Source organism: Trematomus bernacchii, unplaced genomic scaffold, assembly GCF_902827165.1.
Source record: "Trematomus bernacchii unplaced genomic scaffold, fTreBer1.1, whole genome shotgun sequence".
Classification (NCBI taxonomy): domain Eukaryota; kingdom Metazoa; phylum Chordata; class Actinopteri; order Perciformes; family Nototheniidae; genus Trematomus; species Trematomus bernacchii.
The window spans coordinates 3,665,812-3,788,549 of record NW_022987771.1 but is presented as its reverse complement, the minus strand read 5'-3'; the positions used below and the strand labels follow the sequence as shown (position 1 = coordinate 3,788,549).

The following is a 122,738-nucleotide window of genomic DNA, read 5'->3' as shown; positions in this document are numbered from 1 at the left end:
TGAAGAATCTAGAATTAAAATCATATTCTTGATTTTTTTAACACTTTTTTGTTAACTAAATAATTCCATATGTGTTCTTTCATAGTTTTGATGTCTTCAGTATTAATCTACAACGTAGAAACAAATTCAAATCAACAAACCATTGAATGAGAAGATGTGTCCAAACTTTTGACAGGTACTGTATACAAAAAACACACATATTTTAATATTTAGCAGGTTCCCTCATCTATAATCATTTATACAAGCGCTACTTTAAACATGTACAGCAGTAAAATGCAGCATACAAAATAATCAAGAAACATCATAAATGAAACACTGACAGGGAACATTTTACTGCACCATCATTACTTTTACATAAGAAGGTGCCGTACAAAATGTGGATAATACTTGCATACTTTTACTTAAATGAGGTTTGAATGCAGGATTTTAATTTGTAACAGAGTATTTTCATTCTATACTGTAGGCGTAGTGTATCTGTGAACGATCCCAAATACAATTCATTGTTTACATTGCGGCTAGTGCTTAACCAGAAGAAAAAACTCTTTTAAATGTTTAACTGGAAGTGGAAAGGGGCTGGGCTACATGAGGTGAATTGAGCCAACAAAATTAGACATGTTTTGTGTGTTTCCTGTTCCCTGCAGATGTCCAGCAGCTGGTGGTGGTTAAAGAAGAGCCTCTCCATGACCAACAGGCGTGGAGCACCAGTCTGGACCAGGAGGACCCAGAGCCCCCCCCACACATTAAGCAGGAACAGGAGGAACTCAGGATCAGTCAGGAGGGAGAGCAGCTTCAGGAGCTGGAGGAGGCTGATATCACCAAGTCTACGTTCACTCCTGACCCTGTGAAGAGTGAAGATGATAAAGAGAAACCTCAGTCCCCACAGCCTCATCAAAGACGAACTGAACACATGGAAACAGAAGCTGATGGAGATGACTGTCGAGGACCAGAACCAGCCAGGAACTCAGATCCAGAGAGCAGTTTACAACCAAAGACTGAGGGCGACACTGGAGACTCTTCTGAACCTGACACTGAAGACAGTGCTGATTGGAAAGAGACCAGAGAACCTGCGTCAGGCTCAAACTCACTGAAAAATAGACATGAATCTGTCAGTGATCAACGACGTAGTGCTGAAAAGAAACAATTCGGGTGCTCTGTTTGTACGAAATCTTTTACACATAAAGGATATATTAAGAACCATATGAGAATCCACACAGGAGAGAAACCATACAGCTGCTCAGTCTGTAAGAAATCCTTTTCAGAGAATGGAAGTTTAAAGGTACACATGAGAATCCACACAGGAGAAAAACCATACAGCTGCTCAGTCTGTAAGAAAGCTTTTTCACAGAATAGAAATGTAAAGGTACACATGAGAATCCACACAGGAGAAAAACCATACAGCTGCTCAGTCTGTAAGAAATCCTTTTCAGAGAATGGAAGTTTAAAGGCACACATGAGAATCCACACAGGAGAAAAACCATACAGCTGCTCAGTCTGTAAGAAAGCTTTTTCACAGAATAGAAATGTAAAGGTACACATGAGAGTCCACACAGGAGAAAAACCATACAGCTGCAATGTTTGTGACAATAGATTTAAATGGCTTAGTGATTTCAAAAGACACAAGTGTGTAGGTCGTCAGTCCTCACAGCTTAATGAAATTCAAACTGAGGATAACAGAGAGGCAGAGCCTCCAATCAGCAGCTCAGCTGAACACATGGCAACAGAAGCTGATGGAGAGGACAATGAATAAGTCTTGAATATGACAGTTCACACGTGAAAAAAATCTGTCTGACTGGATAAACATTGTTGCACAACATTCATATAAGACTTAAATGAACTCCATCTTTATCAACATGAGTGGACAATATGTTTAATGTTTTTGTCATACTGATTTTCTGATTTATATGTTAAACACTGACTGTTGATGAACCATTTTATTTTTGGATTGAGGGCTCCCAAGTTTCCATGTAGAGATATAGGATGATTTGATGTATTGTTCTTTATTTCTAAATGTTTTGTATCTTTGCTATCCTGTTAATGAGCTCTGTTTTACATAAATGTTCCTGTTATCTGATTGTTTTTGCTTCTGTAACTGTAAGGGAATACATTTGCCTATTTTGTATCCTGATTACCTAATGCCGTTACATGTAATACGTTACTCCCTAAGCCTGATTTCACGTACCTGCAACCGATTCGCTAATAATCACAAATGTTCATTTATTTGACCCCTTGACTCGACTGTTTCTTGTTTAATAATCGTTACATCTCCTCAGGACCAAGTAATGGACCAGCTAGTCTTAGGGTGTTTCTCAATGTCGAGGACGCTTCCTTGGTTGGACATGTCTTCCGAGTCAGGTCCTTCAGAGGCTAGGCAAGAATCCTTCCTTGCATTCAGAGAATGAAGAATGGAACAGGCTAGCAAGTGTGCAGGTGTGCGCCTTAAATTGAGCGGGATTTGTTTGAAGACTCATAATTGATCTGCGAAGATCGAAGATTTACTTGAGTAACTGTATTTTGTAAAATGATCATCTCCAGGACAGAACCACTAAACTAACATAAAACGTTCTCCTTCTGTTTGCAGCCTTAACCTGTTAAGCCCCGGGGGGAAAATCGCAACATCTGCAAGAAACAGTGTCTGAGGGCTTCTTAACATTTAAAGACCTATTAATGTGTCATACCCACTTAACGGGAAGAAACTCAGCTATCAGACAATATTAACAATTTTTAGCAAAACGAAACATAAGGGTAATAACAAAGGCTCTGAATTAGTCCTGAGCGAAAAAATGCTAACACACTTAGCACAGAACTCACGTGAAAATACCCTTATTACTTATCGTATCTGCACAAACAAGATATCGATTAGCAAGCTGAGATTGCACAGATTCGACAGGTATTGGTATCATTACTGACCCATCCGAACTCTCGACATGAGAAGCTAACAAAGACATCACACCACGTAGCATTAGTTAGTCAACACGGCGATATGTCTTACCTTTGTTGTTTTCTGATCAAAAGTTGTCTTCAATGGCATTAAAACGAAAAACAGCTACTGAAGGTTAATCCAATGTGTCTGTGTCACTTTGAAATGATTTCTGATAATCCATCAGCAATAAAACTAGTTTTCAGATTTCAGAGTGTAAGATAGGTTTCGCTTTGGGCAAACAGCGTGCGCATAGCTCTCATTTCTCAATGGTAATGACAATTAAGACTATTAAAAAGTATTAAAAGGCATTTTCAAAGGTGTTACATTTTGTAGCTTGTGTTCAATAAGTATATAAATTGTCCAAAGAGGTTGTATTCTAAAGTTTGCCTGAATGTAATCATTGCGTAGGTGTGTAGTGTGATTCTTTGTAGTTTATTTATGGCATCCCGTTGGATTTGACGTCATCTGAACAGGACATCGCACGCTCACTGACTGACTGCTGCTTGATAGCGCGCGAAGGTCCGTTTACGCCGGTTGTTAAACAACATCGTTATGGGGAAATGCAGATTTTCCCAAATCTGCTCAAAATGCATGCAAACATCTCGCTTTATCCATACTCCTGCAGTTTTATTGTTCTGGATTCATAGTGAAGTGTATTAGATGTTGTGCACTGTTATTGTTATGTATTTAATATAAAGTGAAATACCCATTAAAAAAGTCAGAAAAGAAAAGGGACTCACTTAAGGAAAAAGGTTCTGAACCAGTGAGAATTCTTCATTTGCACATCAACATGATAACATATTTAAAGTTGTGACCAGATGGTATCGCCCGCTGCACATTTAACACTTTCCATTTTCTTTTCTTTTTTCGCCTTTTATACCACACTGAAAGTCTGACATTTTTTAATGAGACGACTGGAAGTTAGACTGCAGTTTTAAACACTTATAAACACAGCTCAAGTCTTTCACAGCCAGAAATATTTCTCTGTGTCACCTTGTCTATTATTTGCCTCTTTCTTTTCACAGCCAGAAATATTCAAGCAGAAAAATCAGTGCCTGTTAAATCAAAGGGAAAGCAATCATCTAAGACAACATTTTTGAAGTGGATAAGATCAACTCAGCGTACAAGACTCATCAATCCTGTGATTTTTGGTCATAATCCAGGCTCTTTGTTCACATATGGCGCATTTCCACTACACGGTCGGCCTCGGCCACACTCGGTACGGCTCGGTACGGCTTGGCCGCGTTGGGCCTTAACAGGGCCGACTCACTTCATGCTGCGCTTCCATTACAGTTTAGGAACTGGGGTAGTTACTATAGTAACGCAGTGTAGGCGGAGCCGTGACGTCATCTTCAATGAGAAATCCAGAAACACAACACAGCCGTTAGCCGTTAGCACTCAGAGCTCACAGCTCCTTATATATGTTCAGAAACTCGACAAAAGTTAAACAAGTACACACCACAGACTGCCTGTGTCATGGTGAATACAGTCGCTGCTTTATTTATGTCTGTATAGGCCGTTGTTGTGAGTGTGGACGGTCGGGGCATATACTGCGTTAGCTTAGCCAATCTCCATCTAGAAAAACACGAATTTTAAAAGGTTTTTCGCCTGCCGTCTGTCTGCAGACTTGACAAAGCATTAATTCATGGTTTTTACTAACCGGTATCAGTATGTTGTTACTTCGGCATCATTTTGAAACGTGTATTACAATTAAATCACGGTCAAATATGTCCATCTTGTTGTAGTTCTAGCCCTCTTGCCAGCGCTCCTCTCTCTAGTTTAGCATACTCAGCCCGACTCAGCCCTGTTTGTTGGCCCCGATAGAACCACAATTTTCTAGGGCCAGAAAAGAGGGGAAAAAGTGGCCCCGCGTCGTGCCGCGCCGGAACGAGGCCTAGTGGAAGCACAACCAAAAAAGGGGACGGCACGACACGGCACGCTTAAAGCGAGCTACGCGCTGCAATGGAAATGCGCCATTAGAGAAGGATAGTACAGTGTTTGAGGGCCTATGTCGGCACGGCCTCGCTCGGCCCCGCTCGGCCTCCTTTGGCCGCGCCCGGCCTCGTTAGGACCAGCTCACTTTGTGGCGCGTTTCCATTACAGTTTAGGAACCGGGTCAGTATCTATAGTAACGCAGTGTAGGCGGAGCGACGCTGCTTAAAACTGCCGTGACGTCATCTTCAATGCGACACAACACACAACAATGGAGGATGTTGAAAAGATCGTTTGCTTGTTGCTTGCTGTGTGGTTCTTTATCACAAGAAATAGGCAAGAGATGATTCGAAAGAGGCGACTTGTAGCAAGACGAGGTATAGAGGCAGCTGACGCGAGAGTTCTGGCAGCCCGCAGAGACTACTGGAGGACTCTAACTACTACTACTACTGCTACTAATACTTCTTCGAGACTACAATGCTACTTGGTAAGCTAACGTTCGCTAACTAGCAATGTGTTTAGGCTCACGCTCCCCATACGACCAAAGAATTTCAAGTATTTAATTAATTGTAGCTACCACTTTTACGTATTAAAATATGTATGCTTTTGTTTGTGTATTTCAGAAGTTACTTCGCCGCCCTAGACCATGTGTTTGGATGCTCGACCGAGCTACCGAGTGGTGGAATGTGATTGTTCCATCTTTCACACACACAGTGGGTGGAGAACTTCAGGATGTCTGAAGAAACCTACGTCTACCTGTGCAACAAACTGCGGCCAGCGATGGAGAAACAGGACACACCATTCCGCGTGTGTATACCTTTTAAGAAGAGAGTGGCCATCGCACTGTGGAAGCTTGCTACCGGCTGTGAGTACAGAAGCATAGGACATCTTTTCGGAGTGAGCAAGACAACTGTGTGCCGGTGTGTGCAAGACTTCTGTGCTGCTGCAGAGACGTTGTTAGTACCGGAACTAATTCGTTCACCAGACCGGGAGAAATTTGCAGAAATGGCTGCCTACACTGATCAGAGGTGGGGGCTCCCTCAGTGTGTAGGTGCTATTGATGGGTCACACATACCCATCTTGGCACCACAGGAATACCACTGTGACTATTTCAACCGTAAAGGCTGGCACTCCATCATCCTTCAAGGAGTTGTTGATGGTAAGGGACATTTCTGGAATGTGTTTGCAGGAATGCCTGGGAGCTTGCATGACGCTCGGGTTTTGAGACTGTCCACATTGTGGGAGTTGGCCAGTCGTGGCAACTACTTTCCAGCTTGCACCAGGAACATTGGTGGGGTGAATGCTGGCTATTACATCCTGGGAGACAATGCCTATCCCTTGCAAAACTGGCTCATAAAACCCTTCGCTGACACTGGACGGCTAACAGAAGAACATGTGACATACAACAAGAAGATTTGCAGAGTACGGGTAGTGGTTGAAAACGCTTTTGGTCGACTGAAGGGAAGGTGGCGTTGCCTCATGAAAAGAAATGACTGTGATGTGAAACTTGTTAAATCAATGGTGCTGACATGCTGTGCTCTGCATAACCTCTGCGAGAGTCATGGAGAGACCTATGATGATGGGTGGGATGCACCAGCAGCAGCAGAGCCAGGGGTAGCAGTGGCACAAGGTGCAGAGGAGGAGGGCAGGGACATACGAGAGGGTCTGATGCGCTACCTGAATCCATAAATAGTCATTGTATGGTATTGAACATAAATAAAAAAAGAATGTTTCACATACATGTGTTTGTCAAATTATTTAAACCCAAGACATTTTATCAGAATTGACTATTTAGTAAATATTTGAATTTCAAGCACCAGTATTTACTGCCCCATAATAATCTAAGCAAATATCAAAGCAAACTATAAACATAAATACAACAGTGTAAAACACAGCAGAACTATATTCAGCTTCAAGGTTTTGTATTTTGTCATACGAACATAGCTACAGTGTAGTTATAGTTTATTTTGGTCTCTTCTCTTTTAAATATATAAGCAATGTGTTTGAGTCTAGCACAACGAGGGTATTACAATTGAGTAATTTTTACTACATGTATTAATCATGTATTCTTAATACCATTACAAAATATGTAATGTTATGTTTTAGAGGACCTCAAGCGAGCAAACTCAATTCCAAACAGTATGCAGAGTTGTCCTGCTAAAGACTTAAAATGTTTTATTTAACCAAGTATTTATTCTCTTATTTGCTTTAATTGCAACAGATGATAAAGGTTTCACTGTGCAGTGCTTTGTGGGCGATGATGGTGTTTATGATATTTCTGACTGAAGAGGGACGCCTAGATGATGCCATCTTTCTGTGTGATCGCTGTTGGGTGCAATTATTTATCAACAAGCAATAAGATAAGTCAAAGAAGTACTTTATTGAACACAAAGTGTTTTCTTGCAGCAGCATAAAAAAGGCATGGCATTATACAATACAAAAAAAAAAACAATGATTGTATTGTATTACAGATAAAAAATATACAAGAAAGTACAGCCAGAGGTTATTGGTTCACAGAGGCGGAGGAGACGGGGCACGTTGGCTGCCCGTTCCCACTAGCATCTGGCAAATAGTGCGCATGAAGGATGCATTTAAGCTCTCTGCGTGAGCCATCTCCTCCCTTCTCAAGGTGGCTTCCAACACCCTCGCCTCCCTCGCCTCCACCATGGTCTGGTTCATGTACTGAGCCTGCAGGGCCCGGTCTTCCCTCTGCTCGGCATGGATCTTCTCCTGCTGGGCATGGCTCTTCTCCTGCTGGGCCAGGTTCTGCTCCTGGTGTTCCTTCTGCTGGGCCAGTTGCAGTTCCAGCAGGGCCAGTTCCTCTCCTCCTCGTCTCCTCTTGCCTGGGTGACAAGATAATAATATAAATAATTAGCAATAACAATGAAAAAACACAGGTACAGGTCACACAAGGATATAAGAATAAAATGTATAAACAGAACAGTAAGGATGAATTAAAGAAAGTTCTGGCCCTATATACTAGCTGCTTACTAGCTAGTTACTTTACTTGTAACAGAGCATTCACACACAGTGGTACAGTTTATTTTACTACTGACGATGGATGGTCTACATTTTTTTTTTAAAGTCACAATTCCAGCCTATTTCTTACCTAGAACCACACGCGGTGTCGAGCTGGCACTCGGCGTTGGTGTCTGTGCTCGAGCTGGAGTTTGTGCTGTAGATATTGATGAACCGGACGGTGTTGGTTCATCCTTGTTATTCAAAACTTAATCATCTAGAACAGAAACATGACTTGTTAATTCCACAAACTACTGCAGCACAATACTATAAATAGCAACAACAACTATAGAAAAGACAAACTGAACGTAAACAATGGCACATGTGGTGTTAGCAAACACTAGCTCTAGCTAATGCTATCTGCCTTAGCTAGCTAGCTAGCCTTCGGGGCTACATAAAAGCATGGGTTGTCGAACATAAATGTAAGGATAAAATAGACTTATTTGTTAGAAGTGAGCTTTAGAACAGATAGGGACACAAAGGTTCCAAGAAAATAACAGAGCGTTAGCAAAAACTTACCATTCATAGACTCCAGTAACGCTGTTGCTGAGTCCAGGCCTCCCTCCCTCCCTCCGCTAGCCGGTCTATGGCCGTAAATGCTGTTCATGAGGTCGAACCACTTCCAGTTTTTCCTACCGGCACCACTGGTGTTGTTATTGTCCTTCACCAAGCGATATTCACCCTTAAGCTTTTTAAGTTTTTCCCTACACTGCACGACAGTCCTGGAGTACCCGCTTGTGGCCATTAGTGTAGACACCTCCTGAAATACTTTAATATTTCGAGTCATCCCGTCGAGCTCCCGCTGGATCTTTTCATCAGAAATGTAATGGAGGAACGTCGTGACTTCCTCGACCGACCATGGTGTGCTTTTCTTTGCCATTGTTAATCCTCTGTTGACAAAAATGCTGCAAGCATCGCTATATATATGCGACGCTAGGGATTATCTCGCGCGCGATTGTGACGATTCTCTCCGACCAATCAGCAACCGAGAGCGTTGACGTCACAAACTCAGCCCGGTTGTCGATGGCCCTGGCCCCACGATTTTATGAGGCCAGAAAAACTGTGAATTAGGACCCGCCGGCCGGTACTAGGCCAAGTGGAAACGCAACCACAAACGGGCCGCTGACGTCACAGCCCTCTTAAACCGGGCTGCGGGCTGTAGTGGAAACGCGCCAATAGAGAAGGATATTACAGTGTTTGAGGGCCTATGTCGGTTAAAAGCCAGCGGAAGGGTGTATTAGTCTGGGAAATAACTCATAATAAAGTTGTAAATAAACAAGAAAGAAACTGTGATACCTTTAAAAAAAGAAGTGTTTGAAGCTTGTTCTCCCCCAGCTCTCCTACGTGATGTCCGGCTGGCGTTACTTCGTCTGCCCGTCGGAGTTCGACTCCAAACGGTTCCAGGTGGACTGCGAGCCGTCGGAGCTTTTCCAGCTGCAGGACTACGCCCTGCCCTCCGTCCTGGAGTCCTTCACCGGATGGGTAAGACTCTCCTGACCTTCATCTGTCCTTCCCGTTTTCTGGCATCACAAGTCACATAAACATTCATGTAACTATGAAACAATAAAATCACTATATTGCAAATCCAGTAAGCCAAAAAACAAGAGGGATCCGTAATATTTGTAGAATAATGTATTTGTGTAGCAACCTTTCAAACACTTTGGAAGTGGACAATGCCAAACCGATATAATACATCATGTCTGTAAAGCTATAGAAAAATATAGACGGTTTATTCTTAACAGGTCAAACATTACATATTTCAAACTCAAAGCTTATGACATTTATGTCAGGACCTAGCCTGTAGTTTCAGCTAGTTTTAATTATGTCAGCTATGTTATTTAGTTTTAATCCTGTTTTACTCATTAAGTAAAGTTAAAATATATCTAAATGTTGTTTCTAGAGTACACATTAACAGAACCGAAGTCCCATTTAATACCAGGTTTTTATCATACGTTTCAACCTCATCATATTTTTCTCAGCCAGGTTTGATTTTGATACTAAAAGCCTGGGGATGCAAGTCCTATTTTAGCCAAAGCACTAGTAACTAGTTTAGTTTGATTGAACTGCTGGTCTCTGTTTCTGGGACTCGGGCGGATGGCCCGGGGGCAAGGCAGAGGCCGAGAAGGGGGACTCGGGCGGATGACCCGGGGGCAAGGCAGAGGCCGAGAAGGGGGACTTGGGAGGCCGGCCCGGGGGAACGACATAGGTCAAGGAGGTGGTCTCGGGCAGGGAATCTCAGGGGGCCAAAGACAGGGGTGAAGGCCTCAACGGGGTAACTTAGGGGGCCGGGCTCGAGGGTGAAGGCCGCGGCTGGGGAACTCAGGGGGCCGGGCTCGAGGGCGAAGGCAGCGGCTAGGAAACTCAGGACGAAGGACGGGCAGGAAGGCGGCGACAGGACAGCTCCGGAGGACGGGCAGGAAGGCGGCGACGGGACAGCTCCGGAGGACGGGCAGGAAAGCGGCAACAGGACAGCTCCGGAGGACGACTTACGCCGCAATGGGACCCCTCCAGTGTCAGCTGGATCGCCAGAGCAGGAGTACTGGGATAGGGAGCAGGAGCTGGAGGGACCCCCGGCGGGACAGGTGTAGACAGGACCCCGGACGGAACATGGGCTGGTGTCAGCGGGACCCCCAACGGAACAGGACACGGAGTTGGCGGGACAGGTGTCGGTGGGACCCCCAACGGAACAGGACAAGGAGTTGGCAGGACCCCCAACGGAACAGGTGTCGGCGGAACCCCCGAACAGGACAGGAAATGGTGTTGGCAAGAACCCCGGCGGAGCAGGTGTCAGCGGGACACCCAACAGGACAGGACATGGTGTTGGCAGGAACCTCGGCGGAACAGGTTTCGACGGGACCTCCAACAGGACAGGACATGATGTCGACAGGACCCCCGGCGGAGAAGGGACTTGAGTCGGCGGGACCACAAACAGGAAACGGGGAGCTGGAGTGTGCCGGAACGCCGACAGGACACGAGGGGCTGGAGTGGGCCGGAATGCTGACAGGACACAAGGGGCTGGAGTAGGCCGGGGAGCCGGAACTGGAGCCGGAACGGGAGTCGGAACCATGGCTGCGTGGGCTGGAACTTGAGTCGGAACGGAAGCCGGAACCAAAATGCTATGTAGTCAAGCACCAGCACTTTTCATAAATGAACTCAAAGCAGATAAAGCACGTGGTTCCAGCTCGAACCCTCAGAAAAGGAGCCATCACATTTAACATGTTTATAATTTTTGTTTCAAATATTTTCATTAGCCGCGTTCACACCAAGTACTTTCCTGTACTTAGTTCCGGCACTAAGAGCCCTGGCGCTTTTAACCCCAGGGCACTTAGTACAGATCGCGTTCACACCGGAGTACTTTTCCCTGAGGGAAGATTACGCAAATGAGCCGCTGACGTCACTTCTTCTTCTTCTGCGTTGGCTTTACTGGCAGGCCACAAACCACTTCACGGCGAGTACAGTAGGTGGCGGTAAGCACCTTAAAGTTGTTTGCAATCCGCTACAAGACAAAACAAGAGAAGAAGAAGAAAAACTTCCCGCGTATACTGTCTGTTGTTTACCTTCCGACCTCAGACATGATGGAGATGGAGTCGACTGAAGTTGTGCTGTTTGTGCTCATGTTATACAGCTTTGTAACTTCGTTAATGCGGCCTGAGCCTATTCGGATCCGGAGCCGCCACACGTCGAATGCTATGGCAAATTTTCTTCAGCAACAAAGGCAGTTTAAAAGCCTTAGGAAAAGGATTGGCCGACGGAAAGCACACATGACTGCCATGTTTCACCGTAGGATGGCTGATGACGATGAGCGTTTTCACGCCCTAAGAACAGCAATGGTAAGTTCAGTAAATTATTAATACTATCTAATGTAGGATTTGTGGAGTTATGTAGAGCTAATTTGCGCCTTTGTATGTGTTCCAGATATGCAAATACTACGGGACGCGTCGTGTCCCGCGCTCTCTCTGGGTGAACAATAAAACCTCAGCCTGGTGGGAGAAGGTGGTGCCGACGTACACCGATGTGCAGTGGATCCAAGATTTCAGAATGTCCAAGCACTCTTTCCAATACCTCTGTAGTCGCCTGGAAGCAACGTTGGGGAGAAGCGACACCAACTTCCGGGAGTGTGTCCCTGTGGCTAAAAAAATCGCCATAGCACTGTGGAAACTTGCGACCAACTCTGAGTACAGGACCATCTCTCATTTGTTTGGAGTCGGCAGATCTACAGTGTGTTACTGTGTGCACGAGTTCTGCTCCTCTGTTGTGAGCATACTCCTTTGTGAGTTCATGCCATGGCCGAACGCTGAGAAGTTAGAGGAGATGGCGTTATTTTTTGAGCGCAGATGGGGTGTGCCACAGTGTGTAGGTGCAGTAGATGGATCACACATCCCCATTCTGAGACCAGAGGAATACCACAACGAGTATTTCAACCGCAAAGGCTGGCACTCGCTCGTCCTGCAGGGTGTTGTGGATGGTAGAGGCCTCTTTTGGAATGTTTTTGTTGGCTTACCAGGTAGCATGCATGATAGCAGAGTGTTTGGCATGTCATCACTGTGTAGTTTTGCGGATAAGGGTGGTCTACTTCCTCATGTAACAAAGAATATTGGTGGACATGATGTGGGTTACTATATCCTTGGTGACTCAGCCTACACCCTGCAAAGATGGCTGATGAAACCTTTCCAAGGAAGGCTCACACCCGAGCAACTTGTGTACAATCACAAAACAAGCCGAGCACGAGTGGTGGTGGAGAACGCTTTTGGCAGATTGAAGGGCAGGTGGCGGTGCTTGATGAAAAGAAACGACTGCAAGATGGACAAGATAAAAATCCAGGTGGCAGCATGTTGCGTGTTACATAACCTTTGTGAAAGTAATGATGATGAGTACAGGGACGAATGGACTGCCTTACCGGCGACCCAGCTTGATGGGCCAGCGCCAGCCATTGCCGAGGCTGGGGGGCAAGACACACGCACAGCCCTTATGAGACATCTGAACAGCGTGTAAATTGTACATTCTAAACAATAAATGTAAACATTATTGACAATAAAGCTGATCATTTCTACGGTGCTTTTGTTTCTCTCTTTCATTTTGCAGTCAAGACAGGCAACATTACAATAGTGTAATAGTAGCCAAAACAAACATACATGTTAGTAACTAAAGTGTCAGTTGTACATGTCACTAAACATTGTCAATATAAAATAAAGTGTCAGTTGTACTATATAATAACAGTAATAACAATATAAAATAAGGATCTGTTTAATCGCCATGTCGGTTTTCTTTATTGCACTCTCAAGACATAACATGAAATAGAACAATTTTGATGTCGTAACTCTTCAATTATACGGCTCTGCTGTCAACAAATCTTGAAAACGGAGACGAGGGGAATGTAGAAATCGGTAAATCACTTCAGAAATGTATTGATAATTGTTCTGCTTTTTAATGTAAACTTGAATTCATAGTAAACTAGCTGCTTTTGAGCACTTTACTTTTTACATGGGCCATTTTGAACGTGACGTGACTGTATTCAAACTAAGTCACCATCTACCCCTAATTTCATTTGGTGCATCAGTCTTTATTTTGCCCTATGATGATACTAACCTAGCATTCACAACCCTAGTTTTTTTATGGTTTCATTTTGGAAATAAAAACATAAAAAATGGAAACTTTCATGTCATTTTTGGCCCATAGTGGACTCCATGTTGTGTTGTGTGAAATGTGGGGGAATTAAAAGTTTTGGTCAAATATTTAAAATGATATAAATTATCATATTTGTGTATGTGCCGCTGCCATTCCTCCACAAGGTTGATGATAAATAAATGACAAATAAAGCTTTGCCAGTTTATAACCGATGAAACATGATGGTATCAGAATACTCACTTACATGTGTTGTATAGCATGCTACACAGGTCACTAAAGATAAAGTGTCAGGAGAAATAAGCAAGATGATTTAATCGCCATGTTGGTTTTCTTTATTGCAGCATATGACATAACATGAAATTAGAACAATTTTTTTATGTAAATAAAGTGACAAAGTGTCAGTTGGACATTATATATAAAATAAAGTGATAACAGCAATAATATAAAACTAAACTATGCCTAAACTAGGCATAGGCTCAGCAGCAGACATTAACAGGGGCCACTATTTGGAGGAAGACCTGTTGGCTTTCACTAGCTGGGAAAGCACTTCCAGAAACCCAGTGTTAAATGCCGCTTGTTGCTCATCCTGCCGCTCCTGGCGCAGCTGCTGGCGCAGCGCCAACACTTCATCCTGGTGCCGCTGGCGCTCCATCTGCTGCAGCGCCAGTTCTGACTGGCGCTCCATCGAGGTGATCATTCTGGCCTCCGCTTCCTGGGTCTGGCTGAACTGCACCATCTGATCTCCGCGCAGCGACTCATTCGCCACGGCACGCTGGTCCTCCAACGCCTGGACGGTCTCGAGGAAAAGTGCATCCTGTGTCCGCTTTCCTAAGAGGGGAAAATAAGCAAGATACAAGATCAACAACCAGAGACATACATCATGTATTTTTTAGCTGCCTGGATTATAACAGACAAAGACTCATTCTGATAACTGCACTGGAACAACTCAACATCAAGGACATGGATTTCAAGTCAATATATGAAAGTAAATCAAGAAATGAAGCAAACAAGCTGATCTTCAAATTCTTCAAAAGCACTGGTCTGAGGACAAGGATTTAATAAATCAACAGTAGGTGGCGATATATGCTCCAAGTGGAAGCGATTTCTTACCGGAAGTCATGTGACCTCTAGCCCGGATGTTTACAATGTTTGTAAGAGAGTAAAAAGGCGCGAAATGTTCTCTTTCACGCTGTTTCATAATTGTACCAAGAAGGAAATAAACATGATTGTGAACATCTGTTCCATGCGTAACGTTCTTTCAAGACAAAGTTACAGTGTGTTTACCTTTGCGTTTGGTTGCCGGTAAGGGGGACGAGCAAGCGAGCAAGCTCGGATCTCCAACGCCAAGAACCTCGCTTGTTTCCAATACCGAGTGTTGTTGCTGATTTTCCTCGCCTGAAACACATGATTAGTTCCATGAGTTAGTGAAGCAAATTACAGAAACACTGCACAGTTATTCACTAGTCAAAACGTTTTAATAGCTAGATGTTATTAGCCAGCTCGGGGCCAGTGTTAGCTAGTTTAGCCTAGCTTGATCTACTGAGCAAATAAAAGTACATCTGAGACCATTATTGTGCAGATTAAAACCCCAGTGCATGTAGTTGCTTTTACCTTCGTCATTGTCAACCTCTAAATTCGCCGTTAGAGCGGCCTCCGATGCCATCGTGCCCGAATCAAGGCTCGATGCTGGACCCTTGAATGATGGTCTGCTCCCAAGCAAAGCATCCAAGCGGTCAAACCTCCTCATCAGTCCATCGCTCGGATTTCTTCATGTTTGTCATTATTTCACTGCGTTAAAAAAACAAACTACTCTTCTTGGTGCGATGAGGTTGTTGTAGCGAGGCAAAACAATGGCGGCTCTACACAACATGTCCACAGTTGTACGGGGCGTGGTTTGCAATTCGCCCAGCCAATCAGCACTGGGGCACTTTTGGAGCACTTTTCACCCACAGAAAAGTACGCTCTCTGAGCTGGCTCTAAAAATGGGGGTAAAAGTACCCGAGATTAAGTACGATTTTTGGTGTGAACGCGACATAAGGGGTACTCACGGAACTAAAACGCGAAAAGTACGGTGAAAGTACTCCGGTGTGAACGCGGCTATTGAGAAGAAGCATACAAGTGTAAGCAATAGTACAGACTTCTTTGGGGTTGAAATCATGCTTCTCATTTTCAACATAGAAGACAAACAGAACAGCCAACAAGAAATAATAAAGAAAAACATAGCATGACAGGAATACCATACTTAAAGGGCCCATGTCATGGCCATTTCCACTGATCATAATTACATTGTTGAGGTATACTAAAATAGATTTATACTGTGCAATTTTCCAAACTCACATTGGTTTCGCATACAGCATCTCTGTCAAGTATGTGTATTCAGCAGTATTCACTCTCTCCACTAAACGACTCGTTGGAGCTCTTGCCCCCCCCCTCCCTGTGAGCCTAGTGTGCTCCGATTGGTCAGCTCGGCCACTCTGTTCTGATTAGTCAACCACCAGAGAGGCTCCGCCCATGTCTAACAGTGCTTTTTTCGGCTCGCTCTCAGCGGAACATCAGTCTTATAATGGCGTCGGTACAGCCGTATATTTTATACGCTAACTAACCGAACTGTACCTACAACTGTTGTTATAGAAGAGTGTGACGGCCCCAGGGCCTTTGTCTTACGATGGGGTGGAGCTGAAGAGGCTAATCAGAGCGATCACGGACACCTGGCCGGAGCCGAGGTGCTATTAAGCCCAGCTGCCCGGAGTCACACGGCGGCCCCTCTCTCTCTCCAAAGCGGCTCGGCGATCCTCTCCCCTCGACCACCTATCTCTGCATTTACCACAATAAATGTGCCGTGGTTTTGTAAACTCGTATATGTCTCCTTGTCTTTCCGTTGTGGCCTACGAGCCGGTCATAACAAATAGTAAGTTATTTTTACCTGTTATAAACTACTACTGTTTGATGAGAAATCAAATCATGGTTTGCTATATATGAATGATATGTTATAGGAGCAAATAATTCAGGGAAGAAAGGATAGGCCTACTAAGTATTTCCATCAAACTTTATTTTTAGAAATGTACAAAATGAACGTAAATATACATATATACACGGTATATCATCAATTACTCCCCGTTGTTGGCATCTTGCCTATAGCAGCCGGGGCTTTTTAGGACGATGCATCAGTGTGGTAGTCCCGTCATGTATTGTCCGGCAGGATCTGGCTGGACGAAATCAAATGCAAATCACAAAATATTAGAGAAACTTAGTTGTTTTAGATTCGTTAGTAGTAGTTGTGGTCGGAGTCTATCTAATGAACACAGTAGCTTGCCAGCTAATATGCTAACCTAGCTTTGTTTACCTTGGTAGCTAACACGATATGAACGCTAGCTCGGAGGAACGGCAACTATAATGTAGAGTAATAAAACTACTATGAACAAAAGCTAGTGGTTCATATTAGGCTAGCAATAACGTGTTTATAATTGCAATCTTATACGGGTAGTCTGCTACGTTCGGTCATTCATTGTAACGGTCATGAATACATTGTTTTTGCGCTAGCATGTATAGCTAGCCTCGTTAGCTATACATGCAGTATGTACATGTACTGTCACAATGTACGGTAAATCACCCGGAGTATACTGTATGACTATTCCGTGTGTGACTGCAGACATTCTCCTGCCATGACAAACATGTAAGGCCATCTGCTGACATTGTAGTTGATATATTTAAACGCTAGCAACGTTGTTAGCCCAGTAAGCTGGGCTTGTTTAGTGTAATAAAACCACTATGAACAAAAGCTAGTGATTCATATTAGGCTAGCAAGAACGTGTTTACAATTGCAATCTTATACGGGTAGTCTGCTACATTCATTGCAGCTGGCATAACAAAAAGAATTCCAGAGCAAACCCCTGTCTAGCTCCGTTGGTTAGCTCGGTAGCATACACGCTACGCCAGCTATAATGTAATTACGTTTCGCGACTGACCGCACAGCAAATCACCCGGAGTATACTGTCTATGAGTATTTTGTGTGTGAATGCAGACATTCTCCTGCTATGAGATACATGTACTGTATGCAAGGCCATCTGCTGATATTAGAGTTGATATATGGAAACGCTACTGTAGCAACTTAGTTAGCACAGTTAGCACTGTGTCAATGGCTTAGCAGTCCGACACAGTTTATACATTTAAACAGTCTTGTTTGATAAATACACAAATAACAATGCAAACTTACAGGTTGTGTACCCGAATCTTCCCCTGCTCCAAACGGTCCAAACAAACTAGGAATAGCATCGTCCTTCAGTTTCAAATGCTGTGCATATCCGGCCTCAAACTGGACAATGTTTTGGAAGCTTTCGTCTGTGAAATGCCGGTTCTTCGAACCTCTGAAGGAACAGTGTTAAAAATAAATGTCAACCACTGACTTCGTCGTGGTTCTTCCGTCGGTAGGACAAACAGCTCAGATTTCTCCTCACATTTCAGGAAACAGGTCCTTGGCAGTGGCATGACTGGATCGATTGTGAACTGAACCAGAGCTTCCAACAGTAAATGTTAGGCTGGCAGAGGGTGCGGCCAGCGCCGCTGGGTGTGGCCATAGCTCTTCGGGATTGGTCCATTTCGTTCCGGGTACCGCATGACATCATGCCGTACCCGGAACTAAATGGAAGACTGAAATGGGCAGTGACGTATCTCCAACGAGGCGTTTTGGGGAGGTATTTTCTGTGTTAGAGTTTTACTCGCTACAGGGTGTACTTTGAGGGTTTTGACTCTGCACATCGTTTACATGCATAAAAACCTTCATAACACACAAGGGGACGGGTAATAACCGGAAAAGCATGACATGGGAGCTTTAATGACATACATAGTCAGAAAAACACATCAGAGAAAAAAGAAAAATGACAAAAAACGTCAGCTTTTTTTCATTCCACGTCATTTGGTCTCGGAGTCCAGTGTTTGTGAGTTACTGTACTGTTACACATTTCCGTTATAGACGACTTGTATTAATACTGTTGGTCAGATAGACATTTCTACCTGGATATCCTCTATATACCTATTAATGTGTGTTTTTCAGTTTTAATGCACTGCTCTCAACACTCACTGTACTGTATTGTTACCCCCCCCCCCCTCCTCCACAGATTTTAAGTTTCTCTGTCGTGATTGTTTATATTTATACATTGATGTTTTTTTTATATTTGTTCTATTATATGTAAATATCGTGTCTGTTTTACCACATGCTTTGTAAGGTGGTGGGATTGTTGCATCTGTTTGTTACATTAGTAGAAACAATAATGGTTTCTAAACTGCCAATATCTGCTTCTTTATGTTGTAATGTTAGCAGCTTCAGGGCAGAACTACAGATTAAATACAGAATATGTTTATCACTGGTGGACTTGTTTGTGTGACAGCAGCTGTGCCAGATGTGACCTGATTGCCAATTCAAGATGTTTTACAGAAAGGACGCTTTGATATCTATACCAGTGGCAAATGTCCGCTTCATTTGGTGGTTCGAATATAAAAGATTCTCTAATGTTGAGTTCATTTTGTTTTGTTTTCTTTAGGGGAAGCACCCCAGGTAAAAAGGGGGAACAAATTGGAATTTCTTGCATCTTTTTATTGTGCTAAATCAATAGCCTCACTGGCATTTAGCCCTTTGAAGTTTAAATTAGGCGTAACTAACTAAAGAGCAACTGATGTACAACATATTTACTTGCATTTTAGAAATGTCCGTATGACTTTATGTTGATATTGTTAAAGAAAGGTAAAGCAGTTTTGGCTTGTGCTTCAAACCTCCAAAAAGGCCAAAAACTGGTACAAAGTAATATTGCTAAGTACATCAACAAATGGTCACATCTTTCTGGGTTATTTTGGGAACAAACATCTGTATTCAGTGTACGTGGGTCCAACTCTGGTTGGATAAAGATAAAGGCTCTTATATGTCACCATAATCATCCAATCACATCAGGTTGTCCATCATGTCTCTTCAGATTCATCCTTTCGTTTCCATCCAATCAGAAAATATATAATTTATCCCCGTCAGTGAAAGCCAATTAAGTACCTTACGTGTAAATTTAACTCTGGCTATAAAAATGCTGTGTTTATTTGTAAAGGACAAAACAGCAATATGAACAATCATACAGCAGTCAGTGTAGCAGAAATGTGAAGTTAAGTATCTAAATGCTATTCTTAAACAAAACAGCTTACGTTTGTGCTATTATCTGTGACTGCTTCACGTAATCATTTTGGAAATAATTTGCCATTTTAAATATCCATTTTATTGGGTTCTGTCCTCAGAAAAAGCTGTATATTTTTAAGCAATTTACTCACTTTTTTGTAACACAACATTTGCTTCATTATGGCAATCAATTTCTAAAAGAAATAATGAATGTATAGACTCTTCCTTTTCCCCCTTTTCGACTGTCACTCCATCATTTCATTAACTTTTCTTAACTTCTTAAAGTATTTATTTATTTACTGTGAGAAAACCTTTTCAAAGTGACTATGTTGTACATTTAAGAAGATGTTTAGAAACGGTGTTCTTCAGTATTTTTGTTTAGAGGAATATTTAAATGATTGCCATATAGGAGAGAGTATGGAGATAGCAGCAAAGTATTTTTCTGTCTTTTTTTCTTGCTGTGACTTCAGTGCAGTTTGGTGTTTTTTAGGCTCTTCCACTGTAACTGTAATTAAAGCATTGTCTCTAGAATTGATGTGTTTAGGACTGGAGTCTCAGCATTTATAGATAAGTACTATTTCTATTTTTAAGGTCATTTCCCTGCAGCTATGTACTGCCATTTCTCTCTCTGGTGTCACAACTGTCCACTAGAGAGCGCTGCAGCTCCTGAGATTTAACACTGATGCTGCAGAAAGCTTTCTTGCTGATGTTGAATACATTCCAGTAAATTCAAAAATATTATTAATGCCACTATTCAAAGAAGATTTGTTTGTTTTATGGCACCCGTTATGCCATTTTAAATCAACACAGTGCCCTCTTCTTAAGGATTGAACGTCCCACATGCTGTTTCCCTTTGTGGACATTTCATGTTGTGCTTATCTTAAGAAGCTGTTTGATTTCAGTATATTATTCTTAAAACAGTGCAATGGTTTTTGTTGACATTTTGTCTAGAGAAAATAACTTGTACTCTTTGATGCTGAAAAGTGCTTTGCCTTAGTTTCAAGAAAAGTAAAGGTATAAAAAAACAAACAAAGTGTATGTGACGGGCTTCTTCCCTCTTAGTCTTCTTCCCCATTTATTAATAGATATCACGTCCACTTCATGACACCTACTGAACAATTTCATAACAGCTGTTTATATCCTAAAGCAGTGGTGGTGGATAGTAACTAAGTACATTTACTCAGTTACTGAACAATCTTTAGGTAATTTACTTGAGTATTTACTTTTCCTGCTACTTTATACTTACGAAATATATTCAAATAATTGTTCATGTATAATTATAGAGCTTTATTGGCCCCTATGAGAAATGTACAAGCTACCCTGCAATATATAAAGGTAAAGTTGTTTCCTATTTATCAGTAGCAACATTTGAGCATTAATGGATTAAGATTTATTATTTTAAAATATAACATACATTTGTCTGAATATTACGTTTTTCAGGTACTTTTACTTTTACAAATATAAGTATAATTTGACGACTTAAGGACAAAGTATTCAGCACTTTAATTTAAATAAAAATAGTAAAACCACAGTGTGTAGAAATGATCAACACAATACAAATAAGTCCAGCATTTAAATGTGATAAACATATTAATGCATCAATGATTATAATCCAAACATATTATTCTGAAATGGGTCGATCTGCATATTGAGTACTTATACTTTTGAAACTTTAATTATATTTTGATGCCAAAAGTTTTATACCTTTACTTCAGTAACATCTTGAATGCAGGACTTTTACTTGTGCAAGTCAACCACGAGGATGCAAACTCCGAACAGCACGAATCCTGTAAGAACATCAGCTTCAGATATGCAAAACATTTGTAATTGCTATACAGATATTTGATTTGTGTACCTGCGACCTGTTTAGCTCAATGATTTTTATTTATTTTCCCTTTTTCCTATATGAGTATTTTCTGTTAGTTATAACAGGGTTGCCAACTTTGGGTACCTGGCTGGAGTGAGATTTTGATATCATGGGTTTAATTCGGTTTAATTACACATATGCGCACGAAATGACTGCTATCGTGTCAGCAGCGGGACCTTAGCATATATATAGGATATATATACAATATATACAAATACACAATAATGGACACAGACTATAATGGGCACACAGTTTCATTCACTAATGAAAGTCAAACATGTTTGTTTCCACTGTTTTATTGTGTGCCTGTCGCGATAAGCAATTAATTGACTTATCGTACGATAAATAAAAATGAACTCGATAACTTTTCTGACCTCGATAAATTGCCATTTACATGAGGATGTGACTAGCAGTTTGAACGGATGTACTTGAATTATTATTATATATTATCATTATGTCAGTGGTCTAAAATGGTCATACAACGGTGCCGACAATATTATCGTTTATCGCAATAATTTCCGGGAAAATGTATCCAACAAAATTAATTACTGTGAGAGGCCTATACATGAAACACACACACAAACAAATCTACAGACTTCCTCCGAAACTGCCAAATATATTAATTAACACACTCTCACTCTCATATACTCTTTGACTCTATTTTGGCCAAGTAGAACAATAAGCAGCAGACTTTTACTTTTTTATCATTTCTACTGGATCTTAGATCTGCGCATGCGCAATACGGGTCGGCAGTTGTGGCTCCAGGGTATTTTTGTTGCGTAATCTACGGTAGGGCTAACCCATACAGTGGTGGGGCTCAAGTCAGTATTTGCAATGTAATTACATACACGCTCCCCCCGACAGTGAAACGCCACGCGTGAGGTTTAGATTATTTCCCTGTCTCAATCCAAATTGAACTGTATGAAATAAAAAGGCACATTTCGTCTTGTAGTAAATAAAAAGGGCGACCTGGAGCCAATCCTGCAATTTCCCCACAAGTGAAAGAGTTGACATGCTGAAAACCCAACCCCTGCAGGGGGGTCTGGGGGATACTCCCCCAGGAGATTTTTTTAAATACTAACATACAATACACATTCTGGTACTCTCTTGAGAAGAAAAATAAATAAATCTATTACTACACGACATAATTAAAAAAATGAATGCCATTTTAGGTTTTTGTTACTTTGTTCTGAAAGCTGAACCTGCTGCTCCTCACAGAGAGAAGAGGGAAGAGGCTGTGTGAATTACTTTACATTGTGGATAAGGGTGGATAGCCCCCATTGTTCTGTGTGTCAAAATGAAAGACAGCCCACACACCTATCAATCATCAAACCGTGGGGTCTTATTTCATTACGTGTTGATTTCTATCAACCCGTAATGTTGTATCGATGTATAGAGATGTACTACCGCAAAAGTATTCTCCGTCGGGACTTCCTGCAACAACACCACGCCGTTATCGTGATTCTGATTGACCAGAAGACATTATCAAAGATGTTCTATTGTGAAGACGATCACTACGTGACAAAAGTTTTCAAAACCGTTTCTAGTCTTCGGTATTCTTGTTTTTGGCGTGAGAATAGTTTGGGCAGCGTGAGAGCGTGAGATTGAGAGTGAAAGCGTGTGTCACACGCCAGATGCGTGAGAGTTGGCAACCCTTGTTATAATAGTTTTTTTGGAAAGGGTGGTTTTTAATATGCATCCAGTAGGTGGTAATGCAACGTCCGGATGTTAAAACCAAAAAGAAGAAATCCTTCCCGCTTTTATTTTGACGTCCTCAAACCGCACCGGAAGTGAAGTTCCCAGCTCTTTCTAACCTGGATCGAGGTGGCGTCTCGTCGCTACGGCTCTCTCTCTCTGTGTTCCTGATAAAGTGTGTGTGAGCTCCAGCACTACTGATCCATCATCTGTGTGTCAGGATAAACCTCCGAATGGACTCTGTGCTCTTTTTTCTGGAGCGTTTACCTCGGACTGTATAGGAGCTAGCTTAGCATGCTAGCTGGAAACACGTTGGCAACACTAGTCAGATCGAGAGTTTGATGAAGAGAGAAACAGTGTGTTTAACGGAGTTTGCAGGAAAAGGTGATCTAGTAAACATGAGTAAAGTCCAAATGCTGCTGTTGTTGAAGAAGCAGCGACTCACTGCTGCTGCTGAAGAGATATTTGCTCTGTATGAAAAAACTATAGCAAAGCTCGAGGAGGAGCTGTCTCTTTCCAAAGAGGAGAACGAGAGACTCCAGAAACTACTGGACGCAGTTTTACAGCCTCAGCTTCGGATACACAGAGCAGGTCTGTTCCCTTTACTTTTTATTAACACTTTAAACTCTTTATTTACACTTTAAACTCTTCAGTCACACTTTATTATCACATTAATAACACATTAATAACACTTTAGACTCTGTGTGGCGGCTCAATCCCCAGTTGCGTTTGAGTCGCCGAGAGGCTAAACTTGGCTATAAACTGTGACGCGTTTTCGAAGAGAAAGTCCATAGTGAAGCAAGATAGTTTTTGGGATATTTAATAAACAAAATCATAACATGGACAAAACGGTCAACAGAAAAAATGACAGCACAAGCTCACCCTCTGTCATCCGCACTCGACATGAAACAGGTGACTTAAATACACAAACCACACCCATGTGACAATTACCGGAAGTGCTCAACAAACAAATAAAAGTGATGTAAACAAATAATAATACAAATAATGAACTTGGGCTAAGTAGCATTATGGCACCTACAATACCGGCCCCTAATTATCATTTCACAAAATTATAATTACACTATAATAAATGACAATACACACAATATACGTCCAGATCTCTTTCTTGAATTCTTTTTGTTCAGAGTTCATAAATTGCAGTCTTTTTGGAAAAGTGATCTTTACTCACTAATCAGTATCAGTAAAAATGCTTGGTGTGGTTTGTGTGTGTGCAGGGGGCAGGGGGCAGGAGACAAAAAATAAAATAAAAGACAAAAAATAGTCCGTTTAGACTTGGAAAAAGTCCTCTGCCTCCTGAAGAAGGCTAACTTCGTTAATTGGTCTGCTCAAGAAACCAGTCTTGGTCTTGATCCGAAGCATACGTACGAGTCTCTTTTCTTCTTGTTTGCCACCATGTTCTCCATCCGAGGGATCTCAATCCTCTTTTCCTCTGTGGCTTTTTAGACTCTTTAATCGTTGGCTTCTATATATTGACACTATTTCCATATTCGCACAAACATTTCATTAAGCTGGAAAAAAGAGAAAAGGAGGAGTTTCAAACGTCTCTCAAATTTGACTTGTTCCAAACTAAGATGGCAGCCGGAAGTGTAAACTTGTCTTATTCTTCTTCCTCGTTGGTTTCGCTTGCAATTTAATATCTTGTAGTTCCTCTTTGATAACATGTTTTTCTGCTTCCATTCCTGGTGCTTTTTGAGTGTTCATCTGGATTTCAAGAGCCTTATACGCTTCTTCTTCTTGTGAAAGTTCACATTTCAGGTTTGACATTTGGCTCATTAATCCGTGTACCTTCAGCTGTTGACTGGCAATCTGTTTTTCAAGCTGCCCTCTCTCTTTAGCTTCCCTCTTCCTTCTCTTCTTATGTTCCTTCATCAAATTAGCTTCCTTCCTCACCTCATTCTTTTGTTCCTCCTCTATTTCTCCACCTTTCTCTTGCTCAGGCTCACTGTCTTCACTGTCAATGGGAGCACGGATAATTCTCTTGCTCTTCTGGGCCCCTTTCTCTTTCCTATCACCCTTCTTTTCTGCCTTTTCAGTGTCCATCTCCTCTCCGCTGAAAGCAGATAAGACCAGCGCTTCGGCCATGTTTACACTTAATGAAGTTTTGTCCCGAGTATCATCAGGACATCCTCCTAATGGTCCACTAACTGTCCATCCGAGCATGGTTTTTACGGCATAAGGTCCATCCCCCACACTCCTGATTACATCAATTGGTTCAAGGGCTTTTGGAACATCTGAACCAATCAGCAACTCAATTTCAGCGTCAATTTCAGGTAGACAAACATCCCTCAAATGCAACCATTGATTGATGTCGGTTTGACGTGGAATGTTTCCTTTGTGCACGGGCATAGTCTTCTGAGTGTATATGCCGGGGAGATCACAAACGTTGCTGTTATGCAGTCCAGCAACCTCTAGGCCTGACACAATGCTGGTTTCAACGACCTTTCTTTGACCCATAGTTCTCAGCAGAATGTTTGACCTTCTTCCTTGGAGGTTAAGTTTGTTCATAAGGCCTAATGTGCAAAACGAAGCAGTGCTGCCTGGGTCAAGAAATGCATAGGTATGCACTGTTGTGTTCCCCTTTTGGGCTTTAACTTGGACTGGTACTATGGAGAGTTTGCAACCATCTTCACCGGCCCCAGTAAGGCCACCTGTCTGAATTGAGGCTTCAGCAGTGTTTGCCGATGCTTCTTCCATTTCCTCCTGCTCGTTTTCCATTTCCTTCCTTTGTTGGTAGATGTGCAACATTCTGGGATGATTTAGATTGCATATGTTGCACCTCATTCGTTTCCTGCAGTCTCTAATTATGTGTCCTTTACACAGGCAGCCAAAACAAAGACCATTTTCTTTAAGAAATGTGATTTTTTTCATGATGTGTCCTCCTTCCTAACTGTGGACACATCTCCAGAGCATGTTCACATCTACAATACAAACAGTTTTCTACAGTGCTTCTGTCATATTTATTTTCTGTAACCTTCACGTTGGTTGCAAAGGGTGCTTCCACTTGGATGAGGCTGTGGCCTTCTCATGTCTTTGCTTATGGGAGGGGGGTCTTTAAAGGGCCCATGTCATGGCCATTTCCACTGATCATAATTACATTGTTGAGGTATACTAAAATAGATTTATACTGTGCAATTTTCCAAACTCACATTGGTTTCGCATACAGCATCTCTGTCAAGCATGTGTATTCAGCAGTATTCACTCTCTCCACTAAACGACTCGTTGGAGCTCTTGCCCCCCCCTCCCTGTGAGCCTAGTGTGCTCCGATTGGTCAGCTCGGCCACTCTGTTCTGATTAGTCAACCACCAGAGAGGCTGCGCCCATGTCTAAACGGCTGCTCTCAGCCGAACATCAGTCTTATCATGGCGTCGGTACAGCCGTATATTTTATATACATATATATATTTTTAACTGTTGTTATAGAAGAGTGTGACGGCCCCAGGGCCTTTGTCTTACGATGGGGTGGAGCTGAAGAGGCTAATCAGCGTGATCACGGACACCTGGCCGGAGCCGAGGTGCTAGCCAGCTGCCGGGAGTCACACGGCAGCCTCTCTCTCCCTCCAAGCAGCACAGCAATCCTCTTCCCTGACCACGTATCTCTGCATTTACCACAATAAATGTGCCGTGGTTTTGTAAACTCGTGTATGTCTCCTTGTCTTTCCGTTGTGGCCTACGAGCCGGTCATAACAAAGAGTAAGTTATTTTTACCCGTTATAAACTACTACTGTTTGATGAGAAATCAAATCATGGTTTGCTATATATATAGTATTTCCATTAAACTTTATTTTTAGAAATGTACAAAATGAACGTAAATATACATATATACACGGTATATCGTCAATTACTCCCTGTTGTCGGCATCTTGCCTATAGCAGCCGGGGCTTTTTAGGACGAGGCCTCAGTGTGGTAGTCCGGTCCCCGTCATGTATTGTCCGGCAGGATCTGGCTGGACGAAATCAAATGCAAATCACAAAATATTAGAGAAACTTAGTTGTTTTAGATTCGTTAGTAGTAGTTGTGGTAGGAGTGTGGATCTATCTAATCAATCTAATGAACAGCTTGCCAGCTAATATGCTAACCTAGCTTTGTTTACCTTGGTAGCTAACGTTAGCTCGGAGGAACGGCAACTATAATGTAGAGTAATAAAACTACTATGAACAAAAGCTAGTGGTTCATATTAGGCTAGCAATAACGTGTTTATAATTGCAATGTTATACGGGTAGTCTGCTACGTTCGGTCATACATTGTAACGGTCATGAATACATTGTTTTTGCGCTAGCATGTATAGCTAGCCTCGTTAGCTATACATGCAGTATGTACATGTACTGTCACAATGCACGGCAAATCACCCGGAGTATACTGTATGAGCTGGGCTTGTTTAGTGTAATAAAACCACTATGAACAAAAGCTAGTGATTCATATTAGGCTAGCAAGAACGTGTTTTCCAGAGCAAACCCATGTAGCTCCGTTGGTTAGCTCGGTAGCATACACCCTACGCCAGCTATAATGTAATTACGTTTCGCGACTGACCGTACGGCAAATCACCCGGAGTATACTGTCTATGAGTATTTCGTGTGTGAATGCAGACATTCTCCTGCTATGAGATACATGTACTGTATGCAAGGCCATCTGCTGATATTAGAGTTGATATATGGAAACGTTAGCACAGTTAGCACTGTGTCAATAGCTTAGCAGTCCGACACAGTTTATACATTTAAACAGTCTTGTTTGATAAATACACAAATAACAATGCAAACTTACAGGTTGTGTACCCGAATCTTCCCCTGCTCCAAACGGTCCAAACAAGCTGTGCATATCCGGCCTCAAACTGGGCAATGTTTTGGAAGCTTTCGTCTGTGAAATGCCGGTTCTTCGAACCTCTGAAGGAACAGTGTTAAAAAGACATTTCAACCACTGACTTCATCGTGGTTCTTCCGTCGGTAGGACAAACAGCTCAGATTTCTCCTCACATTTCAGGAAACAGGTCCTTGGCAGTGGCATGACTGGATCGATTGTGAACTGAACCAGAGCTTCCAACAGTAAATGTTAGGCTGGCAGAGGGTGCGGCCAGTGCCGCTGGGTGTGGCCATAGCTCTTCGGGATTGGTCCAATTCGTTCCGGGTACCGCATGACATCAGGCCGTACCCGGAACTAAATGGAAGACTCAAATGGGCAGTGGCGTATCTCCAACGAGGCGTTTTGGGGAGGTATGTTCTGTGTTAGAGTTTTACTCGTTACAGGGTGTACTTTGAGGGTTTTGACTCTGCACACCGTTTACATGCATAAAAACCTTCATAACACACAAGGCGACGGGTAATAACCGGAAAAGCATGACATGGTCGCTTTAATGTCCCCAAATATGGGATCTGTAGCAATTTTTACTTGCCTTTCAAGGAATTCCACAATATCCTTGAAGGCAGCTCTTTGGTGGTGTTTTTCCTGGATGTCACATGCTACAGTTCTCCATAAATCCCTCAGCCTATATGGAAGTTTCTTTAAAATGGCTAGCATGTTTGCTGGAATGTTGAGCTCAAACATGTAGTTGACATCTTCCATCGCATTGCAACATCCTCTAAGGTAGACCGTGTATGCCTGTAGAGCCCTTAGCCGCGTTCACACCAAGTACTTTCCTGTACTTAGTTCCGGCACTAAGAGCCCCGGCGCTTTTAACCCCAGGGCACTTAGTACAGATCGCGTTCACACCGGAGTACCTTTCCCTGAGGGAAGATTACGCAAATGAGCCGCTGACGTCACTTCTTCTTCTTCTGCTTTGGCTTTACTGGCAGGCCACAAACCACTTCACGGCGAGTACAGTAGGTGGCGGTATGCACCTTAAAGTTGTTTGCAATCCGCTGCAAAACAAGAGAAGAAGAAGAAAAACTTCCCGCGTATACTGCGACGCCCACCCACTCGCTGTACATTAGGCGTCTGTTGTTTACCTTCCGACCTCAGACATGATGGAGATGGAGTCGACTGAAGTTGTGCTGTTTGTGCTCATGTTATACAGCTTTGTAACTGAGTTAATGCAGCCTGAGCAACTTGCGTACAATAACAAAACAAGCCGAGCACGAGTGGTGGTGGAGAACGCTTTTGGCAGACTGAAGGGCAGGTGGCGGTGCTTGATGAAAAGAAACGACTACAAGATCACAATCCAGGTGGCAGCATGTTGCATATTACATAACCTTTGTGAAAGTAATGAGTACAGGGACGAATGGACTGCCTTACCGGCAACCCAGCTTTATGAGGCATCTGAACAGCGTGTAAATTGTAAACATTTTGACAATAAAGCTAATCTTTTGTACAGTGCTTTTGTTTCTCTTTTATTTTCCAGTCAAGACAGGCAACATTACAATAGTGTACAGTGTGGCAATATAATAACAATAAACTGTGCCAGGTGTGTTGTATGCACAGTAAATAGGCTCAGCAGCAAACCCACCGTTATTATTTATCTTCCTGAGACCCACTGCATCCGTCTGCCATAAACATACATGTTAGTTTCGGCCCATAGTGGACTCCATTTTGTGTTGTGTAAAATGGGGGGGGAATTAAAAGTTTGCAAATCCCCATGTCCTCCTCAGAGGACAATCATAAAAACATTTAGTTTTAGGTCAAATAATATTTAAAATGATATAAATTATCATATTTGTGTATGTGCCCCTGCCATTCCTCCACAAGGTTGCAACATTGATGATAAATAAATGACAAATAAAGCTTTGCCAGTTTATAACCGATGAAACATGATGGTATCAGAATAATCACTTACATGTGATGTATAGGATGCTACGGTCACTAAAGATAAAGTGTCAGGAGAAATAAGCAAGCTACAGGATCTGTTTAACAGTAAATAGAAGTTCACATTTTTAATGTAAATAAAATAGAAGTTGTACATGTAAATTAACATTATCAATATAAAATAAAGTGTCAGTTGTATCAAGACTATATAATAACAATAATATAAAATGAACTGGTGAGCATCTTGTCCTCCGTTTCCTGGGCCTTGGTGAACAGCACCATCTGATCCCCGTGCATCGACTCTTTCACCACGGCACGCCGGTCCTCCAACGCCTGGGCGGTGTCAAAGAAATTCGCATCCCGTGTCCGCTTTCCTAAGAGGGGAAAATAAGCAAGATACAAGATCTGTTTAGTCGCCATGTAGTTTTACAACATACTAGGAATGTTTTTTTGGTATTTTCACAAATAGAATTAAGGTTTCACAAATCTGAAACTGTGTTATAAAGAATGTTTAGCCTCTCTGGGATAATCCAGTCCAGATTTGATGAGTCTAGGTATAGTGGTTTTAGATCAGGACCTGGTCTAATGTGGTCTACATGTAAAAAAGCACTGAAATCTCCCTTTTTTGTATTTTCACAAATAGAATTAAGGTTTCACAAATCTGAAACTGTGTTATAAAGAATGTTTAGCCTCTCTGGGATAATCCAGTCCAAATAAATCGGCTATGCAGCGATTTAAGAGGTTCAAACACGGAGGATTGTTCCTTTTTGAAGAGTGCTTCATGTATGCTTGAACTTTGTTTAATGTTGTTGAGGCAAGTTAAACATAAAATATGATGAATATTATGAAATAAACATGATTGTGAACATCAGTTCGATGCGTAACGTTCTTTCAAGACAAAGTTACAGTGTGTGTACCTTTGCGTTTGGTTGCTGGTAAGGAGGACGACAAAGCGATGTGATCTAGAATGCAAAGCTCGCTTGTTTCCAATCCCGAGAGTTGTCCATCCTCGCCTGAAACAGACGATTAGTGCCATGAGTTAGTGAAGCAAATTACAGAAACACTGCACAGTTATTCACAAGTCAAAACGTTTTCATAGCGGCCGAGAATATCTAGCTAGCTAGATGTAGCTAGCTCGGGGCCGGTGTTAGCCTATTCAGCCTAGCATGGCTAGCTTGATCTACTGAGCAAATAAAAGTACATCTGAGACCATTATTGTGCAGATTAAAACCCCAGTGCATGTAGTTGATTTTACCTTCGTCGTGGTAGTCATCGTTGGCCACTGAATCCGCCGTTTGTAGTCCTGAGTTTCTTTATTTTTAGCCGGCTGTGCACGATTCCCAGGTCGAGTGAAAGCTACTGAACTGGCTTCAGTAGCATTCCCTGGGTCGCGTCCTCGGCGTAGATCTCCAGAAGCGCCGACACCTCCTCATCATTTCTTGATGCTTGCCATAACTGCTTTCAAAAACAAACCCAACGCTCCGTTGGTGCGTTGGGTTTGTGTAGCGAGGAAAAACAATGGCGTCTCCACACAACATTTTCACAGTTGTACGGGCGTGGTTTGCAATTCGCCCAGCCAATCAGCACTGGGGCACTTTTGGGGCACTTTTCACCCACAGAAAAGTACGCTCTCCCAGCGGGCTCTAAAAATGGGGGTAAAAGTACCCGAGATTAAGTACGATTTTTGGTGTGAACGCGACATAAGGGGTACTCACGGAACTAAACGCAAAAAGTACTCCGGTGTGAACGCGGCTCTTGTGTCCTCAGCCCTTATTAATGACCATGAAAGAGCTCTTTCCATGTATGCTGTAGCAATTTTATGTTCATTGCCAAAGTTTTGTTGTAGTAACCATTTGGCCTTGCTGAATCCACTGTCTGAGGCCATATGTTGGCAACTCCGTACAAGGTCTCTGGGCAGTCCTGTTGTATATTGCTCCAGGTAGTAGAGGCAGTCTCTGGGGTTATTGTTTTTGCTTTCAATATTGAATTAGAAATATCTCACAAATTTTTGGTACTGAAGTGGGTCACCATTAAACACTGGAATGTCTTTCTTGGGCATGGATGATAGACACTGTTGCTGGATTAATAAAGCGGTTATTTCATTTTGTTTTTCCATGACTGAAAATATATTGCACTTGTCACTGTTGCTTGTGGCAGTTACTGGATCTGGAGATGTTACACGTAGATGTTCATCTAGATTCCTGATGCCTGCATTGGGTGTTAGGGGAGCTGTATCAATGTTAGTGACAGCTCTGTCTGTGGTGGTTATGATTGGTTGTTTTAATGTTACAAACTGTATTTCCCTTTGTCCCGTTTCAAAATATGACTGCATGCCATTGGATGATATAGAACAATTAGCTGATCCCCTGGGGGCTGCTAACACTTTCATTTTTGCAATGGTGGCAGCAATGTTTCCTTCTAATTCCATTTGCTCCTTTTTCCTCCTCAATTCCTGCTTTTTCCTACTCAATTCCTGCTCCTGTGCTTCCAGGACATGTTTGTCCCTTAGGAGTCTTTGGAGTACTTTCATGGCTGCCACTTCGGCCTCAGCTTTTATGTGTGCAGATGCGGTGCTGGAAACTCTTGATCTTGAGCTTTGCCTGCTTTTTGTGCTACCAATGTTTGATATGCTGTCACCAGGTTGTATATCATCTTGTGTGCATGATGTAGCCTTCATGTTTGACGGGGGAAAGAGAACGTCCTGCTGAGCCTCAGTGTGTTCAAATTGCTCCTTTACATTGGCAGTTGCCTCGTCTGGTAGAATGAGAGGAATATCTGTGTTTGCAGCGATTGGTTCATTGGCAGTCACATGACCTGTTTGCAGAAAGGGCCTCCTCCCAGTTTCCAAGAGCCATTGTTGTACATCCTCCATAACATCATTGTTATGTTTTGTTATTTGTTGAAACCAGTTATTTTGTATTTCCAGGTCGTCTTCGGAAAGCAACATAATAACTGATTCATGTGCTGTTTTTGCATTTTCATATTGATGAATTAATTTGTCCAGTTTGAGTTTAACATCCTTTGCATTTTCATCATTTTTCATTAGATGTTTGATTTCCTGTGTGCGTCCTTTAATCTTCTGCACGTTTGACTGACATTCTTTTTGCAGTTGTTCGATTTTGCAAGCCAAGGCTTTACTAGTAAGCTTGACAGTCCTTTTTTCCATTCCATCGTTTGTGTCACTCATATTTGATGCAATATGTGTGGTGCCTTAGCATTTAAAGTAACACGACAGTGTTCACTGGTATGAAACTTAAACCAGCGGGGCCCGCCCGCCACAGCAAAACAAACAATTCGAAAACTTCTGCCGCTCACGGCATAACAAGCACACACAACCGCCGCTAACGGCACAACAAGCGCACAACAAAAGCCAAAGTCCCCAATGGACAAACGGTCACGCTTCCCAAACTGTGTCCAGCAAAAATACACAAGAAAGGATATAATCGTGCCTACAGCTTTCAGCTTGTTGTGCGCTGCAGTCAATGAGTGTCCATCAGTGAGTCCTCGTGGCTACTCCAATCCATATCGATTTGGGAAAAACGGTCCGAAGGTTCCAAAGGTACAGAATGTTAAGTCCGTTATCCGAAGCGTCCAAGCGATCCGTAAGCTTAGGAAGCCGGCCGGTCCGTCCAGTTTAGTCTCTGATGCGAATCACCGTTTTTTCTGTTGACTTAATGTGGCGGCTCAATCCCCAGTTGCGTTTGAGTCGCCGAGAGGCTAAACTTGGCTATAAACTGTGATGCGTTTTCGAAGAGAAAGTCCATAGTGAAGCAAGATAGTTTTTGGGATATTTAATAAACAAAATCATAACATGGACAAAACGGTCAACAGAAAAAATGACAGCACAAGCTCACCCTCTGTCATCCGCACTCGACATGAAACAGGTGACTTAAATACACAAACCACACCCATGTGACACTTACCGGAAGTGCTCAACAAACAAATAAAAGTGATGTAAACAAATAATAATACAAATAATGAACTTGGGCTAAGTAGCATTATGGCACCTACACTCTGTACTATCACTTTATACCCTTTATCAGCACCGTCTACAACGACGCTGATCCTGAAGTAAAAGTACAAACACCACACTGAAAATACTCCATTACAAGTTAAAGTACTGCATTCATATCTTATTTAAAGGTCCCATGTCATGGCCATTTCTACTGATCATAATTCCATTGTTGAGGTATACTAGAATAGATTTATATTGTGCAATTTTCCAAACTCACATTGGTTTCTCATATAGCATCTCTGTATAGTATGTGTATTCACTCTCTGTCCTAAACGGCTTGTTGGAGCTCCTGCCCCCATACAATACATGGAATTTGTGTGTGTGTGTTCCAAGTGAATCTGCGGGCCCCTGGTGGCCAGTACATACATTATGTGGCCCCCACCACCATCCAAGTTGCCCATCCCTTAACTAGTTCAGAGTGTAATAATCAACATTCTTTATCAGCGAGACTAAACAAATATGGACCCTGAATCTAACTAGAGCTGTCGTCCATAGAAAAGAATGTGCAGCAGGGAACCTACGTTCCAAATAAAAGAAGGGCCTCTAGATGTCCCTGAACAATAAACTATCTCATGTCAGCTTGTGCTCGGTAATAAAATGGCAACAACAATGCGCCCAAGCTGCCCCTCCTTAAGAGAGATAGCAGCAATACCCAAGGCCGTAGAACTATGCCATGGGAAAAGAGACAGTGAGAAGAGAAAACGAGGAACTTTGTCGAAGGTTGAATACCTAAGCAAATTATTCCCTAACAAAATATATATATATATATATATATACACAGAATATATATTTTGGGAGAGATATACACTAGTATTAGACGCAGTCAAAAGTTTGGACAAATCTTCTCATTATAAGTTTTTTATTTATTTTAATTGGTTCTACATTGTAGATGTATACTGAAGACATCAAAACTATAAAAGAACACATGGAATTGTCTATAATTTATGTGGGCTCTAATCTGAGGTGCTTTCATTTGCGGTTTCTGAGGCTGGTAACTCTTGTGTATTTATCCTCTGCAGCAGAGGTAACTCTTGCTCTTCCTTTCCCGGGGGGTTCCTCATGAGAGCCAGTTTCATCATAGCGTTCGTTGGTTTTTGCGACTGCACTTGAGGATTCATTCAAAGTTCTTGAAATTTTCCGGATCGACTGGCCTTCATTTCTTAAAGTGATGATGGACGGCCGTTTCTCTTTACTGAGTTGAGTGGTTCTTGCCATAATATGGATTACAACAGCAGTCAAATAGGGATTTCCACTGTGCACTAACTCTACCTCTGCAAAACACAACTGATGGTCTCAAACACATTAACCTGTTAAGCCCTGAGCCTGTTTTTTAGGTCTCAGGCTCGAAAATGACATTCCCAGAACAAATGACCATATCTTCCCTTCTAAAAGGGTTAAATTAATAATGTTTTTTCTCAAAGTTATGATAAAACTGTGAGTTGGATGTAGAAAAGTCAGAATCAATATAGTCCGTCCAAAAATTATTTTTTACTTATAGTGAAAACTACCCTTGGATGATGGTAAGGTAGACTAAAAGCTTTAGGAATCCAAAGTACAACATATAATAAGTACCCTGTATCAAGATCGATGCAAAACAAGTGACATTTGACATTTTTAGAGAGATTTAGCAAAAAGAAACCACTTCTGGGGTCATTTGGGTGGATTTTCCATATCTCTGGCCCCCCTTGGTCGATTTTGATGGTTGACACCTCTTTCTGACCATTAGAGCCAATAGAATCGAAGGGGGATGCCCCCACACACACTCGTTGTGAAACGAAAAGGTGGGGGCTTTGCGCATGTAATTTAGCATCAGAGTGAACCTATCTCTAGCTTTGACATCTGGAAACGGAAAAGCAGTTTTAATGCTTATGGATTATCAGAAATCATTTCAAAGGGACACAGACACATTAGATTAACCTATGGATTAACTTCAGCAGCGTTTTTATCGTTTTAATGCCATTGAAGACCACTTTGGAGAGACTACAGAGCCAAGGTAAAAATGTTAGCATTTTTAGCTACCTAGCGTCACCTGTTTTGATGTCCGTTTTTGCTTATAACGTCGCAAATTCGTATAATTCAGTGATAATGTGGGTGTCCATCGATTCTGTGTCACCTCACGATGTGAAACGATGTCATGGATGTAGAGAAGAGATAAATAATAAGGTTTTGTGAGTGATTTCCGGTGCAGTAAGGTGTTAGCATTTTTCGCTCATTGCTAATTCAGAGGCTCAGTGTTAGCATTGTGGGTTTTCTTTTGAAAAAAAAAAAAAAATGATCAGTTAAATGAGTTTCTTCTCGTTACATGGATATAAAACATTCATAGTTTATTAAATGAACATGCCCTCAGACACTGTTTCCTGCAAGATGTTGCGGCAGTGCCCCGGTGCCGGGGTCTCTCGGGCTTAACAGGTTAAGAAGGCAAGTAATTCCACAAATTGAGTCTTGACAAGGCACACGTGTTAATTGAAAACCATTCCAGGTGACGACCTCATGAAGCAAACTGAGAGAAGCTAAGAGTGTGCAAAGCTGTCATCAAGGCAGAAGGGGGCTACTTTGAAGAATCTAGAATTAAAATCATATTCTTGATTTTTTTTAACACTTTTTTGTTAAAGTGGACCTATCATGCTATATTTAAATGATATATTGTAGGGCCATACCTATATAAGGTATATTTATACGTTTCTGTTTTCAAAATACCAAACAGATCATGCATTTTAGCCATGCCTCATTTCGCTCTATGTGCTGTTTGCTGTCTACGGGTCTGATTCTGCTGACCACGCCCCCCTGCAGGAGAGGGGAGACATGCTCTGATCAGCTGCTGGGCTGTCAGAAGAGGGGGAGAAAAAGAGATCTCCGTCCTCCGTGTTTTATTATATAGAGTCGTTATTCATTTGTTTTAAAGCTCAATAAATAACAAAGAAGACCTTTGACCGGCACTTTTCAAATTTTGTCCGGAAGATTTAAACTTTAACGGACATCTTGACCGGCGAAACAAACTGAAACTGAAACTCTGCCGCACGGTCCCCTCGTTCCTTGGAAGAGGCGGAGAGGTGGGTGTTTGTCATCTGCTGGTGGACTAACCGGAGAGAATTACAGTGCTTGCCTCGATGGGGAGGGATTGCATTGAATTAAAGCAGCGGGAGCAAACGCTTGCCTCGGGGAGGGAGAAAAAAAGCCACAGCGGAGAATAAACAGAAGGCTAACCATGGTAACTATGGGCGGGAAGTCTTCTTCGCTGCTTTTGTGGCAGACTACAGTGTCACTTACAGGCCTGGCATATGTACTACAGCGTCTCCAGCGCTTTCGAACTGCAATGGCCGTGGCTGTCTCCTCCTGATTGGTGGAGTTGGCCCAATAGGCGTAGCGCCACCGTCCTGTCGTCAGGACAGTGTTCAAATCTGGATCAGTTTTTATCAGATCCGTTGCAGCCCCTTTTTTAGAGATTTGTGTATGGAGGAGAATAGAGAGGGTTGTGTTTTCTGACACTTGGTGAGTTCCCTGGAACACCGGGGACACATATTCATGTATAAAAGACGTACAAAAGTGCATTTTGCATGATAGGTCCCCTTTAACTAAATAATTCCATATGTGTTCTTTCATAGTTTTGATGTCTTCAGTATTAATCTACAAAGTAGAAACAAATTAAAATCAACAAACCATTGAATGAGAAGGTGTGTCCAAACTTTTGACTGGTACTGTATATAAAAAACACACATATTTTAATATTTAGCAGGTTCCCTCATCTATAATCATTTATACAAGCGCTACTTTAAACATGTACAGCAGTAAAATGCAGCATACAAAATAATCAAGAAACATCATAAATTAAACACTGACAGAGAACATTTTACTGCACCATCTTTACTTTTACATAAGAAGGTGCCGTAAAATGTTTGCATACTTTTACTTGAATGAGGTTTGATTGCAGGATTTTTATTTGGAACAGAGTATTTTCATTCTATACTGTAGGCGTAGTGTATCTGTGAACGATCCCAAATACAATTCATTGTTTACATTGCGGCTAGTGCTAAACCAGAAGAAAAAAAAACCTTTTAAATGTTTAACTGGAAGTGGAAAGGGGCTGGGCTACATAAGGTGAATTGAGCCAACAAAATTAGACATGTTATGTGTGTTTCCTGTTCCCTGCAGACGTCCAGCAGCTGGTGGTGGTTAAAGAAGAGCTTCTCCATGACCAGCAGGCGTGGAGCACCAGTCTGGACCAGAAGGACCTCAGGATCAGTCAGGAGGGAGAGCAGCTTCAGGAGCTGGAGGAGGCTGATATCACCAAGTCCACGTTCACTCCTGACCCTGTGAAGAGTGAAGATGATAAAGAGAAACCTCAGTCCCCACAGCCTCATCAAAGACGAACTGAACACATGGAAACAGAAGCTGATGGAGATGACTGTCGAGGACCAGAACCAGCCAGGAACTCAGATCCAGAGAGCAGTTTACAACCAAAGACTGAGGGCGACACTGGAGACTCTTCTGAACCTGACACTGGAGACTCTTCTGAACCTGACACTGAAGACAGTGCTGATTGGAAAGAGACCAGAGAACCTGCGTCAGGCTCAAACTCACTGAAAAATAGACATGAATCTGTCAGTGATCAACGACGTAGTGCTGAAAAGAAACAATTCGGGTGCTCTGTTTGTACGAAATCTTTTACACAGAAAGGAGATATTAAGAAACACATGAGAATCCACACAGGAGAGAAACCATATAGCTGCTCAGTCTGTAAGAAATCTTTTTTACATAATATACATTTAAAGACACACATGAGAGTCCACACAGGAGAAAAACCATACAGCTGCTCAGTCTGTAAGAAATCCTTTTCAGAGAGTGGAAGTTTAAAAAAACACATGAGAATCCACACAGGAGAGAAACCACACAGCTGCTCAGTCTGTAAGAAAGCTTTTTCACATAATATAAATTTAAAGGCACACATGAGAATCCACACAGGAGAAAAACCATATAGCTGCTCAGTCTGTAAGAAATCCTGTTCAGAGAGTGGAAGTTTAAAAAAACACATGAGAATCCACACAGGAGAGAAACCACACAGCTGCTCAGTCTGTAAGAAAGCTTTTTCACATAATATAAATTTAAAGGTACACATGAGAATCCACACAGGAGAAAAACCATACAGCTGCTCAGTCTGTAAGAAATCCTTTTCAGAGAGTGGAAGTTTAAAAAAACACATGAAAATCCACACAGGAGAGAAACCACACAGCTGCTCAGTCTGTAAGAAAGCTTTTTCACATAATATAAATTTAAAGGCACACATGAGAATCCACACAGGAGAAAAATCATACAGCTGCTCAGTCTGTAAGAAAGCTTTTTCACATAATATAAATTTAAAGGCACACATGAGAATCCACACAGGAGAGAGACCATACAGCTGCTCAGTCTGTAAGAAATCCTTTTCACAGAGTGGAGGTTTAAAGGTACACATGAGAGTCCACACAGGAGAGGAAATATACAGCTGCAGTGTTTGTGACAAAAGATTTAAATGGTGTACTGTTTTCAAAAGACACAAGTGTGTTGGTCGTCAGTCCTCACAGCTTAATGAAATTCAAACTGAGGATAACAGAGAGGCAGAGCCTCCAATCAGCAGCTCAGCTGAACACATGGCAACAGAAGCTGATGGAGAGGACAATGAATAAGTCTTGAATATGACAGTTCACAAGTGAAAAAATCTGTCTGACTGGATAAACATTGTTGCACAACATTCATATAAGACTTAAATGAACTCCATCTTTATCAACATGAGTGGACAATATGTTTAATGTTTTTGTCATACTGATTTTCTGATTTATATGTTAAACACTGACTGTTGATGAACCATTTTATTTTTGGATTGAGGGCTCCAAGTTTCCATGTAGAGATATAGGATGATTTGATGTATTTTTCTTTATTTCTAAATGTTTTGTATCATTGATCCCTGTTAATGAGCTCTGTTTTACATACATGTACCTGTTATCTGATTGTTTTTGAGAACCAAGTCTCTTAAAATTAGAATCAATTGTTGTCAGAATGAATAAACGAGTGTGCAGTTCCAACATAAAGGCAACAAGCTACAATCATTTGACATTCATTGCAGTTTTGAAAATACATTTTTATTGAGGTAAAAGCAAAATGAGAGTAAAGGCAGAAAACAGAGGCAGAGTGTTAACCTCATAGTAGGTAACAAGTGATGATTAGGAGAGATTATTAGTGTATGAGTCGAAACTTTTTGTTGTTGTTGAAGAAATCTTACTCTTTGTGCCTTTTTCTGGAATAGCTTGTTTTTTCTATTTTGAAAGTTAAGTGTCCTTGCATAGTACAACTGTGCCGGCTAAGCAGAGAGGAAGTGACATGTGGTGTACCACTCACACTTTTATCACTTTGACCAAACTCCAGCCACACACATGATCACTTTCTACTGGATAGTTGCATTAAGGCCTTGTCTAAATATGCCACAGTGCGAAGGTCCTTGGCGTCAGTTTAACATTTTATCAAATGAAATCACTTAACTTAATGTGGGCAGATAAGAAGTGCTTTTTCACATGGTAAAGGATATAGAGTATATATATAATGATCAACCTACTGTTTAAACTGTCATTTGCTAATTAAATTGTCAATATTGTATCCGGACGTCTTAGTTTTGTCAACTCGAAAAACTGAATTAATTCTGTTAATCCAGAGTTGAATACCAACATTTAGAATATCCTTTATGAACATAATAACCCTAAAAGTGGGTTATTTTAGGCTCTGTGCAAACTGAAGAAGTCCCACTTCCTGTCTGCAGGTTGTCAGTTGGTAATTCAGTTCTGCTGCAACTGAACAGGAAGTGAGGAGGAAGGAAGCACCTTGATTGTCGCTGCCTTTTGCCTTCTATGTTCACACTGAATGGGCCGGCTTTGATGATCATTTTGCCACACCTTGAAGTGCCAGAAAATGCATACATCTGCAATCATATGTAGATTATTTTAAAACCTTGAAGCGTCCTTCTTCCTCGGGTGTAAACTGTCTGCTTTAACTTCTTCTTCCCAGTAAAAGCTCTTTTTCGTCTCTTCTATGCAACATCCTCTTCTAAGCTCAGTCTTGTACAAACCTCCTCTGCACATTTACTCAGGGCTTTGTCTGAAATAGGTCAAGCTAAATTTAGATGAGTTGGAACAGAGATGAACATAATTCTGACTTAATTAACCCCCCTCTCTTTCACAGACCAGGTTATATCAACATGTTTAACGCAGCATGTGTTGTTGCAGGTTTCTGCATGTTTGTGCTGAGCTTGGTGAAGAAGCACTACCGCCTGCAGTTCTACATGGTGAGTGGCAACCTGGAGGCTCCTGGGTTATTGATGAGGCGAGATGAAATACAGGCCCTCAAGTGTGTGTAGAAGAGGGCTGGAGATTGCTCTAATAAATTGTCTGGCATACAGTCATTAAATATGTGTCAAGCAGAAAAATCAGTGCCTGTTCAAACAAAGGGAAAGCAATCATCTAAGACAACATCTGTGATATGGATTAGATCAACAAGACACATCAATCCTGTGATCTTTGGTCCTAATCCAGGCTCTATGTTCACAGAGAGAAGGATATTACAGTGTTTGTAAAAAGAAAAATGTAAATTATGCAGCCAGTGGAAGGGTGTCCAACCTTGCAAGTGAAGCAATAACAAAGTAATAAAAAAAACGTAATTCTTTTTTTTCAATGCAGGAATTAATTAATTTTTGTTGTTGTTAATGCCTGATTTTTTTTCTTACAAATCTCAGAGAATACCCACCTTTTTTAAAACAATTTCATCTTGCTTATTTTCCTTACTCTCATTACCCTCCTCCCCTTCAAAAAAAATCAAATCAAATCAAGTTTTATTTATAAAGCACATTTAAAAGCGATTTTTGGTCGAGCCAAAGTGCTGTACATGTAATAAAAACACATTACTACAATCACAATAAAAGACAATAAATTACAACAGATATATTTAAAAAAAATAAAAATAAAAAAACACAAGGAAAAGTCAGGAGTCGTGCTCCGCTCTAACTAGAAGGCCAGAGAGAAGAAGTGTGTTTTTAGTTTAGATTTAAAAACCCCTAGGGTCTGGGCCGACCTCACATGGAGGGGCCTGGGGCCAGCTGCTGCGAAGGCTCGGTGCCCTCGGGTTTTGAGCCTGGTCTTGGGCACTACCAGCAGCAGCTGGTCAGCAGACCTTAAAGCTCTGGCTGGGGTGTTGCGCTGGAGGAGTTCAGCTATATAGGCCGGAGCCAGCCCATTTAGTGCTTTAAAAACAAATAAAAGGATTTTAAAATCAATTCTGAACCGAACTGGAAGCCAGTGTAGTGAGGCCAGAATAGGGGTGATGTGGTCACGCTTTTTGTGGCCAGTCAGCAAACGTGCAGCAGCGTTTTGGACTAGTTGTAGGCGTTTCATTGAGGCCTGGTCCATACCCACATACAGAGCGTTACAATAGTCCAGTCTCGAGGTTACAAAGGCGTTAATAACTCTTTCTAAGTCATTAAAAGATAAATACGACTTGGTTTTGGCCAATAGTCTTATTTAAAAAAAGCAGGATTTGACTACGGTGCTGACCTGCTTGTCGAATTTAAAAGTGCTAGTGAAGGTCACTCCAAGGTTCATTTTGAGAGAGCCCAGAATATCAACCGGAGAGGCTGGAGGTTGGGGTCCAAAAAAGATGACCTCAGTCTTGCTCTCGTTGAGGTTGAGAACGTTTTTGCTCAGGCAGGATTTTATCTCTGTTAAGCAGTCCATCAACTGCTGTAGTGAGTGTTTGACATTTGCTTTGAGAGGCAGATAGATCTGTACATCGTCGGCGTAGCAGTGGAAGGGAATATTATGTTTTGTGAGAATTGAACCTAGGGGCACTATGTACAGTAGAAAAAGGATGGGGCCCAGAATCGAGCCTTGGGGAACCCCACAGGTAAGAGGGGCTTTGGCAGAGGAGAAGGCACCTAGCTGTACCGAGAAGCTACGGTCTGTCAGGTAGGACCTGAACCATGCAAGTGCAGAGCCTGTGATGCCAGCGGACTGTTCAAGCCGTGACAGCAGGATGCTATGGTCCACAGTGTCAAAGGCAGCTGTCAGGTCTAACAGCACCAAGACAGCTGGGCTACCTGAGTCGGCGGCTAGGAGCAGATTATTAAAAACTCTTAAAAGGGCTGTTTCAGTGCTGTGCATGGGTTTGAAGCCAGACTGAAACTTTTCATGGATTCCATGGATGGTTAAAAAAGACTGCAGCTGGGCGTAGACTACTCGCTCCAGGGCTTTTGATAAAAAAGGTAGCTGGGAGATGGGCCTAAAATTTGCGAGAATGGAAGGGTCGAGATTTTTCTTTTTAAGGAGTGGCTTAACCACGGCATGTTTGAAGGCAGCTGGGACACATCCTGAGCTAAGAGAGGTGTTTAAAAGTAATAAAATACTTGCTCCAACTGAATCAAAAACATCTCTGAGAAGGCGAGAGGGAATGCTGTCTGAGGTGCCGTTTGTCGGCCGCAGGTGCTTGACTACATCCGAGAGAGAAGAGAGGGATACAGGCTCAAAGTGGTCGAGGACAGCAGGGCACAGAAAAGGAGCAGGATCTGGGGTAGCACTAGTGTGGGCTAGCCTAAGAGCAGATACTTTTTCAATAAAAAATGTAAGAAACTTATCACAGAGTAGTCGATGGGACAATAGAAGAAACATCACAGGGATTAATGATAGAGTTGAGGACATTAAAAAGAACCTGAGGTTTATGGCTGTTTTTGGAGATGAACAGAGAAATGTGCTCTGTTTTGGCTGCTTTGACTGCCGTCTGGTAGTGAGAAAGGCACTCACGAAGGATTTCTAGGGAGACATGGAGTTTATCCTTTTTCCATTTTCTCTCTGCACGCCTGCAAGCGCGTCTGAGAGCACGAGTACAGTCATTGAGCCACGGCTCAGATAGAACTTTGGTGCGTCTAAGCGTCCCTTCTCTTTAATTTGATTTAATTTGGCCCTAAAACACTGCTGATAATGGAAAAACCGTGTCAGTGGAATGTATGAATTAATATATATTAAATATGGAGCCTGAGGTTTACAAAAACACAGCTCTTAATGTTAAATAGGATACACTGCCTTCAAACACATTTTGAATTTAATCAAGCTAATATCATTTTCAGCTAAATCCCATCTCAGTGTAGTCTCCGCTGACAGTAATCCCTATGGGTGTTGTTCCACCATCAAATCTATCAATACATATTTGGAACAAGGACCCTTAGTCATGAATATAATTGGGTTAATTGTCAGACAAATGATTGTATACATATTTTCCTAATGATGTTTTGTCTCCACAGTTTGGTTGGACTCATGTGACTCTGCTGATCGTGGTGACTCAGTCTCACTTCATCATTCACAACCTGTTTGAGGGGATGATCTGGTAAATAAACAGTCCTTTATCATCTTCACATAGATTAAGCTTCAACTTAATAGTTTCTTAAGTTACTGTCTTTAAAAAGACACTGTGTTTTACCATTTCAATAAACTTGAACATTTTTCACATTTTCATATTATACTCACACTGGGCCTCATTGCATTTCAATAAAAAAAACTGCACCTACTATGTTTACCGTGTTTATGGCTAGAAAGATCCAAATACATGCCGCTTGTTTTACAAAACTTGTTTTCTCTAAGTCTCTTATTTATGAGTCTCATGTTAACTCTTCTCTTCTCAGGTTCATTGTGCCAATTTCCTGTGTGATCTGTAACGACATTATGGCCTACATGTTTGGTTTCTTCTTCGGGCGCACCCCTCTCATCAAGGTTGGTTGCATATTATTGTTTTCCCTATTTTCAGAACTATTAATGCAAGCAACAGATGTCCAGCCTGTGTTTCATCAATAAAACTCACGTGTTTCTAGTAAATGAAAACCCAATTTTGTAAGTATCACTTAGTTTTTGTCTGGAGTCTGGATATTGACTCTTGTTATGTTACTCCACTCCAGAGAATATGAACGTTTTATGACATCATTTTAGGTATTTCTCCATAATATTAGCTCCTTGTTCTTGTTTACTTATCGGCAGTCAGTGTTTTATTGACACATTTCATGGACACTTTAAAAGTGTTGTTTGGTACATGGTGATGTATTAACCTGCTATCTACACATGCACTGTCCTCTGCAGCTTTCCCCTAAGAAGACATGGGAGGGATTCATCGGTGGATTGTTCTCCACCATAGTGTTCGGCATCATGGTAAGAGTTATAGAGAATCCTGAGTTTTGTCGTTTTTGAACGTGTTTTTCTATCTTAGGATAGTTTAGTTAGATAATGCAGCACAAATGCCCAATATCGTTATATAAATGAAAATTACACTTTAATTAGATCCTTGTTGGCACATGGTACAGCTTTTCAACAAGCTTCATTAAAATCGGTAGACAGAAAAAATGAGCCTAAAATCCTAACATCCTGGCTAAATAAAGTTTGTTATGGTAGCTCTGAATTATTAAACACTGTACATGTTGTAGCTTTTCTTCCCGTTATGTCTGTCATCATTTGACAGTGAAACAATATTTATAATAAAAAAATCAGAGGCAGCATGCAGTAACTGAAACTTGCTCTCCTACGTGATGTCCGGCTGGCGTTACTTCGTCTGCCCGGTGGAGTTCAACAACGACTCCAACCGGTTCCAGGTGGACTGCGAGCCGTCGGAGCTTTTCCAGCTGCAGGACTACACCCTGCCCTCCTTCCTGGAGTCCTTCACCGGATGGGTAAGACTCTCCTGACCTTCATCTGTCCTTCCTTTTCTGGCATCACAAGTCATATAAACATTCATGTAACTATGAAACAATAAAATCACTATATTGCAAATCCAGTAAGCCAAAAAACAAGAGGGATCCGTAATATTTGTAGAATAATGTATTTGTGTAGCAGCCTTTCAAACACTTTGGAAGCTATAGAAAAATATAGACGTTTATTCTTAACAGGTCAAACATTACATGTTGCAAACTCAAAGCTTATTACATTTATGTCAGGACCTAGCCTGTAGTTTCAGCTAGTTGTAATTGTGTCAGCTATGTTATTTAGTTTTGATCCTGTGTTACTCATTAAGTAAAGTTCAAATATATCTAAATGTTGTTTCTAGAGTACACATTAACAGAACCGAAGTCCTGTTTAACACCAGGTTTTTATCATACGTTTCAACCTCATTATATTTTTCTCCGCCAGGTTTGATTTTGATACTAAAAGCCTGGGGATGCTATTTTAGCCAAAGCACTAGTAACTAGTTTAGTTTGATTGAACTGCTGGTCTCTGTTTCAGTCTGACACATGTTCCTTGTCTCCGCAGACCACGGTGCGTCTGTATCCGTTCCAGATCCACAGCATCGCTCTCTCCTCCTTCGCCTCCATCATGGGACCCTTCGGAGGATTCTTCGCCAGCGGCTTCAAGAGAGCCTTCAAGATCAAAGTAGGGATTTCTGACACGTTTGTTTACTTCAAAACACTCCAACTATCCCTTTAATGTCTGTTGTCTTTGCTCCATTTATATTATACGCATAGCAGCAGTCTGATCACATGTACTGTTGTGTGTTCTTCCAGGATTTTGCCAACACGATCCCGGGTCACGGTGGCATTATGGACCGGTTCGACTGCCAGTACCTCATGGCAACATTTGTTAACGTCTACATTGCCAGCTTCATCAGGTAAACACACTGCTATGGTTTGTTGATATGTTTTATAACCTAATTAGCAATGTACAGTGATCAGTGGCGTTTTTATATGTACAAAAGTGGTGGGGCACGAACAACTTGGATGTGTATATATAAGCTTCTGGTACTTTTTTAAACACGTAAACAAATAACTTTTCGCGGCACACGTACTTACAGCCAATCAGCTCTCTGAATTATGAGATGACGTTTGGTGGGTATGGCAGCACAGTGCCCCTATGGTGATTATTTTTTTGCCGCACACATTGAATAGAAAAATACTCTGAGCACGCGCAGTGTAGTTTTTACAGTACACGTTCTTACAGTACACGTTCATTTTGACAGCAGAGAGAGGGGCTTGCCCCACATCGCTACCGGGCCTTCTAGAGCAGTGGTTCTCAACTGGTCAGGCCTCGGGACCCACTTTTTCCTTGGTCAATAAATCGCGACCCGACATTTTGAACCACTCATATCTATTCAACAAGAAATCGTGCTGTAATATATACGCCTTTCAGCATACACTATTAATTAAAGTGAAGTACAGTGCATATATCCCTTATATCCCTTCACAGAACTAAATTATGCTTTTAAAAAAGGTTTAATGAGATGATGGAATCAAAGCTGAACTGTATAACATAGAAAGGCCCACATGCTGAAAACCCAACCCCAGCAGGGGGTCTGGGGGGATTCTGCCCCAGGAGATATTTAGAAATACTAACATATAAACTACGCATTCTGGTACACTCTGAGAAGAAAATAAATACATCTATTCCTACCCGACATATTAATAATATGTTATGCCATTGTTTGTTTTTCACTTTGTTCTGACAGCTTGCTGCTCCACACAGAGAGAAGAGCAAAGAGTAGATAGTCTGTGTGAATTACTTAAAATTGTGGGTAAGGGTAGATAGCCCCCATTGTTCTGTGAGCTGTCAATCATCAAACCGGGGGTCATATTTCATTATGTGTTCATTTGTATCTGAAGTTGTACCCATGGATGTATAAAGAATAGTTCTACCACAAAGTTATTCTCCGTGGGGACTTCCGGCAACAATCTTGATTCTGATTGGCCAGAAGACTCGAAAGAACATCAGCAAAGATGTTTTATTGAGAAGATGATCACTACGTGACAGAAGTTTTCAAAACCGTTTATGGTCTCCGGTACTTCCAGCCCAACGCCTACTGCATGCACAGCGTTAGAAAATCGGGCCTTCAAAATAAGTTTTACTTTTTTCCAAAATAAAAAAAAAACACATCTGCGACTCGAAGCAGGTCCGCCCGCCAGTTGAGAACTGAAGTTACCTACTGTAACTCCAGCTTCTATGAGTATTGGCGTAGCCCTCTAAGGCTATCGCTATTGGTTAATCCCCCTGCGCACCCGCGCAGCACTGAAAACATCTGTAGTCCACGCCCGCCCGCAAGGTGGGCCCCACCCTCGGGCTCCCTTCCGGTATAAATAGGAAGGAGACCCGACAATCTGCTCCCACACAAAAACCTTTTCTTCAGCTATTCGTGGAGCCAGTGGGGCCCAGAACTTAGAGGGCTACGCCAATACTCATAGAAGCTGGAGTTACAGTAGGTAACTTCAGTTCTATTTCGTATATGGCTTCGCCCTCTAAGGCTATCGCTATTGGGTTAAGGGCGAAGCAAGATGTAGTCTGCGCCCCACTGGGTCGCCCCGGTACAAGAAGCACAACCACACCTGCTCAGATAATAACCCAAGCCTATTGCGCCATGCGAATGGCGCATCACAGTCCCTGGAATATATCATAACATGAATATTTACCATGAGAGGACGAAGGCTGGGAATAATACATACCCGTCCGCTGTGAGAAAGTAGAGACGAAAGTCACACTTTGCCCAGTGACAGAAGGAGGGGGATTAGCAGCTCTCTGTGTGCAGACAGGCAGAAGAGCGCACAGCTGGGTCCCCAACATCACACACTCTGACAAGACATTCCGTACGAAATGTGTCGGGGGAAAAAAGGGGGATGTCCCTCTCATAAAAGGGAAATACAGGCCACTCTCCGTGTGCCGAGGCAGGAGAGAGGCGCACAGCTGGATCCCTGACGTCACTCACTCTGACAGGACACTCAGCACAGGGTGTGTCAGAGCGGAATGGGACATCCCTCAAATAAAATTGAATAATGAACAGGGAGAAGACCAAGATGCAAATGTCTTCCACTGACATTCCTCCGTGCAAAGCCGTGGAGGAGGAACATTCCTCTGGCTTTGAGGAGGGGGAAAGAAGCCAGCCAGGGTGATTACTCTTGACCTAAAAAAGTTTGTGATGACCTTAGCCTTAGGCATGAAGCCGGTTTAGCATAAACGGCTGTCTTCCCTGGCGATTGAGGTAGGCTGCCGTGGCCTGTTGGCTGGGCGAATCAACACATGTTTGATTGTACAGCAACGGGGCGAAGTGCTGGAATACTTCCCAACCCGGAGAACAGCTCCAGCACATTTACCCCTGACGCACGGGGTCGGTGCGTGGGCGAATGAACCACCTCTGGAGACCCCTCCTGTGGGGGAGACCCCGGGGAATCCCCACGTGATCAGCTGACGTCATGCTGAGCAGCTGTATCACGGAGAGGGCTGTCACCACGCTGTGGGATGTGACACGCTGGATAGGGAGCTGTCAGTTCCTCCACTCGCTGCAGCGAGAGCCGCACTCTGTTGCTGAGTTTTATTCCACTCGCAGATAAATGAATGTCTGGGGGGGAAGAGGACAACTCGAGCGAGCTATGCAGTTTATAAACCAATAGGTTAAAACAGCAGGCTTTCTGCAGCGAATGACCCACCTCTGGAGTCTCCTCCTGTGGGGGAGACCCATGGGGATCTTTGAGCTTTGACAGATGCGATACGAGATGTAACGTCTGTAAAGCGACTTCCTCAAGCTGGATCGAACCTCAAACAGCAGGTCGTCCAGAGAAAAAACCTCATTCTCATCCCTCCTCTCTGTGTAGTGGCTCCAGCCTACTCTACACAAAATGATGCGAGGAGCCAGGGAACATCCAAACAGCAGACGATTGTCTGGTCTGATATTCCCTGAAAGAGAAACGCAGGAATTCCCTGTGTTTCGGGATGGTGGATATGGAAGTATATGCATCATCCTTCAGGTGGAAGTGAACCAGTCGTCCTGGTGAACACATTCCAGCACCTGTTTGATCGTCAGCATGGGAATACTGATAGATCAAGGATGGGTCTCACTCCCCCGTTGGAGAGGCTTCTCTGTGATATGCTGTAATGGTCGTCATGACCGTGCTCTGTAGGAGGCATATCTGAGACAGAGGAATGCCGCGAGCTATGCAGTTTATAACCCAATAGGTTAAAACAGCAGGCTTCTGCAGCGAATGACCCACCTCTGGAGTCTCCTCCTGTGGGGGAGACCCATGGGGATCACCGCGTGACCAGCTGATGCGAATGCCAAGCAGCTGCGTCACGGAGAGGGCTGTGCGGGTTTTAGACACGCCGGAGGAGATCTCGCTGCAGTTCCTCCACTCGCTGCCGCAAGAGCGCGCTCTGGTGGCTGAGTTTAATTCCACACCCAGATAAATGAATGTCTGAGAGGGACGAGGGCAGCTTTTCTCCAAATTAATTATGAAACCCAGGCTTTGACAGATGCGATACGAGATGTAACGTCTGTAAAGCGCCTTCCTCAAGCTGGATCGAACCTAGCAACCAGCAGGTCGTCCAGAGAAAAAACCTCATTCTCATCCCTCCTCTCTGTGTAGTGGCTCCAGCCTTCTCTACACAAAATGCGAGGAGCCAGGGAACATCCAAACAGCAGACGATTGTCTGGTCTGATATTTCCTAAAAAGAGAAACGCAGGAATTTCCTGTGTTTCGGGATGTGGGTATGGAAGTATATGCATCATCCTTCAGGTGGAAGTGAACCAGTCGTCCTGGTGAACACATTCCAGCACCTGTTTGATCGTCAGCATGGGAATACTGACAGATCAAGGATGGATCTCATCCCCCCTGTCTTTTTCGGGACAAGAAAATAGCGGGAGTAATACCCCTGATTTTCTTCCCCTTGAGGAACCCTGGAAATAGCCTCTTTCAACAGGAGTTCCCGCAGCTCTGCTTGGAGCGCAAGACACTGTTCTTGGGATGACAGGAGTGTTTCCTGTATCCCATTGAACTGTGGGGGGGGGGAGGCGAACTGCAGGGTGTACCCTCTGCTGATCAGCCTGCTCATCCATCTGTCCATCAGACACACGCGCTGTCGCTCTGAGAAATTCTCTGAGAGCGGGCGCACATGGTCGAGATGTGTTGTGGTCGTCTTGGCGACGAGCCACGTCAGAGCCCTTGCCGCCGCTGCCTGTGAGGCAACCCAAGGTGGGCCTGAAGCGAAAGGGCTGTGAGGGAGCCTCCACACGCTGCGTTTCACTCTGGCTCTCATCATGAGGCGTGTAGACGCTCAGGGGATGAATGGAGATGTATGCAGTGTTGACCACATGAGGCGTTATAACGGCGCTCATGGGTTTATTATGACCGCGTGTAGGAGACGTATCTCGGACAGAGGAATGCCGCGAGCTCTGCGGTTTATTAACCGATAGGTTAAAACCAGCAGGCTTCTGCAGCGAGCCCTGCTGCCTACTAATCAACAGATTGGTGGCAGCTGGCTTAGTTGGCGAACTCTGCAGTTTATTAACCGATAGATTAAAAAAGTGCAGATTTTCGCAACGAACCCTGCTGGCTACTAACCGATAGGTTATAGACAGCTGGTTTACACAGAGTGGAGGATATGTGAGAAACACTTGATGATACTGATGACTCAGACAAAAAGTTGGAAAATGAACCCATTTTATTTCTCTATCCCCCCCAACACGTCAAAAACGGCTCTGTTTTCTTGGAGGCTCACGTGGAGCGGATACAGAGCGGGAGTGCCTCCCTCCCCGTTGGCTCACCGCCGAGAGACCCTCCGTCTCTGGGGTGGCGGGGGAGCGGAGACGCGGGGCGGAGCCCCTGCCGCCGCCGACGGGCGCTGACGCCGCGGTTGCGGTTGGTACCTCTCCGCCTGCCGCTGTGGCCGGGTTGGACGCTGCGGCTGCTGCGGCTGCTGCGGGTGTTGGTGCCGCCCAGCAGGCTGGAGCCAGCTGACGTGCTGGCGGATGTCGTCCGCCTGTTCCGCAGCCGCCTTCATGGATTCCACCATGGCGTGGAACTGGGGTCCGAACAGCCCGTCCGGGCTGATTGGAGCATCCAGCAGCACTTTTCTGGCCGTTTCTGTAACGGACGCCTGCTGCAGCCAGAGGTGGCGCTGGATTTGCGTCACCCACGCGGCGATTCTAGCCTGGGAGACAGCAACAGACGCACACAGTGTGAGCGCCGTGCTGGCAGCCTTGGCGATCTCCTCCGCTTCGTCAGCGGCCAAGGTGGTGGACCGCTCCACCAGCGTCACCACCGAGTTGGACAGCAGCGCGATGTTGTTTGCCGCCGCCGACGCCTGAAAGGCACACTGGTGCACCCGGTCGGCCTGGCGGGCAACATACTGGTCCCTGGGGGAGGCCAACGTAGGGCGCCGTCCGGCGATCATGTTGGCCTGCCTCACCCCAAAAAACGCCGTCAGGCCCGGCTCCAGCGAAGGGGTGGCTGGGAATCCCACATCCGTAAAACCCTCCACCTTGGTGAGGGGAACAAATGTGGCCACCGGGGCCTTCAGAGTCCTCGGATTTGCCGCCACCCCCTCCTGGTACCTCCTGATGGCGGGGAAGCGTGGCCAGATCGGGTCACTCCTGACCATCTGCACCCGCGAAAAAACTCCGGTCATGTCGTCCGGAGCACTCCTCTCCTGAGCTGGGGGAACGGGGAGACCTCTGCAGGCGGCCGCCTTGCAAATGATCCCCGGCAGTTCCAGCAGGATGCCACCTATCGCCGGCAGCGCCGTGGTGACGGAGAAGGGAACCGCGTGCTCGGCCAAGTCGACACCCTGCTCCGACTCTGTCTCCCCCGTCCGGGGGAGAGGAGGGAGGGGAGAACCATCCGGTGAACCGTGGAGGGAGATGGGGTAGGAGTCGTCCAACTCCTGCCCGGCACTCGGCTCCAGGGGCACGAGTCGGCTCCAGGGGCACGAGTCGGCTCCAGGGGCACGAAACGTCCTCCTCGGTCGCAGCAGCGAGAGCGTCCGCTCTACGCTTCCTGTCGGCCGAGGGGAGACGGGCACAGTGCTGGCATGCGACCTGCTGGCTGAGAGCCGCGTACGCGTGCTCTGGCCCCAGGCAGGATTCGCATTCAGTGTGCTGATCATAACTCATGATATAGCCCGATCCACATGAGGGACAATCTCTGACACAATTGTTGCTCATGGTTCTCGGATATATTATGTCTCAGTGCTTCAGTAACGGGGTGCTGAAGAAAAAGAGGGAGCAGATTGTCGGGTCTCCTTCCTATTTATACCGGAAGGGAGCCCGAGGGTGGGGCCCACCTTGCGGGCGGGCGTGGACTACAGGTGTTTTCAGTGCTGCGCGGGTGCGCAGGGGGATTACCCAATAGCGATAGCCTTAGAGGGCGAAGCCATATACGAAATAGAACCACTGTTCTAGAGTACCCTGGAACCGAGGGAAACTCTGAAAGAATACGCCCAGTGGCTACAAATCAATATATGATTGGTTAATCAAACTGTCAATCCAAATGTATGCTCTCATTCAGTGTAACGGCCAGGGCATTCTATCAAGGATATAGAATACATTGGTTGAAGGATATTCTACCCAGAGACCCAGAACAAGATCTGATTGGTTGCTTTCTTTTCTAACAAAAAACCACTGAAATGCATAGTGCATGGACCGAGAAGGACAAACAACACAGATACGGATCTAATTTATTCATTTTATATACATTTTATTACATTTTATTTATATAATTAAATCGATTTTTTGTTTGTTTTCTTTGAGTGTTCCAGGGTATTCTCTGAATACCTTGAAGGCCCTGACGGTTCGCCACTGTTTATTTTATTCCTGACTGTTAGACGAAACATTTGATTTCTTGAAGAAAACAAACTGTTGGTTGAACTTTAAACTAGCTAGCTTGCTAATAACCATTAAAGAGTTATCTCTGTCTCTTGAGTTGTTTTATGTCTTCCTCTGACACTGAATAAATATACAAACATGAAACTAAAGTATGAAAACTGAATTTTGTTTGAGACTTTTCAGTATTGGTCAATATCTTTACTTAAAAAAGATTTAAATGTAACTTCATATTGAGTTTACTATATAGATCAGGCTGTAAAAATGCTATGTAGTCAAGCTCCAGCACTTTTTATAAATGAACTCAAAGCAGATAAAGCACGTGGTTCCAGCTTGAACCCTCAGAAAATGAGCCCTCCAATTTAACATGTCTATATTTTTGTTTCTTATTCTTTTACCACCGATTAATTTATTTTGGATCGATGGTGAGATTTGATGTTATAATCTTCCTAATTTCCCTCCCTAATTATCTTCCCTCTCCTCTCAGGGGCCCGAACCCCAGCAAGGTGATCCAGCAGCTCCTGGCTCTGCGCATCGACCAGCAGCTCCACATCTTCAACTCCCTGAAGGCTCACCTGACGGAGAAGGGTTTCCTGCCGGCGCTGGAGGACGTCATGGCCTAGACACCCCCCCCCCCCTCACCCACTGTGGCTCACCCCGAGGTGGAGAAGAGAGAGGAGGGTAGCACCCCGAGGACCCCCTGCTGACCCGGGACACTGGCAGTGATTTGTGTGTGAGCGAAAAACACATCAGAGAAAAAAGAAAAACGACAAAAAACGTCAGCTTTTGTTCATTCCACGTCATTTGGTCTGGGAGTCCAGTGTTTGTGAGTTACCGTACTGTTACACATTTCCGTTATAGACGACTTGTATTAACACTGTTGGTCAGATAGACATTTCTACCTGGATATCCTCTATATACCTATTAATGTGTGTTTTTCAGTTTTAATGCACTGCTCTCAACACTCACTGTACTGTATTGTTACCCCCCCCCCCCCCCCCCTCCTCCTCCACAGATTTTAAGTTTCTGTGTCGTGATTGTTTATATTTATACATAGATGTTTTTTATATTTGTTCTATGATATCTAAATGTCGTGTTTTATTCAGACTCAATTCACCTTTGCCATTCGCCACGTGCATTTATATGTGAGTTTGTTTCTGTTTTTCCTGTGTTTTTGGTGCCATTCATCATTTCATAAAAGAGACATTGACATAATTTCATCATGTATTAACACAAAATAATGTCCTGAGAAGAATAGCTAAGTTACCCTGAAGTGTTTGACAGGATCAGTTACAGATACAATCCTCCATACAAGAATAGTGTTTTATTTTGAAGGCCAGTGCGACTGACAGCAGCACCCTCTCAGAATAATGGTCAATAATTTGCAGAAAAGCTCTCAGAATACAATCATGATTTTCTTTAATTGGCTTATTCTCTGTTACATAGTTTTAATCTCTGACAAATAGCTGTTTTACCACATGTTTTGTAAGGTGGTGGGATTGTTGCATCTGTTTGTTACATTAGTAGAAACAATAATGGTTTCTAAACTGCCAATATCTGCTTCTTTATGTTGTAATGTTAGCAGCTTCAGGGCAGAAATACAGATTATATACAGAATATGTTTATCGCTGGTGGACCTGTGTGTGTGACGGCAGCTGTGCCAGATGTGACCTGATTGCCAATTCAAGATGTTTTACAGAAAGGACCCTTTGATATCTATACCAGTGGCAAATGTTCGCTTCATTTGGTGGTTCGAATATAAAAGATTCTCTAATGTTGAGTTCATTTTGTTTTGTTTTCTTTAGGGGAAGCACCCCAGGTAAAAAGGGGGAACAAATTGGAATTTCTTGCATCTTTTTATTGTGCTAAATCAATAGCCTCACTGGCATTTAGCCCTTTGAAGTTTAAATTAGGCGTAACTAACTAAAGAGCAACTGATGTACAACATATTTACTTGCATTTTAGAAATGTCCGTATGACTTTATGTTGATATTGTTAAAGAAAGGTAAAGCAGTTTTGGCTTGTGCTTCAAACCTCCAGGCCAAAAACTGGTACAAAGTAATATTGCTAAGTACATCAACAAATGGTCACATCTTTCTGGGTTATTTTGGGAACAAACATCTGTATTCAGTGTACGTGCCGTAACGTGGGTCCAACTCTGGTTGGATAAAGATAAAGGCTCTTATATGTCACCATAATCATCCAATCACATCAGGTTGTCCATCATGTCTCTTCAGATTCATCCTTTAGTTTCCATCCAATCAGAACATATATAATTTATCCCCGTCAGTGAAAGCCAAATTAAGTAACTTACGTGTAAATGTAACCCTGGCTATAAAAATGCTGTGTTTATTTGTAAAGGACAAAACAGCAATATGAACAATCATACAGCAGTCAGTGTAGCAGAAATGTGAATTTAAGTATCTAAATGCTATTCTTAAAAAAAAAGTTTGTGCTATTATCTGTGACTGCTTCACGTAATCATTTTGGAAATAATTTGCCATTTTAAATATCCATTTTATTGGGTTCTGTCCTCAGAAAAAGCTGTATATTTTTAAGCAATTTACTCACTTGTTTGTAACACAACATTTGCTTCATTATGGCAATTAATTTCTAAAAGACATAATGAATGTAGAGACTCTTAATTTTTCCCCCTTTTCGACTGTCACTCCATCATTACATTACATTACATGTTACTTGTTAGACGCTTTTATCCAAAGCAACTTACATACTCAATACTGTGGACAATCCCCACAGGAGCAATTTGGGGTGAAGTGTCTTGCCCAGGGACACAACGACATGATGACTGCAGTGGGGTTTGAACCTGTGACCCCCTGATCCCAACACCAAGGCTCTATCCACTGCGCAACACACCTCCCCATCATTTCATTAACTTTTCTTAACTTCTTAAAGTATTTATTTATTTACTGTGAGAAAACCTTTTCAAAGTGACTTTATTGTACATTTAAGAAGATGTTTAGAAACGGTGTTCTTCAGTATTTTTGTTTAGAGGAATATTTAAATGATTGCCATATAGGAGAGAGTATGGAGATAGCAGCAAAGTATTTTTCTGTCTTTTTTTCTTGCTGTGACTTCAGTGCAGTTTGGTGTTCTTTAGGCTCTTCCACTGTAACTGTAATTAAAGCATTGTCTCTAGAAATGATGTGTTTAGGACTGGTGTCTCAGCATTTATAGATAAGTTCTATTTCTATTTTTAAGGTCATTTCCCTGCAGCTCTGTACTGCCATTTCTCTCTCTGGTGTCACAACTGTCCACTAGAGAGCGCTGCAGCTCCTGAGATTTAACACTGATGCTGCAGAAAGCTTTCTTGCTGATGTTGAATACATTCCAGTAAGTTCAAAAATATTATTAATGCCACTATTCAAAGAAGATTTGTTTGTTTTATGGCACCCGTTATGCCATTTTAAATCAACAGAGTGCCCTCTTCTTAAGGATTGAACGTCCCACATGCTGTTTCCCTTTGTGGACATTTTATGTTGTGCTTATCTTAAGAAGCTGTTTGATTTCAGTATATTATTCTTAAAACTGTGCAACGGTTTTTGTTGACATTTTTTCTGGATAAAATAACTTGTACTCTTTGATGCTGAATTGTGCTTTGCCTTAGTTTCAAGAAAATTAAAGGTATAAACAAAAAAAAAGTGTATGTGACGGGCTTCTTCCCTCTTAGTCTTCTTCCCCATTTATTAATAGATATCACGCCCACTTCATGACACCTACTGAACAATTTCATAACAACTGTTTATATCCTAAAGCAGTGGTGGTGGATAGTAACTGAGTACATTTACTCAGTTATTGAACAATTTGTAGATAATTTACTTGAGTATTTACTTTTCCTGCTAGTTTATACTTACAAAATATATTCAAATAATTATTTTTTTATTTTTTTATTTAGCCTTTATTTATACAGGTGTAAAATTTCATTGAGACACAAGGTCTCATTTGCAAGAGAGACCTGTCAGTGGTAACACTACCACACAAAGTTACAGACAGACAGGACACTAAACACAGAGGCAACAATAAAATACAACATCGTTAAAAAAAAGAAGTAGTAATTGAAATCCATATACAGTAGTCAGATATAGCAGGTGCAAACACCCACAGATGATTTCTCCAGCTTTTTTAAAATTAGTTTAAAATCCGTGATGGGTATCAAACTGGTCAGCTTAAGTTCCTGCTGAAGTGTTTTCCAGGTCGAGGGGGCAGAGTATGATATGGCTTTTTTCCCAAGCACCGTGCGTACTGAGGGGACGGACAGAGTGATGTAATTTTGAGATCGTAGGCTATAGCTGTACTGTTTTTGTTAATTGTTCATGTATTAGAGCTTTATTGGCCCCTATGAGAAATGTACAAGCTACCCTGCAGTATATAAAGGTAAAGTTGTTTTCCTATCCGAGGCAACATTTGAGCATTAATGGATTAAGATTTATAATTTTAAAATATAACATATATTTTCTGAATATAATTTTTTTTCAAATACTTTTACTTTTACAAAATATAATTTGACGACTTAAGGACAAAGTATTCAGCACTTTAACTTAAATAAAAATAGTAAAACCACAGTGTGTAGAAATGATCAACACAATACAAATAAGTCCAGCATTTAAATGTGATAAACACATTAATGCATCAATGATTATAATCAAAACATATAATATATATTATTCTGAAATGGGTCGATCTGCATATTGAGTACTTTTACTTTTGGAACTTTAATTATATTTTGATGCCAAAAGTTTTGTACTTTTACTTCAGTAACATCTTGAATGCAGGACTTGTGCAAGTCAACCACGAGGATGCAAACTCCGAACAGCACGAATCCTGTAAGAACATCAGCTTCAGATATGCAAAACATTTGTAATTGCTATACAGATATTTGATTTGTGTACCTGCGACCTGTTTAGCTCAATGATGTTTATTTATTTTCCCTTTTTTTATATGAGTATTTTCTGTTAGTTATAATAGTTTTTTTGGAAAGGGTGGTTTTTAATATGTATCCAGTAGTAGGTGGTAATGCAACGTCCGGATGTTAAAACCAAAAAGAAGAAATCCTTCACGCTTTTATTTTGACGTCCTCAAACCGCACCGGAAGTGAAGTTCCCAGCTCTTTCTAACCAGGATCGAGGTGGCGTCTCGTCGCTACGGGCCGTTTCTCAGGGTGTTTCTCAATCGCGAGTAAAGCTGCTTCAGAGCCACTATTTCAAGCATACTACGTCATCGAGTGCCGCCGAAGTACTGTTCCAATCTCCAGTATACTTGGAAATCTACCGAGCCCGGCGTACTCCGTTTGGAGAAATATCGAGGCTGCACATGAGTAGACTCCACGATCTTAAAATCCCCACAATGCTTTGCGCACAGACCAATTTCCCCAAATCTGTGGCGGAAGATGTAAGGCGGGGCCTCTCATATGACGCACACCTGCACACTTGCTAGCGTGTTCCACTCTTCGTTTTCCGAATGCCAGGAAGTATTCTTGACTCGCTTCTGAAGCAAGATGCTCGGCAGACATGTGCTATCAAGCAAGCGTACTCGCGATTGAGAAACACCCGGCGTCTCGTCGCTACGGGCCGTTTCTCAATCGCGAGGATATTGGCTTCCAAGCCAATATTTCAAGGATGCTACGCCATCGAGTGCCGCCGAAGGACTGTTCCAATCTCCAGCATACTTGGAATTCCACCGAGGCCGCGTCCTTGGTTTGGGGGAAATTTCGAGGCTGCACATGGGACTTCGCGTCCTTAAAATCCCGACAATGCTTTGCGCATGGACCAATTTCCCCAAATCTGTGGCGGAAGATGTAAGCGGGGCCTCTCATATGACGCACACCTGCACACTTGCTAGCCTGTTCCACTCTTCGTTTTCCGAATGCCAGGAAGTATTCTTGCCTTGCTTCTGAAGCAAGATGCTCGGCTCGGCTGTGCTACCAAGCCAGCATCCTCGCGATTGAGAAACGGCCACGGTGTCAGTACCATGGCTGTGTCTCAGGTCGACTATTTTCATTTCCTCTGTCGTCGGTCCTCGGTATCACCGGAAGTTGATTTGTCTGCGCCATCTTGAGTAGCGTCCCATGGCTCTTATTTCTGCCGGAGGACCGAGGAGCGAGGAGCGATAATGGAGGAGCGATAATCGAGGAACCACCAGACCATCCTCCGGTGAAATCCTCAGATACTCTCCCCGCCCCCTTACTGCTCACTGATTGGACGATGCAGCGCATGCACTGATCTGATGCTTCTTGACATGAGAGCAATTTCCCAGCGGAGTGAAGAAAACACATGAAACTCACGGGGCTCACTCCTCAGTTTATACTGTGTTTTGTTTCAATGAATGCATCATTCAGTTACAAATATGTGATATATCTGAACAACAAAGTGGTCAAAAATTATTTTATTCATTTATTGGAAACATTTTCATGATCGCTTTTTCGTTTTACATTTTCATTTATTGTCATTTCCATTCAGTCAGTCATTAAGTGCTATTTAACATGTTAATTTGCTACATATCCACACAAACAAACACAGTGTGCAATCCAATGAATGTTAATCTAACTGGGTTTTGATAGATAACATATCTCTTTTTCTTCTCTCAATTATTTTATTTCTATTGTGCACTCTAATCAATATTAATCAAACTATTGTTCGTTTATACATTTTAAGAATGGCGTTTATCTTTTTGAGAATGAGTTCTTATTTTATTTAATGTATTTGGGTCTACAACAGATGATACAAATGTTTGTGTCAGTAAATATGTACGAACAGAGGCGGGGGTGTTTGTGAAAATAACGGGGACAGAGCTGGCTGTTGTCAGACGAACAGCTGTGCGGCGTCATCACAAACGGACGTCGCTTCACGTGACGCTCCGGAGGAAAGGACGTCCCATTGCTCTTAAAACTCATTTCCCTGCTTCTCGTGGTTTCCTTGCGTCTCTCCATGCTTCCCTGGTGGGAGGGACTAAACGCAGGGAAACAACGCAAGTGAGGGACGCAAGGAATCCATTTAACCGAAGTGAAACGCAGCCCATGTGTTCGGGGTCCATCGCTTACCAATGACGTCACGCATTGTGATTGGCTGCACGGTAATCGCACGCTGATTGGTGTAACTAGGGGTGCTGACTAGGGTATAGAGTGGCGAAGTCCCTCCCCTTCCGGTGGACCTCCATGGGACCTTATTTCGGAAAAATTATGTATTGAAGTCAATGGAGAGAGAAAGATTATCTTTCGATCCCGTTTGAATTGTGCCACGAATTACACATATGATGTGTGTCAATTTAAAAGATAATTTTGCAAATCAAAAAAAAAAAAAAATGTGTCGTAAAACACATTTGTTTGTGTGAAACGCTCAATGAATTACATCTCTGGTCAACAACACACGTCACCAAGATGGCCGTCACTCCTGTCTTGTCAACAAAACGATTGACTACCCTCACTATCGCCACAATGAAACACGTCCTGAAGAATGTCATGCAAAGCTGCCTGCCTTCCTTTGATTCTCTCTGAACTGCCTGGTCGTTTTAATGTTTAATGTCAACCATTTGTGCAGATAGCATGAAGTAGAGAAGATCGTCAATGCTAGCGTTAGCGTTAGCATTTCTCCCCCGGGCTTAAATTGTGTATTATAGAATGATCACACCAGTGACAGTACTCTTCAAAGGGTTCACGAAATACAAATGTGTTACTTCACAGTTTTACGACACATTTTTTTTTTTTTGACTTGCAAAATTATCTTTTAAATTGACAAACATCATATGTGTAATTCGTGGCACAATTCAAACGGGATCGAAAGATAATCTTTCTCTCTCCATTGACTTCAATACATAATTTTTCCGAAATAAGGTCCCATGGAGGTCCACCGGAAGGGGAGGGACTTCGCCACTCTATAAGGTCCCATGGGGCGGAAGTAGATGGGCGTGACTTCGCCACTCTATACCGGGGGTCTGATCAAAGGATGAAGCTGTTAACGTGCTGCTACCATAAACTGGCTGTTGCCCACAAACTGAAGCAGAATGATCTAGGGCTGTCCCGAATACCATTTTCGGGCTCCGGATATTCGGTAGTAATCATATACAGTCTATGGTAGTAATCAGCAGCGAATATTCGAATATTCGGCCCTCGCGGGGGGGGGGCGTAGTAATCTGCAGCGAACCGCTTCAACACGTGTATTTCGGTGTATTCACGGCATTCATTTTGTTATTCTACAGTATTGTTGTTTTATAGTTATTTGTTAATGTAACCCAATTTGTGTTCTTTGAAATTGAAAAGGATATCGCATTGTGTTTGTTACTTTCGTTGCAGTTGTATACGTCTTAAGTGTAATTTGGCTTGGCTTCCTATTTATGGACATGCTTTTATTTTGAAGGAGAGTTAGCGCAGTTGACAGGAAGTTGTTGTTGCTTTGGAAACAACGTGACAGAGATTAACGGAGAAAAGTAATATCTACGTATAAAGACGGAGAAAGTAAACGATAACGTTTATGGTTAAGTGTTAGCACCCCCCGAAGAGGCACAAGCTCTTACGTTGATATTGGAGATTTCAATAAATTCAATTTGAAAAAAAACGAGGAAAAAACAAACAAAACGAATATCCGAATAACGAAATTGAAACCCGAAATAGTACTCCAACGAACGAATATTCGGATTTATCCGAATACTATAATAAAGTTATAGTAAATAATAACAAACTCCAGTGTGGAATTCCATAATTCCATATTCATAAATAAAATGATATGCAAATAAAAATGTCTTGGCTGTGGACTTGTACTCTACATAATTATGTTGAGTTCATGGTAATCTAATTCAATAAACAATAAATGCAAAGAACAGATAGCATTTTGTGACTCGTAAAATGATTGGATATGGTGTAATTTGGTAAATGATTCTGTGTTGAAAAATGTATATCTTTAAAAACTGCGTTGGTGTATTAGGGCGGGCCATACTATTTTTTTTTTTGTAAATCGATCGAGAGGGGTGTTCAAATAACGTATTTTGGTGTGTAGAACACACATCTATTTAGATTTATTTATTTTGAAGTTGTTGCTATGGAAACAACATGACGGAGAAACAAGTAAGATCTTCTACATATAATAACGGACAAAGTAAAGAATGAAGTGTATGTTTAAATGTTAGCATCCCCCGAAGAAGCTCAAGCTCTTACGTTGAGTCTGGAGTTTCAATACATTCGGAATTTGACCGTGTAAAATGTCCTCTTGGGTTACCGTACAGCCAATGCGTGACGTCATTGGTAAGCGTAACGTACCCCGGCCCGAACACATCTGGTAGGCCGAACACATATGGTACCGACAACTGCTCTCTCTCTCTCTCTGTGTTCCTGAGAAAGTGTGTGTGAGCTCCATCACTACTGATCCATCATCTGTGTGTCTGGATAAACCTCCGAATGGACTCTGTGCTCTTTTTTCTGGAGCGTTTACCTCGGACTATAGGAGCTAGTTTAGCATGCTAGCTGGAAACACGTTAGCAACACTAGTCAGATTGAGAGTTTGATGAAGAGAGAAACGGTGTGTTTAACGGAGTTTGCAGGAAAAGGTGATCTAGTAAACATGAGTAAAGTCCAAATGCTGCTGTCGTTGAAGAAGCAGCGTTTCACTGCTGCTGCTGAAGAGATATTTGCTCTGTATGAAAAAACTATAGCAGAGCTCGAGGAGGAGCTGTCTCTTTCCAAAGAGGAGAACGAGAGACTCCAGAAACTACTGGACGCTGTTTTACAGCCTCAGCTTCGGATACACAGAGCAGGTCTGTGCCCTTTACTTTTTATTAACACTTTAAACTCTTTATTTACACTTTAAACTCTTCAGTCACACTTTATTATCACATGAATAACACTTTAGACTCTGTACTATCACTTTAGACCCTTTATCAGCACTTGCTACAGGTAGTAGATCCTGAAGTAAAAGTACAAACACCATTGATTGATTGATTGATTGAAAAGTTTATTAACAGCTTGTATATTGGGTACAGTACAGTACAGCTCAAAACATACAATTGTTAAGGGGATGCAGACCAGAGAAAGACTTTCGTCTTGTTTACATCAGGGTCCCCCATTTCCAATTCATCATATCATTTAAGACATATAAGACATATTTGACATACAGATGGCTTATTTACAATTTACATACAGGTGGTTTTTTACATACAGATGGCTTATTTACAATTTTCATTTTAGATTTCGTTCTAATACATCCTAACCGGACATTTAAGACATACCAAGTCTACAGATATACAGTTAGTAACAGAGTCTAAAATGCGAGTATATACATAGATGGGGGGGGGAAGCTGTCCATTGTACGACAGGTTGAGATTTGTACCATTACCGGGGCCAGTTTTGCAATGCTTTCCCCCGAAGGTGCTCTTTAAGAGAGGTTTTGAAGGTAAGTATAGTTTTACTTTCCTTTACAGTTGTGGGAAGAGCGTTCCACCTTGATGTGGCATAATTGCGAAACGTGTATTCCCCTTTTTTTGTGCCAAATCTGGGTTTTACATGATTTGTGGAGCTCCCTCTGGTGTTATGATCATGGTATTCCTTGACCTTTGGGAAGAATTTTGACATGTACATGGGTACCATAGAGGTGTAGTGGATCTTGTATACCAGGCCCATTGCAAGTAGCTGTACTCTGTCGTCTACTCTAAGCCATCCTAGGTTGTCAAAGTGGGCAGAGGTGAGGTGGGTTCTAGATGAAAGGTCAAGCAGTAGTCTGACCAGTTTATTTTGCGATGTTTGAAGTTTTATTTTTAGCGCCTTGGAGGTGCTATGGTACCATGACGTGCAAGCATAGTCATAGTACCCTTGAATGAGTGCTCCTGCCAGAGTTTTCAGGGTGTTTTTGTTTACCAGAGAGGAGATCCGGTATAGGAATCTAGTTCTTTGATTGACTTTTTTTATTACATTGGATGCCATTTTGTCACAGGAGAGGTTTGCCTCAAGAATAGATCCTAGGTATGTAATTTCCTTCTTACTTGTGACAATAATGTCACCCACTGCAACTGAGAAGTCGTCGGATTTGCTGAGATTATGTTTCGAACCGAAGAGAATGGACTCTGTTTTACCCAGGTGTAATGATAATTTATTATCGGCGAGCCAGGTGCAGATTCTGCCGAGCTCGGAGCTGAGGGTTTTTTCAACCTGCAATCTGCTCCTGTCAGAGACCAGCAGGGCTGAGTCGTCCCGCGAACAGGAACAAGTTGCAGTCACATGCTGATGACATGTCATTTGCATAAATTAGGAACAGTAACGGACCTAATATGCTTCCTTGTGGAACACCACAGCTCACTGGGAGGGGGGGGGACAGAGTACCGTTTACCTCCACCATCTGTTCTCTCCCCTCCAGGTAGGATTGCATCCAGCTCACCGATAGTTTATCAAAACCAATTGCTTTTAGCTTGTCAATCAGAATGGGGTGATTGACAGTGTCGAAAGCCTTTTGTAGGTCCAGCATCACCATGCCGCAGTATTTACCCTCGTCCACCTCTTGTTTGATGTGGTCGTTCAAATAAAGAAGGCATGTGTCAGTGGAGTGGGATGTTCTAAAGCCAGATTGAAATTCATAGATTAGTTTCTTTTCTGCGAGGTACTTTTCGACCTGTTCATATACTATTTTTTCCATGACTTTCGAGATGGAGGTAAGTATAGAAACAGGGCGGTAGTTGCCTGGGTCCAATTTGCTGCCCTTTTTGTGCAGGGGGGTTACTCTTGCAATTTTGAAGTCTTTGGGTACTTTTCCCTGTTTTATGGAGAGGTTAATTATGTGAGCTATGACTGGTGAGATGGCGGTTGCTGTGTCTCTGAGGAATTTGGAGGGGATATTGTCGTGGCCAGTGGCCTTGTTAGGTTTGAGGGCGCTCAGTTTAATGAGTACCTCTGCTGTTGTTACCCTTGCTAGACTGAAATCATCTTTGCGTACCCCTAGGTTTTGTAGTAGGTCATGATGTGATCTACTCCAAAAAGCCCTGAGTGGGAGGGTAATTTATTTACAAGAGTTGTGGCTATGTTTGTGAAAAAAATGTTCAAGTACTTGGCCACATCCAGTTTGTCTGTGATGAGCCTGTTATCTGTCTTTATGTTTACGTTTGAAAATCTCGTTTTGAGTTTTTTACTGCAGCCAAGCTGGTTATTGAGTAATTTCCAAAGTTCACGGGGTTTATTTTTGTTTTCCTCAGTTTTGTCATTGATGAAATTCTTTTTGGCAGTTTTTGATCATGGAGCTTACGTCATTTCTTAGTCTGTTTCTTTCAATTTTTAGTTCAGTCACGTGGGCCTGGAGTTCACTGCTCGTGCTTTTGGAAAGCATTGACTGACTTTTATGAAACTCAGAGCATTTTTTGTCTCTGGTTTTCATGGCGGTCAGTATGCCGGAGTGCATCCACGGCTCAGCGCGATTTTTTTACCCTGGTTGTTCTTAGGGGGGCCAAATCATTGAGTATTGCAGAGAATTTGTTTTTGAAACCAAGCCATGTTTCTTCAACTTGTGTACCACTGAGCTCATCTGACCAGTCCAGGCTCTCCAGTTCTAGGTTAAAGGCCTCGCTAGAGTAGTTTTTGAGGTCTCTAGATATGACTGTTTTGTGACAGCCGGCCTTTTGTTTTAGCTTTTTGCGGGTACAGAATATCATATAATGATCACTTAAACCGCATGCTATAACCCCTTTATTGGAGATCCTGGACCTGTCAGAGGTCAGAATGAGATCAATGGTAGTTTGTGTTGTTTCACATACCCGGGTGGGTTGGGTGATTAGCTGGCTGAAGCCGTGCAGATCACAAATCCTACTGAAGGACTTGAAGACGGACGTGTCTTTACGTTGCATATCCGTGTTCCAGTCTCCAATAATAATTGTCTCTACATCCCCCACATCAGCCAAACACCCATCTAATGTATCATAAAAGTCACTCTGTTCCGGTGGTCTATAGATTGTCCCGACTATTACAGATTTAGCATTGTCAAAAAGAATTTCAACCCACACAGATTCAATATTTTCATGATGCAGGTCAGTACGGTTTTTGAAATTGGTGTCTTTATGTATGTACATGCAGACACCACCTCCATTCACGTTCCTGTCCCTTCTCACTACAAGATAATCTTCAATTTCAATCTCTGAATCTGTAATGGAATTGTCCAATTTGGTCTCAGAAAAGCATAATATGCTTGCCTTACCGTTCATGAACAGTTGCCTGAGTTCAGCCAGTTTGTGTCTCAGGCTGTTAGTGTTCAGATGAAAAATATGTAGTCCATTTTTGTTGTTTAAATGCATAATGTCGTCAGCTTGAAGATATTTGTCTTTGTCCGTTACAGCAAACGGCTTGCGGCCTGCCGTGGTGCTTGGAGCGGTGGGGTGGGGGGGGGGGAGGGAGGCTCCGTTGTAGCTTTAGCCGTCGATATGCTAGCAGGGTGGCTAACAACATGGTGGATATTTGTTCCCTCGGATCTCGGTTCTCTTCCTCTCGTCACTGCCTCATGCGTGTCTGTCTGCCGAGGCGTCCCCGGGGGAATGTCGAAGTCTCCGTTGATTCCTCGGTCTCCGCTGTCTCCATGGTCTCTGTTGTCGTCGCGTAGTTGTTGCTGTAGCGGAAGAGATGCTAGTTGTGATGCTAGTTGTGATGCTAGCTCCTCGAGCCTGCAGGAATGGCTTCTTGTCTGCACCGGGCCCGGATTCAGATGGATGTCTCCCGCTAACAATAAGACCAAGACGATCATACTTCTTCGGTCTAGTTTGCCTGACGGGGGTAAGTACTTTCGCGTCGGGTTTGCAGTTAATAATGCATGAATGCTTGCACTTCCAAAAGCGAGGTGTTTCCTTTCCCAGCCGTTGAGAAGGTAAAAGTCATTGTGGTTCATTTTATCCCTGCTTTCACTACTCTCCTTCTCTAAATGATGTTGCCTCGTTGATGAGTTGAGGTAGGAGTCCATAATCCATATTGTCAGGAGGATGAAATATGTAAAAAATCGTGAGGAATAACCTCCAAAGCGGGAGCTCTCGAAAATGCGACCACTCATAGCGAAACCGGAAGCTATCATGTTGAAACTGTGAAAATACTCCATTACAAGTTAAAGTAATGCATTCATATCTTATTTAAAGGTCCCATGTCATGGCCATTTCTACTGATCATAATTCCATTGTTGAGGTATACTAGAATAGATTTATATTGTGCAATTTTCCAAACTCACATTGGTTTCTCATACAGCATCTCTGTATAGAATGTGTATTCACTCTCTGTCCTAAACGGCTTGTTGGAGCTCCTGCCCCCCCCCCCCTCCCGACCCCCCGACCCCCTCCCTCCCCCCCTGTAATTATGCCTTTACAAGCTTCAAAGTTGCATTTATCATCTGAATTTGGCGAAACAAGTTTAATATTCTAAAAACCAAGACTTTGTTTAATTGAAATCAGATGAAAACAAACTGTCGTGTTATCTATGATTACTATACGCTTTTCATTCATAATTTCAGCGGGAGGGAGAGGAAGCGGCGCTGAAGAACAGCAGAGAGTGGGTTGACAGGTGTCTGTGTTGACATTCCCCTTATTGTGCGTCAGCAGAGAGTCAGAGACAGGCTACAAGTGTCTTAGCTAGGTTCAAGTTAGACAACTAATGTCTGGGTTAGTTTTCATGACTTCATGTTTATGTCATCTTAATGGTTAATCTTAATGCACACACATTTTCCGTGCTTTCCAATAGTTTAAAATAGTTTTAATCCACTGTTAAATAACCTGTTCAATACAAACATGCCACTTGTACAAATTAAATGACATTTCTGTGAACTGATATTTGTTTAGTGAGCTTATTAGAGGATGTTCCCTGAAAGATTATAAAATGTCAATGAAGATGTCAGACTTAATTTGTTAATAATTACATACAATACATGGAATTTTTGTGTGTGTGTGTGTTCCAAGTGAATCTGCAGCCCCCTGGTGGCCAGTACATACATTATGTGGCCCCCGCCACCATCCAAGTTGCCCATCCCTTAACTAGTTCGGAGTGTAATAATCAACATTCTTTATCAGCGAGACTAAACAAATATGGACCCTGAATCTAACTAGAGCTGTCGTCCATAGAAAATAATGTGCACCAGGGAACCTACGTTCCAGAGAAAAGAAGGGCCTCTAGATGTCCCTGAACAATAACAGAGTGTCCGCGGGGTCTTAAAAAGTATTAAAAGTTGATAAATCAATTTAGCGAAAATGAAGGCTATTAAAAAGTGTTAAACGGCATTTCCCAAGATATTACATTTTGTAGTTTGTTTTCAATAAGTATATAAATTGTCCAAAGAGGTTGTATTCTTAAGTCTGCCTGAATGTAATCATTGCGTAGGTGTGTAGTGTGATTCTTTGTAGTTTATTTATGGCATCCCGTTGGATTTAACGTCATCTGAATAGGACATCGCACGCTCACTGCTTGATAGCACGTGAAGGCCCGTTTACGCCGGTTGTTAAACAACATCGTTACGGGGAAATGCAAGTTTGCTTCCAAATGGTTGGAAGATAAGGAGGAAGGACAATCACGTGTCACGGTCTTATAATTCCCACCTGCAACTGCGTTAACAGCGAAATATGGGGTTCTGTGAGGATTTTTAAAAAAAGAATTGTTTTTAGGTATAGAGTTTGCCTCTGTATTATGAAATGAGTGCATACAAAGTACTGATATAGTTGTGGAGGAAACTTCTGTGTAGCAATGCATGGAGTCACCGACTCAGGAAGGAGACACGGTGAGAGTTGGAGCTTTGATGTCAAACACTAATGGGTTTATTCAGAGTATTCGGCCGGAGGATTCACATCACAAATCAAAGAGTCAGAGGTTCCGACTTCACGGTAGAGTTGCCACGTCAACTCTGAAGAGCCTCTCTCTATGTTAGACCTTTTAACTGGTTCACAGAGAATCAACATCTCTGAAGGAGTAGACTAAACAGCTGGGAACACTGAGCCACCTGCGTCCGACACTCATGGCCTCAAAGATTTCACATCTTAGAGTCCACAAACACCGATAAGGAAGTGCCTCAGCGTTCTCACACCAATTACCATTCGTGCCAGACAAGTTGACCGGTCACAAACTGGTAACAACAACACATATGGCACCAATGCCTTTCCTTAAAGGAGATAACAGACGTCAGAGTAGATCATAAAACGTCACAGAGCAAAAGGTTAGATATCTAGAAGAATTATTCCTTAACAGTTCCTCTCTTTTTATCATTTTTGATAACCTTAAAACATTAGTCAGGGTGCGTACGGGTGCTGGAAATCCTTGAAAATGCTTGAAATTGTACGAGGTGTTTTCAAGGTTTGAAAAGTGCTTGAATTTTGGGAATGGTGCTTGAATTTGGGATAAAGTGCTTGAAATTGTAAATGCTTTACTTCGCTTTTTAGATTAAAAGAAAATAAAGAAGTCTGAGCGCGTTTAATTGCTTCGCTTTTACATAAAACAGCTCCGCTCCGGCCTTCCCGCGCAATGCGCGTGACCGGCAAGTGTTTTTGTTACATGTGTGACCTGGGCATTCTGATGAGAGTGATAGATGACAGTATGCCAGGAGGTTGCCGTTTCAACGAGCGTTGGCTAGCAGAAGACAAATACAAGCCATGGCTAAGACGAGGGTCAAGCGAAGCCCAAGCCCAAGAGCAGCCTCCTGCAAAGTGTGCAACAATAACGATGCGAGAGTCTGCGCTGACGAGCCACACACCACACGAAAGGTACGCCATCGTAGAGCATTTTAAATTAGGCTATCGTTGCATGTAAAATACATGACACTTTTCTCTGTGCGAGGCAAAACAAGCTCGCCAAAATGGCTTCACTAGGCAGTATTTTAAGTGTCCGAAAATGACAATAAAATAGCGGTATGCAACGTGTGTGTGAAGCAGAAATCTGTTATGATTAATCTGATATGTTTTATAATGATTGATCATGAAAGTGTTATCAAAGCTGGTAAAGTTGCAGCTAGTTTGAATGACTTTGTATTCCAAAGAGTAGCTTGTGAATTTACTCCAGGTGGAACTAAAGTCTGATTTAACACTTGATTATATTTCACATCATTCATCCAGATCTGTAAAGTAACTAAAGGTATTAAATACATGTAGTGGAGTCAAAGTACACCATTTACCTCTGACTTGTGTTTACTGCCAACCTAAAAGTACCTAAAAAATAGTAATCAATAATATATTGAAAAGTTATTTGGCTGCTTGTTTTATATTGGCTCAGCCAGGTTATATGGGATGCCCAGTCTACGTACAGATGGGTCACTCATTTTGAAATATTAAACTTAGTTTTCTTTTCTAACATTTTTAATTTTTCATCCTCATGTAGAATGCTATTATGAAACACACATTTGGTTGTTTATAGCATAAAGAACATCTGATTTAATGTGAGGTAGGGAAATAATCATTTGAGTTTAAGTATGTGTATATAAATATGTAATTTACAACAGCTGTAAGATGCTTGAAAAGCTTGAAAATGCACCTTGAAAATGCTTGAAAAGTGCTTGAATTTAACTTTGGAAAAGGTGTAAGAACCCTGATTAGTCTAATAATAATTCTGGTCAATACTTAAATCAATAGGCGTCTTCAGATTCGAGTGTGGTCTCACCTTACATTCAATTACATCACAAAGTAGAATAAGATTGAAACATTCAATCACAATGATTGATACAGCCAATCATAATAGGAAAAATTATCTCTCATCAGTGTTTGGAGCATCTTTTGTCAATAAGCACAATAATGAACACACATAAAACACAGATACATAATAGCAAACATATTTGTCTTAAACTAATATCTTTTATCATTTAAACCATTAGTTAATGTCATTTATCAAACTATAAAATCAAAACCAGCTTGCAGTTTAAAGATTTGCTTTAAGGCAATCACTAGTCAAAAGCATTTAAAACAGGATCATAAGAGATCCAGCTAAGGCATAACATTCACAGTGGTGATTTGATCAATCTGTAATCGGCAAAGTTGCAGTGTCCTCAATTTTAGGATTACTTTACGTTTACTTCATTACGCTTTAGTCAAGAGTAAGGCACTTAGTCTTAGTAAAATCAATACATTCATTTTAGTCAAGTACATTGTTCAAAATCTGAAAAGGAAAAGTTAGGCAAATATTCAAAGACTTTTGTAAAAACCTGGAAAGGAAAGATTAAACATTCTTAAAACTTGAATTAATACATTTGTAAATGCTACCACTGATCTGTACCAAATTAAGTCTATCACTTATTCTTATTAGCCATACTTACCTGATCATCTACTTATGGTACTTGGAAAGGGTTCTTCTGTGTTTATCTAATGTTGAATATAGAATATCAATTTCTTTAAATTATACTTCTCTAATTTGAGGATCAAATATGCTACATAATTGTTATATGAATTATTATAAATATTTGTTTTGGGCCAAAACTGAAATTAATCCAGTACTTGAAACATCATTTTAGGTCTGTCTGTTCATGGACAATACATTAAAGAGTAGTGTTGTTAAGCCTGATTGCTGGATGATTAAGGATATTAACATTATCTGTTATAATATTAGAAATACCTTATTATTCAATACTTTATAATCTGAAAATATTTATTTATTAATTTTGTTTAGTGTGAAAGTGTAATCTGATCTGACAAAATATATTTATCACCACTATTTAACACATGTCTGGTCATTGGAAATATAAAAAACAATCATTAATTGTACATCTTTAAACATCTGGACATTCAATTCAAAGTTCATCTTTGTACGAGAGCTGGAAGAACATGTCCGTCAGTCTTCCCGACTCGTTCTCCTCCTCCCTTTATGACACCGAGTGTCTGGTGTGTAAAGGCATCCTGATACTGTAGATTAGCACTGAGGTGCTGATTGGCTCAAACTCTTCTTCATCAGAGCGCCATATTTCAACCCCCCAATTGCTCTGCTTTTGTGTGGCTCATTCAGTGAGCACTGTAGTTAATCCCCCAGTGAGACGGAGGCTCATCTGCCGGTATTCCTTCTGCTATCTGCTTGAGAGCAGTGCAACTGCGTATTCCTAGTGGTGCATCCAGGTGTGTCCCCCGTGATGGGAGAGGTTAGGAAGACATCAAACTCCTCCAAGAAACATGGAACCTTGTATTATAGAAACCTCTGAAGCCCTCGCTCGTCCTGCAGGGTTGTCTGCTAGAGCCCACCGAGCAGAAAGATGAAGAGAAGAACCCCCTCTTATCTGAAAGGTGAAGAGAAGCATCCCATCTCGAACGACCTCGTGCTTCCTTGCACGTGGCTGGGGGTGCTCTCTGCACCCGGAGAGTGTGACCCTCTCTCTCTGACCCTTGGCCTTGAGAGCTGTCCTAGTTATTGGGTTAACACCTGATAGGGATGTTTTTCTGAGTGAAGACAACTCAAAGTAATGGATTAGCACATTATCATTTAATTACAAAAATAGGCCCCTCAGAATTATTTGGGAGCCTTCCTGACACATGCACATTATCATTTTGAAGGTTTGTGTTAGTCATTGAACATGCAAGAATCATATACTCATCAGTCCATAGCAGAGAAATGTTATTGTAAGTTAAAGGTGAGCTTGTCCCTGTGGATATAACCCCTTCTCAATGATTCTAAATGTATATGAATTCACCATTTACCTTTTGATAAAATATTAGTTTATCAGAAATATTTTGTCTCTTCCATAAAACATAGGTTTGAGAAATAAATTACCCAATATAAAATAAATTACTCAATATAATTGACTCTTCCCTCCCTTTTCTTACATATGGTACATATGAAATAATAACTTAGGAGTCTATTTAAGCTTGGTATAGTTTATAATCTATTAATCGAGAAGACTCAGTATCACCTGTGTGCAGCTTACAAAAAAACATTGTGATAAACATATATTATGCAGGAAATGGATACATTTGTTGAAAAACAAAGCATATCTGATTTGGGAGGAAAAGTTTCATCCCTTTAACATCTGAGTTATTACTGAAGGCATAGCATGAATGATATTGGGTGTCTGAGGGTGTCATTACTAAGAAATGTCAAACAAAATCAAAACCTTACATTTGAAAACAGGTTTGCATTCCTCCACTTAAGGTGACGTTATCATTGGAAACAATAAAAGCTAATTGTTTTGATGTAGAATCTATAAATTGAATCGTTAGAGCAGAACAGAATGGTTGTATTGTAGCCTGAGTTTTGTGCAGCCTTTAGTTTTACCAGGTGGAAACATTGTCTATATAATGTGAATACATGTAGAACTAGACATTAAGAGACCCCTGACATTAGGCCTATTTGAAACAATAGTAGGGGCTTTTACCAGCTCGCCCACTTACAGGCATCCTCTGCATAGCAGTATGAATAGCCTTCAAAACAACCCACTCTGCGGTAACAAGAGTCATGTATCTGAACCAAATGCCCTAAGTGAAGCCGTTAGTCTCATCTGACTGACCCAAGGGTTGGTGCTGGTGTGACAGGGAGGCTTCCAAGTGTTTATAGCAGATGTCATGCTTTCAGTTCATGGCTCGGTGGGGGGGGAGCAGACCCATGTGAGACAGTATCAACAGCTGTAATGTTCAGTTTGAGGAGTGTCATTCTCTCTGGGAGCAGGAAATGGTGTCCATTCTCAGATCAGACCATTAATGTCATGTAGAGCAGCCATAGCATCTCTGTGACTGCACTCAGCCGGACTGCAGCAGGGCAGAACTGGGTGACTTTCAGTGAAGCCGTCCAAGGCCATAGACAAAATGGAACCACGTACTAACAAAAGGGACACAAGGTCATCAATGTCTCTCTTTACCTTTAGCCTAATTGTAAAACAAATTAGTGGAAGAAATGTGGAACCCTAATCCATCATCATGTGAAATTTAGAGTTAATTTAAATAATTACTTATGGGTTGAAGTCAAATTAACATTAACATTAGAACTAAAGTCAGTCAAAATTGGACTTGCACAGATCAGAATCTAATCAATACACCATTTTCCCAGCTCTTTAATGAAAAGGATATCAAGATTAGGTACATTACAGGAGTGTTAAAACATCCAAACATGCACACTTATCTTATTCTAGTAGAGATTAGAGGACAGGTCTAATGTTGTGAACAAAATGATCATGTCAAGTTATTTTATTTATTTTATCTTATGTACCACATTTAATTTAATAATTAATCTTAAATTACTAATAACTTTAAAGAAGGCAACAATTTACAATGTGGATAAGGTGACTACTTATCCAAAGTGTGTGGGTGTGTGAACAGCTTGTCTGCCCAAGGTTAAAACATTTGGGACAGCAGTGAGAATGTTACGAGAAACAATTTGTTGCTTAGACTGAACTCGAAAGAAGCTGAGATTAGAACATTTGAAATAAATCAAAACACTTGCACCTTAATTAAATACATTTGACATTTAGCTTGAGCTGGGTTCAATACTTTCTTTATGGTATTTAAATTGGGCTCAAGTAGAACCTTTACATGGATTTGGCTTGCAACACAAAGTGATACCGATCTCTGTCTGTTATGATTTGAAAGTCTCATGATTTAAAGTGTAGGGCTGTGAAGGAGAGGCCCTTGGAAAACAACATCTACTTTTTTTTTAACTGTAATTACTTATTGTAAAGAGATTGCAACATTATACTTTTTAAAGAATTGCTCAATTAATTTAACACATTTATTATGCACACTGTAATGAAAACGTCAACAAATATATTGATCCTGGCTTAACCAGCGACCTTTACTCTTTTGTTCATAAGCTCGGTTTCAGAAAACTTGTCAGTAGTTTAACAACTATTATAATTGTAGTAATGTCTATGGAGACCAATTGGTTGATACGAGAAATCATTTGAAGCAGTTTAATAAAGAATGTTAAACTATATTTAAAACTGTAATTAAACTTCAACTTATATTAATTATCTGATTCCAGTGGCCAGTTGGAACAGATAATCAATAAAGTTTCCATTTTGCAGCAACAGCGCAAAAGGTTTCAACAATAATTTGTATTATGTCTGAGTCAAGTTCTGTCTTATCAGCTTTGTTTCGGAATCTGTTCAATACATTACGTTTTTTTTTCATTATTACCATACAATACATAGATTTAAGAATAAATGAAACAAATAATACAACATTGACCGAAAACAGCAGACAGATGTTGCCACCCTGACCTCCTCAGGCAGGTGTTTACGACTAGCAGTGATGCCTCTGAGGGTCTCAGGGTGCAGGACGGGGCATAGGGTTTATAAAAGGTCACAAACATATCTTAACATACCAGCAATACAATTTAAGAATGTATTCTTAAAGTAATATAATCTTCTCTTCTTCTTACACCTACAGCGCACACCCTGAACAGTGTGCTCCTTGTTTACATGTTCCTCTGCACACTCAGATGCAGGACATAAAAACACTCTTTTGCTATTTATTTTCATTTTGCAGCACATCTATACTACCAGAATTTTGCAAAACACTATATATTATTTATTTTTCTCAAGTCATTTACTTTTGGTGAGTTAACTAAAGCTTAGTTTATTTTACCCTGGCTATGGACTGATTCATTATTAGTTGTTACAAAACATGCACAAGATGGCGGTTAGTACAAGAAAAACCACACTGCAATTAGACGAACAAACATGAACTCATAATAAACACCAGTGCGTCAGCAAAGTTCATCCAGCTCAATTTAGTCCGGATTAAAGAGGTTTCAGAGGGGGTAGGGAATTATCTCTCCCTCTATGGGGAACCCAGTGGGGCACCTTGACTCGCGCTCCCACCCTTGTATACAAGTCCTAGATCGGTGCCTGAAGACCGTCCAAGAGCAATAACTAGCTTATCCTCTTGCGACCCCACTACTCTGTTCTAGTGGTGCTATGCCCCCCCGATCTGGAGCACATAGACTTTTTTCTCCTCTACCCTTTCTATCCGAAACTACACAGTTAACTGTAGTCCTACTCGACCAGCCTATACACACGCCATCATGTTCATCACAACGATGAAACACAGTTTTGTTCTACACTTGCATGCCACTGCCCACCCATGATCAATTAGCCTATAATTTTATGTATGCACCCCGGACCGGCACCAGTTCCTCCAGCAATGTAGGGAACTGTGGCGCATCAGGTAATGCACGCACCTCGCACTTGCCAGCACGTCGTAAACGGCCACAAGCCACGAGAGTGCTTTTAAACCGTCTCGTTTTTAATAGAGACGGCGGTGGTGTGAGTTAAAGCTATAGACAAAAGCTGTGACTTTCTCCCTCTGAGTTCACTTCACCAGCTCATGCAGATACGGGGAGGTATTTTACACACATCCCCCGGAGCCGCAGCTGGAGCCGTGTTTTTTTTAGAGGCGCTGGGGGTAATATCTCTGGCTGCTTGTGTTAACTGCTAGTGTTGGCCGCTGAAACCCCCGGAATCTCGGCGATTTGTTCATTACAAATCTCTATTTTGATTTCACACAGAAGTTCCACTTTACTGCTGCCCTCATTAAGGTCTTTTTAAACATCTCCGTGTATGCCTGCACGGCACATACGTCCCGAGCAGCACACACAGAGGGAACCAGCCAGGACAGAGTCCCTGGATGATCCCCTGGGGTTACTAGCCCCAAATGTTCATTAACCAAAACGAAACGCAGCCGCTTAGCTTCACAGATAATTTTAGGATACCGTCAATCACAGATTCTGGCAATGTCCAAATGTAGATTTGAAATCACACTTACCAGTTCTGAAGATCTGTTGGTATCCTGCCGACAACGCCAATTTGTGGAGGAAGCTTATGTGTAGCAATGCATGGAGTCACCGACTCAGGAAGGAGACACGGTGAGAGTTGGAGCTTTGATGTCAAACACTGATGGGTTTATTCAGAGTATTCGGCCGGAGGATTCACATCACAAATCAAAGAGTCAGAGGTTCCGACTTCACGGTAGAGTTGCCACGTCAATTCTGAAGAGCCTCTCTCTATGTTAGACCTTTTAACTGGTTCACAGAGAATCAACATCTCTGAAGGAGTAGACTAAACAGACTTTCACATCTTAGAGTCCACAAACACCGATAAGGAAGTGCCTCAGCGTTCTCACAACAATTACCATTCGTGCCAGACAAGTTGACCGGTCACAAACTGGTGACAACAACACATATGGCACCAATGCCTTTCCTTAAAGGAGATAACAGACGTCAGAGTAGATCATAAAACGTCACAGAGCAAAAGGTTAGATATCTAGAAGAATTATTCCTTAACAATAGTAAATTAAAAAATAATTATTTTTGTGTAGTTGTATATTGCAATAATAACGTATGGTTGTCACAAAATCCCACGGCACACCCGGACTTGCCTCACGGCACACCGTTTGGGAACCACTGGTCTAATGGATAGTGAGGTGGGCTGATGATCGGAAGGTTGCGAGTTCAAATCCACTACTAGTGTGCCCTTGAGTAAGGCGATTAGTCCTCGGTTACTCCAGGGAGAATGTCCCTGTAATTGGTCATTGTAAGTCGCTTTGGAATAAGGCGTCTACTAAATGCCTAAATTGTAAATTATATTTTTGGGAGAATAAACCCCACAGATCCTCAACTCCGGTGTGTTTCACTCATTAACAACGCAACACAGCGCAACAAGAACGTTGTCTACAGTAGCCATGAACTCGCCTGTATTATCTTATTTGAGGGGGGGGTGGTTGCGTGGACCACTGCCCGTCACCCCCCCTGTCAACGCCTTTGAGGATACTCTTCATTCATCCCCCAGCTCTCTCTACTCTCCGCTCACCCTTTCACCCTCGCCCTCCCCCCTGGAGTTCGATGATCGCATGAAGGCGATACGCAGGGTTGGCAGCATGTCCTTTACCCCCGCCCCTCAACGACGCCCACCAAAATCACCGAAGACAAGGAATGGATTCCAGTCACCAAGCTGGGCCGTCTTCATCACCATGCCTACCACAATCATCCAAACCAAAACAATACAAGGAAGATGGAAGCAGATTTCCAAACCCCCCTTCCTACAGTGTAGCCCTCACCCTGCCCTCCTATGATGAGAGGAGCAGGGTGGTGAGCCTCCCTCCCCTTGAAAGCCTGATAGGAATGTGTGTTTTCCAAACGCTGCAAACTGATATTTGCTGGGTCCAGGCTCAAGGGCGTATGGCACTCTCAACTTTTTCAAGGACATGCCGGGGCCCTTCTTGCCAGTAGCTTTGCCGATATCTGTATTGATAGGTAATAGATTAAGAGCAGTGAATCATCTTAGATACAGGAAGCGCTCAAACGTTTGTGTGAGTTTATCAAATTTAGCAGTGATTCCATGTCAGCCACAGCTTGTTACAAAAAACCTGACTGATAGTGTGTTTAACGAACTTAAACTAGCTTTATTAAATGTCAGGTCTTTGGCAGGAAAAACATTTTTAATCAATGATTTTATCACTGAGCACAATCTCGATTTTATGTTCTTAACAGAAACTTGGATTGAACAAAATAACAGTGCAGCTGTTCTTATCGAATCAACCCCTCCCAACTTTAGTTGTATGAGTCAGGAAAGAATGCATAAGAAAGGAGGTGGAGTTGCTATTCTGTTCAATGATTCCCTTCAATGCAGGAAGACATCTTATGGGAACTTTGCTTATTTTGAATATGTGGCCCTTCAGCTGAAATGCTCCTCTCGAGCTCTGTTCCTAAATATCTATAGACCACCTAAATACTGTGCAAGCTTTTTTGATGATTTTACCGAGTTGCTGTCTATAGTGTGTATTGACTTTGACCGTCTAGTCATCGTTGGTGATTTTAACATCCATGTTGACAGCCCCCAGGACAGAGGGGCTAAAGAACTGTTTTGTGTTCTTGATAGCTATGGACTGACTCAGCCCACGCACAATAAGGGGCACACTCTGGACTTAATTATCTCAAAAGGTCTGAATATCTCTAAGGTTGTGGTGACTGATGTTGCACTCTATTTCTGTTCACAAAAATGTTCAAAAAGAGGTAACCACAAAGCGATATTTAACTGAAAATGCTAGGGAAATGTTTACTCAGAATTTTTCTTCCACACTTGCCCCTGCTAACATCTCAGTAAATGAGCTAGTAGATCATTTTAATTCAAAAATTAAAAATGTTATAGATGCCATTGCTCCAACTAAGTTAAAGGAAGTGTCTGGCAAGAAAAAATATCTCCATGGACCGTGAAAACAGAAAAAAGAGAATGTCGAAAAGCTGAACGCAGGTGGCGAAAAAGAAATCTCCAGGTTCACTTTGAAATCTATAAAGAGAGACTTAGCCTTTATAATTTGGAATTGAAAAACGCACGACCGTCTTTCTTCTCTGACATCATTACCAACCGGACCCTGAATCTAACTAAAGCTGTCGTCCATAGATAATAATTACTGTAGACGTCCCTGAATAATAAACTATCATGTCAGCTTGTGCTCGGTGATAAACTGGCAACAACAATGCGCCAAAGCTGCCCCTCCTTAAGAGAGATAGCAGCAATACCCAAGGCCGTAGAACTATGCCAAGGGACAGGAGACGGTGAGAAGAGAAAACGATTAACTTTGTCGAAGGTTGAATACCTAAGCAAATTATTCCCTAACAATATATATATATATATATATATATATATATATATATATACACAGAATATATATTTTGGGAGAGATATACACTAGTATTAGACGCAGTCAAAAGTTTGGACAAATCTTCTCATAAGTTTTTTATTTATTTAAATTGGTTCTACATTGTAGATTTATACTGAAGACATCAAAACTATAAAATAACACATGGAATTGTCTAGTAAACAAAAAAGTGTTAAAAAAATCCAGAATATGATTTATATTTTGCTGGCTACTGCAGAATGCTGTGGTAGCCATGCTGGTTCAGTGTGCCTTGAATTCTGAATAAATCACCAACAGTGACACCAGCAAATTTGGACCGATCAGACCAAAGTACAGATTTCCACTGTCTAATATCCAATCCTTGTGTTTCTTGGCCCAAACAATTCTCTTCTTCTTGTTGTTCATCCTCAGTAGTGGATCTTTGCAGCAATTGGACCATGAAGGCCTGATTCACGCAGTCTGCTCTGAACAGTGGATGTTAAGATTGTCTGCTCCTTGAGCTCTGTGATCATTTATGTGGGCTCTAATCTGAGGTGCTTTCATTTGCAGTTTCTGAGGCTGGTAACTCTTGTGTATTTATCCTCTGCAGCAGAGGTAACTCTTGCTCTTCCTGTCCCGGGGGGTTCCTCATGAGAGCCAGTTTCATCATAGCGTTCGTTGGTTTTTGTGACTGCACTTGAGGATACACTCAAAGTTCTTGACATAGTTTTGATGTATTCAGTATTAATCTACAAAGTAGAAACAAATTAAAATCAACAAACCATTGAATGAGAAGGTGTCCAAACTTTTGACTGGTACTGTATACAAAAAACACACATTTTAATATTTAGCAGGTTCCCTCATCTATAATCATTTATACAAGCGCTACTTTAAACATGTACAGCAGTAAAATGCAGCATACAAAATAATCAAGAAACATCATAAATGAAACACTGACAGGGAACATTTTACTGCACTATCATTACTTTTACATAAGAAGGTGCCGTAAAAATGTTGGATAATACTTGCATACTTTTACTTAAATGAGGTTTGAATGCAGGATTTTAATTTGTAACAGAGTATTTTCATTCTATACTGTAGGCGTAGTGTATCTGTGAACGATCCCAAATACAATTCATTGTTTACATTGTGGCTAGTACTAAACCAGAAGAAAAAACCCTTTTAAATGTTTAACTGGAAGTGGAAAGGGGCTGGGCTACATGAGGTGAATTGAGCCAACAAAATTAGACATGTTTTGTGTGTTTCCTGTTCCCTGCAGACGTCCAGCAGCTGGTGGTGGTTAAAGAAGAGCTTCTCCATGACCAACAGGCGTGGGGCACCAGTCTGGACCAGGAGGACCCAGAGCCCCCCCCACACATTAAGCAGGAACAGGAGGAACTCAGGATCAGTCAGGAGGGAGAGCAGCTTCAGGACCAGGAGGAGGCTGATATCACCAAGTCCACTTTCACTCCTGACCCTGTGAAGAGTGAAGATGATAAAGAGAAACCTCAGTCCCCACAGCCTCATCAAAGACGAACTGAACACATGGAAACAGAAGCTGATGGAGATGACTGTCGAGGACCAGAACCAGCCAGGAACTCAGATCCAGAGAGCAGTTTACAACCAAAGACTGAGGGCGACACTGGAGACTCTTCTGAACCTGACACTGGAGACTCTTCTGAACCTGACACTGAAGACAGTGCTGATTGGAAAGAGACCAGAGAACCTGCGTCAGGTTCAAACTCACTGAAAAATAGACATGAATCTGTCAGTGATCAACGACGTAGTGCTGAAAATAACCAATTCGGGTGCTCTGTTTGTACGAAATCTTTTACACAGAAAGGAGATATTAAGAAACACATGAGAATCCACACAGGAGAGAAACCATACAGCTGCTCAGTCTGTAAGAAATCTTTTTTACATAATATACATTTAAAGGCACACATGAGAATCCACACAGGAGAAAAACCATACAGCTGCTCAGTCTGTAAGAGAGCTTTTTCACGTAATATAAATTTAAAGGCACACATGAGAATCCACACAGGGGAGAAACCTCACAGCTGCTCAGTCTGTAAGAAAGCTTTTTCACATAATATAGATTTAAAGGCACACATGAGAATCCACACAGGAGAGAGACCATACAGCTGCTCAGTCTGTAAGAAATCCTTTTCAGAGAGTGGAAGTTTAAGAAAACACATGAGAATCCACACAGGAGAGAAACCATACAGCTGCTCAGTCTGTAAGAACGCTTTTTCACAGAGTGGAAGTTTAAAGACACACATGAGAATCCACACAGGAGAGAAACCATACAGCTGCTCAGTCTGTAAGAAATCCTTTTCAGGGAGTGGAAGTTTAAAAAAACACATGAGAATCCACACAGGAGAGGAAATATAGAGCTGCAATGTTTGTGACAAAAGATTTAAATGGCTTAGTGATTTCAAAAGACACAAGTGTGTTGGTCGTCAGTCCTCACAGCTGAGGATAACAGAGAGGCAGAGCCTCCAATCAGCAGCTCAGCTGAACACATGGCAACAGAAGCTGATGGAGAGGACAATGAATAAGTCTTGAATATGACAGTTCACACGTGAAAAAATCTGTCTGACTGGATTAACATTGTTGCACAACATTCATATAAGACTTAAATGAACTCCATCTTTATCAACATGAGTGGACAATATGTTTAATGTTTTTGTCATACTGATTTTCTGATTTATATGTTAAACACTGACTGTTGATGAACCATTTTATTTTTGGATTGAGGGCTCCCAAGTTTCCATGTAGAGATATAGGATGATTTGATGTATTGTTCTTTATTTCTAAATGTTTTGTATCTTTGCTATCCTGTTAATGAGCTCTGTTTTACATAAATGTACCTTATCTGATTGTTTTTGCTTCTGTAACTGTAGGGGAATACATTTGCCTATTTTGTATCCTGATTACCTAATGCCTTTACATGTTATACGTTACTCCCTAAGCCTGATTTCACGCACCTGCAACCGATTCGCTAATAATCACAAATGTTAATTTATTTGACCCCTTGACTCGACTGTTTCTTGTTTAATAATCGTTACATCTCCTCAGGACCAAGTAATGGACCAGGTAGTCTTAGGGTGTTTCTCAATGTCGAGGACGCTTCCTTGGTTGGACATGTCTTCCGAGTCAGGTCCTTCAGAGGCTAGGCAAGAATCCTTCCTAGCATTCAGAGAATGAAGAATGGAACAGGCTAGCAAGTGTGCAGGTGTGCGCCTTAAATTGAGCGGGATTTGTTTGAAGACTCATTGATTTGCGAAGATCGAAGATTTACTTGAGTAACTGTATTTTGTGAAATGATCATCTCCAGGACAGAACCACTAAACTAACATAAAACGTTCTCCTGTTTGCAGCCTTAACCTGTTAAGCCCCGGGGGGGAAATTGCAACATCTGCAAGAAACAGTGTCTGAGGGCTTCTTAACATTTAAAAACCTATTAATGTGTCATACCCACTTAACGGGAAGAAACTCAGCTATCAGACAATATTAACAATTTTTAGCAAAACGAAACATAAGGGTAATAACAAAGGCTCTGAATTAGCCCTGAGCGAAAAAATGCTAACACACTTAGCACAGAACTCACGTGAAAATACCCTTATTACTTATCGTATCTGCACAAACAAGATATCGATTAGCAAGCTGAGATTGCACAGATTCGACAGGTATTGGTATCATTACTGACCGATCCGAACTCTCAACATGAGAAGCTAACAAAGACATCACACCATGTAGCATTAGTTAGTCAACAAGGCGATATGTCTTACCTTTGTTGTTTTCTGATCAAAAGTTGTCTTCAATGGCATTAAAACGAAAAACAGCTACTGAAGGTTAATCCAATGTGTCTGTCACTTTGAAATGATTTCTGATAATCCATCAGCAATAAAACTAGTTTTCAGATTTCAGAGTGTAAGATAGGTTTCGCTTTGGGCAAACTGCGTGCGCATAGCTCTCATTTCTCAATGGTAATGACAATTAAGACTATTAAAAAGTATTAAAAGGCATTTTCCAAGGTATTACATTTTGTAGCTTGTTTTCAATAAGTATATGAATTGTCCAAAAGAGGTTGTATTCTAAAGTTTGCCTGAATGTAATCATTGCGTAGGTGTGTAGTGTGATTCTTTGTAGTTTATTTATGGCATCCCGTTGGATTTGACGTCATCTGAACAGGACATCGCACGCTCACTGACTGCTGCTTGATAGCGCGCGAAGGTCCGTTTACGCCGGTTGTTAAACAACATCGTTATGGGGAAATGCACATTTGCGTCCAAATGGTTGGAAGATAAGGAGGAAGGACAATCAATACTGTATATAGTAAATGTGAGGGAAATTGTGTCGCCAATGTAACCAGTTAGAACTCGAAGTGGCGATGAGGTCTTAAAATGTATGAAAAGGGTCTTAAAAAAGGTATTCAATTTGACTTCAGGATTCCTGCATATACCCTGTTATAGAGCCTTCAGGTTCTGAAAATTATCAGCGATAGAGCTAGAAAAAAACCCTGAATAGAGCTAGAAGATAGCCAGTATGAAACCAAGAAAGAACCAGTAGAAAGACAGGAAGGAGCCAAAATAGTTTATATTTTTTGTCTTTTAATATTCAAGCTCCTCTCTTAAGATATTAGAACTTCCTATCTCAACATGTATCCTTTTATTCCAATTAACAAAACCTTACATTTTTGCTGCCAATTATTGAGATTTTTTCACAGCTTTTATCTTAAAATATTTAGACTTTTTTCTTTACATATAGATTACATAGGATGAAAAGCACGATCCACACTGCTGGAATCTGCCCAAATCTGCTCAAAATGCATGCAAACATCTCGCTTTATCCATACTCCTGCAGTTTTATTGTTCTGGATTCATAGTGAAGTGTATTAGATGTTCTGCACTGTTATTGTTATGTATTTAATATAAAGTCAAATACCCATTAAAAAAGTCAGAAAAGAAAAGGGACTCACTTAAGGAAAAAGGTTCTGAACCAGTGAGAATTCTTCATTTGCACATAAACATGATAACATATTTAAAGTTGTGACCAGATGGTATCGCCCGCTGCACATTTAACGCTTTCCATTTTCTTTTCTTTTTTCGCCTTTTATACCACACTGCAAGTCTGACATTTTTTAATGAGACGACTGGAAGTTAGACTGCAGTTTTAAACAATTATAAACACAGCTCAAGTCTTTCACAGCCAGAAATATTTCTCTGTGTCACCTTGTCTATTATTTGCCTCTTTCTTTTCACAGCCAGAAATATTCAAGCAGAAAAATCAGTGCCTGTTAAATCAAAGGGAAAGCAATCATCTAAGACAACATTTTTGAAGCGGATAAGATCAACTCAGCGTACAAGACTCATCAATCCTGTGATTTTTGGTCATAATCCAGGCTCTTTGTTCACATAGAGAAGGATATTACAGTGTTTGAGGGCCTATGTCGGTTAACCTGTTCCACTCTGAGCCTGTTTTTCAGGTCTCAGGCTCGAAAATGACATTCCCAGAACAAATGACCATATCTTCCCTTCTAAAAGGGTTAAATTAATAATCTTTTCTCAAAGTAATGATAAACCTGTGAGTTGGATGTAGAAGTGTCAGAATCAATATAAATGTTTTTTATTTTAAAGAAAATTCAGATTTTACATAGTAAAAAACTGTAAATTATAGTGTCCGTCCAAAAATTATTTTTTACAGATAGTGAAAACTACCCTTGGATGATGGGTTAGTAGACTAAAAGCTTTAGGAATCCAAAGTACAACATATAATAAGTACCCTGTATCAAGATTGATGCAAAACAAGTGAAATCTGACCTTTTTAGAGAGATTTAGCCAAAAACTGGGCCATCTGGGGTCATATGGGTGGATTTGACCTATCTCTGGCCCCCCTTGCTCGATCTGGTTGGTTGACATACCCTTGTGACCGTTAGAGCCAATAGAATCGAAGGAGGAGGCTCCCACCCAGACAGGTTGTAAAGAAAAAATGTTGCCGCTTCGCGTGTGGAAAGCGAAACTAAACTGGAGGAATGTCTCCTTCTGGAGTTTGGAAACTAAAACGCAGTTGTATTGCTTATGGATTATCAGAAATAATTTCAAAGAAGGCACAGACACATAGGATGAACCTATGGATTAACTGCAGCATCGTTTTTTTATCGTTTTAATGCCATTGAAGACCACTTTTGACCAAGGTGAGCCATATTTACATGTTTAGCTTCTTTGCTCCACATGTGATGATGTACGCTTTCGTTGATAGCGTCGCGAATGTTTATCACTGAGTGTTGAGGTGGGCACCGTTAGATTCAGTGTCTCCAGGACACCAAAAAAGAGTCTTTGGTTGTGCATCTAGGATAAGTAATAAGGGAGTTATGAGTGAGTTTAAGTGCCTTAGTAGGTCCCGTTTTTTCGATCGAGGCTAATCCAGAGGCTGAGTGCTAGCATTGTGGGGTTTTTTTGAAAAAAAAAATTAAAAAGATCAGTTAGCTGAGTTTCTTCCCGTTACATGGATATAACACATTCATAGTTTTATTCAATATTAAGATTCCTTAGACGTTGTTTCCTGCAAATGACGCGTTTATCCGCCCGGTACCGGGGGGAAGGCGTGAAACAGGTTAAAAGCCAGCGGAAGGGTGTATTAGTCTGGGAAATAACTCATAATAAAGTTGTAAATAAACAAGAAAGAAACTGTGATACCTTTAAAAAAAGAAGTGTTTGAAGCTTGTTCTCCCCCAGCTCTCCTACGTGATGTCCGGCTGGCATTACTTCGTCTGCCCGTCGGAGTTCGACTCCAAACGGTTCCAGGTGGACTGCGAGCCGTCGGAGCTTTTCCAGCTGCAGGACTACGCCCTGCCTTCCGTCCTGGAGTCCTTCACCGGATGGGTAAGACTCTCCTGACCTTCTTCTGTCCTTCCCGTTTTCTGGCATCACAAGTCACATAAACATTCATGTAACTATGAAACAATAAAATCACTATATTGCAAATCCAGTAAGCCAAAAAACAAGAGGGATCCGTAATATTTGTAGAATAATGTATTTGTGTAGCAACCTTTCAAACACTTTGGAAGTGGACAATGCCAAACCGATATAATACATCATGTCTGTAAAGGTATAGAAAAATATAGACGGTTTATTCTTAACAGGTCAAACATTACATATTTCAAACTCAAAGCTTATGACATTTATGTCAGGACCTAGCCTGTAGTTTCAGCTAGTTGTAATTGTGTCAGCTATGTTATTTAGTTTTAATCCTGTTTTACTCATTAAGTAAAGTTAAAATATATCTAAATGTTGTTTCTAGAGTACACATTAACAGAACCGAAGTCCCATTTAATACCAGGTTTTTATCATATGTTTCAACCTCATCATATTTTTCTCAGCCAGGTTTGATTTTGATACTAAAAGCCTGGGGATGCAAGTCCTATTTTAGCCAAAGCACTAGTAACTAGTTTAGTTTGATTGAGCTGCTGGTCTCTGTTTCTGGGACTCGGGCGGATGGCCCGGGGGCAAGGCAGAAGCCGAGAAGGGGGACTTGGGAGGACGGCCCGGGGGAACGGCATAGGTCAAGGAGGTGGTCTCGGGTGGGGAAACTCAGGGGGCCAAAGACAGGGGTGAAGGCCTCAACGGGGTAACTTAGGGGGCCGGGCTCGAGGGTGAAGGCCACGGCTGGGGAACTCAGGGGGCCGGGCTCGAGGGCGAAGGCAGCGGCTGGGAAACTCAGGACTCAGGACGGGCAGGAAGGCGGCGACGGGACAGCTCCGGAGGACGGGCAGGAAGGCGGCGACAGGACAGCTCCGGAGGACGGGCAGGAAGGCGGCAACAGGACAGCTCCGGAGGACGACTTACGCCGCAATGGGACCCCTCCGGTGTCAGCTGGATCGCCAGAGCAGGAGTACTGGGATAGGGAGCAGGAGCTGGAGGGACCCCCGGCGGGACAGGTGTAGACAGGACCCCGGACGGAACATGGGCTGGTGTCAGCGGGACCCCCAACGGAACAGGACACGGAGTTGGCGGGACAGGTGTCGGTGGGACCCCCAACGGAACAGGACACAGAGTTGGCAGGACCCCCAACGGAACAGGTGTCGGCGGGACCCCCAACGGAACAGGACACGGTGTTGGCAGGACCCCCAACGGAACAGGTGTCGGCGGGACCCCGAACAGGACAGGACATGGTGTTGGCGGGACCCCCGGCGGAACAGGTATCGGTGGGGCACCCAACGGAACAGGACATGGAGTTGGCAGGAACCCCAGCGGAGCAGGTGTCAGCGGGACCCCCAACAGGACAGGACATGGTGTTGGCAGGAACCTCGTTAGAACAGGTTTCGACGGGACCTCCAACATGACAGGACATGATGTCGACAGGACCCCCGGCGGAGAAGGGACTTGAGTCGGCGGGACCACAAACAGGAAACGGGGAGCTGGAGTGTGCCGGAACGCCGACAGGACACGAGGGGCTGGAGTAGGCCGGAACGCTGACAGGACACAAGGGGCTGGAGTAGGCCGGGGAGCCGGAACTGGAGCCGGAACGGGAGTCGGAACCATGGCTGCGTGGGCCGGAACGGGAGCCGGAACCAAAATGCTATGTAGTCAAGCACCAGCACTTTTCATAAATGAACTCAAAGCAGATAAAGCACGTGGTTCCAGCTCTAACCCTCAGAAAAGGAGCCATCACATTTAACATGTTCATAATAGTATATACCAAATAGTATATATCAAATTAAATTAATAATGTGTGAGCGAGAAACACATCAGAGAAAAAAGAATAACGACAAAAAACGTCAGCTTTTTTTCATTCCACGTCATTTGGTCTGGGAGTCCAGTGTTTGTGAGTTACTGTACTGTTACACATTTCCGTTATAGACGACTTGTATTAACACTGTTCGTCAGATAGACATTTCTACCTGCATATCCTCTATATACCTATTAATGTGTGTTTTTCAGTTTTAATGCACTGCTCTCAACACTCACTGTACTGTATTGTTTACCCCCCCCCCCCCCCTCCTCCTCCACAGATTTTAAGTTTCTCTGTCGTGATTGTTTATATTTATACATAGATGTTTTTTTTATATTTGTTCTATTATATGTAAATATCGTGTCTGTTTTACCACATGTTTTGTAAGGTGGTGGGATTGTTGCATCTGTCTGTTACATTAGTAGAAACAATAATGGTTTCTAAGTTCCCAGCTCTTTCTAACCAGGATCGAGTTGGCGTCTCGTCGCTACGGGCCGTTTCTCAATCGCGAGGATATTGGCTTCCAAGCCAATATTTCAACCTAAGGTGGTGGGATTGTTGCATCTGTTTGTTACATTAGTAGAAACAATAATGGTTTCTAAACTGCCAATATCTGCTTCTTTATGTTGTAATGTTAGCAGCTTCAGGGCAGAAATACAGATTATGTACAGAATATGTTTATCACTGGTGGACTTGTGTGTGTGACGGCAGCTGTGCCAGATGTGACCTGATTGCCAATTCAAGAGGTTTTACAGAAAGGACCCTTTGATTTTTATATCAGTGGCAAATGTTCGCTTCATTTGGTGGTTCGAATATAAAAGATTCTCTAATGTTGAGTTCATTTTGTTTTGTTTTCTTTAGGGGAAGCACCCCAGGTAAAAAGGGGGAACAAATTGGAATTTCTTGCGCCTTTTTATTGTGCTAAATCAATAGCCTCACTGGCATTTAGCCCTTTGAAGTTTAAATTAGGCGTAACTAACTAAAGAGCAACTGATGTACAACATATTTTCTTGCATTTTAGAAATGTCCGCATAACTTTATGTTGATATTTATAAAGAAAGGTAAAGCAGTTTTGGCTTGTGCTTCAAACTTCCAAAAAGGCCAAAAACGGGTACAAAGTAATATTGCTAAGTACATCAACAAATGTTCACATCTTTCTGGGTTATTTTTGGAACAAACATCTGTATTCAGTGTACGTGGGTCCAACTCTGGTTGGATAAAGATAAAGGCTCTTATATGTCACCATAATCATCCAATCACATCAGGTTGTCCATCATGTCTCTTCAGATTCATCCTTTCGTTTCCATCCAATCAGAAAATATATAATTTATCCTCGTCAGTGAAAGCCAAATTAAGTAACTTACGTGTAAATGTAACTATAAAAATGCTGTGTTTATTTGTAAAGGACAACACAGCAATATGAACAATCATACAGCAGTCAGTGTAGCAGAAATGTGAATTTAAGTATCTAAATGCTATTCTTAAAAAAAACAGCTTACGTTTGTGCTATTATCTGTGACTGCTTCACGTAATCATTTTGGAAATAATTTGCCATTTTAAATATCCATTTTATTGGGTTCTGTCCTCAGAAAAAGCTGTATATTTTTAAGCAATTTACTCACTTTTTTGTAACACAACATTTGCTTCATTATGGCAATTCATTTCTAAAAGACATAATGAATGTATAGACTCTTAATTTTTCCCCCTTTTCGACTGTCACTCCATCATTACATTACATCAGTGGCGGCCGGTCCATAGGGGCGCTAGGGGCGCCGCCCCACCTCTTCCCATATTGAAAAAAAAAAAAATAATAATAATTAAAATTAAAATTAAAAAAAAAATATATGTTTAAAAAAATATATATGTTTTTATTTTTATTTTTAATGAACAAGGTAAATATTATATAATTGGTATCAGTAAAATGTATAATCTACAATAAAATCTCGTTTAAAATTGTGTTACGATGTCTAAAGTTACTGATAAGTCACATGTTTCCTGCCTGGACTTGCCCATGCACCTTCTCTCGTCTGGGCGCTAAGAGAGGAGCCTTCAACCAGTGCAGCAGCAGCCACCAGCAGCTGACTGTTGCTATCTGTAACGTGTAAACTATGCCGCGAAAATATAATTTCAGCCAATCAGCGTCGTCAAAGATGACGGTCACCGGGCGCCAATGTCAGCGCCCAGTGCAGTCTGTGAGTAGTTTGGACAGTGACTCGTATCCGGTTGACGCAGTAGTTGATGAGGATGGCTTCGTGTGCAGGTGGAGTCTCCGGACCTCGGTCCCCGGCTAATTCTGTTCAAGAGCTAATCTCCAATCCTTTCGAAAGGAGAAGTTTGGCAGATAAATTGTTGCTTAAAGACCTTGCACCGGACCAACCCGATTTGAATATATCGCAGCAATCTCGTGAAAAAGACAACATTTATACACGAGGCTTCACAAGTAGCTGGTACACAAGAAAGGCTTGGCTAGCTGGATGCAAACAGGTAAATGCTGTCTTTTGTTTCCCATGCTTGGATATCACTTTATATGTAGAGAGGAGGTTTCCCATGGTTGTTAGAAGTTTATTAATAAGTGGGCATTTATCACAGAAGTGATTGTTCTGTCTCCACGTTTGTTGCATTGTCTGTGATGTATTTTCCAACGGTTATAGCTCCTGTTCTGTCCCAGCAACACTACACGGTTTGCAGCTCCACCACATTTTTGGTTTATCTTCGGTGTCGCTTAAAATCTGCTTCCCATCGGACTAAAACCTCCACGTAATCTGAAGACAGATACTTGAAGTTATTTAAACCTTTTGCAAACTTTATGTTCTTTCGTGCTCTAGCCTTGCCAGTTACATTGTACATAACACATATATTATCATTATGCTAACTGGTTGTTCGTGTTAGACGATGTAGCTTTTTCATTTCTGAGTTATTGCTATATGTAAATAAGCCTGTTTGTAAATAATCCTCAGAGAAACAAAGAAAAAACACAATTTATGACATTTTGTGCTGTGGTTATTTTTTTTAAATTGCATTTATTCACAGTTCAGTTTGAAATGCTGTAGTGACTTGTATTGAACCACTTAAATATTTATAATTAATGCTACTGAAAAGATGCTATTAATTTTATATCTCACATGCAGTTCACTGTAAAGCTACTTGGTGAAGGTGTTGGTTCATAAAACATGAACAGTTTTAAGAAAGAAAAAAACAGACCAGTTCTGAGAACACAAATTCCTGGTAAAGTAGTAGATGTTCAGGTTGATAAATAATATTTTCCACACTGAAGATTATGGAGGTATTGATCAGTCTTCTCATATTTTTAAGCCTCGATTTCTCCTTTCCCCCCCCCTCTAACATCACCAGAAGTCATCATTTAAGGGGTCATTTCTCGAAAAAAATGTTCGGGGGGAAACCCCCCGGACCCCCCGGGTAGGTCACTTACGGTACGTCAAGAGCCCCACCAAAAAAAAAGACCACCAGCCGCCACTGCATTACATGTTACTTGTTAGACGCTTTTATCCAAAGCAACTTACATACTCAATACTGTGACCACAGGAGCAATTTGGGGTGAAGTGTCTTGCCCAGGGACACAACGACATGATGACTGCAGTGGGGTTTGAACCTGTGACCCCCTGATCCCAACACCAAGGCTCTATCCACTGCGGAACACGCCTCCCCATCATTTCATTAACTTTTCTTAACTTCTTAAAGTATTTATTTATTTACTGTGAGAAAACCTTTTCAAAGTGACTATATTGTACATTTAAGAAGATGTTTAGAAACGGTGTTTTTCAGTATTTTTGTTTAGAGGAATATTTAAATGATTGCCATATAGGAGAGAGTATGGAGATAGCAGCAAAGTATTTTTCTGTCTTTTTTTCTTGCTGTGACTTCAGTGCAGTTGGGTGTTTTTTTGGCTGTTCCACTGTAACTGTAATTAAAGCATTGTCTCTAGAAATGATGTGTTTAGGACTGGTGTCTCAGCATTTATAGATAAGTTCTATTTCTATTTTTAAGGTCATTTCCCTGCAGCTCTGTACTGCCATTTCTCTCTCTGGTGTCACAACTGTCCACTAGAGAGCGCTGCAGCTCCTGAGATTTAACACTGATGCTGCAGAAAGCTTTCTTGCTGATGTTGAATACATTCCAGTAAGTTCAAAAATATTATTAATGCCACTATTCAAAGAAGATTTGTTTGTTTTATGGCACCCGTTATGCCATTTTAAATCAACACAGTGCCCTCTTCTTAAGGATTGAACGTCCCACATGCTGTTTCCCTTTGTGGACATTTTATGTTGTGCTTATCTTAAGAAGCTGTTTGATTTCAGTATATTATTCTTAAAACTGTGCAACGGTTTTTGTTGAATTTTTTTCTGGATAAAATAACTTGTACTCTTTGATGCTGAATTGTGCTTTGCCTTAGTTTCAAGAAAATTAAAGGTATAAAAAAAAAAAAAAGTGTATGTGACGGGCTTCTTCCCTCTTAGTCTTCTTCCCCATTTATTAATAGATATCACGCCCACTTCATGACACCTACTGAACAATTTCATAACAGCTGTTTATATCCTAAAGCAGTGGTGGTGGATAGTAACTGAGTACATTTACTACAGTTACTGAACAATTTTTAGGTAATTTACTTGAGTATTTACTTTTCCTGCTACTTTATACTTACAAAATATATTCAAATAATTGTTCATGTATTAGAGCTTTATTGGCCCCTATGATAAATGTACAAGCTACCCTGCAGTATATAAAGGTAAAGTTGTTTCCTATTTATCAGAGGCAACATTTGAGCATTAATGGATTAAGATATATAATTTTAAAATATAACATATATTTTCTGAATATCATTTTTTATTCACGCAAGTGAGGGACGCAAGGATTCCATTTAATCGACCTGAGGCTGCGTCTCACTTCGGTTAAATGGATTCCTTGCGTACCTCACTTGCGTCGTTTCCCTGCGACTAGTCCCTCCCACCAGGGAAGCATGGAGAGACGCAAGAGCCTCGGTTGCATTCGAATAGTCCATTTAGCTTAGGAACCTTCCTAACGGAGTGAAATGACCCGGAAGTCCCTCAGTGGCAGCCATGATAAGTGCCGTTCGAATTCTCTAAAATGAAAGGAAAGGAGGTTTCAAACTTCCTTTATAACCTCCTTTAGCTTAGGAACCACTGGACCTACCTAACCGACAGGAGAGGAGAAAATGCTGCCCCACAATGCCTTGCGGCCGCGGCATTTAACACGAGGGAATGTCCGGTCGTTCACGGAAACAATCGATTATGAACGAGAAATGATATCATGAAAGTTACGGTTCAAAACGTATGTGGTAAGTTGCCAAAGTGCTTTGTTTTGAACGTTCATCAGTATTATAATCAAAAAGAGAAATGTGAACGTTAGTTTTGACTGAAATGATCAAATAAAGTCAACATTTTACAGTCTTTACTAAGCTGTGTGGGGTTTGTTCAACTTTTAAAAAGATGTTTGAATGGTGATATACACAGTGATAGATGTTAAGGACTAACGTTTATAATAAATACATTTGTATTGATTTTAAGATCTTTTCATAGTTCACACAATCATACGTATTGGGATCATTTGTATTAATGTGGACCGGAGGGAGAGGGTGACGAGCATAAGTTTCACTTTCCTTTTTTATTTCAATTCCAACTTTGGTCATGAAGAATATGTTTCTCTGTTGTCCCCGTTCATAAAGCATAAAACAACAGCATCAGAGCACGGTGCAGAGTTTACAGTAGTCCCTCGTTCTTATTAAACATCCCTGTTGTAGTCCGCTGTATAGAAAACTGTAGTTTCCATAGTTTCCCCACCGCAGCAGGCGCACATTTATGACCTCCGCTGGCGCATCATAAACACGTCGGATAGTGAAATTGCAGTCGGATTCTCTAAAGTACCGCAGTCTCTTCTCCTAAGTCCTTTTGAATTCTCCTATCCACTATCCCTTAACCCCATGACGTTTCACTCCGAGGTCAAGGAATAGACGATAGGGTTAGAACTTAGGAGCTGTTTTTTTGGAGTATTCGAACGCAACCACGGTCTCAATACCCCTCCTCGACTCCTCCTTTCCCTCACTCGCGTCCCTTCCTTGCGTCTTAGCTCCGCCTCCGTAAGATGCGAGCGAGAGACACGAGGAGGTGACGCGAGGACAGAGGAGTCCTCAGGTATTAATTGGGATGTCCTCGTTCACTCAAACGTCACTCTTAAACGACGTCTGTTAATGATGATATGTGCACAGCTGTATCCCCTCTCATCGGGCTTAACTGAATAACCCCTTAGAACCGGCCCATTTGTTGTTAAATATGTATTTAAATGATGAATCTTTCTCTTGTTAGTCAAGGAATTCAATGTATGATGGTTGGTCCTGCTTTTGTGTTCCGTTTTGGTGTAAAATGTACATTTCAATAAAATTATAATTATAATAATGTGAAAGCCTTTACTCTGAACATGTGTGTCCTGTAGATCCCCACATTCACCACAAACCCACATTCAGGACTGTGCATTTTAAATAATTTAACTACTCAATATTTTAACACAAAACAAAACAAATAATTGTTATTTATCAAGATCTAGCCATTTATGAAATAGCTTTCTTAATAGCTATGTTTTAGTGACGTTCAAGATCATTAAACATGACTTAAATTGTTAGTATAACCTTAAGAAATGAATTGCACATAATAATTCCCACGGAGCTGTGAGCACTTATACATTTATGGGACGCTTTTCCACTCATTCTTCCAGTTCTCCGTTTTCCTCTCTTGAAATCGACCAGCTGTGAAGGTGGGGGCGGGGCTTTTATACGCGAGTAGTGAAAACACTTCCGCGTAGTCTGCTCTCGTGTATCCTCCCTTTCGTCTCCTCCCGCACCCCTCCTCCCTCACCCCTCCTCCGTGTGCATTTCAGCTATAGAGTGGCGAAGTCCCTCCCCTTCCGGTTGAGCCCCATGGGACCTTATTTCGGAAAAGTTATGCATTGAAGTCAATGGAGAGAGAAAGATTATCTTTCGATCCCGTTTGAATTGTGCCACGAATTACACATATGATGTTTGTCAATTTAAAAGATAATTTTGCAAGTCAAAAAAATTAAAATGTGTCGTAAAACTGTGAAGTAACACATTTGTTTGTGTGAAAGGCTCAATGAACTACATCTCTGGTCAACCACACACGTCACCAAGATGGCCGTCACTACTGTCTTGTCAACAAACGATTGACTATCACCACAATGAAACACGTCCTGAAGAATGTCATGCAAAGCCTGCCTTCCTTTGATTCTCTCTGAACTGCCTGGTCGTTTTAATGTTTAATGTCAACCATTTGTGCAGATAGCATGAAGTAGAAAAGATCGCCGATGCTAACGTTAGCGTTAGCATTTCTCCCCCGGAATTAAATGGTGTATTATAGAATGATCACACCGGTGACAGTACTATTCAAAGGGTTCACGAAATATGACTACTACTCTTACTGTTTAACATTTTGGGTTACTTAATGTTACTTCATGTTAAGGCTAATAAAAATGACAAGGCTGTAATGCTAACTAACGTGCTAGCTACTAGCTAGGTAGCGAACTTGATCAAGCCACTCCTGGTCGTTTCATCAGACGGGAAGCAAAAGAACGAGCAAGACCCATTGCTGGTATAATAACAACCTGGTACTAAGCACACAGGCATCTTGTTAAAGTTATCTTATCTTAGCCAGCGCCATATAGATAGATTATATCTATATTGCGCTGATCTTAGGTATCTGAATGGTGGAGGTAAACAATTGTGACATCACTTACGCGACTCTGGGATTTGTAGTCTTTCTAGTTACGTATTTTTCATAGTCTTATATTTCAACAGTTTTACGACAAACTGTGACTTTTTTGACATGGAAATGATTTTTTAAGATTGACAAACATCATATGTGTAATTCATGGCACAATTCAAACGGGATCGAAAGATAAGTTTTCTCTCCCCATTGACTTCAATGCATAACTTTTCCGGAATAAGGTCCCATACCCCGGAAGTAAGTGGGAGGGACTTCGCCACTCTATTGGGAAGTCCTTCAACATGGCGTGTCTTGATCGATTTCCGGGTCAAGTCCCGGGGTCCTTCTCAGGTCGATTAAATGGAATCCTTGCGTCCCTCACTTGCGTCGTTTCCCTGCGTTTAGTCCCTCCCACCAGGGAAGCATGGAGTGACGCAAGGAAACCACGAGAAGCAGGGAAATGAGTTTTAAGAGCAATGGGACGTCCTTTCCTTCGGAGCGTCACGTGAAGCGACGTCCGTTTGTGATGACGCCGCACAGCTGTTCGTCTGACAGCAGCTCTGTCCGCGTTATTTTCACAAACACCCCCTCCTCTGTTAGTACACATTTACTGACACAAACATGTGTATCATCTGTTGTAGACCCAAATACATTAAATAAAATAAGAACTCATTCTCAAAAAAGATAAACGCCATTCTTAAAATGTATAAACGAACAATAGTTGGATTAATATTGATTAGAGTGCACAATAGAAATAAAATAATTCAGAGAAGAAAAAGAGATATGTTATCTATCAAAACCCAGTTAGATTAACATTCATTGCACACTTTGTTTGTGTGGATATGTAGCAAATGAACATGTTAAATAGCACGTAATGACTGACTGAATGGAAATGACAATAAATGAAAATGTAAAACGAAAAAGCGATCATGAAAATGTTTCCAATAAATGAGTAAAATAATTTTTGACCACTTTGTTGTTCATATATATCACATATTTGTAACTGAATTATGCATTAATTGAAACAAAACACAGTATAAACTGAGGAGTGAGTTTCATGTGTTTTCTTCACTCCGCTGGGAAACTGCTCTCATGTCAAGAAGCATCAGATCAGTGCATGCGCTGCATCGTCCAATCAGTGAGCGATACACAGTAAGGGGGCGGGGAGAGTATCTGAGGATTTCACCGGTGGATGGTCTGGTGGTTCTTCGGTTATCGATCCTCCATTATCGCTCCTCGCTCCTCGATCCTCGGTCCTCCGGCAGAAATAAGAGCCATGGGACGCTACTCAAGATGGCGCAGACAAATCAACTTCCGGTGATACCGAGGACCGAGGACCGAGGAAATGAAAATAGTCGACCTGAGAAGGACCCCCGGAGGAGGGGAAGAGAGGAGTCGAGGAGGGGTATTGAGACGAGCTTAAGGAAACCACGAGAAGCAGGGAAATGAGTTTTAAGAGCAATGGGATGTCCTTTCCTCCGGAGCGTCACGTGAAGCGACGTCCGTTTGTGATGACGCTGCACAGCTGATCGTCTGACAGCAGCCAGCTCTGTCCCCGTTGTTTTCACAAACACCCCCGCCTCTGTTAGTACACATTTACTGACACAAACATTTGTATCATCTGTTGTAGACCCAAATACATTAAATAAAATAAGAATTTATTCTCAAAAAAGATAAACGCCATTCTTAAAATGTATAAACGAACAATAGTTGGATTAATATTGATTAGAGTGCACAATAGAAATAAAATAATTCAGAGAAGAAAAAGAGATATGTTATCTATCAAAACCCAGTTAGATTAACATTCATTGGATTGTACACTGTGTTTGTTTGTGTGGATATGTAGCAAATTAACATGTTAAATAGCACTTAATGACTGACTGAATGGAAATGACAATAAATGAAAATGTAAAACGAAAAAAGCGATCATGAAAATGTTTCCAATAAATGAATAAAATGATTTTTGACCACTTTGTTGTTCAGATATATCACATATTTGTAACTAAATGACGCATTCATTGAAACAAAACACAGTATGAACTGAGGAGTGAGTCCCGTGAGTTTCATGTGTTTTCTTCACTCCGCTGGGAAACTGCTCTCATGTCAAGAAGCAACAGATCAGTGCATGCGCTGCATCGTCCAATCAGTGAGCGATACACAGTAAGGGGGCGGGGCGAGTGTCTGAGGATTTCATCGAAGGATGGTCTGGTGGTTCCTCGGTTATAGCTCCTCCGTTATCGCTCCTCGCTCCTCGCTCCTCGGTCCTCCGGCAAAAATAAGGCCATTGGGACGCTACTCAAGATGGCGCAGACAAATCAACTTCCTGTGAGACCGAGACGAGGAGCGAGGAAATGAGAAATAAGAGAAGTGAAACGCAGCCTGGGATGCAGCCCATGTGTTCGGGGTCCGTCGCTTACCAATGACGTCACGCATTGTGATTGGCTGTACGGTAATCGCACGCTGATTGGTGTAACTAGGGGTGCTGACTAGGGTATACCGGGGGTCTGATCAAAGAATGAAGCTGTTAACGTGCTGCTACCATAAACTGGCTGTAGCCCACAAACTGAAGCAGAATGATCTAGGGCTGTCCCGAATACCATTTTTTGGGCTCCGGATATTCGGTAGTAATCATATACAGTCTATGGTAGTAATCAGCAGCGAACCGCTTCAACACGTGTATTTCGGTGTATTCACGGCATTCATTTTGTTATTCTACAGTATTGTTGTTTTATAGTTATTTGTTAATGTAACCCAATTCGTGTTCTTTGAAATTGAAAAGGATATCGCATTGTGTTTGTTACTTTCGTTGCAGTTGTATACGTCTTAAGTGTAATTTGGCTTGGCTTCCTATTTATGGACATGCTTTTATTTTGAAGGAGAGTTAGCGCAGTTGACAGGAAGTTGTTGTTGCTTTGGAAACAACGTGACAGAGATTAACGGAGAAAAGTAATATCTACATATAAAGACGGAGAAAGTAAACGATAACGTTTATGGTTAAGTGTTAGCACCCCCAAAAAAATTCAAACTCAATTTGAAAAAAAACGGGGAAAAAAACTAACAAATGAATATCCGAATAACGAAATTGAAACCCGAAATAGTACTCCAACGAACGAATATTCGGATATTCGGGTACAGTCCACTGTACCCGAATATCCGAATACTATAATAAAGTTATAGTGTAGTGATCACTAATTAACGGGGTTACATAATTCAATCCAGGATCTACAGGTTGGGGGTATTGTTTCCGCACGGACATATATGTTGACGGTACCTCCGGGGTACCTACTGTGTGTGTGTCCCTTTCGCTTTCTCTTCTCTTCTCGGGCTGCGACCCGACAGCATGTGCATTTCTGCTGCTCAATAAAGCCAGATTTGTACCTTCATTGCACCGCCTCCGACTCCCTTCTCTCGGCACTACATTGGTGACCCTGACATAAGTCTCGCGAAGGTTCCGAGACTGAATCTAACGCGGCAAAAAACATACTGTTTTTCTCGAAATGCCGGAGATTTTTGGAGACGTCCGTGGCTGCCACGTGCTCACAGACTGAGGCTCGGTGCGCCCCACGGAATGGCTGAGGACGTCGCTCACCATTCCCGCTTCGTCTCGGCACTGGAAGGCAGCAAGCCTTCCTACTACGAGGAGACGATGCACGACCTGCTAGGTATGGAGGAACCCGACTTCTACCTCATGGGGCTGTTTCTTCGGGACATGCGGCTGCATGTCCAGGCTGCGCTAGCTAACACGGCTAGTGTTGAGCCCCGCGCTTTGGCCGAAGAAGCTTGCCGGTTCTTCCTGGCCGCCCGGCGATTGACCCCTGAGGTGCTTGCCACTGCACGCTGCAGCACCTTCCCTGGTGGGGGCACGCCGCCTAGCAGAGGCTCCGGGGCCGACGACGACGACAGCGACTACCGGCCGTCGAGAACGGCTAGCCACGACTGCTAACGACAGCTAGCCACGACAGCTAACGGCTAGCTGCTACCAACGGCTAACGACGACTGCTAGCAATGGCTGACGACGACTAGCAGCTAGCGGCTAACGACATCCATTGGCTATCGACATCCGACTGTTTTTTTTTGTTTTGTTTTTTGTGGTGCCTGAGAGGAGGTTCGATCAAGTCTGGTCGGCCTCGTGTGGATCCTCTCGCAATTTCGCCCACCTGTTTTTGTTCGTGGACAGGACGACCCTCTTGAGCTTTTTCTGGTGCCTGAGAGGAGGTTCGACCATGTCTGGTCGGCCTCGTGTGGACCCTCTCGCTTTTTCACCACCTCGACGGCGGCTTCGGACGTCGCCCATGCCTTCTCCGGCCCGTGGGTGGCGTGCTTCTGGACCCCGTCTCGCCTCGACTCTACGGTTTCGAACGTCGCCCATGCCTTCATCGGCCCGTGGGTGGCGCACTTCGGGACCCTGTCTGGCCTCTTCCTTCGCCTCGGCAGCAGCTTCGGATGTCGCCCACGCCTTCTTCGGCCCGTGGGTGGCGCGCTCCCGGACCCTGCCTGGCCTCTCCTCTAACCGCGGCTCATGGTTCGGCTCACGGTTCGCCTCGACGGCGGCTTCGGCCGGCGCCCCGTCTGGCCTCTCCCCTGTCCACGGCTCCCTCCTCCCGGGGACACGGCTCCTTCCTCCCGAGGACTTCGTGCCCGCCGCCGCTGTGCCTTCGCCTGCGGCCGGGCAGCGCTCCTCCCTGCTGGGGACCACCGGGATGTTCACGCCTGTCCCCGCGTCGCAACACGGCGACCCTGCTTTCTGCGGCCCCCTGACGACGGCCCGTTCCGGCCCGCCCCCCACCCTCCGGTGGGGATGCCCTTGCCCTCGTTGGGGCCCCTACCCTCTCCTGCGGCCCCCTTCCGACGGCCCGTTCCATGGCCCGGCCCTCGCCGGCGGCCCCGCCCTCCTCGGCCCCTGTGGTGCTTCCTCCCGGACGCGAGGATTGTGTCCATGGTTGAATTCTGGAGGGGCTTGTGTAGCAGTGACGTGCGGTGAGGTTCATGGCTGGTGAGGCACTGACTCTTTCAGAGTCAGATTTACAAATATTATAGCCTATTTTGACCTTAATCGAAATATTCTGTTATTTTCAAAAGCTTTTTTAGTCTGATGCTATGATTAATTTTAAACAGACCGATCAACAAAAGGATACCCAAAATCTAAATATTGGATTGTTCTTTCTAAGTAAGATCCCATTTTCATTACAGTTGTGGTCTTACCTTGACTTGAAGATGAATATAAGTCCATGCTATCCTTCTGGACAACAATCTCTATTACTGTTTTGTAAAAGTCCTCCTTATCTTCCTGTAGTTTCAAAAGTCTAGTTTGTTGTTTGCGGTAGAATAACAGTAGCAACAAGAACCTGTGGGCTCACGTGCGCCCCCTTCAGTGCGGCAGAGGTTATGGCTGCCTCTCCTGGTGCTTTTTTCATTGCCGTTGTACGATGAGACCAGCGAGCCTAAATATCATATATACGTGAAATAAGTTATTTAGAGACTATGGATGGCGAGGATAAATGTAATAAAGGGATCTACAAACATTACATTGGTGACCTACAGTGAGATGGGAACAGGCATGCGCTTAGGGCCCGCTTTCCAGACAGTTTCTGTGGGGTGACGCATTCTGAAGTGAGGCAGAGCTCATCTGTGCCTCACCTCACCCCACAGTAAATGGCTTGAGCGCGCTCACAAAATAAGTGGCCGCGCTAAATTAGTGCCCGCGCTCCAGCAAGTTACTGTGGGCTTACGTGAGGCAGTGCTCGTCCCTGCCTCACTTCTCATCGCTCCCGTAGCGGAGCTCGGCAAATTTGCTGATTTTGACTATAAAATGCGATTGGAATCATACAGAAATCACATTTACACAAGATCAGTGGAGACATTTTATTATTATTATTATTTAGTTTTTCTTTAATTGTTTTTCCGTTACATTGGACTCGAGTATGACAGGTGAGGCTCTGCCTCCCCTGCCTCCACTGACTGCACGTCGCTGTTGTGTAGTGATCACTAATTAACGGGGTTACATAATTCATTCCAGGAACTACAGGTTGGGAGTATTGTTTCCGCACGGACATATATGTTGACGGTACCTCCGGGGTACCTACTGTGGGTGTTTCTCAATCGCGAGTACGCTTGCTTGGTAGCACATGTCTGCCGAGCATCTTGCTTCAGAAGCGAGTCAAGAATACTTCCTGACATTCGGAAAACAAAGAGTGGAACAGGCTAGCAAGTGTGCAGGTGTGCGTCATATGAGAGGCCCCGCCTTACATCTTCCGCCACAGATTTGGGGAAATTGGTCCGTGCGCAAAGCATTGTGGGGATTTTAAGACCGCGAAGTCTACTCATGTGCACACTCGATATTTCTCCAAACGGAGTACGCCGGGCTTGGTAGATTTCCAAGTATACTGGAGATTGGAACAGTACTTCGGCGGCACTCGATGACGTAGTATGCTTGAAATAGTGGCTCTGAAGCAGCTTTACTCGCGATTGAGAAACACCCAGAGTGTGTGTCCCTTTCGCTTTCTCTTCTCTTCTCGGGCTGCGACCCGACAGCATGTGCATTTCTGCTGCTCAATAAAGCCAGATTTGTACCTTCATTGCACCGCCTCCGACTCCCTTCTCTCGGCACTACAATAGTAAATAATAACAAACTCCAGTGTGGAATTCCATAATTCCATATTCATAAATAAAATGATATGCAAATAACATTTTCTTGGCTGTGGACTTGTACTCTACATAATTATGTTGAGCTCATGGTAATCTAATTCAATAAACAATAACTGCAATGAACAGATAGCATTTTGTGTATAATGATTGGATATGGTGTAATTTGGTAAATGATTCTGTGTTGAAAAATGTATATCTTTAAAAACTGCGTTAGTGTATTAGGGCGGGCCATACTATTTTTTTTTTGTAAATCGATCGAGAGGGGTGTTCAAATAACGTATTTTGGTGTGTAGAACACACATCTATTTAGATTTATTTATTTTGAAGTTGTTGCTATGGAAACAACATGACGGAGAAAAAAGTAAGATCTTCTACATATAATAACGGACAAAGTAAAGAATGAAGTGTATGTTAAAATGTTCGCATCCCCCGAAGAGGCTCAAGCTCTTACGTTGAGTCTGGAGTTTCAATACATTCGGAATTTGACCGTGTAAAATGTCCTCTTGGGTTACCGTACAGCCAATGCGTGACGTCATTGGTAAGCGTAACGGACCCCGAACACATCTGGTAGGCCGAACACATATGGTACCTACAACTGCTCTCTCTCTCTTTCTCTGTGTTCCTGAGAAAGTGTGTGTGAGCTCCAGCACTACTGATCCATCATCTGTGTGTCAGGATAAACCTCCGAATGGACTCTGTGCTCTTTTTTCTGGAGCGTTTACCTCGGACTATAGGAGCTAGTTTAGCATGCTAGCTGGAAACACGTTAGCAACACTAGTCAGATTGAGAGTTTGATGAAGAGAGAAACGGTGTGTTTAACGGAGTTTGCAGGAAAAAGTGATCTAGTAAACATGAGTAAAGTCCAAATGCTGCTGTCGTTGAAGAAGCAGCGACTCACTGCTGCTGCTGAAGAGATATTTGCTCTGTATGAAAAAACTATAGCAGAGCTCGAGGAGGAGCTGTCTCTTTCCAAAGAGGAGAACGAGAGACTCCAGAAACTACTGGACGCTGTTTTACAGCCTCAGCTTCGGATACACAGAGCAGGTCTGTGCCCTTTACTTTTTATTAACACTTTAAACTCTTTATTTACACTTTAAACTCTTCAGTCACACTTTATTATCACATGAATAACACTTTAGACTTTGTACTATCACTTTATACCCTTTATCAGCACCGTCTTGCTACAGGTAGTAGATCCTGAAGTAAAAGTACAAACACCACACTGTGAAATACTCCATTACAAGTTAAAGTACTGCATTCATATCTTATTTAAAGGTCCCATGTCATGGCCATTTCTACTGATCATAATTCCATTGTTGAGGTATACTAGAATAGATTTATATTGTGCAATTTTCCAAACTCACATTGGTTTCTCATACAGCATCTCTGTATAGAATGTGTATTCACTCTCTGTCCTAAATGGCTTGTTGGAGCTCTCCTTTTTGGGAGAATAAACCCCACAGATCCTCAACTCCGGTGTGTTTCACTCATTAACAACGCAACACAGAGCAACAAGAACGTTGTCTACAGTAGCCATGAACTCGCATGTATTATCTTATTTGATGGGGGGTAGTTGCGTGGACCATTGCCCGTCACACCCCCTGTCAACGCCTTTGAGGATACTCTTCATTCATCCCCCAGCTCTCTCTACTCTCCGCTCACCCTTTCACCCTCGCCCTCCCCCCTGGAGTTCGATGACCGCATGAAGGCGATACGCAGGGTTGGCAGCATGTCCTTTACCCCCGCCCCTCAACGACGCCCACCAAAATCACCGAAGACAAGGAATGGATTCCAGTCACCAAGCTGGGCCGCCTGGTTAAGGCAGGGACGCGCACCATCTCCCCCGTCTTCATCACCATGCCTACCATAATCATCCAAACCAAAACAATACAAGGAAGATGGAAGCAGATTTCCAAACCCCCCTTCCTACAGTGTAGCCCTCATCCTGCCCTCCTATGATGAGAGGAGCAGGGTGGTGGGTCCTCCCTCCCCTTCAAAGCCTGATAGGGATGTTTGTGTACAAAACGCTGCAAACTGATATTTGCTGGGTCCAGGCTCAAGGGCGTATGGCACTCTCAACTTTTTCAAGTACATGCCGGGGCCCTTCCTGCCAGTAGCTTTGCCGATATCTGTGTTGATAGGTAATAGATTAAGAGCAGTGAATCATCTTAGATACAGGAAGCGCTCAAACGTTTGTGTGAGTTTATCAAATTTAGCAGTGATTCCATGTCAGCCACAGCTTGTTACAAAAAACCTGACTGATAGTGTGTTTAACGAACTTAAACTAGCTTTATTAAATGTCAGGTCTTTGGCAGGAAAAACATTTTTAATCAATGATTTTATCACTGAGCACAATCTCGATTTTATGTTCTTAACAGAAACTTGGATTGAACAAAATAACAGTGCAGCTGTTCTTATCGAATCAACCCCTCCCAACTTTAGTTTTATGAGTCAGGAAAGAATGCATAAGAAAGGAGGTGGAGTTGCTATTCTGTTCAATGATTCCCTTCAATGCAGGAAGACATCTTATGGAAACTTTGCTTCTTTTGAATATGTGGCCCTTCAGCTGAAATGCTCCTCTCGAGCTCTGTTCCTAAATATCTATAGACCACCCAAATACTGTGCAAGCTTTTTTGATGATTTTACCGAGTTGCTGTCGATAGTGTGTATTGACTTTGACCGTCTAGTCATCGTTGGTGATTTTAACATCCATGTTGACAACCCCCAGGACAGAGGGGCTAAATAACTGTTTTGTGTTCTTGATAGCTATGGACTGGCTCAGCATGTGACGGAGCCCACGCACAATAAGGGGCACAATCTGGACTTAATTATCTCAAAAGGTCTGAATGTCTCTAAGGTTGTGGTGACTGATGTTGCACTCTCTGACCATTCCTGTGTTTACTTTGAGAGCTCTCTTTCTGTTCAAAAAGAGGTAACCACAAAGCGATATTTAACTGAAAATACTAGGGAAATGTTTACTCAGAATTTTTCTTCCACACTTGCCCCTGCTAACATCTCAGTAAATGAGCTAGTAGATACTTTTAATTCAAAAATTAAAAATGTTATAGATGCCATTGCTCCAACTAAGGTAAAGGAAGTGTCTGGCAAGAAAATATCTCCATGGAGAAAGGCCATGACCGTGAAAACAGAAAAAAGAGAATGTCGAAAAGCTGAACGCAGGTGGCGAAAAACAAATCTCCAGGTTCACTTTGAAATCTATAAAGAGAGACTTGGCCTTTATAATTTGGAATTGAAAAACGCACGACAGTCTTTCTTCTCTGACATCATTACCAACCGGACCCTGAATCTAACTAAAGCTGTCGTCCATAGAAAATAATGTGCGCCAGGGAACCTACGTTCCTGAAAAGAAGGGCCTCTAGATGTCCCTGAATAATAAACTATCATGTCAGCTTGTGCTCGGTGATAAACTGGCAACAACAATGCGCCCAAGCTGCCCCTCCTTAAGAGAGATAGCAGCAATACCCAAGGCCGTAGAACTATGCCATGGGACAGGAGACAGTGAGAAGAGAAAACGATGAACTTTGTCTGAGGTTGAATACCTAAGCAAATTATTCCCTAACAATAAATAAATATATATATATATATATATATATATATATATATATATATATATATATATATATATATATATACACAGAATATATATTTTGGGAGAGATATACACTAGTATTAGACGCAGTCAAAAGTTTGGACAAATCTTTTTATTTATTTAAATTGGTTCTACATTGTAGATTTATACTGAAGACATCAAAACTATAAAAGAACACATATGGAATTGTCTAGTAAACAAAAAAGTGTTAAAAAAATCCAGAATATGATTTATATTTTGCTGGCTACTGCAGAATGCTGTGGTAGCCATGCTGGTTCAGTGTGCCTTGAATTCTGAATAAATCACCAACAGTGACACCAGCAAAGCCCCCCCCCACCATCTCACTTCCTCCTCCATGCTTCACGGTGGGAACCACTCATGCAGAAACCATCCGCTCACCTTCTCTGCATCTCACAAAGACTCCTTGAGCTCTGTGATCATTTATGTGGGCTCTAATCTGAGGTGCTTTCATTTGCGGTTTCTGAGGCTGGTAACTCTTGTGTATTTATCCTCTGCAGCAGAGGTAACTCTTGCTCTTCCTGTCCCGGGGGGTTCCTCATGAGAGCCAGTTTCATCATAGCGTTCGTTGGTTTTTGCGACTGCACTTGAGGATACATTCAAAGTTCTTTAAATGTTCCGGATCGACTGGCCTTCATTTCTTAAAGTGATGATGGACGGCCGTTTCTCTTTACTGAGTTGAGTGGTTCTTGCCATAATATGGATTACAACAGCAGTCAAATAGGGATTTCCACTGTGCACTAACTCTACCTCTGCAAAACACAACTGATGGTCTCAAACACATTAAGAAGGCAAGTAATTCCACAAATTGAGTCTTGACAAGGCACACGTGTTAATTCAAAACCATTCCAGGTGACGACCTCATGAAGCAAACTGAGAGAAGCTAATGGCGCGTTTCCACTACACGGCCTCGCTCGTCCCGCTCGGTATGGCTGGGCCTCGTTAGGACTGGCTCACTTTATGGCGCATTTCCATTACAGTTTAGGAACTGGGGTAGTATCTATAGTAACGCAGTGTAGGCGGAGCCGTGACGTGATCTTCAATGAGAACCCCAGAAAAACAACACAGCCGTTAGCTGTTAGCACTCAGAGCTCACAGCAGAGTTCCCGTTAGAATATTTTTTTGCCGGTCAACATGTCCGTTAAAGTTGAAATCTTCCGGACAAAATTAGATAAGTGCCGGTTAAAGGTCTTCTTTGTTATTTATTGAGCTTTAAAACAAATTGATATGATTCGACATTAAACAAACTAATTATAGTAGATTAACTACATTATTCAAAAGTGTACAGTAATTTACAAAAACGCGGGAATAATAAACGGAGCGCTCTCTCCTTCTCCTGACAGCCCGTCAGTATCATGCAGCTCGCGGATCCAGTAATGAGTGACCCGACAGTAAAACTAAACATATCTATAACTAGTTTAGGTAGTTTGAGAGGTAATTAAAATAGCTACGTGTGATTTTCTAACCTGAAGTGTGTTTTGCTCTGCTCGCCGCTGCAGGGGATCATGCAGAGCTGCGTGTCGACTCGTCAGCAGCAGCCGATCTCTCTCTCCTGTCAGATTAGACTTTACTCGCATTTATGTCCATATCGATCAGATCTAGCTAGTTCTAGCTAATGATATGACTACCTGCTTGTTAAAAGACACCTAAACAATAAGCGTCGCTATGCAACCGGATGAGGCCACAAAGTATAGCGCAGCATTATGCATTTGTTTACATGCCCACCGGAACCCCGAGGCATTACCAACAGATCAACGCACAATCAACCCATACAGGACATCTCTTTCTCCACATTAAGTGTTAGACATTAGAATTGACAATTTTTGTCTGTCACATACTCTTTTGTCTGTCACATACTATTCTTGTCTGTCACATAAGTGGCGCAACTGATGCGGTATTGCGCTAAGGGAAAATTATTTTGACCGGACATTTTGACCGGAGAGATTTAGATTTGCCGGACTTCAGCATATTTTACCGGTCATTGTCCGGTAATTACCGGCTAACGGGAACTCTGGCTCACAGCTCCTCATATATGTTCAGAAACTAGACAAAAGTTAAACAAGTACAAACCACAGACTGCCTGTGTCATGGTGAATACAGTCGCTGCTTTATTTATGTCTGTATAGGCCGTTGTTGTGAGTGTGGACGGTCGGAGCATATACTGCGTTAGCTTAGCCAATCTCCATTTAGAAAACACGCATTTTAAAAGGTTTTTCGCCTGCCGTCTGTCTGCAGACTTGACAAAGCATTAATTCATGGTTTTTACTAACCGGTATCAGTATGTTGTTACTTCGGCATCATTTTGAAACGTGTATTACAATTAAATCACGGTCAAATATGTCCATCTTGTTGTAGTTGTAGCCCCCTTGCCAGCGATGCTCTCTCTAGTTTAGCATACTCAGCCCGACTCAGCCTCGTTGTCTCTGGCCCTTGACCCGCGATTTTATGAGGCCAGAAAAACTGTGAATTAGGACCCGCCGGCCGGTACTAGGCCAAGTGGAAACGCAACCAAAGACGGGCCGCTGACGTCACAGCCCTCTTAAACCGTGCTCCGCGCTGTAGTGGAAACGCGCCATAAGAGTGTGCAAAGCTGTCATCAAGGCAGAAGGGGGCTACTTTGAAGAATCTAGAATTAAAATCATATTCTTGATTTTTTTTTAACACTTTTTTGTTAACTAAATAATTCCATATGTGTTCTTTCATAGTTTTGATGTCTTCAGTATTAATCTACAAAGTAGAAACAAATTAAAATCAACAAACCATTGAATGAGAAGGTGTCCAAACTTTTGACTGGTACTGTATACAAAAAACACACATTTTAATATTTAGCAGGTTCCCTCATCTATAATCATTTATACAAGCGCTACTTTAAACATGTACAGCAGTAAAATGCAACATACAAAATAATCAAGAAACATCATAAATGAAACACTGACAGGGAACATTTTACTGCACCATCATTACTTTTACATAAGGTGCCGTAAAAATGTTGGATAATACTTGCATACTTTTACTTAAATGAGGTTTGAATGCAGGATTTTAATTTGTAACAGAGTATTTTCATTCTATACTGTAGGCGTAGTGTATCTGTGAACGATCCCAAATACAATTCATTGTTTACATTGCGGCTAGTACTAAACCAGAAGAAAAAACCCTTTTAAATGTTTAACTGGAAGTGGAAAGGGGCTGGGCTACATGAGGTGAATTGAGCCAACAAAATTAGACATGTTTTGTGTGTTTCCTGTTCCCTGCAGACGTCCAGCAGCTGGTGGTGGTTAAAGAAGAGCTTCTCCATGACCAACAGGCGTGGAGCACCAGTCTGGACCAGGAAGACCCAGAGCCCCCCCCACACATTAAGCAGGAACAGGAGGAACTCGGGATCAGTCAGGAGGGAGAGCAGCTTCAGGACCAGGAGGAGGCTGATATCACCAAGTCCACTTTCACTCCTGACCCTGTGAAGAGTGAAGATGATAAAGAGAAACCTCAGTCCCCACAGCCTCATCAAAGACGAACTGAACACATGGAAACAGAAGCTGATGGAGATGACTGTCGAGGACCAGAACCAGCCAGGAACTCAGATCCAGAGAGCAGTTTACAACCAAAGACTGAGGGCGACACTGGAGACTCTTCTGAACCTGACACTGAAGACAGTGCTGATTGGAAAGAGACCAGAGAACCTGCGTCAGGCTCAAACTCACTGAAAAATAGACATGAATCTGTCAGTGATCAACGACGTAGTGCTGAAAAGAAACAATTCGGGTGCTCTGTTTGTACGAAATCTTTTACACAGAAAGGAGATATTAAGAAACACATGAGAATCCACACAGGAGAAAAACCATACAGCTGCTCAGTCTGTAAGAAAGGTTTTTCACAGAATGGACATTTAAAGCTACACATGAGAGTCCACACAGGAGAGAAACCTCACAGCTGCTCAGTCTGTAAGAAAGCTTTTTCACATAATATAAATTTAAAAGCACACATGAGAATCCACACAGGAGATAAACCACACAGCTGCTCAGTCTGTAAGAAAGGTTTTTCACATAATATACATTTAAAGGCACACATGAGAATCCACACAGGAGATAAACCACACAGCTGCTCAGTCTGTATGAAAGGTTTTTCACAGAATGGACATTTAAAGTTACACATGAGAGTCCACACAGGAGAGAAACCTCACAGCTGCTCAGTCTGTAAGAAAGCTTTTTCACATAATATAGATTTAAAGGCACACATGAGAGTCCACACAGGAGAAAAACCATACAGCTGCTCAGTCTGTAAGAAAGCTTTTTCACAGAATAGAAATTTAAAGGTACACATGAGAGTCCACACAGGAGAAAAACCATACAGCTGCTCAGTCTGTAAGAAAGGTTTTTCACAGAATAGAAGTTTAAAGGCACACATGAGAGTCCACACAGGAGAGGAAATATACAGCTGCAATGTTTGTGACAAAAGATTTAAATGGTGTACTGATTTCAAAAGACACAAGTGTGTTGGTCGTCAGTCCTCACAGCTTAATGAAATTCAAACTGAGGATAACAGAGAGGCAGAGCCTCCAATCAGCAGCTCAGCTGAACACATGGCAACAGAAGCTGATGGAGAGGACAATGAATAAGTCTTGAATATGACAGTTCACACGTGAAAAAATCTGTCTGACTGGAAAAACATTGTTGCACAACATTCATATAAGACTTAAATTAACTCCATCTTTATCAACATGAGTGGACAATATGTTTAATGTTTTGTCATACTGATTTATATGTTAAACACTGACTGTTGATGAACCATTTTATTTTTGGATTGAGGGCTCCCAAGTTTCCATGTAGAGATATAGGATGATTTGATGTATTGTTCTTTATTTCTAAATGTTTTGTATCTTTGCTATCCTGTTAATGAGCTCTGTTTTACATAAATGTTCCTGTTATCTGATTGTTTTTGCTTCTGTAACTAAGGGAATACATTTGCCTATTTTGTATCCTGATTACCTAATGCCGTTACATGTAATACATTACTCCCTAAGCCTGATTTCACGCACCTGCAACCGATTCGCTAATAATCACAAATGTTCATTTATTTGACCCCTTGACTCGACTGTTTCTTGTTTAATAATCGTTACATCTCCTCAGGACCAAGTAATGGACCAGCTAGTCTTAGGGTGTTTCTCAATGTCGAGGACGCTTCCTTGGTTGGACATGTCTTCCGAGTCAGGTCCTTCAAAGGCTAGGCAAGAATCCTTCCTCGCATTCAGAGAATGAAGAATGGAACAGGCTAGCAAGTGTGCAGGTGTGCGCCTTAAATTGAGCGGGATTTGTTTGAAGACTCATTGATCTGCGAAGATCGAAGATTTACTTGAGTAACTGTATTTTGTAAAATGATCATCTCCAGGACAGAACCACTAAACTAACATAAAACGTTCTCCTTCTGTTTGCAGCCTTAACCTGTTAAGCCCCGGGGGGAAAATCGCAACATCTGCAAGAAACAGTGTCTGAGGGCTTCTTAACATTTAAAGACCTATTAATGTGTCATACCCACTTAACGGGAAGAAACTCAGCTATCAGACAATATTAACAATTTTTAGCAAAACGAAACATAAGGGTAATAACAAAGGCTCTGAATTAGCCCTGAGCGAAAAAATGCTAACACACTTAGCACAGAACTCACGTGAAAATACCCTTATTACTTATCGTATCTGCACAAACAAGATATCGATTAGCAAGCTGAGATTGCACAGATTCGACAGTTATTGGTATCATTACTGACCGATCCGAACTCTCAACATGAGAAGCTAACAAAGACATCACACCACGTAGCATTAGTTAGTCAACACGGCGATATGTCTTACCTTTGTTGTTTTCTGATCAAAAGTTGTCTTCAATGGCATTAAAACGAAAAACAGCTACTGAAAGTTCATCCATAGGTTAATCCAATGTGTCTGTGTCACTTTGAAATGATTTCTGATAATCCATCAGCAATAAAACTAGTTTTCAGATTTCAGAGTGTAAGATAGGTTTCGCTTTGGGCAAACTGCGTGCGCATAGCTCTCATTTCTCAATGGTAATGACAATTAAGACTATTAAAAAGTATTAAAAGGCATTTTCCAAGGTATTACATTTTGTAACTTGTTTTCAATAAGTATATAAATTGTCCAAAGAGGTTGTATTCTAAAGTTTGCCTGAATGTAATCATTGCGTAGGTGTGCAGTGTGATTCTTTGTAGTTTATTTATGGCATCCCGTTGGATTTGACGTCATCTGAACAGGACATCGCACGCTCACTGACTGACTGCTGCTTGATAGCGCGCGAAGGTCTGTTTACGCCGGTTGTTAAACAACATCGTTATGGGGAAATGCACATTTGCGTCCAAATGGTTGGAAGATAAGGAGGAAGGACAATCAATACTGTATATAGTAAATGTGAGGGAAAGTGTGTCAAAATGTATGAAAAGGGTCTTAAAAAAGGTATTAAATTTGACTTCAGGATTCCTGCATATACCCTGTTATAGAGCCTTCAGGTTCTGAAAATTATCAGCGATAGAGCTAGAAAAAAAACCTGAATAGAGCTAGAAGATAGCCAGTATGAAGCCAAGAAAGAACCAGTAAGACAGGAAGGAACCTTACATTTTTGCTGCCAATTAATGAGATTTTTTCACAGCTTTTATCTTAAAATATTTAGACTTTTTTTCTTTACATATAGTTTACATAGGATGAAAAGCACGATCCACACTGCTGGATTCTGCCCAAATCTGCTCAAAATGCATGCAAACATCTCGCTTTATCCATACTCCTGCAGTTTTATTGTTCTGGATTCATAGTGAAGTGTATTAGATGTTCTGCACTGTTATTGTTATGTATTTAATATAAAGTGAAATACCCATTAAAAAATTCAGAAAAGAAAAGGGACTCACTTAAGGAAAAAGGTTCTGAACCAGCGAGAATTCTTCATTTGCACATAAACATGATATCATATTTAAAGTTGTGACCAGATGGTATCGCCCGCTGCACATTTAACGCTTTCCATTTTCTTTTCTTTTTTCGCCTTTTATACCACACTGCAAGTCTGACATTTTTTAATGAGACGACTGGAAGTTCGACTGCAGTTTTAAACAATTATAAACACAGCTCAAGTCTTTCACAGCCAGAAATATTTCTCTGTGTCACCTTGTCTATTATTTGCCTCTTTCTTTTCACAGCCAGAAATATTCAAGCAGAAAAATCAGTGCCTGTTAAATCAAAGGGAAAGCAATCATCTAAGACAACATTTTGAACTCAGCGTACAAGACTCATCAATCCTGTGATTTTTGGTCATAATCCAGGCTCTTTGTTCACATAGAGAAGGATATTACAGTGTTTGAGGGCCTATGTCGGTTAAAAGCCAGCGGAAGGGTGTATTAGTCTGGGAAATAACTCATAATAAAGTTGTAAATAAACAAGAAAGAAACTGTGATACCTTTAAAAAAGAAGTGTTTGAAGCTTGTTCTCCCCCAGCTCTCCTACGTGATGTCCGGCTGGCATTACTTCGTCTGCCCGTCAGAGTTCAACTCCAAACAGGTCCAAGTGGACTGCGAGCCGTCGGAGCTTTTCCAGCTGCAGGACTACGCCCTGCCCTCCGTCCTGGAGTCCTTCACCGGATGGGTAAGACTCTCCTGACCTTCATCTGTCCTTCCCGTTTTCTGGCATCACAAGTCACATAAACATTCATGTAACTATGAAACAATAAAATCACTATATTGCAAATCCAGTAAGCCAAAAAACAAGAGGGATCCGTAATATTTGTAGAATAATGTATTTGTGTAGCAACCTTTCAAACACTTTGGAAGTGGACAATGCCAAACCGATATAATACATCATGTCTGTAAAGCTATAGAAAAATATAGACGGTTTATTCTTAACAGGTCAAACATTACATATTTCAAACTCAAAGCTTATGACATTTATTTCAGGACCTAGCCTGTAGTTTCAGCTAGTTTTAATTGTGTCAGCTATGTTATTTAGTTTTAATCCTGTTTTACTCATTAAGTAAAGTTAAAATATATCTAAATGTTGTTTCTAGAGTACACATTAACAGAACCGAAGTCCCATTTAATACCAGGTTTTTATCATACGTTTCAACCTCATCATATTTTTCTCAGCCAGGTTTGATTTTGATACTAATGCTGTGTTCACACCGGACGCGATGCGACGTTTGGGGGCGGCGCGATTACATGTAAAGTCAATGCAGAGACGTGGACAGACGCGAATTCGCTCCGACGGTGCGCATGAAGCGGTGGACGCAGCGCGAATCACACGATTGAGGCGATTGAACAGTGCCGCGTTAAACGCGAGAGTTCAATTTTTTCAACTCGAGCGTCAAATTCACGTGACGCGTTCTCGCGGAAGCCAATCAGCGGTGAGGATCTCAGCCGCCGTCACTGACGTTCAACCACACAACATCAGCCGTTAGCTGTTAGCAGTTAGCACACAGAGCTCACAGCTCCTCATATCCGTTCAGAAACTGGACAAAAGTTAAACAAGTACAAACCACAGACTGTCTGTGTCATGGTGAATACAGTCGCTGCTTATTTATGTCTGTAGGCCGTTGTTGTGAGTGTGGAATGAGCATATACAACGTTAGCTTAGCCTGGTTGACCCGATCTTCATTCAGAAAACAAGCATTTTAAAAGGTGTTTTGCCTGCCGTCTTGTCTGCAGACTTGTCAAAGCATTAATTCATGGTTGTTACTAACCGGTATCAGTATGTTGTTACTTCGGCATCATTTAGAAACGTGTATTACAATTTAATCACGGTAAAATATGTTCATTTGTTGTAGTTGTAGCTCCCGAGCCAGCGCGTCTTGTTTGAATGATGCGAGTAAACACAGCTGGCAGCCGCGGTGAACCTCCAGCGTTTAGAGCGATGCGATAGGAGCGATTAGAGCGAAGCGAATAGTCGCATCGCGTCCGGTGTGAACGCAGCATAAAAGCCTGGGGATGCAAGTCCTATTTTAGCCAAAGCACTAGTAACTAGTTTAGTTTGATTGAACTGCTGGTCTCTGTTTCTGGGACTTGGGAGGACGGCCCGGGGGAACGGCATAGGTCAAGGAGGTGGTCTCGGGCGGGGAAACTCAGGGGGCCAAAGACAGGGGTGAAGGCCTCAACGGGGTAACTTAGGGGGCCGGGCTCGAGGGTGAAGGCCACGACTGGGGAACTCAGGGGGCCGGGCTCAAGGGCGAAGGCAGCGGCTGGGAAACTCAGGACGAAGGACGGGCAGGAAGGCGGCGACGGGACAGCTCCGGAGGACGGGCAGGAAGGCGGCGACAGGACAGCTCCGGAGGACGGGCAGGAAGGCGGTGACGGGACAGCTCCGGAGGACGACTTACGCCGCAATGGGACCCCTCCGGTGTCAGCTGGATCGCCAGAGCAGGAGTACTGGGATAGGGAGCAGGAGCTGGAGGGACCCCCGGCGGGACAGGTGTAGACAGGGACCCCGGACGGAACATGGGCTGGTGTCAGCGGGACCCCCAACGGAACAGGACACGGAGTTGGTGGGACAGGTGTCGGTGGGACCCCCAACGGAACAGGACACGGAGTTGGCAGGACCCCCAACGGAACAGGTGTCGGCGGGACCCCCAACGGAACAGGACACGGTGTTGGCAGGACCCCCAACGGAACAGGTGTCGGCGGGACCCCGAACAGGACAGGACATGGTGTTGGCGGGACCCCCGGTGGAACAGGTATCGGTGGGGCACCCAACGGAACAGGACATGGAGTTGGCAGGAACCCCAGCGGGGCAGGTGTCAGCGGGACACCCAACAGGACAGGACATGGTGTTGGCAGGAACCTCGGCGGAACAGGTTTCGACGGGACCTCCAACAGGACAGGACATGATGTCGACAGGACCCCCGGCGGAGAAGGGACTTGAGTCGGCGGGACCACAAACAGGAAACAGGGAGCTGGAGTGGGCCAGAACGCCGACAGGACACAAGGGGCTGGAGTAGGCCGGGGAGCCGGAACTGGAGCCGGAACGGGAGTCGGAACCATGCCTGCGTGGGCTGGAACTTGAGTCGGAACGGAAGCCGGAACCAAAATGCTATGTAGTCAAGCACCAGCACTTTTCATAAATGAACTCAAAGCAGATAAAGCACGTGGTTCCAGCTCGAACCCTCAGAAAAGGAGCCATCACATTTAACATGTTCATAATTTTTGTTTCAAATATTTTCATTGAGAAGAAGCATACAAGTGTAAGCAATAGTACAGACTTCTTTGGGGTGGAAATCATGCTTCTCGTTTTCAACATAGAAGACAACAGAACAGCCAACAAGAAATAATAAAGAAAAACATAGCATGACAGGAATACCATACTTAATGACATACATAGTTAGAAAAGCACATCAGAGGAAAAAGAAAAACGACAAAAAACGTCAGCTTTTTTTCATTCCACATCATTTGGTCTCGGAGTCCAGTGTTTTTGAGTTACTGTACTGTTACACATTTCAGTTATAGACGACTTGTATTAACACTGTTGGTCAGATAGACATTTCTACCTGCATATCCTCTATATACCTATTAATGTGTGTTTTTCAGTTTCAATGCACTGCTCTCAACACTCACTGTACTGTATTGTTCCCCCCCCTCCTCCTCCACAGATTTTAAGTTTCTCTGTCGTGATTGTTTATATTTATACATAGATGTTTTTTTTATATTTGTTCTATTATATGTAAATATCGTGTCTGTTTTACCACATGTTTTGTAAGGTGGTGGGATTGTTGCATCTGTTTGTTACATTAGTAGAAACAATAATGGTTTCTAAACTGCCAATATCTGCTTCTTTATGTTGTAATGTTAGCAGCTTCAGGGCAGAAATACAGATTATATACAGAATATGTTTATCACTGGTGGACTTGTGTGTGTGACGGCAGCTGTGCCAGATGTGACCTGATTGCCAATTCAAGAGGTTTTACAGAAAGGACCCTTTGATTTTTATATCAGTGTCAAATGTTCGCTTCATTTGGTGGTTCAAATATAAAAGATTCTCTAATGTTGAGTTCATTTTGTTTTGTTTTCTTTAGGGGAAGCACCCCAGGTAAAAAGGGGGAACAAATTGGAATTTCTTGCGCCTTTTTATTGTGCTAAATCAATAGCCTCACTGGCATTTAGCCATTTGAAGTTTAAATTAGGCGTAACTAACTAAAGAGCAACTGATGTACAATATATTTTCTTGCATTTTAGAAATGTCCGTATGACTTTATGTTGATATTGTTAAAGAAAGGTAAAGCAGTTTTGGCTTGTGCTTCAAACTTCCAAAAAGGCCAAAAACTGGTACAAAGTAAGATTGCTAAGTACATCAACAAATGGTCACATCTTTCTGGGTTATTTTGGGAACAAACATCTGTATTCAGTGTACGTGGGTCCAACTCTGGTTGGATAAAGATAAAGGCTCTTATATGTCACCATAATCATCCAATCACATCAGGTTGTCCATCATGTCTCTTCAGATTCATCCTTTCGTTTCCATCCAATCAGAAAATATATAATTTATCCTCGTCAGTGAAAGCCAAATTAGGTACCTTACGTGTAAATGTAACCCTAGCTATAAAAATGCTGTGTTTATTTGTAAAGGACAACACAGCAATATGAACAATCATACAGCAGTCAGTGTAGCAGAAATGTGAAGTTAAGTATCTAAATGCTATTCTTAAAAACAGCTTACGTTTGTGCTATTATCTGTCACTGCTTCACGTAATCATGTTGGAAATAATTTGCCATTTTAAATATCCATTTTATTGGGTTCTGTCCTTAGAAAAAGCTGTATATTTTTAAGCAATTTACTCACTTTTTTGTAACACAACATTTGCTTCATTATGGCAATCAATTTCTAAAAGAAATAATGAATGTATGGACTCTTCATTTTCCCCTTTTCGACTGTCACTCCATCATTTCATTAACTTTTCTTAACTTCTTAAAGTATTTATTTATTGACTGTGAGAAAACCTTTTCAAAGTGACTATATTGTACATTTAAGAAGATGTTTAGAAATGGTGTTCTTCAGTATTTTTGGTTAGAGGAATATTTAAAGCTCCCATGTCATGCTTTTCCGGTTATTACCCGTCCCCTTGTGTGTTATGAAGGTTTTTATGCATGTAAACGGTGTGCAGAGTCAAAACCCTCAAAGTACACCCTGTAGCGAGTAAAACTCTAACACAGAAAATACCTCCCCAAAACGCCTCGTTGGAGATACGTCACTGCCCATTTGAGTCTTCCATTTAGTTCCGGGTACCGCCTGATGTCATCGGTACCCGGAACGAAATGGACCAATCCCGAAGAGCTATGGCCACACCAGCAGCGGCGTGTTCCTCCTCCAGAGGTTCGAAGAACCGGCATTTCACAGACGAAAGCTTCCAAAAACATTGCCCCAGTTTGAGGGCCGGATATGCACAGCTTGTTTGGGACCGTTTGGAGCAGGGGAAGATCTGGGTATACAACCTGTAAGTTTGCATTGTTATTTGTGTATTTATCAAACAAGACTGTTAAATGTGTAAACTGTGTTGGACTGCTAAGCCATTGACACAGTTGCTAACTGTGCTAACTAAGTTGCTAGAGTTTCCATATATCAACTCTAATATCAGCAGTGGCCTTGCATACATGTATCTCATAGCAGGAGAATGTCTGCATTCACACACAAAATACCCTATTGACAGTATACTGCGTGGTGATTGCCGGTCAGTCGAGAAACGTAATTACATTATAGCTGGCGTAGCGATCTAACACACGGAGCTTGAGCTAGTTTTGGTCAGAAAAACATTTTTGTGATGCTACGTTGCTAGCGTTTAAATATATCAACTACAATGTCAGCAGATGGCCTTACATGTTTGTCATGGCAGGAGAATGTCTGCAGTCACACACACGGAATACTCATACAGTATACTCCGGTTTTACCGTACATTGTGACCGTACCTATACTGCATGTAGCTAACGAGGCTAGCTGTATGCTAGCGCAAAACAATGTATTCATGCAAGTACATTGTATGGTCGCAGAATACCCGTATATCGATTGCAATTATAAACACGTTATTGCCTAGCCTAATAATGAACCACTAGCTTTTGTTCATAGTAGTTTTATACACTGCATTATAGTTGCCTTTTCCTCCAAGCTAACGTTCATATCGGGTTAGCTTACCAAGGTAAACAACGCTAGGTTAGACATATTAGCACGGCCACAGACTGTTCATACACAACTACTACTAACGAATCTAAAACAACTAAGTTTCTCTAATATTTTGTGATTTGCATTTGATTTCGTCCGCCAGATCCTGGCGGACAATCCATGACGGGGAGGGATTCTACTACTACTGAGGCCTGTGCTAAAAGGCCACCGCACCGCACCGGCTGTGCGCAGGCAAGAGGAGGAGGAATGGATGATCCTCCCTTTATACCGTGTATATATGTCTATATGTTCATTTTGTACATTTCTAAAATAAAGTTAATGGAAATACTCTAGTAGGCCTATCCCTTCTTCCCTGAATTCATATATAGCAAACCATGATTTGATTTCTCATCAAACAGTAGTAGTTTATAACGGGTAAAAATAACTTACTCTTTGTTATGAGAGTAGCTCGTAGGCCACAACGGAAAGACAAGGAGACATACACGAGTTACAAAACCCGGCCACATTTATTGTGGTAAATGCAAAGATAGGTGGTTGATGAGGATCGCAGAGTTAGTCTTCCTGCAGCCGCTTTGGAGAGAGACTGGGGCCGTAGTGTCCGGAGGTGTCCGTGATCGTGCTGATTAGCTTCTTCAGCTCCACCCCATCGTAAGACAAAGGCCCTGGGGCCGTCACACTCTTCTATAACAACAGTTAAAAATATATATATGTATATAAAATATACCGCTGTACCGACGCCATGATAAGACTGATGTACGCTGAGAGCAGCGGGAAAAGCACTGACATGGGCGCCAGCCTCTCTGGTGGTGACTAATCAGAAAGAGTGGCCGAGCTGACCAATCGGAGCACACTAGGCTCACAGGGAGGGGGGGGCAAGAGCTCAACGACGTCGTTAGTGGAGAAAGTGAATACTGCTGAATACACATGCTTGACAGAGATGCTGTATGCGAAACCAATGTGAGTTTGGAAAATTGCACAGTATAAATCTATTTTAGCATACCTCAACAATGTAATTATGATCAGTGGAAATGGCCATGACATGGGCCCTTTAAATGATTGCCATATAGGAGAGAGTATGGAGATAGCAGCAAAGTATTTTTCTGTCTTTTTTTTCTTGCTGTGACTTCAGTGCAGTTTGGTGTTCTTTAGGCTCTTCCACTGTAACTGTAATTAAAGCATTGTCTCCAAAAATGATATGTTTAGGACTGGAGTCTCAGCATTTATAGATATGTTCTATTTCTATTTTTAAGGTAATTTCCCTGCAGCTATGAAGTGTCATTTCTCTCTCTGGTGTCACAACTGTCCACTAGAGAGCGCTGCAGCTCCTGAGATTTAACACTGATGCTGCAGAAAGCTTTCTTGCTGATGTTGAATACATTCCAGTAAGTTCAAAAATATTATTAATGCCACTATTCAAAGAAGATTTTATAGCACCCGTTATGCCATTTTAAATCAACACAGTGCCCTCTTCTTAAGGAATGAACGTCCCACATGCTGTTTCCCTTTGTGGACATTTTATGTTGTGCTTATCTTAAGAAGCTGTTTGATTTCAGTATATTATTCTTAAAACTGTGCAACGGTTTTTGTTGACATTTTTCTGGATAAAATAACTTGTACTCTTTGATGCTGAATTGTGCTTTGCCTTAGTTTCAAGAAAATTAAAGGTATAAAAAAACAAACAAAGTGTATGTGACAGGCTTTCCCTCTTAGTCTTCTTCCCCATTTATAAATAGATATCACATCCATTCATGACCATACTGAACAATTTCATAACAGCTGTTTATATCCTAAAGCAGTGGTGGTGGATAGTAACTGAGTACATTTACTCAGTTACTGAACAATGTTTAGGTAATTTACTTGAGTATTTACTTTTCCTGCTACTTTATACTTACAAAATATATCAAATAATTGTTCATGTATTAGAGCTTTATTGGCCCCTATGAGAAATGTACAAGCTACCCTGCAGTAAATAAAGGTAAAGTTGTTCCTATTTACCAGTGGCAACATTTGAGCATTAATGGATTAAGATTTATACTTTTGAAATATAACATACGTTTTTCTGAATATAATTTTTTCATGAGGTATTTACTTTTACAAATATAAGTATCATTTGACGACTTAAGGACAAAGTATTCAGCACTTTAACTTAAATAAAAATAGTAAAACCACAGTGTGTAGAAATGATCAACACAATACAAATAAGTCCAGCATTAAATGTGATAAACACATTAATGCATCAATGATTATAATCAAAACATATATATATTATTCTGAAATGGGTCGATCTGCATATTGAGTACTTTTACTTTGGAACTTTAATTATATTTGATGCCAATACTTTGTCATTTACTTCAGTAACATCTTGAATGCAGGACTTTTACTTGTAACAGAGTATTCATACACTCTGGTATTTCTACTTTTACTTAAATACAAGATCTGAGTACTTATTCCACCTCTGCAGCTTACAATAAGTCAATCAACCACGAGGATGCAAACTCCGAACAGCACAAATCCTGCAAGAACATCAGCTTCAGATATACCAAACATTTGTAAATACTATACAGATATGTAATGTGTGTACCTGCGACCTGTTTAGCTTAATTTGTTTATTTGTTTTCCCTTTTTCCTATATGAGTTTTTCTGTTAGTTATAATAGTTTTTTTTGGAAAGGGTGGTTTATTATGTATCCAGTAGTAGGCGGTAAGGCAACGTCCGGATGATAATCGTTCTTAAAAACCAAAAAGAATATATCCTTCCCGCT

The 122,738-nt window shown here is 42.0% G+C and overlaps 3 protein-coding genes and 1 pseudogene across 3 annotated transcripts; all 4 read left to right on the top strand.

Annotated features, from left to right (window-relative positions):
- The first annotated feature begins 1,063 nt into the window (after nucleotides 1–1,063).
- LOC117496928 (zinc finger protein 271-like) lies at nucleotides 1,064–40,031 on the top strand. Its single transcript, XM_034148780.1, has 2 exons — nucleotides 1,064–1,573; nucleotides 38,601–40,031. Exons 1-2 carry the CDS (start codon nucleotides 1,199–1,201, stop codon nucleotides 39,630–39,632), a joined length of 1,407 nt encoding a protein of 468 aa, XP_034004671.1. The 5' UTR covers nucleotides 1,064–1,198; the 3' UTR covers nucleotides 39,633–40,031.
- Nucleotides 40,032–41,191: 1,160 nt separating this feature from the next.
- LOC117496786 (phosphatidate cytidylyltransferase 2-like) lies at nucleotides 41,192–55,366 on the top strand. Its single transcript, XM_034148540.1, has 8 exons — nucleotides 41,192–41,278; nucleotides 44,279–44,361; nucleotides 44,657–44,744; nucleotides 45,105–45,173; nucleotides 45,536–45,688; nucleotides 46,266–46,385; nucleotides 46,517–46,620; nucleotides 54,074–55,366. The coding sequence occupies exons 1-8, from the start codon at nucleotides 41,192–41,194 to the stop codon at nucleotides 54,207–54,209; spliced, it is 840 nt and encodes a 279-aa protein (XP_034004431.1). The 3' UTR covers nucleotides 54,210–55,366.
- Nucleotides 55,367–80,003: 24,637 nt separating this feature from the next.
- Nucleotides 80,004–83,118, top strand: LOC117496785 (annotated as a pseudogene).
- A 17,019-nt stretch (nucleotides 83,119–100,137) lies between these two features.
- On the top strand, nucleotides 100,138–111,756 carry LOC117496784 (zinc finger protein 239-like). The gene is made up of 3 exons (XM_034148539.1): nucleotides 100,138–100,290; nucleotides 110,519–110,873; nucleotides 110,958–111,756. The coding sequence occupies exons 1-3, from the start codon at nucleotides 100,138–100,140 to the stop codon at nucleotides 111,452–111,454; spliced, it is 1,005 nt and encodes a 334-aa protein (XP_034004430.1). The 3' UTR covers nucleotides 111,455–111,756.
- The last annotated feature ends 10,982 nt before the right edge of the window (nucleotides 111,757–122,738 follow it).

What these genes read in the sequence shown, in the direction of transcription:
- LOC117496784 (XM_034148539.1), top strand. Translation starts at nt 100,138, where the DNA reads ATGGCTGAGGACGTCGCTCACCATTCCCGCTTCGTCTCGGCACTGGAA. An exon ending in TTCGGGACATGCGGCTGCAT is followed by an intron (nt 100,291 to 110,518) that starts GTCCAGGCTGCG and finishes GAGACCAGAGAA; the next exon opens with CCTGCGTCAGGCTCAAACTC. An exon ending in CTGCTCAGTCTGTAAGAAAG is followed by an intron (nt 110,874 to 110,957) that starts GTTTTTCACATA and finishes TCTGTATGAAAG; the next exon opens with GTTTTTCACAGAATGGACAT.
- LOC117496786 (XM_034148540.1), top strand. Translation starts at nt 41,192, where the DNA reads ATGTTTAACGCAGCATGTGTTGTTGCAGGTTTCTGCATGTTTGTGCTG. An exon ending in TGGAGTCCTTCACCGGATGG is followed by an intron (nt 45,689 to 46,265) that starts GTAAGACTCTCC and finishes TTGTCTCCGCAG; the next exon opens with ACCACGGTGCGTCTGTATCC. An exon ending in TACATTGCCAGCTTCATCAG is followed by an intron (nt 46,621 to 54,073) that starts GTAAACACACTG and finishes CTCTCCTCTCAG; the next exon opens with GGGCCCGAACCCCAGCAAGG.
- LOC117496928 (XM_034148780.1), top strand. Translation starts at nt 1,199, where the DNA reads ATGAGAATCCACACAGGAGAGAAACCATACAGCTGCTCAGTCTGTAAG. An exon ending in AAAAACCATACAGCTGCAAT is followed by an intron (nt 1,574 to 38,600) that starts GTTTGTGACAAT and finishes AGTGCTGAAAAG; the next exon opens with AAACAATTCGGGTGCTCTGT.